At 38.7% G+C, this 135,256-nt stretch overlaps 1 protein-coding gene and 1 long non-coding RNA gene across 4 annotated transcripts; both read right to left on the bottom strand.

Annotated features, from left to right (window-relative positions):
- Nucleotides 1–34,807: 34,807 nt before the first annotated feature.
- PLPP4 (phospholipid phosphatase 4) lies at nucleotides 34,808–82,063 on the bottom strand. Of its 3 annotated transcripts, XM_031597383.2 has the most exons (8): nucleotides 81,858–82,062; nucleotides 81,512–81,761; nucleotides 65,212–65,320; nucleotides 60,372–60,462; nucleotides 57,795–57,858; nucleotides 56,222–56,346; nucleotides 39,473–39,643; nucleotides 34,808–37,826 (listed from the first exon to the last, which is right to left on the bottom strand). In XM_031597383.2, the coding sequence occupies exons 2-8, from the start codon at nucleotides 81,565–81,567 to the stop codon at nucleotides 37,627–37,629; spliced, it is 816 nt and encodes a 271-aa protein (XP_031453243.1). In that variant the 5' UTR covers nucleotides 81,568–81,761; nucleotides 81,858–82,062; the 3' UTR covers nucleotides 34,808–37,626. The 3 variants fall into 3 exon arrangements, with proteins under 3 accessions (XP_031453243.1, XP_090001706.1, XP_090001707.1); XM_090145580.1 differs by lacking the exon at nucleotides 57,795–57,858 and having other exon boundaries at nucleotides 56,222–56,311; nucleotides 81,512–82,061; XM_090145581.1 differs by lacking the exons at nucleotides 56,222–56,346; nucleotides 57,795–57,858 and having other exon boundaries at nucleotides 81,512–82,063.
- An 18,002-nt stretch (nucleotides 82,064–100,065) lies between these two features.
- LOC116231568 (uncharacterized) lies at nucleotides 100,066–109,280 on the bottom strand. Its single transcript, XR_004167498.1, has 3 exons — nucleotides 109,204–109,280; nucleotides 100,594–100,783; nucleotides 100,066–100,187 (listed from the first exon to the last, which is right to left on the bottom strand). It is a non-coding gene; the product is annotated as an uncharacterized LOC116231568 (long non-coding RNA).
- Nucleotides 109,281–135,256: the final 25,976 nt, after the last annotated feature.

Genomic DNA, 135,256 nt, shown 5'->3' with positions numbered 1-135,256 from the left:
TGTTCTATTCCACCCAGCAACTGTGGCAGTTCCTTTCCTGCTCTGCACACCTGAGCTCCTGCCAGTCACTGTGGGCTCTGTGCTGGTCCCATCACTGCACCCACAGGTGCTAGCAGTGTGCCAGGCACCTCATGGCAGCCAGCAGGCACTACCTGCCTTCAGCTTTTCCATTTCTGGCCTCAGTGGGTTCCCCAGAATAATTACATGCTTCAAATGCATTTCAGAGTCTCTGCACTGGCACTGCCAGAGGTAAAGGCAGAAATCCATAGGTGTGATTTGTTCACCTGCTTAAGAAAGGAAAAATGTAATCTATTCCCTACCCAGCATCTGGAAGACAGGAGCCATTACACGGGCCAAAAGCTGACTGAAAACACAGAGATTTGTTTCAGAGACACTGTTTCAAACCTCTTAATATTGTCTTGTTCTTAAGTTTCTTCCTTTAAGATTAAAACTGGGGTTATCTTAATTTGTTAAGGATACTCCATTCCCTTCTTTTTATGAAGCTATTTTCTACACTTGAATTTGCAACAAATGCTTCTCATTCTGAGATTACATTTTCTAATAATCTATTTAGTAAAACAACTTTTCTGCGTGTTTTATTGCCTGATTATCAGCTGCCTTGGCTCTTTCTGTCCCTTGTGAAAGGAGGGCTGTAAACGACTCTTCATGAGGACACAAAGACATAAATGAACTCCCACAGCTCTGTGAGAAACACACTGATTTGTTGGGATCTCCATGTTATCTCCTGGGCAGCCTTCCCCTGCCCAGCCTGGAATCAGGCTCTTAATTAGAGCAGCAGTCTTCCTCTAGTGGCTGAAATCAGGAAAGACTGGGATTGCCAGTGTAACTATAAAAGCCTTCAATTTGTTTTTAAAAACTGTGTCTGCATTATTGGTTTGTTCCATAGAGTTCATTGCAGGTATTTCATTTTCTATGGTGAAAAATGTAGGCTACTGAGCAACTGATGCGTAGAGATGAAACTCAAAATGCATGTCTGAATGCCAAACTAAGATTGATTTTACTACTAACAAAAATCCAGTGAAGTAATATTTTGAGATTAAAAAAAATAAATCAGAAAATCAAGTTGCTGATGGAGCTGATCACAAGGGAAGCTTGCAATCAGGAAAGCACATAATCAAAACATATCATCACTCCAAATGTGACAATAGAAAAGACCACAGTTTGGTAATGAAAACAGGGATTGAATATATAATGGAAGCTCATCAGTCAAAAGGAAGAAAAGGATAAGCGTCAGCGCAACTGGATAAACTCAAGACTCCTCAACAAGGTCTGGATTGCTTCTCAAACAGCACACTGACAAATGTGGCTGGGAATACAGCAGGTGGTATTCCATCCCACTTGTTTTCAACACTGGACAAAATAGTAACATGTAGAGGATGGCATAGAAGACAGTACAAGGTGATGACAAGAATGACCAGAGCATGTGCTTTGCTCTGGAAAGCAATTTTCTCTGAAGTGCTTCAGCCAAGCCCAGTGCAGCCCTGCTATTTTGTACTTAAAATACAGATAACAGAAAAACATTGTGCACTACAAAACTCCGTTGAGCCTCTGTGGCTTCTTTTCCCTCATCTAATCATTAAAAAACATTCCTCTGCAAAGAGCCACTCTGATTAAAAAAACTATAAACACAGCAAGGAACACCTATCTTAGCCAGATTTTACTGAGGTCAAAGTGAACATCACTTGTTTCTGTTTGTGTTTTTCTTCTCCAAGTAAAAGAATCTTTTCGCATTACAATTCCTGGACTTTACTAACATAGTCCCACTATCTTACACAGAAATCTTTTTTTTATTTTTATCACTTGCGAGAGCCCCTGTGTTCACTGTAACATCCACTTTGGCAGGCAAAAGCACAGTGCAATAAATTGTCTGGCAGAAAAAACGCTGAATTTTGTGAAGAAGCCAGAGACAAGTTCCATAAATCTGGAAACAACAGTTCATTGTTATGCCAGGACCCACCTGCCTCCCCGTGATCATGACATGCCTTGTGCTCCCAGCTATGGGTCAGCCCAGCAGTGATCTGCCCACAGGTCACTGCCATCTGCTGAGATGGATACCTGGAAGCTCGTTCTCTCTTTTAGCTCAATACCTATTCCAAACAACTGCAAATGCTGTGATTAAAAATCACTTTTAAATCAACACAGATACCACAAACCCATCCCAAGGTAGCTGAGGGCTTGGAAAAGGCTGAGGAAGAAGGGTTGGATAATGCATTTGTGTTCTCCTAAGCAGGAACAGGTAAAGACAAGCCTGTATCTGTTGAAATTGTTTCATATACACCTTATATACACTTGCCAATAACTTTTCTTTAGTTCCAGGAAATGTTACATTTTTAAGTGTGTTGGTAAAATACACAAACAGAAGAAAAGCAATGATATCTCTAGCACAGGATAGATAGTTCCTGCTCTTTTTCCCCACTGCTCTCTCAGCAGGCAGCACAACTGCTTGGACAGAGCAAATTTCATCCTCCTCTTGCCTGTCAGCCTTGAGAGGTTCAGAGGGACAGATACTGTTTATCTTCCCAAGATGCTGAGCAGAAGCAGGAGCAGGCAGCATCCAGGACTGCTCGTGGTAAGGCTGCATCTCTCTCTAAAGAGTTGATAGCATTAAGGAGAGAACAAAGCCACCTCTAGCTGTGAGGTGGGCAATTACAATATGGCATGGCCAACAGCATCAATAGATAATAACGTAAGCAGAGAGTCATTACAAGTTGGAGAATGGTTTTATTCAAGACTAATCAACAGCCTCAATCAAATGAGGAAAAATTACGCATGATTATGTTGCAAAATTCCAAATCTTAGTCTCTTGCATCTCGTTTTGTTTGTTGGTATCTCCAAACAGCCATCTGACTGGGTTTTCTTAGAGAGGGATTTTAGGGGATTCACTGACCAACAAATCTCTGCATGTAAATGAGTTTGTGTTGCACTTTACTTAAGTGCTGGAAAAAGGATGCATTTATTCCACATAAACAATAGCTTCAAAAAGGTCTAGCAAATTCTCTGAGTGTTCAGAGAACATCTTTAGCAAATCCTTTCTATCTCAGCCAACCCATTTGTGAAACTCTTTTCTACTCCTTTTTTGTGCACTTGCTCTAAAACCTTCACACCAAAACCATGTGTTCTGCAGCCTACCTAAGGGAGCAGGAAATCCAGGATGTGCTTGATGTAGGATGAAGAAAAGTTACAGGTTCCTGGATCATTTCTTGCTTCTAAAAATTTCAGAAGTATCTCCCTGAGCCTAACCAGCCTGGCGGAGGCACCAGCATCACTGAGTATGCAGTGGCACAACTGAACCACACCAAGGTACTGAGCACAGAAGTAGCTGGTTGAGATGGAAGGATATAGTCACAGTCCTTACTCTGGTGGGTGCAGCACAGCAGATTTGAATGTTAATTCTGCTGAATGAATTCAACCAGTGTATCTGATTTATATGCTAACATTTCAGCAGATGTGGTTTCCATTTACTTCTAAATTTCTAAGATCCATGTATCAAGTCTAACATAATGCTCTTACAGAAACAAAGCTCTAAAACATTTCATTGCCCCAAGGAATTACCTCCTGCATATTTCCTCTGTCATGGAAGATGCATTTTTAAGCAGCTAGGCATTTCTTTTAGCAGCCAGCATGCTTAGTTCATCACATCAAGGAACAATTCATTTACAACCCAGCTTGGTTAATCCATAACATTGCACAAGGAGCCAAGTCTGATCATAAAACTATTCTTGCTGTGAAGTCTGTTAATAAACTCAAGCCTACTAGTTTTATATCTTGCTAAAAAACAGCCTTCAGACATCATTAGTAAAGAGGAAACCTGAGACTTGCACAAGCAATTTAACAGATTGAAGGAAAACGAAGTTCAGCGAATAGAAATACATTATTTTCAGCAAATTGCTGGGACCTCAGTTGTATGGAATAACATGAAACATTAGAAAATCAGTAATTAACAAATGTTTTAGATTAGCATCTAAAAAAAACCCACAATTTCTCTCAAAATCAAAACCTTTTCCCCATCAAGATTTGACAAACCAAAGCTCTGAGCTGACACCTGTCAGTCACCCCAGTCTGCCAGTTACATTCCTGTCAAACCAAATACCAAGAGGATCACCTCAATGAAAAAAATACTACCTTCTAAATGTTGTTGTCATTTTAAAAATGAACTTAATACCCACCACATAAAGATATTGGAAATTATATTCTAATGAGTGAGTGTAAAAAAAAAAAAGATGCCAACAAAAAAACAGAGATCATACTTTTTTCATGCATCTTTAATTTGGACTTTGTCATCTGATGCAAAATCCCTTGATTTCTTCAAATTCCCCTCTTTGAAGAGAGTGTCCTGGATGATGTAAGAATTTGACTTATAATACATAAAATATATAGTAAGAACTTAATTCTCACTTTTATGGAAGCTGCATCCTATAGGGGATCTTATCCTTGAAAAAACATTTAGGCTTCATAAGGATGAAATGCAGCAGGCACCTCCACCATGTGACATAACACAGGCAGTTGAGTGACTGGGACGTGTGTTTGACAGCACTCCGAGTTGTGCTTTCTGATATTGATGTCAACATGCAAACAAATTTCATGATAAATTTAATCTAGCCATCTTCGTCTTTATTGAGTGTATATGCAAAGCGTGGCATTTTCCCCAGATACAAAAGGGAACCATAGACTTGCAATCAGAATAATACAACATGGGCTACACAAAAAGAAAATCATCATCAGGAACAGGCCCAATTTCTCCAAAACAGGTTACATACAACATACAACTCTCCAATAAACAAACAAACAAATATTGCAATTGACTTCAACAACACAAAAGTCTGCATCAGCGTGGAGATGTGGTGCATTTTTTTCTAGGTGAAACCTTTGCTTGCTTTAATATTGCACTTGCTGAGAAAGTGTTGTCACCACTCCCTGCCTTCCTCTCTGCCTTGTAAATTATTGCTGCTGTTAAGCAGCAAGTCTGAAATACACACTGCATCCCACCGAGTTCACTGATGAAGTAAACACTGAAATGTCAGAGAAAGAGTTCAGGGAGGGAGGCAAGGGATGGAGTGAGGGAGCTGTGATTAATCAGCAATGATTTACTGGCGCTGCCTGCACACTCCCGGGATGTTTCCTGAAAACACATCAAGACTTGCTCACTGTGTGAGCAAAAGTCGTCGTTAGAGTGTTCATAAGCTGCTCTCCTGGGCAAAATACCAGCTCACAGAGCACACTTTAAAGTTAGATTGCTGTATTTAAATAATACAGGTTCCAAACCTTTTCTTTACAATAGTACATTAGCATGTTTAAAAGGCTACATTCTCTAAAGAAAAGTGAAAGCATTGGCTGGGCTGCATTTTAATGTATTTTGTTTTCATCCCACTGCCAACGAGAACATTAGCTTTCCCCTCAGATTTGTGAGGGAATCGGATACAGTTTGGTCTTTTCAGATTTGTTGCACAGATGCTAAGTAAACAGGCTCTGTAATTTACAATGCATGATATGCATGGAGCTGGGCCAAAGTGACCCAGAGGACCTCTTTCGGCCTTTAATTCCCCGATATGTCAAAGGTGAGGTCCAAAATGCATTGCCTGGGATGGCAGGGGGGCAGAAATAGAAAGGGCAAACTGAATGAAAGCAGATTCTGTATTGTAGAGCGTTGCTCAGAGGACATAAATCAAAAATTGGCCAGGTAATTTAGATAGAAGATAGGATGATAAATTGGATGACCTCGTACGATCTCCTTCTATCTACTTTTAAATGATGTGTCAGACAGGCTGGCAACCACTTTTCATGATCACAACAGGAGTCTCTGCTTCCATCTGTGTGCTCCTTTTTGCACTCCTGTCACATGCACAGATACCAAACTCTTATGTACATTGGTAAAGAACTCCTCTTGGAGGATGCTGTCCTTTTCTCTTCATATGTCACTGCGTGTAAATATGTTCGTCAGGTGTGGTAGCTGTTCTGTATCAAGAAAGCAAGATCAATGTTCCCAAAAAACTTTCCTGAGAAAGAAATAACTGAGGTAACAGGCATCGTTACTTGCTGATGTGGAAACAATAACACGGATCTTGCTTTCTGTCTCCTCCATGCTCCTACTTGGACCACAGAGTAGTTCCTTGTCCCATATTGCCACAGCTACAAAACTCACCACTGAGGTACCCCAGCAGCATGCTCACGGTGACACCACACTGGCTATCCTTAAAGTGTGGCACCTCCTGCTCAGCTTCAGGACTGCCGTGCTCCTTCATTCTCCAGCAGCAATGCCCACTTCTCTTTCCTAGGGTGCCATCAGCCCAGGGATCTTCTCTTACAGTATCATTTCCTCTTTTTTTCCTCTTTTCCTTCCCTATTCTTCAGCTTGCCCTGCACTCTCTCTTGCTGCTCTTTCTTTCCCTCTGGACTCACAGCTGAATTAATTGGTATTCATACTCCGCATCATAGATCACTGCTAGATACAGCTTTAGTGACCTGAACTCCTCAACATCTGTTTGAAGACCTATGTAAAATGATTCACTGTTCTCAGCATCTAACAAAAAAGCCTGCATCCTTTATCACTGCCAGAAGGGTTATTTCAGGTTAACAGTTAGGACACGTTGATGAGGAAAGTATTTATGGTTCCCCTTGACTAGCCTGGCATTGCACATTTCACCTATCTTTGCTACTCTTTTTCATTAAATATCTATATATAATAAGTTGTGAGAAGGCACAAACAGAATCAAAGATGCCAGCAAGTCAGACCCCTTGCATTGCTGGGCTGCAATCCTGCTTCACTTACTGAGAAGTTGCATGCTTGTCAAGGAGGGCTGTGATAGGAATGGATTGGAGGAGACAGATGGCAAGTCTGGATTCCTCTATTCTGACCCTATAACGTAAGGGTTATTTTTTTTAATCTTACTGATATAGGCTATTACTTATCAAACTGAATCTACAGGAGGAACAAACTTCCCTGTAGTTTAGCTTTTCCTCATTTACTTTGCTCCTCTGTGCAAGTTTATTGAACAGATGTAATTGCATGGAAGTTTTATACAGAGCTTAGTGCTGTGCACATCTGAGTTTCCTTTTGAGCTGCTTTCTCTCTCTATTTAATAATTGTCTTTAACTTTCAGAGACAGATCTAGGCATGACTACTCTGAAATCCAACACACAGAGCTGATAGAACTATTTTGGCATGATTGTTTTAACCTTAACTGGAATATGGTTACGTTATCTTGACTTGTCAGAAAACTGTAAAACCTGCAGCTTTCAATGGACAGATGGAAATAGGAAGGAGCAAAGTCCTTTTTTGTAGCAATTACTTTTCTGAAGAAAGTAATTCAAGAGTTCCACATGAGAATTTGAACCTAGCAAAATTGTCTATAGAAGTCAGAGATGCTCACATTCAGAGTCCTGGGTAATTGCCCTCTGAAGTCTCTCTTCTCTGAACTAATCAGGAGGAAAAGAGAATTAATTTTATCTTGACAGTCATTTTTTTTTGACCATTTAGATGGAATTAATTTTTATTTTCCTCCCGTTTAGTTCAGAGAAGGAAAGAGTGGGGGTAAAATTATTGATTTTCAAATACAGAAAACATTATAGAAAGAAGACATGATTCTCCCCAAGCACCACATAACACAAGTAGCAGTTTTAATCTGTGACAAGGAAGTTGGTGGGATAAAAGGAAGACTGCAGTAGCAGTGGAACACGGGAACAGATTATCAGAGGTGGCTGTTATATCTTTGTCACTGGTGGTTTCCAAGAATATGATGGTCAGCTTTCTGACAGGAGAGGTTTACATAATAGTCAACACTGCCTCACAAAGAAAGATCTGGGCCAGCAGCCTTCAGATGAATATTTGCTGTGAAATTGATATGGCTCCCATTTTAAGGGCTGAAGTCCAAATTCTTTGGAGGAGATTCAGTGATGCAGGTGGACCAGCACCCCTGCTCACCCAAACTCCTCCTCGTTGCCCTAATCTTCAGTGGTGCCATGGTTCTGTAACATATCCAAATCTGTCTTAAGCTTGTCTAGGATGCCCAACACTGATGATATTTACAAAAAAGCTTCTAAGTGTGTGAGCTGAATAAGTAATTTTGAATGCAGCTACGTTCTATGCCACGAAGCAGCAGTTTCCTGGGGAATATCACCGTTTATGTCATATTGCATTCACCACCAAGTGAAAAAAATTATAATCCTACATGCAAGTGTAATTATTAAGACAATAATGTTTTAATAAATTATTTTTAAAAATATATAAATACATATATAGTCCTCCTGTGCACTTTTCATAAATATTGAGAAACCAAATTATAGCTAATTTTATATCTCATGTTTGTGCTTTTGTCATTTCACAGAATCATAGAATCTCCAAGGTTGGAAAAGACCCACAAGATCATCCAGTCCAACCATCCACCTATCACCAATAGTTCTCACTAAACCATATCCCTCATCACAATGTCCAAACATTCCTTGAACACCTCTGGGGTTGGTGATTCCACCACCTCCCTTCACAGCCCATTCCAGTGCCTATTTCTCCTAATGCTGCAAAATTGGTATTTTGGTCCTTAGAAATCAAATAATATCTGAAGGATTATAAATGAAGAGCTAATGGTTTACTGTTCTATTTCATGGAAATAAAACTAATAGTGGTATGTCCTGACATCTTACAGTAGTAAGTAAAATTGATTAAACTTGGCTCAGAATTTTTCAGAACTGATTACAGACTCTGAGCATCTCTTTAGGGAAATCACACACAGCTCTTTATGAACATCCTATTGCTTCTGGCTACTTAAAAGCAAGACAAATACAAACACCAGTTACTCAGGATTTACATCACAATATACAAACCTATGGGGAGCAAGAACAGCCTATCTGCAAATCCACATCTCATTTTCAAGGAGTGATCTCTCATAAACCCAGTTAAACCTAGGAAGATAGGCTTTTCTCTAGGTGTTTCAAAACATGTCTGAAGATAGACAGGTGAAAAGGGAAGCAACACCAAGGGAGTTTTTTATACGCAGGAAGAATAAAGAGAATCAGATGAATTAAACATATACTAAAATAAAATTGAATGGCAAAGCATTCTGAAATTTCCAGATTTTTTCCACAATTAATCAATCACCCTATTGGAATTGCTACCCTATCAGCTGCTGGGTTAGCAGAAAAATCTGCCTTTGCAAGAAGCCCATGGATTAGATCTGGGACATGAGCAACAGAGCATGGGTGTCTGAAAGTATTTATGCTGTTTGTTATCCTCACATTTCTTGCTACAGAAATGTCAACATAGGCCTTAGGAATGCCAGTTTATGCATTAAATACCATTTTGTAGCAACTTTTGCATGTGGCACTTTTTAAAGTGATGGATTGGAATTAAGTGCGTGGCTCTGGAAGACAAAAAAAAAAGTGGAAAATGATCTTAGGCAGTGTTGAGAGAGCACTTGTGAAAGTGATTTTTTGAGAGTACAGATAGCATACTGCCAGTGTGACAGATTTTTAACTTCATTTGTTGTGAGTTCATCCGTCTGAGCCCACACTAAATAAAATATCACACCCTCAGAACCTCAGAGCTAAGGCAATAAGGGATGGTCCTTAGAAATCAAGTAATATCTGAAGGATTATAAATTAAGAGCTATATCTCAATATTTGGACCTCAGAGCTAAGGCCAGGGATGCTCTGTTGATGTTGATGTTTTGAAAAGGATTTAAAACAATAGTAAGAAACCAAACCCCTTAGAACCTTAGAACTTCCTTTGCAGAAATATACATTTTCTTCCTTCAGATTTCTGCTCAGTTAATGACACTCTTCTTCCTACCTTTCCCCGAAGCCTCCCATATGAGTTGACAGTCTCCTTCACTTTCCATCCTAAAACACTCAAGATTTTCTATGTTTTGCTGAACAGACAGCTCCTTGATGCTAGAGATCACTACATTTTATTAGGAGCTCCAGTAATTGTTACACAATATGCACGAAACAGAAAATCCTTATACTCACTCTTTGATATTAAATTCTTAAGTACTCTGTAACATCTGGGAGATTTGATTATTGGTATGGATAAACTCCCAACCAACTCTTCCAACCTAAGCCATTCTATGATTCATTCTATGATTTTACTTGCTTGCAGCTTTGTAGACTATATTTTCAGAATGTTTCCAGACTAGCCCCTAAACATAGTTTTTAATTATCAGTTGACTGTTTTCATACATTCTAAAATAAGTATTATGAAAATTTTTGTATGAATTCTTTGGCTTAAAGCACATTGAGGTGATAGCTTGCATAAACAGAAAAGTTAGTGTGGCAATTGCACCTCAGGTAAAGCAACATGCAGAATTATAGTTAGATCTTACTGAATCCAATTACTGTAAAAACTTCTTTATCTTACAAACAGTAATTAAGTTAAAATTTCAAAGTTTCTAAATGTGGCTGTTTTGTTGAGATGTTTAACCTGAACTGCCCACATTTGAAGACCAATTACTTTTCTAGATAATATTTCCTTTGATTAATATTCTCCAGCCTTTTTGTTAGTCTTTCAAGTATGTATAATTAAACTAACAGACAAATAAACAAACAAACAAACAAGCAAAAACCCCTATGTAATGCTTGGCAAATTAGGATCCTAGTGGTTTAATTTAGTTTTTCTGAGACCAGTTGTTCAGGATGAATAAAAATAGTACAGATTATTAAAACACAGCAGAAGAGTCACGAGGGAAAACAACCAACTAAAGGAACTGTGCAGCGTCTCTGAACTTTAACAACAAATATTTTGTTGATAAGCACTCATGATTAATTACATTTTATTACTCTACCAATCCACAAGGAATAACTGCTCCACTACTTCTTAAAACTGTCTGTGCAAAGTCTGCATAATAAGAACCCTCAAGTGATACGTGCCTCTATTCAAGTGTCTGTGGGCACAAAGTTGTAGGATTTAGAAAGGAAGCAAACTAAACCAAACTGAGAAAATAAGTTCTAGGCTTTTTCCAGGTGCCAACAGTGCTGCTGGAGAAGCTAAACTGCCAAATGACGTCTGGGTATTTCGTAGAATCTTAGAATCATTAAGGTTTCAAAAGATCACTAAGATCCCCAAATCCAACCCCAGCCCATCCCCACTGACCACATCCCTCAGTGCCACATTTCCACGGATCTCAAACATCTGCAGGGACAGTGACTCCACCACCACTTCCTGGGCAGCCTTTGCCAATACCTCACCACTCTTTCTGAGAAGAAATTTTGACTAATATCCAACCTGAAAGAGAAGGGAGTCAATAAAGGATATCTGATTAACAGAAACTAGAACAGAATACCTGTCTGACAAAGTGGGACAAGATTAACTTTGCCAACACTGCTGTTAAACTAATCAGCAATCCACTTGGAGATGGAGACCAAAGCATCAAGGGAAATGGAGGGCAGTGAAGGCTGAGAGGAAACTTAAGTAGAACTTTATTAGGGAGAAAGGCTGAGGATGCAAGCTGACAAATCAACTGAAGTTCAGCAAAGGCAAATGCCAGTTCTGCACATGGGACAGAGTAACACCATATACAACAGAGCAGGTTAGGGGCTGGCTGGCTACAAATCACAAAAGGACCCAGCGTTCCGGATGGGCAAAGCATGTGCCTGTGCAGGAATTAAGACATACCAAGCCATTGTATTTTACCCACTGTAAACTCTTGTGAGACTACAGCTAGAGAAGAGTGCTGCTGCAGGCTCCTCAGCAGGGGGATGCTGATATACTACGGTCACCACCACAAGGATGAGGGCTGGGCGAGAAAGAGAGTGCTTAGTTGTTGTCTGTAGCTTCTAAATAGAAGGTTGTAAGTAAGCAAAGATGGACAGTCCTCAGAGGTTACATTAAAATTGCTGCATACATGTTGCAGCAAGTAAAATGAATGCCACATTCTGAAGCAAGGGAGATTGCTTCAGGCATTGTGAAAAAGCACTTCACAGTGTGAGCAGTTTAGCTTTGGAGTGGAGCCCAGAGAGGTTTTGAAATCTCCAATCTTTGAAAAACTGAAAGCTTGGCTGGACAAGGATCTGAGCCACCAGATCAAGCATTGGAAGCGGATTTAACTTCAAAGCTGGCTCTGTCCTGAGCAGGCAGGACAGGACCAGATGTTCTCTGGATGTCTGATCCAACATAAATTGTTTAGGATTCTGCAATAGAGATCTGAAATTTTTGCACAGAAACTGGGGGATGTGCCGCATATTGAATAACTCAGCATAAGGGCAATCTAATGGCAGTCACTGCTCAAGCTGCAGGGAAAAAGAAAGCCACAGAGGAAGGAAGCAGCTCAGAGCTAGGTTCAGATATGGCATAGGTTATAATGACAACTTCTTAATGATGAACTGTGTCCTAAGCACCAGGTACATCTCTAATCCAGGTGGCTTCATTGGTGGTAGAAAACTCACAGATTTCAAAATGGTGGAATAAAGTTTCTATCAAAAACCTTTCTGTTCATGATTAGGATGTCTGTTCTGTCTGAGAGTTGAAACCATCTCAGAACAGCTTTGAGAAAGACTGGTAGAGCTACAAACACTACAGCAGTAATCTGGCCCTTGTCCTGGATTCAGAGAACATGATTTGGGTTGTGTAGCTGGAGCTTATCTCCACCAGATGAGTGCAATTCTCTCTGTAAATAGATAGGGAAGGAAATCTTGGATGCATTTTTACTGACTTGTCTTCACTGCTGTGCATGACAGCAGGAGGGACATCAACAGGGTTGTTGTGTTCAAATGAATATCACTTTTGAAAATCCCATCTGACAGTGAGGAACAGAGAGGTGAAGGAGGAGAGCCCATAAGACATGCAATAAAGGTAGAACATGTATGAATTATTGCTAGGCACACCTGAAGCTTTTTCTTACTTTATATCACACAATATTAAGGCTTCTGAATCTAACAGAGAAAGGAGTCATTTCTTCTTTTGGGAAACTAATATTTTTAGCATTTCATCCAGCAAATTTTTGTTAAGTAAAATCAATGCAGTAGATCATCTCCAGAAATGCAATAATAAGAAGTTAGGCTCATACTCAGAGATTTCTGATATTTTTAGAATAAGTGATTTGAAACAATTTGTTCACTAATCTTTGAGCTTCTTCAAGAGCTCCATATATACAAATACCATTTTTTTCCCTACCACTGAATCACTTTCAGGTTAGTATAAGATTACTATCAAAAAGTAAGTAGTGGATTCAAAAGGAGATTGAGAAAAGTCATCAGCCACAGGTGATTTCCACATTTCCAAATGGAAAGGAAGGAATGGAAGGTTAGGGATGCTTCTGCTTGTACCCCAATAATCCCACCTCTGTCTGAACAGCTGCCTCTTTGATCTTCTGATTAGACCACAATTAGGACCTATGAGAACTTCACCTCAAAGTACGTTTCTGAAGAGTCATTCATTATTACAAAAAGCAATGGTCTTTCTACACTAGAGATTCAATCATGGACTCATAAAATAGTTTGCTGCTAAAGCTGAAACATTTATCATGCATACAAGTTTCTGCCTGTCCCATGGTTTACCTTCAACTGCATATGACAAACAAAGACAAAAACCATCATCGTTAGGAAACCTCGGAAGAATGATATATTAATTTTATGTATTTGCAAAACAATTTTTAGCATTTAGTTCCTAACATGGATATGGCTAACAGCTTCGTTCTTCATGACATATTTCTCTCATACCTACATTTTTCACTCATTGTCATTTCTTCATGGTTGTATTACTATTTTAGCTCAATAATAGACTTAGCTCCTAAAAAAAACATCAAAGAGAAATATAAAATAGATTTGTTCTGTGCATGTATATTAACAAAATTTACTTCCCTTGTATCCAGCAAAGTACTTAAATTTTCCATGAATACATTTCTAAAGATCTCAAAAATTAAAAAGTTCAAGAAAAAAACAATTCTAGATTTTTGGCTTTTCAGTTAATTTCTTTAAAATGTGAGAAGTGTGGAAAATTTTTCCATTTATGAGTTGTACCCTGATGGATTTGTCTCCATGGTGAGAAGAACGAAGAAGCCAGAAAGATAAGGAACCAGAATATTAAGTTCTATAAGGCTTCAGAGGGACATTTCTCAAAATAGGCTTTTAGCAAAAGCCTAAGCTTTCAAAATCTTACATGCAAGAAACAAAGGAAAAAAAGTTACCTAAATCTAATTAGGAGAGCTATAACCTGATTTCTGAGAAGAGCAAAATGGAACAATGTCAAAAAGGAAAAACATCCAAAAATGTATTTTAAACAGCTTCCCTCAGAAATATCAAAAAAGAGAAGTTAAAATTACAGCTGAATAAAATGTTCCTGATAGGACCAAGAGGCCAAAGAAAGATGAAAAACATTAGGAAGACATACACATCTGTCATGCAGTAATTTTCAGGGCTTATTTCAGGTTTTATTTACTGGTGTGTCCTCCTCCATCATTGCTTAAAAGTGATTTTCTGCTCCAAAGTACAGCTGTGTACTACTACACACTTCCCAGATATTCTCACTGATATCACTGAGAGTAAAGTAAGCAAAATCAAAGCATTTTCTCAGCAGATCAATTTCTCATAACTAATTTTAAGCATTTTAGCCATTTGCCTTTGTCATAAATAACTTAAATAAAGATTGCAGATGGGCAAGAAAGGATGACAGCTCTGCTCCACACCCTAATTTTTTTTCCACATATATAATTTTTAAAGAACCATTCCAACTTTGTATAGTTGGGCTTTTTGTTTTGTTCCACTTTGCTTTCAAAAACGTTTCCTTCAAAATGTTCTTCTTTCTTAAAAAACTCCACTTAGCCATCCTTTATTATATAATAACATTTAGAGAAAAACTCCATAAGACTGATATTCTGGCGTTTTCAAAAGGCAGAAAACATTCAGACTTCATAGGGTCTCATGTAACTGCTCTTCAGACTTGCCTTTGCTGCTTGCAATAGCCTTGCTGAGGCTGGAATTTGAGCCCAAGCTACACTGTCACTTCCTTTCCAGAGTCTGTTAATAAGGTGCTCAGGACCTATGCATGAGCACAATGTACACTGGGGATGCCAAGTGCTAAGCCTGAGCTCAACTGCATGTTCTGCTAACATTCAACTTCCCCGGAACTTGGTGCATTGTCACTGGGTGAGGATACAGATCAGGCAGCCATCTGCACTCTGGGCCATCTCACCCAGGGACAACAGCCAATCCCAGACTGAAATTACTTCTAAATCCCAAGATCTGCATGAGGGAACACTCCATCCACAATCAGCAGTGGGGCTGCAATGCAGAGCACCTGGCCCGTGCCAAATTTATACCATGGGGAAGCTTGAGTACAAATCAGGAGTGGAAATCCTTGTGAGGATACAAAATGTAAAATAAGGTTAGGGTTGGGATATGCTTATTGTTGCATGAAGCATTTACTGTCTAAATAATTTGGCAATAGAACTTTGCACTGCTCGGAAACATGCAGGCAAATGTTTACTAGAGAGGTTACATTTACCCAATAGGTACTTACTATTTACTGGTGCAGTTAGAAAACCTCAGGAAAGCCCATCAATTGCTAACCATTCTACCTGAAATGATTCCTGGGGAAACTGAAACAAACATTTTATATCTAAAAGACAGACAAAGCGTAGCCTGAACAGTGTGGAGGGAGTTAGAACAAGAAAATAACCCCAGAACGGCTCAGCCCCTGCTTCAGAGGGCACTGATGCTGTAAGGCACCCTGCAGAGTCACACCCTCCCTGCTTATCAGACATCCATACATATTTTGATTCAAGTATACCAAAATTTTCCATTGCTGTTTTTGTTGGTTTCTGGTACCTTGGCTGCTTGTGAGTATGTTTGTGTTTATGGATCTGAAATGGAGATATTTCACTGCGACAATTGCAGTGATTTATCTTTCTTCTGTGACCTGAGGAGGAAGGGAGAAGTCCTACCATTTTTCTTGAGAAAACAACTTTCCTTGGGCGTCCAATAATCAGCTAAAGTTGTCTTTTATGCTTCTAATTTACATTTCACCTTAGAAATGAAGGGCTTGCTTTGCATAAGCCTACAGGTAGCTTAAAGAGACTGCTCTAGCAGAGTTAAGACTGTGTGCATAGGGAATGGGCTTTATCTTATTAATGCTCTGTGTGGCATTCTGCCTGCATGCAAATAAAAATGCCTGCCTTCTTTTTTTTAATAGCCACCTAAGCATAAAAGAAAAAAATCAAGTATGTAGAAAGTGATGCTGTTTACAGCCTTCGGAAGTATTTTCACGAGCTGCATGGTGACCCACTGATCTATGATTTAAAGCTCTGGGTATCCCAATATAAGTGTTTTTAATGATTCAGAAAGTGCTCATGAACTGATATTCCCATCCTATAATAGGTGATGCCTGCATGTAAAAGAATCCATATTTCAAAGACCCATAAGGAAGAAATTTGATAAGAAGTATCCATCCCTGCACTATCAGTCACTAAGCCAGAATCCTGTTCCAATTTCAAGCTGGTTTTATTATTGCATAAAATGTTGTCATATGAATTTGTGACAATCAGACACCCCCTGGACTTTAATTCACCTAATACCAAACTTGTTTGGAGGTATCAAGCATATGCAACCAACCTGCTGAGGTTTAACAGCCCCATCATATGCCACCCAAGCTGTGACAATCGTCCTGAAGCAGATGCAGGCTGAGCCCTCAGTTCTCATAACAGGCTACAGAGTTTCATACCTATACTGATAACACATTCCAGATGATGAGAGAAGTTCAGCTGCAGTAACGTGACCAATTAACTGAGTTGGTCTATGTGTATACTTTCTGAATCAGAGTCTGTCCTGTAGTTCACGATACCACTGGTAAGTTATTACTAATACAATGCAGTAACAGCAGTAAGAGCAACTTCCCCAAATAAGAATGGACAGCTCAGTGTGTGGCTTCGTTTCAGTCTCTGGCTGAGCTCGGTGGTTCCATCAATATTTAAAGCTTGCGAAGCTCCTTTGTGCTGCTGATTTGCTAACTGGAGAAATCATACTTCTTTAAGCGGCTATCAATTATTGACAGTCTGAACCTTTGCAGAGCAAATAAACATTCCTTCTACTTTTTAATGCAGAATAAGTAAGGAGTCACCTGTGAATTTTAGAGATGAAACTTAGCTACTTTTAAAAGACTTGTTCTGAGGCGCTGATTAAAAAACCAACAAAAAGTGTAAATATTGTTCCTCACCTTCTGTGAAGACAACTGTGTTTACCTGACCTTACTGGTATGGCAACCTTCCCCAGCATCTCATTATCTGTTCCTTCACAGTACCCCTGCAATCAGGCTCACAATACAAAACAACTTGTAAGGAGGCTTTACATTACCAAGGTCTTCAAACCCTACATTTTAGGGCCTCCTGAAGACGGGAATCTGAATTCCTAAATGGTATTTTGAGTTCAGTTCACAGCACTCCAACAAAGTGTAGATATTGGGAACTGCAGAGCCAACACCTTGAGGAGAGAGTCATCTCAGAATCTCACTTATCCCTGAGATAGGAAACAGAATGTGAGGAGTGCTTCTCTCACCAGAGGAGATGACAACCAACATTACCAGACCTCACCCCCCAGCACTCCATGAACAAAAGGTTAAGTCTTTCGGATAGGAGCTTATTTTATCTGACCTGGAGAGCATTCTCTTGTATACCTTGAATCAGCAGGGTTCCCAGTCTATAGTACATCTACACTGTTTCAAGAACAATTTTCCAAAGCCTGAGGTTAAAACCTCCCCAAGGACCCTTCTCAGCAGCAGCACTATCAGACTTCCCACCTTCATAGCATTACAGAGGCACAGACAGCGCTTTCCTCTCCTTGCATATCAGATTCTACAATCATTCTTTTCCAAACTAAGTTACTCATTTATTTTTTGTGAACTGTACACATGAAGAATCAGAACCTATAGAATGACTCAGGCTAATGAATTACAAGTCACAGGGGATGGAAGGTGGAAAAATGACCCCTCTGTTCTCATTCATCCACCCCCAGCTCACTTTGGGTCCTGAGGCCAAAAAGCAGACCCTCTTCACTGACTCATTTCTTCCCATTTACAGGTAAATAGGAAAACTAAGCTCTATTTCTTGGTTTTGACAGTGATTCAAGAAGACATTAATGCATCTGTTGTTGATATATTGGGTCAAAATATTAAATAACAAATTAACTCTGTTAAAAAAATCTTCTATTTGGATTAATTCCCTTCTATATAATGTTTACCTAAGAAAGATCATGTCCTTTGGAAATATTTGAACTTCATGTTGCCATACCATGTTATTAGCTACTTTATTAGTCAACACAGAGGAGGTGGATTGTAGGAAATATCATTTGTTACCTAGGAGATAATACAATAGATATACAAACCAAATTTGTTAAGATTCTCTTCTAATAATTCATGCATTTTCCCTACTTAGTTTTCATGATATTTTGTTTTCCTCCATTCCTCAGATGTTAAGATATAAATAACGGTGTCCTCTGCTAGCCCAGAAAGCTTTTACACTTTTTTTTCTCAAAATCAACTAAGAGAACACAGCAGTTTGAGAACACAGCAGTTTTTTGTTCTGTTGTGTCTTTACCTTTTTTTTTTTTTTTTTTTTTTTAAATATGCTGTGTCCTTTGAGGCAATCAATAAAAGATTATTGTTGGTTTACAATGCAGAAAAGTTCAGCCCTGTTGTCTTAAGAAAAGGAAACAATGCTTTGAAGATCTTACAACCCAAATGGAGGAATGGTGGCTAACCACATTTACAGAGAGAGATGTGGGATATAGAAACACTTCAAGGTTCAAGAGAGGTCTATAATAATCCCCAGCACAGCTCACTCCAGGACTCCCATTCTCTCCAGCACGCCCAGGACATGCTCAATTGCCATTGTCATTCACCCATGACAAGGACACCAATGCTTGCTTCCTTCTCAGTGAGGCTGGACTCCAGGGAATCCCTCTAGAATCTTGTGACTCACTTGTTTTTCCCTTTCTTCTCAGACCATTTCTGTACTGAGGGAGCTCAGCTCTAACCTAACAAGTCCAGCTTCCCATTGTGTTATGACCTTCCAGTTCAGAATGTAGGTGTAGATTGGAGAAGGTACATACAAAAAAAACAAAAAAACACACCAACTTGTCCTATTCTATCCAGGGTTCCCACTGTAACAAGCATGTGACCAGTGTTGTTTCTTTTGTTCCAGGCATTATTTAACCTATAGTACAAATCAGAACTTATACACCAAAATCAATTCACTTTTTTTTTTTTTTTGGTTTTGTTATAATACACTGCTGTGATACTTTGTAATCAAAAGATATTTCCCTTCTCCCCCAACAGTGAACGCTTCCATCCTCAGTGGGATGCTTCCAGACTTCAGGGAACAAGTGCACCTAAAGTGTTGCACTGCAATAAGAATTGAGTACACCTTGAAAGCATAATGTTTTCTTAGTGGATTCAGTCAAAGCAGTAACTAATTACATGAACTTATCCTATGGGAGCTGACTCCTGAAAAAGGCTGCAGGAACATACCTGAGATGAATAGATGCACCTCGTCCTTGCACTTTTTATTCAATCGCCAAAGGTTAATAAGTGAGCCTCAGGGAGTAAATTGCTTCTTACACATTTTCTTCTCTTGACCATATGGCTCATGTAGTGGCAGTGATCTGTTTTCTTATGCGCCATTTACTTTTTTTTTATTTTAACAATCACAAAATCCCAAAAAGTTTAATCCACAAACAAGTTATGACTCAAAACAAAAACACCAACAAGTTTTACTGTATTTAGAATCAAAGTTAGTGAAATTATCTATCTGTGTAGGAAGATTAATGAAATATGGCTTTGTATTAATCAACTATCATGCAGAAAACTTTCTTACACCATAGATGTGCCAACTGTGTGTGTCAAGAATGTGTCAAGTAAATGCCTTCTACAAAGGGGGAGAGTGTAATAGGCTACATGAAATTTTTCCACAATCTTAAACCCTGTAACCTTGATCTTTACAGTCACTCAACAACGGCTCATCTGGACCACTCTCATTATGGTACACCCTTTTGCCATGGCAGCCCTCACAGGAGATGTCTATGTGGCCTACAGTTCAGATAGAAATCTTTCTGCCTAAATCCAGCCAGGATTTTACCTCTGCAGGTGTCCAGGGATATACCATGAGTTCCTTCACACATGTAAATGAAATCAACTGTGGATGGCCTACATCCCAGTAACTTCCACATTGTCTTGTGCAAGCAATAGAGCAGGTCTGTCTGGAGAAAATTTAATGGGAAAGAGCATAGGATCAACTTGTTTCTGTTATTTTTGGTTGGTCGATTGTGTCACAAAAAAGAGAGACTGATGCTTTTGCAAGTAAAAAGGGTGTCTCAAAGAGCAAACTGTGCTATAGCAGTGAGACTTTGCAAGAGTAGAGCTTTGTCAAAGCTTTTATCTTTAACATTTAAGGAGAAGGTAAGGGCAAACAAAAGAAAAAATGTCGATGAGTTGATTAACATGATGGTAGGGACAGAAGGAATGAAGAAGAATTAATGGACAACCATGGCAGCATAGGCAAGCAATGTCCAAAAGACATTTGTCTTGTTCTACTTTTAAAATCTGTCCATGGTTTCCCTACCTTGACCTGCAGCTGCAGATTTTTAAGTAAAGCACACAAAAACTGCAGAAACAACCAAAAATATATAATAAAAAGGAAAATTAGATATCAGCTCTTTCTGCTGATAACTGCTGACACAAAAGTCTCTCTATCCCATTAATTTTCCTCTCTTAGGATTTTGCACACTTTAATTAATGATACGATGCCATTCAGTTCCAACCTGGGTTTCACACTCACAGCATGAGCCACAGTAATTCCACTTGGCCTGTACAGAACCGTGGGCTCAGCAGTTTGGTAGATGTAGCTTTAAAGAAAAGGATGAGGATTGTAGAATGAACAGAGGAAGACTAGTCCTTTTCCTTTACTAATACATTTTCCTAGAACTAATGAGTAATGGAGAGGAACATTCAGAATAGATCCAGTTTGCTTTTACCACCTAAGTGTAAGTTTGAGTCAGAACAGCACAAATTTGGCCAAATACTAATGTGATATCATTTATTTAGGAAGAAAGGCAGGAATTTCTCAGATCATTTATAATATGCCATTGTTAGCATGACACACTGCTTAGTGAGCAACTGCAGCCTCCTGCTTGGGACCAGGAAAATGATGTGCAAAACGATGCAAAAAAAAAAAAATCAGGAATTTTACTCACATTTGTCTTAATATAAAAGCCATTGGGAATAAAATGAAGTTTCATTATTCATAGTTTTGGGCATATTCCAAGAAAGGAAGCAGAATTAAACTTGAACAAAATAAGTACCGTACTTTTATTATAGGGCACAGATCTCTATAGAAATGCCTATTTCTGGTCTATATGAATTTGGTATCGATCGGGTTATTGGCCTGTAAAACAGCTTTCTCACTCCCATTAATTTACAACCCTCTTCTTGCTCATCAAATACTTTGTGTCTCTACAAATAAGGTATATCAAGTGTTTATATCCAACTGCTATGAGTGTAACTGCTTGGGGCAGAAAACTGTTAAAGAAAACATTGAAATTAAAACACGGACACACACCAGCAAAATCAGACCCTTCACAAATAACAATTAAATCAAAGTTACGCATTCTGGCTGCTGAGAATGGATTGACTCCATTTTCTGTACTGTGCAGGTTACACACTATCACTGCTAATTACTAACCTTTCATGTACTTCCAGAGATTGCCAAACTTTTGATTCAATCCATACAGATGCTGCAGCAATATGAGATCATGATTACTCAGTTATCCTTCCACTTACTCTTAATTTTAGCTAAGCATCATGAGTTAAACCGAAGCAGCAACTTCCCCTCTCTGCAGCCCATGTGAGCCTTCACTTTCAGCACATACATATCAGAACCACCACCTATATTTAATAACCTGATAAAGGTCTGATATGTTCTCCCCACTTTGCTAAGGAAAGAGGAATACAGAAGCACAGTGCACATCTCTATCACCATAGGATGATCAGAGAAGGCAGTAAGTCAAGATGTATTATAACACACATGATTGACATCACAGTTCTAATATGTCCCGAGATTTCACTGAAAGGAGACACTGTGTTCAGGTTGTGTAATATTTTAGTGCTGTTACAATTAAGTTCCAGTGGAAGAAAGTATTTTTAATGTGTGTCATTGCAAAGAATTCTGTTTCTCTTTTCAATATTACAACCAAATCCAAAGTTACAGTGCAGTTATCATATTTCTAGCTTTTGATTTATAAAGCCCTGAGTACTATAATAAAAACCTGATAGGTTTTCTTAAAGAAAAACATCATTTTGTTCAAAAGACACTTAGTTGTAAATTTTTTTGCAAGCTTGGCTGACTGGCATACATTGCTGGGCTATCTGGGATAAGTGCACAGAAATGAAAGCCTTGAAAGCCCTCAAAACCCAAGAGTACTTTGATAATATAAAGATGAAATTGATCAGTTTAAGTCCTGAAACCAGAAGAACTTGAGAAAAGCCATTCGTGTTTATCCTTCATTTGAGTGGATTGCCATGTAGGAGGGAATCTGGCTCACATGCAGTGTAGTCTCTGTGCTCACAGCTGGTAACCAGACAGAGCTGGAAATTTGGTAACAATTCCAGTTTTGTGCTAAGTCTGCACTGCTCACCACCTGGAAAGAGAATATAAAGGAAAGCAGACAACAAAGCAAGAATGTACCTTTCCTGTCTTGTAAATGGGAACAAAACTTAATTCCTGCTTACATGGAGAAGATGCCTTACTTTTGTCAGGTCACTAATCTAGACTGTAGTTATAGAACTGGAAGTAGCAGCTTTATATAATGCCCAAAGCTCACAGATAAAGAGATTTCAAGGGGACAATGATAAACTTCTTATATAGAGTTGCGTCAAGAAGTGAGCAATCTAGCTCACTTTTATTTTAAATGCAGCAAAAAAGCTATCAAAAATGCAACAGATATATACATTCTGTATGGAATATGAAGTGTAAGGCTGAGTGTGGCTATTATTTCAGAAAGCACTGAAAAACATCACAGAACTGGACTCAGAGGGCCACTGACCCCATCTAAGTGAGGAATTAAGCACAACTTTCTGTATGACAGGCTGATTTAGGTCTGCATCTCACTCCCCACTTCGGCATCCAAAAGAAACAAATCATCTTCAATCTGTGTTTATTATCTTGCAGCTGTTCAGACTCAAAATGTTCCATATAAACAATTAAATCCTATGATATTGATCCAAGCTGAAATGGCACTCTAAGTTTTGGTATTCACTTGTCCCTTTTCTGCAGATTGCAATTTTTCATCAGCAGCCTCTTACCGGACAATTAGGCTGGTGGCAGCTCTGACTGCTGAGATCATGAGATGAATAATAGTGTTAGTTCTGTGATAAATGTCAAGGTTTCCTGCTGAGCTGGTGGAATTAGCACGACAAACTAAATGTGATGGATGCAAACTATCTGAGGAATCCCAACTTGGAGCACAATGCTGCCTGTGAATTTGCTGAGTGTTTCTGCCTGCAAAAATGCTTTCTAGAGATTTCAGGAAGATAGGAACCACCAAAACATGAACGTGCCTGAGAGGTGAATACATTTTTTCCCCATTTACATCTCCCACTCCTTCAGGTGGTCTTCATTCTGTATCACAGAAGGCTGTATCACAGAATGGCCAGGGTTGGAAGGGACCTCAAGGATCATGAATCTCCAACCCCCTGCCACATGCAGGGCCACCAACCTCCTCATTTAATGCTAGACCAGGCTGCCCAGGGCCCCATCCAATCTGGCCTTGAACACCTCCAGGGATGGATGGGGCATCCACAACCTCTCTGGGCAGCTGTTCCAGCACCTCACCACTCTCTCTGTAGAGTGAACAAACTTTCTCTGAACTTTGTCACCAACTGCAGATTGAGAGCTGCAAAATCAGGGCATTGTAGCTCAAGCCTGGCTTTCCCAAGACTTCCACTTCACTGGCTGACAAAGTACAGGGCAATTAAGTCCTACCATCATATGGAGTATTCATTAAGCACCAAGTAAGTATTCATATTATAACTTCCACACAGCTAGTTTCATACTCCACAAACTTACTTCAATATTGTTTCTTTTTCCTTAGCCTAAAGACCAAGATAATGACAGTATATAAGCAAGCATTTTCAGAATAAAAATGCAAAGCTATTATCTGAACACTTTCCATTTTCCCTTTCATTAACTTTCTGTTTTACAAAACTGCCAATAAGTCACTGTGCGATTTCATGGTGAGACAGAAATGCACCCTTTTCCAATCATTTGGGAAGATTATATTCATATTCTTGGAAAGCACTAACATTCAGATGTGCCTGAGATTTTGTCATCTTTAGAAAGCATTACAAACATTTACGAAGCCAAAGGATGACATTTGCTGCTGACACTGTAACCCGGACAGAAGGACCAGACCTGGGATGTTCCCATCAGTACTGCTGGGATGCTGAAGGAGAACTTAATGTTTGGTGATGTATTAACCAGCTAACAGCCCATGTCTTCTCTGTGACCTGACAGGAGGACTATGCAGGACTTCATTATTTTTGGTTTCAAGTTATCAAGTAAGCCCACACTGAAGCTGATGAAGATCTCCTGTTGCCTATAGCCTACAATCACAGATAACTACCAACCTGAAGCCAAAACTACCACTGTCACAAATGCAGATCACATCCACGTTTGCAACACAAATGAAAGGTATCAGAATATCAGTGTGAATTCAATTTCCACTTCAAATTTGCTATCAGCTTCAGTAGGAGTCCCAGGATTTCACCATTCCTTGTCACTTTTCTTGAGTTACATTAGTTAATTCCTTATTAAAAAGGAAATATAAAGCTTAATGTGCATAACTGTATATAACACAGACTATTAGGATAAGGCCATAGAAGACCTGACCATAGAAGCTGTTAAAGTTCTATCTACATATAACTATAATAATTCATATCACATAATGGATGACATGAAGTTTTCTTTTATTCAGAATCCAGTATTTAGGTCTAGCTACACCAGAGCTACCACTTCCTTAGATAAATAATGATGGAAAAAGAACAGAACTTAGTCTCTATTTCCTAGAGAGAATGACAAGCGATCTAACTGATCTATATCTGACCTAACTGATCTATTTCCTAGACTGACAACTGATCTAACAAGTTATCACAAGACCTCTAAACCTGGAGATACAAAGAACTAATTTCTTGTATTGTGTAGATATATTACCTTAAGATCAAGTTTTCAGCAGCCATGGAATTGGACTAATCTCTTTGCTTTCTACCAAAGTTATTTGTGAGTGCAAAAGGGATAACTGAGAATGACGTACCTGTCAGAGTGACAAGGAGCAAAGTCACCCCATTGGTACACCCAAGCAGAAGGCACACAAGATCTGCAAGAACCTTTTTAAAGCTCCATTTTGAAACTGGTTTTCGGATGCTTGTTATTTCCCTTTTCCAAAGAGAAAGACATTCTCGCAGAATACTAAAGGTGTTTGATTTGAGCTAAGCATACTAGGTCAGGACACTCTTGAACATGCTGGATGAGTCACAATAGCCAATTTGATACCACTTCTATGAGCTGTGCTGTGTTGGCTTAGGGCTGTCCACAAGACAAGTTTCCCTGTGCACATATTTCTTCATTTAATGGTAGTTGGACTTGAATAATATTGAACTCCTTCCACTTACCAAGTGTATTTAGTAAAGAATAACCATATTTATAATTACCATTATTGGCAAGGGTAAATTATTTGTCCCGCTTAAACAGTATAAAACTAATAATGCAGTGCATTTATATAAAATTTTATTTCTATGTTCATCTGTTCCTAGCTCTATTTTATAAAGCTGCAAATAAGCTAGTAATTTTGTGTGTTCTTGTTCCTCTGGAATTAGACATCCTTCTTGGGGCCACATTTACATCCTGGTAGCGAGAGTTCCTGTTTTCAAGTGGGTCACTGCTTTATTGGCCTGTTCTGTGGAAGCCATTTATTGAACCACAGAGACACAAGAAACATCAGCAAATCTGGCTTTAAAGGAACCTCTCAAGCACTGAACAGTCAGCTAATCCACCAGGAAATCCAATACCTCCCGTGGGCCTTTGTGCCCTCTCACCCCTCCTCAGCTGTGCATGGCCCTTGCCCAAAAGCTGTTGTGAATTTTATCAAGTCCAAAGCAGCCTCAGGGCTCAGTTGATTGAAACCAAATGTTGGTGGGTGTCTGTTTTCTGCTGTGAAGCTCCCTCCAGGCCCCATCATTAGTACAGAGGTCACTTCTCTGCCCTTGAGACACCATCATTCCCCAAAAGGGAGAGCACAAACTGGAGGAAGCCTGGCACACACACAGCTTGGCAGTCCAGAAGCCAGCATTCAGCAACAACAAGCCTCTGGGCTGCCCTATCCAAGTTTCATCATCATGAAGCAGAATTAATTCCACATGCTTTCTTGCAGTACTTCAGATTCCAACAAGATAAAGCACACATGATGACTGACTGACGAAGCAAGGGCTTCGCAGTGGATTTCAATAAGCTAATTTCAGCAAATACTTCACACACTGACTGTTGAAACAAAGATTACTTTTCTTTGGGGGGTTAGTGCTGTCTTTCCTCAACTATTACCCATCTGCTTCAGAAACACAGAGCTGCTGAATTTGTTGTGAACCGTGCACACAGGGCAGCATGGGGCAGCTGGCTCAGCTCTGGTGGCCATAGGCACAGTGATTTGGTGCAAGCTGCATGACCAAATACGACATCAGCCCTGTGCTGTGCAATTCCAGGTTATTTGAGTAGATCTTTAACAACCGTAGTCAATACAACATTTTTGGAGTTAATTGTACATAATTAGATTAATGAGCTGGCTCTCTTCAGACATATGATTTGCAATAAACCTTTCTGCTCATTTGTTTATTGAGCAGGACAGTAATGAAATCTGCTAGACTTCACTCAACCATCCAGTAACACAAACACGTTCTTGCAGCTGAATGCAATCAAAAAGGCCAGGCACTATATTCTGCAGTATATATGTTTTCTGAGATTATTCAATCCAATTCAACATGCTTCTCTAAAACTTCGCCTTTGGACTTTTTCACCTGTCACATATAGAGCTATTAGAAATTACTTCCTTGTTGTTATTTTTATTATCATCTTTTATAATTAATGAATTTCTAAAGCTAAGGAGTGATTTTTCCTTAGTCTAACAACCCAGTAGCCTCAGATTTTAGAACAGCCTTACTTCTAAAAAAACACGTAGTTCTTATGCATAGCCTAATGAATCACTGAAAAGGATTATGAATCTCTCTCTCTACTTGGAAAACTTTATCCATTTCCAGTTTGATTATATCTCAGAGCTTTTTACCACTCATTCATGCTCTGAGCTTTGATTTTAACCCAATCCCTATCAATAACAACATGGTTCAGGACATTCAGCCAGGGGTTAACTATTGCTCATATTTGTCAGCCTGGGATCACAGAAGTCCCCCCCAGAGCAGAGGTAGCTGTCCTGTCCATAAGGAATATGCTGATGTGTGCCAATCCCAGTGGGAAGGATTTTCCTGCCAGCTCTCTGCTTCAGCAACTCTAAGTCACTTGCTAACACATCCTGGAGTGGAAGAGCTGGACTATTACAGTGATTAGTACACCATCAATGATCAAAATTCAACAGTAAAGATAAATGTCAGCTATTTGGCCAGCTTTCCATGTAATTGATCCATATTCTTTCTTGAGTCCTTCCAGATTTTTCCCTTGGTGGATTTAAAATGAAGGAGATCATTTAAAATAGATAATTCATGGCAAATTAATGTAGAGGAAATAAAAGCCATTCACACATAAACTCTTGGTGAAAAACTCAAGATGTATGGAAGTGCCATCCAAGAAGTCAAATTTCAGAGATCCTGCCAGCCTTCATCTGATGCTGTTTGCTGACTGAGGCAGAAACCTTGCAAGCCAAGGAGTCAGCATCTGCTCTTCAATGCAGAACTGCCAAGCTGCATGCTCTTTGGGGCTCCTCAGCTTTGCACAGCCTTCCTCCTCCTCTGACACCCGAATGATGTCTCTTAACAATATCACCAAGGCTTTAAGTAATTATTAGATCTTTTATTGAAGCAACCTACAAAATTCGTTGCCACATTAGCATAATTCTTTGAAAGTTTAGTACCCTTTAAAGAGAATTTCATCTTGAATACCAAATATGCTGATCTGAGGGACGTCGTAAGTATTTGTAATGCTAACTAGGGAAGCTGGACATCTTACTCTAAAATCCTTTGGGGTGTGTCTAAATTAGAACTGAATATGGATTTTGTAACAAAGTGTTAAGTTGAACATCATCATTACTCTCCATGTTGCACTTCAAGAAAGATCACAAAAAAAAAAAGCATGCAATTTCCATGGCACCCCACATTTCCAGATAGAAAAGCAATACTATATACAACACTTTTTTGGGGAAAAAAGAAAAAGGCTTTCCAAATTACAAAGCCTTTACAATGATGCTTTGGCCAACTGTTTCAGAACTCTTAGTTTTGCGTGGTGTTCAAGATCTTGAAAATCTGCTCAGAATACATACAATTAATATTCCATCTTCATCTTCACTGCTATAAAACTAAGAAGCTCTTTAGTGGAAGTCCTTGAAATATTTTCTTTAGCGCAGTGTGTGGTGAAAATAATCCCTACAGCTTTTTTTTTTTTTTTAAATTCTAACTAGTATTTTTAACACGCACATTTTAGGATGTTTTTATAAAGTCACACCAGGGTTTCATAGGAACTTTCCCCATGCAAACGTACTTCTGCAGACAGTGCCAAAACAGGTAACAGTGCAGAGCACAGCGCGGACTTTTTCCTCCATGTCAGAATTTCCAACCATTTCAGAAGCTCTGATCTCTTGCTGCAGTCACATTTCATAACACCAGAGCATTTCACATACTGATTTTAGCATCGCCCAGCAGCTACAGATGCAAACAGAAGCAGCTTTACCATGTCCTAAGAGTCGCACAGTTGGGTGCTGGAGTCACTGGAATACACCTGTCTAACCAAGGTAAGACAAATGAGTCCCAAATGAGTGACCCAAATTCAGACTGCGGTTTGAAGGTTTGAAGTTTGCAGGATAATTTATTAGTGTCAATGTCCGCAGCTTTCCAGATGTTCTCGCTCTGGAACATACACAAGGAAGGTCTCAGATGTAATCAATAAAATGGTTTTGAGACATCTTCCCACCAGGAGGTCTGAAAAATTCAAGATGTTCTCCATGACTGATTGGACTGAGGCCAGAGGCAGAGAAACATCACTGCAGTCCTTCCTGCTTAGATCAGGGTAGAGCAGGCTAATGACTGCTGCACACAGCAAATGGCAGCAGCTTTGTGATGGGAAGGAGGACCCAGCCACCATCCCAGGAACAGCAGCTGCTTCTCAGCCCACGTGGTGCTGATGACACATTGTCTCACTCACAGGAAAGGGCTTTATTTTGAGAATGCTGGTGGCCAATTATGTCAATTCTCTCCTTCACCTCTTAATGAAGGTGCACTCATTGGCCACCAGCCCAGGGGATGCTACCCCAGTGAGACCCTGGCATTAATCTCTTGTATGGGTCACCAATGCTTGCTGTATCCTAATTTTTTGCACAAAGCCAAATTCTGATGGATTTTGTTGGTAATTTGCAACACTAGATAGAGCAATTTTATATTATCTTACATTTAAAACATGGCCTAAGGGAACCGACAATGCCAAATAAATGAGGGGAGGATGAGGGAAACAGCCCAGCAATAAAACAATTCACAAAATAAGGCAACATGAAACCCTGTGCTATGTGTTCAAGTTCAAACCAGAATTTTCACTTTGCACAAAACCGTAAGTTTTTTCTTCTGCTGTTCTTATGCATAATCAGTAATTAACCTACTTAAGTACCTGGAATAAAGGTTCTATTTAATACCCAACACTTCATAAAGATTATCTGGATGATTCTAAATAGAATTAGGCACTAATACTCAATGACTTGAGGTATTCCAAACTTACAAGCTACAAGTATATCCTTTCAACTCTTTCTACTCTTGTCAGGCTTCAGCAGCAAACAAACACAAGGAGGTAACACACATGGATTCTAAAATGCTGCCTAAACCCATCAGACTGGTTTCAGCCTATGTGTGCCCAGACACCTGAGAGTCTCATTAACAGTGGGAATAGTTGAGGTTAAGATTTGCTGAAGTTGAACAGAGTTTGACTGACCCAGTTTTAGACTTCAGGGAGGTTTATATCATGTAAAGAAGCAATTTGAGTTAATGACTTGTTTAAGAGCGTAAGCATGCCTGCAAGCTCACTTTATCACAGACAGAAAATAATGCACAATATAATTCCTAGCTATATCTGACCCCCACTGATTTCAGCAGTGATCAAAGGCAGCACTATTTCAGGCCTGCCCTGGCCTGAAACTAAGAGGAAACTCTGAGTGATGGAGAAGCAACAGGAAAGCTTTTAGTCAAGTACAGCTGAGAGCAGGATATATTTTTATTCCTCTCTTTCCTAGCAAACTCAATGAAATTCACATCACAGGGTTGGTTTGGATAGTTTGCACCTATTAGTGCTGGTATTTAAACAAATACCACACAAACCCAATGCACCTGTGAATGTCAGCAGCTCTACCAGTGAGGCTCTAGAAGCAGAAAAGCCAGCTCACAGCCATTGGGGGTGATTGACTACACAAGGCTCTGAGGGCATCACACATTACACAGAATTCTGTGCATTAATATTAATTACAGCAGTGACTCTTGTTGCTTAGCAGATTATCACAGCGTAATGAGGCAGCCTTTCTACAATGACTATGAAAACCTTTTTCATAGCTACACTTACTGCATCATAAATACCCTACAGCCATTACCAGTATCAATAAACAGTAACTCCATATACCAACGAGTCAGGACTATAGTTTTTTGGAAGATGTTAGGTAGAACAAATTTTGACTCTCGTTAATAGCAAGCAAAACATAATGAGGAAATACGTGCCTACTCACTTAACGGTTCTATAGAACCCCTTAAGAACTATCATAAACATTAAGAACAAACAGGCTCACAAAGGGATTTTCAGAACAGTCTTCCCAGAAAAACCAAGAGGTTAATAGCCCTGACAGGCTGCAAGCCATTGCACTTTAAGTTTGAAAATAGATTTTATTTAACAACAGCCAGGAATAAAGTTAAGAATACAAATCCTGGTGCTTCTCAAACAAGAAGCAGCAAAAGGAAGAAAGAAATACTGAGCTGAAAGAGTTCACCAAATGATCAGCTCTCCCTGCTGCAGAAACCCTCCAAAAAGAGCTGCAAAAAAAACAAGGCTGATAATGCTGCTCTCCTTCATTCAAAAGCTGTTCTGTAATTTCACCACCCCTCTGCTTTGCAAACTTCCAGCTCTCAGCTAGTTTATTTGCATTTGTCTTAGGAATTCCCAAACAGAACAAAGGCAAAGCTCCTCTCTTCCCAGAGAACATAAATGCACTTACTAGTCAGAAGCTCTTCCTGCTCCACATAGGTCAGTTCTCTACCCCCTCTCCAAACTTCCAGCTCCTGGATCGTTCGTTGATGCTGACGCTGCTTCTATTTGTGGTTGTGCTTGTTCCCACCTGCCTTGAGTTGAATAATCACATCAGCTGTGCTCATGTGGGGAGTTTGTAGCACAGGAGGTTTCTTTTAGTATTAAAAAAATAAATTGAAAAGGAGACTCCCCGTGCTAAAAATTAAAATGGGACTACCTCCCCTGTGAACTGAAACCACGTCGTACTGAAATCTGGGGGGAGGTTTCTCAGACCAGGTGAGAATATATGGGCAAACGTAGTAGGAACAAATCACCCACTTGAGAACAATCCTGTTACTATGGGTATTTGTAGGGCATGAGTGACCTGGAAGCCTCAAAAGGGTGGAAATGGGCTCCATAGGCTGACAGAGGACTCTGTAGAATGATGTGTGTGGAAATGCTGCAAGCTTCTTCCCTTAATATTGTGTTAAAACTATCAGTTTTATTAACTGATATATGGATTTAGAACTGTTTTCTAAACCATCACATCCATGTGAAATGGAATTGCTGTTTTCCAAGCAAGTCATCATAAAGATATGTTTGGCCTTTTGTTCCGTGACCTGTTTAAGGAAGACAGTTCCAGTCCTTCTCACATTCAGTGATACAGAGGATGTTTTAAGTCACTTTTTCTTTGCTGGAGAATGCTGCAGGTGCTAATTGTAGCCTATTCAAAATGACAGATTTATACCTCTTAGATTGAAGAACAACAATGGGGCACTGCTCAGATGTTCTTTTCCCTTCCTTTGCTGGAATGTTATGTTGGCTTCAATAAGAAGCAGAATCTGAATCTTTTGCTGTGGCTTCAATTGGCAGAACTGGAAATTAAGATGAAATGCAGTTGTATATTCACAAATGCTGATAAGAAATGATGTGCACAGAATTCAGACTAATACAATAGTAATGTATTTTAAATCTGCCTGATAAAGAAGAGAGTTATTCCAAAATCCATTAAATATCAGTAATTTGTACACATCGTACACATCTCAAGTGGAGATTCCCTTCTTCTAATTAGACTGGCAGAAGGAATTGAATACAGAGCTCAAAGAGAACTGTGACAATAGGGTGATTTTCAACAAGAGGCACCAGGCAAGTCTTTGGGCTTGTAACTCAAACGTTCCTTTGCTGAGATCTCTTCCAGGAATTACAAAATGGGCATTTATCTTATTAACATCTTTTCACTCTTGATTTTCTTAATGGTGTCAGAAACTCATTTTGTGAGAGAGATACTAACCAGAATTGTGGCAACACTGGGACAAGACTCACAGGACTTTGAGCTGTTGAAAAGCAGAGTTACGCCTATGAACAGAATGCCAAAATAACAGCAAACCATATCTAAATAACAAAATAAAAAGGAGAGGCTCCTTGTGCCCAGCCCCATCTATTCATGGAAATAAGCTTGTTTCAGACCACGTGAATTCAGTCTTGTGTCAAGTGTTAAATTCCAATAGGTCACTAGTATAATAGCTAACAGCTGTAAAGCTGCCAGTGAAATTGAGGACTTTCATGGTCTGCTAACAAGAAACTCAGTCCAAAGGCTTGAGGTCTGTAGAGCTGGCTGATTTGATGCTTGAAGTTCTACAATACATGTGGACTGGTTCTATGCATCTCTGTATTTATTTATCAAGTCAAAGCACTGAGCAAGAATTTTCTATTTCATGCCCCATTCATGCTTCACTACATAGATTGCGTGATTCGCACTACCCACTGATGCCTTTTGTTTTTTTGGGAAACTTTTTTGGAAAGGTTTCTCAGAAGCTGGCAGCAAAATAATAATAGGCAGATCTTTTGTTTCTGTAACGTCCGTGTATATCTATTGCAGCTCAAGTGCTTTTCATAGAGGTTTCTGGGTTTAATCAAAATCCACATCTGGCCTGAATGGTCTGAACAGTCATTTCTTGGCCATCTCTGCAAGTTTCATCAAAAGTCCTCCAGCAGTCAGCCAATGGTGGGATGTGCCAAGCATGTGCACAAAGCATCTCAATTCATCTCAGCGTACTGGGAAATATCCATCCAGTCTTGTTATTTTAATATTTAACATGTTCATTATGGGTTCTCCACTGAGACTTAATGATGTTCCAGGCTGCTGCCATGGAGGTAACAAGAAAAAGAAAATTCAAAGCAATGTTCTTCCTCTAACTGTGATACTCAACTTCTACTCTGGCTTTCAGGATTGCATCCTAGGAGGAACAGAAATTCCATTTTCTTGCTTTGAGTGAATATAAGCATGGAGTAACTCTTCAATGTCAGGCCTTGCTCTTGTCCCAGCAGGCACAATGTACTGTATTGCAGTAACACTGGCAGGCTAGGTGATACAGAAATGAATAAGATTATTGCAAGCCTTTACAGATACTGAACTTCAAAAGCAGGGAAAAAAGCGTCTTCCCTCTCATCATTCTACTGCTGCCATGGTCAATGCTTTTCCCTTTGCATTAGGTCAGATCAATCCAACAGATCTCTAACTCAGGAGAGGAGTATGTTACCAATAGAAAAATCGTGGTCAAAAGTTACAATATTTCATTAACTATCATCCTAAAAATGTAAAAGTATGAACAGAAACGGTGTGAAGGCCTTATGTCACTTACTGGACGTGATGTGATTAGTGATCCACAAAATTTCCACTGTAATCAGTGGAATTTTATTACTAGCAAAATAAATAAAAAAATACATATCTTTTTTTATTTTTATATCCATCACAAATTATTTTTAGTCATTGAAGGAAAGAAGGAAAAGGAAGTTTCTCTTCACACTAAATGTAATTCAGGTGCTTTATGCACGGAGAAAGAAGCGAGGGTGAAACCAGATTAAGTTGCACACAAGAAAATCTGAGAATGAATCAGCATTTGTGCTCCAGCTCTATTCACAGCACATTGTCTGAGATATGCATACAGTGAAGGGACATTCTGCTGAATGATTTGCAATCTCATACTTTTGGTGTCAGGATATTTCTGCTGTGTTCTATTAGATCTTGTTGCCTTTTCCTTGTCTAACCAGGCTTTATAAAATATGGCATTCCCAGTAACTTCTGAGATATAGAAGGTGACAGGTAAAAGGACCTGTTGCAGACTAGCTGGTTTAATATTTCAAAATTTCAGCCTTGCAGGCTTATAGTGTGCATTTTCCTGGATAGATGTTGGGTAGCATATTTTGGTTAAATGAGAAAGGCTAGTAACAGTAATCACTTTTGGAACTGCTATCGTGCATAAATAATGCAGTTACATTAGGGCTTCTTTTGCTAATACTCCACGTGGTTTATTAATTAAACTACCTTGATAAAAAATGGTAACACGCAGATGTACAAACCCATATTCATGTGTTGTTTTATTGGTGCATTACAACATTACATCTCCTTCACACTGAGAAAGCATGAGATTAAAATACATTGATCCACAAAAAATGCCTTCCCCACGCTGACTTTACACTGGTAATTACAGCATCTACAGATCCCGCTGTAAGTTTCACCTCATTATGTCTTTCATAATTTTAATTACATTTTAATCAAAGCTTTCACATTGTCTGTGTTATGACTTTCAACTTAATTACATTAAAATTTGTTATTCTTTCCTGCTTTGCAAAGCTCACCAATTACTCTTGCAACATAGTATCAATGCTGCATTACATTTCACATTCCAATCTTTCAACAGCCACTACTCATTTAAGGTCTGCACGAGCGCTTCCCAACCCAAAGAAAATCACTTTTTTGTATCAAAAGCCATTAAAACACTGGGAATGTGAACAGCACAGTTAGGAGGCCCCACTCACTTTTGAGAATAAGCCAGATCTATATAAAAACATGCAAAATGCACTATGCATCAGTATTAAACTTCTACTTTTAAGATTCGTTTTTTTTTTAACATTTGCATATAACCTGGAAGACTAAGGTTCCTGCTGAAAGAAAAAGCTAATGGCAAAGCCCTATACAATGAAAAGACAACACCCTTACTGCAAGGCTTTCTTTTAGTCATCCCATATGACGTAATAAAATGGTATCACTGTTACAGAACTCGATAGGATGGTTTAAAAACTTTATAGAAAGATTAAACCTTCACAAAACTTCATGGATTTCTACAATAAGATCCTCATTACACCAGATAAGTGTTTTTGTCAAATCCAATGCACGTACAATGCCAGCACAATTCTGCTTCACTTTTGCTAGCTTCATGACCCAGCACCTGTACACCAGAAAGACAGTTAGGTTTGGCCAACTGTGTTTACTCTATAGCTCAGAATACTGTAACTGTCAGTAAAAATTCCTGCCTCTTACATTCTGTTTGCCTATACAGCCAAACCAGTATCAGTAGATCAGGCCTAATTTCTACAGAATCCTGCTGGGTTTATGCCTATTAGAATTTGTCCCTTCACGTCACTCCCAATTTACAATGATTTCCAAATACCTTATATGTTTATACACAGTATCAGTGTATTCTCTTGTACACAATTACTGCAAGTTTTAAAAGGGAGTTTAATTTCCTTGTTTTCCATAAAAATTCAAGCGTTGCCAATCAGGAAGTAGCTTTTCTCAAAACAAAAGCCTACAAAGATTACCTTTGACGAAAGTAAATGACAAGCATTACATAAAGACATTGAGCTGTCTGGATCACAAAATGCCTACAAGGCCAATACATATTCCAACAGGAACACATAAATTATAATTATGGCAGCAGTCTCCTCCAGTCTAAAGCACCGTAAAAATGATTGTTGGTCAACACTATCTTGATTGCTTTAAGTAGCAGCCCCTGTGAAGAAATGTGTTACTGCCCGGATATGGTCTAAAATATCTACCTCTATTTTCACAGGATATCCACAAAAAGAGATTCTGGAATCTGACAATCTGCCATCCAAAGCTATATCATTTCACAGGAATGTGATGTGTACTGCATAGTGCATACGTAACAAAACTGGATCCTAATAATAATAAATTAACTCAGGTTGTTTGGTTGTCCTCTGTACCAACACTGTTTTGAATGAAGTGAGTTTCAGTTCAGGTACCAAGCCAACCTTTGCAAATACCATGCACAAGAACATGATGAGCTGAGAATGTGGAATGGTTAAAGTGGAACACCATTGCCAGCATTCCTCTGGATATGTTACAGTGCTGGAAACCACCAAAAGCATTCATGGTCGTGCACCCAAAGTCACAAATGAAAATCTTTGCATTTCTTCAGATCATCAATGCTGCAGTGAGTCACTACACACAAATGAACGTGGTACACTGAGAATCACAAAACCATTATGTTTCTTCTTCTCAAACTTCATTTTTAACTTGTTTTAAAGACTTCAGCTTGTTGAATGTCATGAATATTCCTTACTTTCACTTTGTTTTGATGGTAATTACTGCAAGCACTCTGAAAGAATTGCTAATGATATAACACCAAGTTTCTGATCCATCCTATGAACATACATGTTATTGCAAGCTGATAATTTTAACAGTGTGGAATTTCTCAAATATCAGCATCATCCTGTAGAACTACTAATGTGACAAGGCTTGGCTCTTACAAACTTGTAACCGCTCATGCCTGATTGGATGCTTGATTAGTAGCTCAGAATGACCTTGCCAAAGCTTAATACAAAGTTCTCCCATCATAAGGAGTTTATCGTGTTAGAAGGCAACAAGATAAACAGAAGGATGATGCCCTAACTTATTAAATTACACAAAGAAACATCTGCCCAGAACAGACACTGAACACCTGATGAAAAGTGCTGTGTGTACTCATCACCCATTGAAGTGAGTGAGTGCTGAAGACAATCAGAACTTTCTAGGAGATACAAAGTACTTAAGAAAATCTGTTTCCAGATCTACAGTAACCTCAACCACATCTTCTTTAAAATTACTTTCTTGATCAATCTCCATGTGGGATTGTCTTTTAATGTCCTTTCTGTTTCCCCTGAATAATCTATCTGTTTGCAGTTGACTGAAAACAGATAATTCAGCAGTCAATATGAATAGAAACTCTGAATTTAAAAGTATAGTGATGCTATGGCATTAAAAATAAAATGTTCAATTTGTCTTTATAACAAGGAAACAAAAAAAAGAAGCACAGATCAAGTGTATGGTAAGAAACACTGTGTTAAGAGACCAGCTTGGAGAAAATGTGAGAAGGCTAGAAGTTCATTTTGCATTTCTTAGTCATACTGGACCTTCAGTTATTCCCTCCAGAGGCAGGCCAGTAGCATTATCTGCTGTAGGTCTCTCTTCTTTCTTCATTGAGTTCTGATCTAGCAGGCTGACGTAAGATTTATGACAAGCTGTATTACCCAAAGGAGGGTAGTGCTGTCTGTAGCAAATATAAGCAAAAATGAGGCCAATGATCCCTCCAACAAAAGCATCTAGGTAAGAAAAGCAACAAAATCATGTTACCACAGATTGGACTGACTGTAAGGAACACTGTAAATATAAAGCATTTGATTGACCTGTGTTCAACCCAGACTTACATTCTACCTTTTTCCTTTGCCCGTAAAGGAAAAAGAATATTCTTTCAATTTCAGTAGTTATCTTTTTTTCACAGAATCACAGAATCGTAGGGGTTGGAAGGGACCTCCAGAGATCATCGAGTCCAACCCCCCTGCCAAAGCAGGATCCCTACACCAGGTCGCACAGGTAGGCGTCCAGGCGGGTCTTGAATATCTCCAGAGAAGGAGACTCCACAACCTCCCTGGGCAGCCTGTTCCAGTGCTCCGTCACCCTCACCGTAAAGAAGTTCTTGCGCACATTGGTGCGGAACTTCCTATGCTCCAGCTTCTGGCCATTTCCCCTTGTCCTGTCTCTGCACACTGCTGAAGATTCTTTTCCTTAAAAGAATCTCTAAATGGAGATCATGGGGACTTAAAAGCAGTCAGTATATTCAGGATTCATAATGAAATATTCTAACGTTCACCTATTTCAACAATAAATCCTGAACACTACATTTTCTAGCCAAACTTAACAAACTTCCTAAAATCTCATAATATTAATGTTCTCAGTCTTGGCTTTATAATGTACATATACTCTACTCCACCTTTCACCTACAGTACAACGTCTTGGACATCATATTGATGGTCTTTGTTCGCACACCACAGCACAGTTAAGATGATTACAAAGCCACCACAAGCAATACAATTGGATGACACTGCATGAAAAACAAGGCCTGAGCTTTGGCATGGCACGTTACAGAGTGAACATGACTCTCCCTTGAGAAGACAGTTCTTCCAGCTAAGGGCACAGGTTACCTGCAGAATATTGTGTACGCATGTTTCTAGCTTGGGAAGAGCTATCTGACTTTCCAGATTGAGTTTCAGAAACAAAAATATGAGCACCTGTAACTGGATACAGACACAACCCCTTGGGTGTAGTTTCCATCCATCATATATAAAATACAGCATAATAATGTGCCTCAGAGCACACGCCAGTACATAAATCCTAACCCTTACTCTTGGCAAGATGTGGGGCACAATGCAAACGCACATCCAGAACTAGAGAGTAAACCTGTACGCTGCTGTTCATATTATTTGTGTTCAACTAATTCAAACCAGCCAGGTCTCACACAGAGCACAAGAACTCTAACAGCTTCATGCTCTCTGATCTGAGTGCACCAAGCCCTGGAACAAGGCAAGAACTCTGCAGGAGACCAAGAGACTCCTTCAAGAGCATGTCAAGGTTAATGGATTGTGATTAAGCTGCTATGGTAGAACAAGATACTGCAAAACACAAAACCAGAGCAAAAAAAAAAAAAAAAAAAAAAAAGGATGTAACAGAATGTCTTGCTCTGGTATGGGGACTTCTGTATGAGATGGGAAAGAGCTCAGTGGGACCAAGTAACGCTGCATTTAATTGAAACCAAAAGGTAGAAATTCAGGAGTGTCAGTCAAGGAGAAAGAGAGGTTTGCAATACTGTGCGTTGTAACTCACATGATTTCAATGAAACAAACAAACAAACAAAATACAGAAACGCAAAGCTAATAGTATAGATACATGAAAAGGTACCTCCATGGCTCACCTTGCCAGTGGTGTTTGTAATCACACATACGTGACAGAGCAATCATCATGGCACAGTAGAGAGGCAGTATTGCTGCACAGAGCCGCCAGCTCTTCCCCCGGCCATTTTCCGTGAAGCAATGCAACTTTCCAGCCAGGTAGAAGGTGGTAAAGCCAAGGCCTGAAAATGCAACTGAAAGAAAAAAATGCAGAATTACAGTAATTTGTCACAAACACACTACAGCATACTATCCTTTCAGATCTGACAGTAGAATCCTTCTGCTGCAGTGAAGCCTTGGTCTCTACAGGGGAACATGAGGAGGTGAGATGGCAATAAGCTCCATCTACAAGAAGCAAGGGAATCTCAGAACATGAATGGTGATTCCAGGTAATCATATTAATGATGCAGTTATAACTTTTAAAAGAACATGGCCTATGCTCTAGGAAGAGATGTTTTTATTTCTTTCTTAATTTATTTTAAAAAAATCAATCACTGTACAAATTAATATTAAAAAAAAAACAACTACAAAACCACACGACAGTACTTTGTGAACTGAATGGGCAAAGATGATGTGCAGATCCATGACGTACATCCAGAGCAGTGGTGTTATCTCTGCAGCAATGCAAGCAATCAGGGAAGTAAACACTGCAATGTAGAGCCACTGCCATCTCATATGTATCGAGCTCTCATATAATCCAATGCGTCTGCAAATACTGTGCTACGTTTAGCTGTTCACATTTCCAATAGCAATTGATTCTTTTTTCCTTTAGCAATTCACCTTTTTCCTCTGGGGGAGAAAGTGGCTGCATAAAGAATGCCTGATTTTTTTAATACTTTAAGTTAGACATTTAGATGAATTTATAACTTGAGTCACAAAAGCCTTTTCATGCTTAACCTTCAATACGTCTTTCATGATTTGAGACCTATTGTAAAAAGTTCAGGCTCAAAGCTGAAAACGATTCATAAAAGGATGCAATTGTCTTACATTTAAATGATATTTTTAGTTTCACTAACCAGTTCCTACAGAATATGCTGAACTGGCAGCAATTACAGAACACAGCAAGTTTCTGAGCTCAACTTCCTTCCTCTTCTGTTCACCTTCCAGAGTGCAAGCGGGGTGTTGTGTTTTGTTTTGTTTGTTTTTAGACATTTTAATGTATTTTATAGCTGTAGGAAAACCAGTGCTGCTGCTGAACAGGTACCCCTGCAAAATGCAGTGAACATCCACAACAATCATACATCAAAATAGAGCACAATCACAGAACGGCTCTGGTTGGAAGGAACCTCAAGGATGATGAAGCTCCAACCCCTTGTCACGCGCAGGGCCGCCAACCTCCCTATCCAATACGAGACCAGGCTGCCCAGGGCCACATCCAACCTCTCCTTGAACACCTCCAGGATATCAAGGATGGAGCATAAGCACATAAAGCACTGACAGCAAAATTATTAACATTTATCCAAGTACTCAAAATCCTTTTTTTGACTGTTTTTATACGTTTTACCTTTCTAATACCTACTCAGCTCTGTGAGAGATGATAAGTTGCATTCACGATAGAAAATTCTGAGTTTCTGCCCTCAGTGCTGGGTCAGACGTGTCTTTTTTCTAATCTGCTATGGCTTTTTAAATGCCCTTGTCCTCATGTTCCCAAATGCTAAGTGTGATAAAGTAATTATTCTGTTTTGCCGATGAATCTATGGGATGGACTATTTTAGCTGACAGCACAATGGTTTTATAAGTTTATACCACACAGCTGTTTAAATGCAATTACTGAAGATTTGCATTTCATCTTCAAACACGCAAATAAATCATTTCTTTAGACTGGATAAAGAGAACCAGACAGAATGCTAATTAATCAGACAACCAATACACCAAATGTTTTGTTTCATAGCAGCTTTTCCAACCATTGCTGATTCAGTATTTGTCAGAAGACGGTGGGAGGCAAACCTTAACATATAAGAGGTTTGAGCAATTGAATAAATCTAAGATTTAGTGCAGACTGGATTACACTCTTATGTTCAGACCTCTGCAAGTGATATACATTTGCTTTGCCCTTCATACCATCTATTTGACAGAAAGAAATTATTCCTTCTGCCATTTTTATGTCATGGTATTCTTGAAATGAATATATTTTCCTATGGCTTCTAGACACATCCTCAGAGCAGCAGCTTTTTTAAACAAAACAAAACAAAAAAAACAGGTTCTGCATTTCATCCAGATTTCCTGTCTTATTGGATGCATGAGCTTCTCATGGGATCAGAACAGAAAAAAACATTGGAGTACCCTTGTACATTAATGCCTCTGATATACAGAAAAACCAAACTTCATCATGACCACATCAATATTGTAGATAATGAGGAACACAGAGAAATCTTTTCTTTATGCACTTAAATTTTCAAGTGCTCATGCCTTAATTTCCTCAACCTAAACCTTAGTTTCTAAACTGAGGTTTCATACTCATGATTCAGGTAAGGTAGAGCTTACCTGCAAAAGCACTACAATGAATATTATAACATCCATCGAAATCAAAATGCACTGCATTGTCTTTCAGCAACCTAACAGCCCCCAGTTACAGAAGGCATAAAACAGAACTTTCTTCTTGAAAGGTAACTGCTTCATTTGTTTTTGAAGTGGAGTTTTAAGCTGAGATCTTCCTCGATAGTTAATCACTCGTGAAAGATGAATCACTGTAGGATTCTCAGGACACTGACTGAGGAGATCAGCACCTTAAGAATTTGTTCTACTGTAACACTCTTAGTAAGGCGAGGTTCCTTTTAGGTATGGAACAATGTAATTTTATATATATATCTCTCCAAATCAGACTGAAATACTTGTTCTGAGACTGAGCAGGAAAATTGCACGCATCATAAAGAACATCTGCTGCAGATGGAACTGCTGAATGGAAACTGTTCTTTTCTCCATAGTAATCTACACTGGAAGCACACAGTTTGCTGCAATGAATGTTTTAAAGAGGTGAAGCAGCACACAGGAACACTCTCAGCCACAGTAGCTACACACATTTCCATGATTTCTGGATTTAAGTCTCTGTGGATGTTATTTATTCATTTATTCACCTTAAATTATAAATAACTACTTTCTGATCTTGAAAGATGTATGTGCATGGCAACACACAACCAAACTGTAACACAGGATTTAAGCCCTAACAAGGCATAATTAGGCATGTTCCATAAAATGGGTGTTTGACATAACAGCTCTGCCACAGTAAAAGCAAGACAGCATAGGAAAGCACTGAGTAAAACCAGTTCATGTATCTAGACAAAGCTCAAGAAGTATTCAACTTAAAATGAAAAGAATCAGTGTTTCAATTCAGGAACTTTGCCTTCTTTCTTTTGGTCTGTTCCATCCCATCCAGTGCAAAATGCAACCTCCAGAACTGCAACTGTATTGTCCTGATGGCAGAGGTCTACAAGATAAAGGCGCTTATTCAAATGAGTGTGGACAGCAGCAGGTTTAATTAAAGAGGCTTTAGAGCAGACCTCATGATACATAAAATACGTTTCCAGAAAGAAGTGCTTGTGAATGAACAGAGAACATCCACAGAATATATTTTTGAACTAGGCACAAAGCCAGATTTTGCCAACCATGGTTGTGCTCTTCTAAACTGGAGACTCACACACACTCCTGCAAGGGAACTTAAGCCCAGTGTAAGATGGAAAGTTACCAAAACGATACTCTAGCTTGTAGCTATGAAAATAATAATTTGCAAAGCAGCTTCATGTTACAATATTATAAAACTGATTTTCCTAACTCTGGAGTGTGCACATCCAGAAAGAGCTGCTTGACCCCATATTCACAGTGCTAGTGCAGAGTCAGTACAGAAGAACATGGAATTAACAGCTAAATACTTGGGGATGTGAGACTATTTACCACACTTGTACCATTACATTCTGAAGCCATGGTCCCTCATTCCACATTTATCTGCTAGGTTTTCAAAATATTTGGGAGGATTTCTCCTGTTTCCACACAGTAGAGAGTGTGGAACTGATTTCATGCTAATTACCATCTAAGAAAGGCAGTTCTTTTTTCTATTCCATAGGAAAGAATAAGGGAATGTATTAATTCTGAAGATATCCCTGTCAGTGAATGTAACATAAAGCAAATGCGTCTGAATTTGGCAGGTTTCAATCTAAGATCCCAACATTTCTGGGTTAGCAGATGGGAAAATTATCCAGAAAAGCCAAATTCATAATTTTTTTTGTGTGTGTATGTGTGTGTGTGTGTGTGATGCAGTTCAGCTGTGGAGCTTAATGCCCTGATTTCAGCACTATCTGAGATTAATGCACTGCATGGGATTGGCAGTGGGGTTGGAACTAGATGATTTTTCAGGTCCCTTCCAACCCAAACCATTCTGTGATTCTATGAAAGAACTCAATTGCTAAGCACTCCATGCAGGCTACTTTGCTTGACGGCTGTATTTTGAAGATATGATCAGTCAACAACATTAAACAAACAATTTACTCTTCAAGAAATCTAGGACTGCAGGTGATATTTACATTGAAGAAGTGGTCAGTCAGTAGAATGTACTTCAGAAGCCTTCCCCCCCCCACACACATAGACAGGCTGGACTCAATATTTCACTGCACCATAGGAAAAATGCAAAAACGTATCAGATGACCTACTCTATTACATATGTATTTTCAAATGTAATGTAATAATGTCTAATATAATAAAAGTTATCATTCTGCATAAGAAAGATGGCAAAGAGACACAGCAATATTCCTCATCTATGCTAATACTCCTTCTATGTTAATTTCTTATGATCTGGAAGAAACCAATACTCTGTTTACATAAATAAAGTAAGGAGCTGCATAAAATACCAGCCAGCCCTCTTTAGAGACGTTGGCACAAAGGAAAATGAGAAAATCAGTCTGATTCAATTTAAAACAGCATTATCTTAAGATATACTTAACACAAATTCCAGACAGAAATATTTAATTAAGTGCTCAATGAGGAGAAAAGAACAAAGGCACATTTTTTAAACTACACAGTAATGGTGCTTGAAGCATATCAGAAAGAGCTCTATCTCAGCATTATCATTATTGGAATACACAGATCTTTGTTAGACTCAACTTTTCAGATTGCCTCTGTCACCCTCTTTTAGAAAAAAAGGTTCAGAGAAGAAGCAAAGGGAACAACAGCATCTAGGAGCACAGCAGACCCCATTCTGACATTTTAATCTCTCAGGGGATGTAGGTGGGTTTAAAAAGCCATCTGTATGGAGCAAATCAATTATCAAGTTAAAAGGCATAAAGGGACAACCTGTGAACAGGAATCTGATCTAAAGCCCCCCAAATAAATTATTCATTAAAAATGAATAGCTTTTGTGGGTGTTTTCTGGAAATTGAAGTACCCCTCGAGGACCTTCAGCATCTCAAGTTTCAGTGGATGCTTTGCTAAACACACAGTATGTGTCTTCCTTACATGATGCAGCTTAAAAACTGGAAGAAAAAATAAATACCCCCAACTTATCTCAGTGGCAACAAGTTATGAAACTGCAAAACAACCATCACAAATGGCCTGTCAGAGAAAATGATCCATCTCTTTGTCTGTAGTGCCTCACACTTGCAATGATTACTGCATAATTTTTGTATTCAAACACGTACTATTCTTCACTGGAATTGCACAGCAGCCTGCTGCAATGCTAGCTGGGGCAAATGGTGAATGTTTTCAGTTTCACACTGTTCACAGGCTGAAATATTTATCTTTCCTGAAGGAAAACATATGATACCAAATGGCTGCATAAATTTTAATGCCGAAATTCAATTCAAAGAGGATTTTATAGGAGTACAATTCCCTGAGTACATTTTGAGCTTATTATCACAGGCAAAATATATATCTGTTTTTCCAAGTGGGATAGTCAATCACCTTCCCAGTGGCTCAGCTTTATTAATTTCTTTCCACAACAACAAAGAAATACATTTGAGCAGAAGCAACATGAAAAGCACATCACAAAATACAAAAGTATGCAAGGATCTGGAAGACAAAAAGGAAGTACTGGAGCCATTAGAACAAAGAGAGACTTATATTATCTGAAAGGTAAGTAAGCAGAGTGTTAATCATTAGGTTGTTTTGGCAGGACTGTTGCAAGGAATTCCCAAGAAACTTCTTTGTGCATTTTTTGCCTGATATGTTATTTACAGGAACCTTTCAAGACATCTCACTACATCTGAAATATCTAACGTGGTCTCAAGGCATGTGTCACATCTGGAAAAAGAAAAAAAAAAAGTGAAGTTCTTCTGAATTGTTCTGTTAATTATGTTATTTCACAGAAAATCCTAGAGGTGAACCTGTTCCATGGACTCCTTTGCCAATTCTGATGACAGAAGCCTTGAACAAATCCCCTTTCTCTGAGAACACAGTAAAGACAAAGCCCAAAACATCTCAGATTCTGGAATTTCTTTGAATATAAAGAGGACAGCACTCGGGCACTAAGCACAGCACCCTTAGCATCCACGTACACTACACCAGATCACCTGATGAGTTCAGCCCTCTTCATACAGTTGTGCCAGACTAAAACACATCTCTGCAATGTTTTTACTCATTACTGCGATCTCCATGTTTTTCAGTCACACTTGGTGAAATTAAACCCAACTAATTAACTGATATTGGATGTAAATCCAGGACAGAATGGCATTTAGGGAGTGGCACTGCCCTAGTGTGGTCTGTGGATAATGTGTTTATCTCCTTACAGGCATAAGGAATACCATGGATTGACTGAATGGTTTTGTTAGATCAGACCTGAATCCCTTTATGAAATAAAGAAAATACACCTCTAATTTCTTCCAGAAGAAAAATATTAAAACTGAGACAAGATTTGTAGTGTAGTTCAAACAGGTCAGCTCTAATTAAATGCCTACTACCTTGACATTTACAATAGCCAGAGGATAATTTTCTCTTTTTGCTCCTTGTTAGCATAAATACAGCATCTAAACACAAGCTCTAGATCATTAGCTATTTAATTCTAGTACAAATTATTGTCACTGTAAGATTTATGAGGCAACTAAGTATAAGTAAGTCCTGTCAAGGACAAGTTTTTCTTTACAGCTCAACATTCCTTCAAAGGGGAATATACCAATCTCACACATTGAATGGGGTAACTTCTCACCTCCCTTTCCGCCATACATAAATCTTCAGTATTGTCCTTGTAAATGGATGACATACTGCTCAACTACTTACTCTCTCATTTATCACGCCAGGTAGTTGCATCAATCTCTCTTGGACACATGGATCAGCATGTGAAATACAGCCAAAACACAATTTGAAGAGTATTTTAGTGGGCAGAAAAGCTTTACAGCAGAGGTTTGGAGCATTTCCACCAAACACACAACACAGTATGGTAGGGAGCATCAAGGAGTTTGCTGTAAAAGCTGTTGCCTGTTTGTATTTTTAATTCAAGAAAAGTATTTTGGAGATCTGTTTGAGATGTACATAATCTGAATCTCAGACTAGCAGCAGTTGATTTATTAGTATTGCTGGAGAACTAAGCTTTAAGGGTTTGTCTCTTAAGCCCTTCATGAATTCAAACAGCCTTTGAGTGCTGAGAGGTAAATACGTCAAAGAAGTAAAAACCTGAAACACAAACATTCCCAAGTACACTTACAGTTTGAATTAAGAAGCCAATAAACCCTACGGGGGACCTTTTTTTTTTCCTTGCCTAAGACATTTATTCCTTACTTCTCAAGATACTTCTTTAAGAGGATGAAATATTTCAAAGAGGCACTGCTATACAGTTGTTAATTAAGAGATTTATCTTGAAAATAGGGAGTAGCAGCAATTACTGCCAAAAACCTGTGGTTGTAGCTCATCTGTTACTTAAAATGTTCACTCTCAACTGAAGGAAATATGATTATCCTCCATGAAATTGCTAGCTGAAGATAATTAACACTTGAAATTTAAATACCCAACTATAATTACACGTACTGCAGTAATATTTGATATAAATTATGACAGTATAGCAAACAATTCTATTGAAATTCAATAATTTCTTCACTCTGAATCAAACCAACCTTTTTTTTTTTTCCCCAAACAAATGAATGTCTTTTAAAATGTAAAAATATTTTATTTTCTAAAACTAATTTCATAATTTCAGTTACTTATTGAGAAAGGGGAAGACAAAGTGGCTGTCTGCTGTTCACTTAAAAGACATAGCACTTTCCAGCCTCTGCCTCCTCCTATTTTTGAGTTGTTTGGGGCTTTTTTTTAGTGACACAGCAAGACACACCACAAATACGACACAAACATACATGAATGCATTCAGCAGAACAGCTAATTTTAGAGATAAAGGAGAAATGAAATATTAAGCAATCTGCCAGTCAATATCAAAAGTGTTTTTTTCTTCTTTTTTTTTTTTAAACAGCTATGATTTTCCACATCTAAGATGACAGGTTTACACTAAGAAGTTTCCTACTCTAAGAGATATTTATAACATAAATATGTTTGAACTCCTATTTTTAGACTTTTTTCTTATTTGCAGCATGTGATAGTTCCATTATTCAATACAGGATCTTGCTGCTTTCATCCACACAAACTTACTTATTTCAAGGAAGTCACAAAGGAAGACAGCCAGAGCAGGCAAGACAGAGAAGCCAGGTTAATAAAATGCAGAATAAAATAACGAATAATATGACAGAGGACTTACTGCATCACTGAGCACCTTTCACCAATTTAAATTACACACAGACCTTAGTCTGTAGAATTTGCTTTCCTATCAAAAACATCCAAACCATCCTGATTTCTTTACTTAACTCTCAGTACACCCACTCATGTATTTTTCCCTCTCCCCATACAAGAGATATTTTTAAAAGAGCTCCTATTCATGGCAACTTCATTTATGTGTCCAACTTGCATGGTTTTCCAACACGATATGGAACTTCCAAAGCAATCATTTTCCAAAAGTTTCTGCTAGCTCAAACAGAATACAGAAAATTCTAAAATCACACTCAGTTTAGATTGAAAACAAGCGAGAACTAAAAGTCTCAAGAGAAAAATCACCAGAAAAATACAGGAAATCAGTTGACTGCTACAAAGCAGTATTCACTTAAAAAATGTTTTGCATCAATATTTTATGCATAGGGTTTGTTAGATAAAGCAGTGGCTTCATTATTTGCTCAGTTCTCTGCACAAGGGAGGAAAAAAAATATTACCTATCTGCTCACTTATCTGTAATAGCTGGTTTCTTTCTATCTAGAACTGACAATAACAGCAAAACCCAAATGGGACTTTCTGTAGATGCTCTGCACTTCCCTCATTCTGGCATAAATTACAGTCTTGATTTCATGCCATCTATCACACAGTATTTATCTTGAGAAATTTTTAATATTTCCTTGTTTTCAACAGATATATTTACACAATCACATACCTTTATTACTGAGTTTCCTATAACCTGATAAATCAGGCAGGCACCTCTACATAAGGGTGCCTCACATTTCAGCCTTTTAATTCAATATTGAGGGTTCTATTGATTATAATTTTTTTGTTTAGTCTTAGCATGGTCTCCAACAACATAATGCAATGTGCTGCAAGAGGAGACTGTCATAACAGTTTCAGCAGCATACACCTGATCAGAGTGAAAATGGTGCCACAGAAAGTGTTACCTGGAGTCTCTAAAGATTTAGAAATTTACCCTATCAAAAATTAAGAGCTTCATAAAGTCATTCCTGGACAAAATAAATCACAGAACCCTATGCACCAGCCTCCTCTGTCTTCAGGTCTGAGTTGATACATTTATTTTCGAATTTCTCTTGAGCTTTCTGACCCGTTTTGCTCCACAGAAGAGCTGTCATCACAGTTCACAGACTAAAACTGATATTCAGATCCTTAGAGTAACTCAAAGTCAGTTTTGCTGAACAGGTCAGTCAGAAGAACAATGGTCTTAGCTTTGTGCACAGCAGAAATCTACAATATCGTAACCTTTTCTTCAGGCTATGAAATCAAGCATGTAGCTCAACCTTACTGAAAGCTTAAGGTTAGGCAAAAGAATGGAGAGAATTAGTCTGAAAGCTTTTCCTCTGCACTGATGAAAGAAAATTCAGCTGTAATGACCAAGAAGAAAAAAACAGCTATAATAACCAAGAAGCAGCAACCGCTGTTGCAAAAACTTTATCCAAGTCAAATTCAGAGACTCTTACTTCCAAGTCATTTCTTTCACTTTGCTTCTCCAGCTCTTGAAGAAGAACCATGTCAGCTCTTAAGAGCCATTCATTCTACTTCTCATTAATGACCTAGAATGCAAGATGATATGCAAGATGATAACCCTTTTTTTCCTCACTCTCTTTTGAAGTCTTAGTCTATTCCTAAATTCCCTGTATTACATGAACAAGAGATTAGGAAAAACAAAACAAGAGCCTCCTAAAACCTTTTGGTTTCCTATGTGAATCACAAATTAGACTGGACTGCAAATCATCAAATCACAGACCAAGAAATCTGGTACAATTTAGTTACAATTTTCTGATGTCTCATGTAGGCCTTGATAATGCTAAATCACATGCTACCACTGTGAAGAATTACACTACTTCCAGGTTTTCTTCCAGAAGGTCAGGTGAATGTTGCTAGATAGCAGAGAGATGTAACACCTCAGTTTTTTCAGCCATCTTAACAAAAAAGGCTGCGTGCTGCTGAGAAGCAAACATCCCTTATACAGCTTGAAAGCAAGCCTACTGTTTTCAGAGCAACTGATGGAAAGATAAGGACATTCCCTTTCACTTTAAGATTTGGTATAGCCTCAGGCAAATAAGTGGTATTAACAAAGAACAGCATAATTACATGGCTATATCTGTCCATAAAGAAAATGGAAGCTAAATAGCCACCTTGATTAATACAATAATATGCATTAAAGTTGTTCAGTAAGTTGGCATCTGAGTAATTCAACATAGTCTTGATGGCTTGTGGAATTAAATAGGAACTCTATTTCTGGGAAGTGTGTCAGAGCTGGAGAGAAAGGCATATGTGCTCCTAATAGGATGTGGGGGCTGATATTCCTTATGAAGGAAGACATGGAAATGCAATGAGAAAAGGCAGCTGGGACTCCTCTCTCTCCTTGGTCACAGATAGGACTGGAGTATCTCTGCAGAATAATTTTCCTTATATATTTTTTTAAGCTTGTTACTACAAGCTGAGCAATTACTGCAGTCATTCATAATAGAATCTGGCTACTTAAAGTAGAAAATTACTATTCAGAACTGGTCCAAGGATGTAATCTCATTTATTAGGCCAGCAGAAAATAATGACCCTTTTTTTCCCCCTATTACTGTTTCTTTTCTAGAGACACTGCTCTTTCTCCCACCAAATAAGCACAGATGATCTCATATTCAATACTCTTATCATGTACATATCCTATTTTTAATATAAATAGAATCTACACTGTGTTACATGCTCCACTTGCAAAGTTTTCTTAAAGGCAGTAGCTGTACTAAAGTGCAAGGTAGGAATCAAGATCCTAATTCTTTGGTTAGTGCTCCCATTAACTTTGTTTGCTGATCATTTATTTGATGTAGCAATGATAAATATCAAAAGAACACAATTCTCCAGCTAATTCAGTTCTGCCATTGATTCTGATCAGTAAAATTACCCTCTACACTGCAAAAGGACATTTTACCTTAATCTGTGATGAGTTTACACCTGAAAAGGCTCACCCTGAATAGGGAAATTAAAAATCAATTCCCTGCAATGTTCCAATTTGAAATGTGAAACTCTTGCCAATCTGGCCATGGAAAGTGTTAATGACCTAAATAGTGGTATATCACCACATAGGCCATTTTCGTAAAGAAAGTGCAAGTTGCTAAAAAACCACACAGTTTAAAAGAAACAGTACTTGTTGTCATGGTTTTGGTTTCTGTCACTTGTCAAAGAAGAATTTCTAATAGAAAATGGATAAAACCAAAACATACAAATTGATCATTTGTTTATTATTCTCCTTCCTGTCTATAGAGATTGTGAGGTATTTGCAAGCTGTGGGCTGAAAGAGACACAAAGTTGACATACATTAAGCAGTTTAATACTTAATGTTTTAATATTTTTTAATATTTTCTTATGACTACCCAATCAAGACTCAATACGTAAAAGAGAACTCAGGTTATGACTATAAGAGTCCCACACTGACCTCACCGTGCTGTTCCTCTCAAACCTCCACCATCCCAGACCACAGCATTCACAGCCATAGGCACACAAGACCCATAATATATATTTGCAGCACATTTGTACTTGGCATTGGTAGCATACCTTCATTTCAACAGTGAATTCTGGGTCAAAGATGCTATTAAAATGCCATGTGGCAGGTCTTTCTCTTTCTGATTCAGAGCTGTGTGTAAAGCTTGGTACCACCAACTTGAGAAGATGATCTGGGTTCATAATTTTAAACCAAAATCTTCACAGATGGCAGCTTAGGGGAGTTAATTGCAGGCAGTAATTGGAAAAAGATGTGGATTTCTATGAATTTGTGCTTCTAAAACAAGCTTTTTGTGATAACTGTTTTTCATATCTCTTACAGTATCCCTCAACTTGCAACTCTCCATTTTCATTGTACTCACAATGCTCAACTTCTTCTCCACCTGAAGAAATCTAGTTGCAGTCACGGAAAATAGTACTTTAAAATCAATTATCAGTCAGTGTACAAATAGTCCAAATGTATCTAGACTAGATAAGCATGTGTTCTTACACTGAAATCTGTTTTTGGTCAAAGATGATTTTTAGAAGTAGATGTTTTCCAATGGTTTTAATACGTGGAGAGCTTCACGGTGCAGTAGCCCAAAAATATTTTCTGGATCCCTTATTAGCATACTTGATGAGAAAAGGGAATTACTACAACAAGGAAAAAAAAACCCAAAACTAAATTACTGGAGCATGCAGTAAACCATAATATTCAACCAGAGCTTAAAAGAGGAAAATCATACTAGCATGATGAATTCAGAGCAATTAGAAATGAGACACCAAGATCAGAAGAGAGATATCCAATTAGGTGGCTCAAGATTAGACCAGAGGGAGGTATTTATCCTACAGGAAGCTCACAAACCAGATGCCAATCAAGCTAATTTTCAACTGTAGGAAAATGCTACAATATAAGATATTTAAAATTAATATAACAAAATGCTTATGTTTTTTTAAATTTGTCATGAATATCTGCATTTGGCAATGAACTGACACAGCACAAATGATAGGAGGAGGTTTTACTATCTTCATTGTCTGAGAATTTATGCATATACCTGAAAGACAAAGTATGTTTCCACATTTAATTCTGTAAGATCTCAGGGTACCTGACTCCCTGGTCAAACCTTCCAAAAAGAAATAGATAGCAGTAGATATTCTCCAAAGCCATCCATGTACAAGTTCACAAAGAATTTTTTGTTTTATTTGTTTTTACTTGTTGCATAGTAAGGGATCAAAAGCTTAATTAAGCTCTATCATTTAAAGTAGGAAAAAATATACAAAATGTAAACAACACACAACCCACAATATTTGACAGGACCAGTTTATGTCTGTGATATTATCAGAACCATGAAGTGAAAAAAGAATTTTACTCCTTCAGTTCTCCCCGTCTTACAGACAGCTGATTGGTAAGACAGCAACATCACAGCTACCTTAGAGGTCAGTCTTCTCATCTGCCTCTACCATCACTCCTATCATAACCATGGCATATCAGCTACAGATCTGCAGCTCATTTGTAAAACTATTGTAAAGATCTTCTAAAATTTTTCGATCTCAGCTTGCATTGTTTGCTTCTTCACTTAACGGAGTATGAACACAAAGGGCTTAAAACCTCTCTTACTATTTGAAACACCTCTTTCGTTTCAGGCAATGATGTAGTTCACATCTGTCTGAAAGTCTCTCACTTTACAAAACAGTCTGTGCTCCACACTTTTCTAATTTGTTTTATACAACCTGCTTGGTAGAGGGAGATGAAAGACAGGGGAATTTAAATGAAAAAAAAAATTAAAAAAACACCAAAAAACCCACCAAAAAATACAAAAAAGATTATCTGTGCTCTAATGAGGAAACTGAACTCTCCTTCAGGGCACAAGTGGGACACAGGTAGTTCACAACATTATTATTGACTACACAAGGTCAGGTCAGGCCATCTGGGGGTGCCAGCACTGCCACTTACTGTTACACATCCCAGTCCTACATTTCTATCATACAACATTCACAGCAACACAGACTTTCTTGTTAAAGGCCACATTTTGCATGGCTGACACTAGATCCCGATATAACAAAGCCTTTGATTGACAGCCTGTCCAAGGAGCACTGCAAGAAAAATGAGTTTCAGGATGAAAATGGCTCTCTACTAAAGCTTCTAATCTTTCTATACAGGCAGTATGTACTGAATTTATGGAAGGAAAACCTGCAAATTAACAGCACGTTAAGAAGGCAGGAAGGGTACATTTTTAAAGCTAACGAGGGAATAATTTTTATTTTATTTCACTTTTTACAAAGACAAGGGAAATGTAGTTTACATATTACACAAAGCCAAAGACTGAAAATGCAGAATTACAGAAACAAATTCTGAACAGAGGTGACAATATCCTGAACATCCTCATTGCTTCACACATCCAGGAAGGCAGTGAAATGTGTCTCCCACAACGACGTCTATCAAGAAAATAAATACTACCACAAGTATAAATTATTCTTGATAAAATACTAATGAAAAAACCTCCATCTATATAATTTTGCTACACAGAAGGCAAAAGGGATGGCATCCCATGCATATCAATTTGCAATTGTTTCCTTCTCCATTAGGAGAATAAAATACGTATGGATTCAATCTTATCAGACTTAAATATCATAACATCAGGCTCCAAATAGTTAAGTACTTCAAGCAACTTCAGAATTGCCTTAATTTCACATACACTTACGAATAGATAAAAGCTACTGTGTATATAATATCCTTTCTCATCACATGATAATGAAAGGCTTTGCGGCAGGAAATAAAGTCAACTCAGCCACATGCTAATATTATTCTATCAGGGAAGGGGAAAGCCACTCATAATTTTTTTTTTTTTTATCTAAGCCTACCAGGCCATCATTCTGCTCCTACTGAATTTTCTGTGAGCTGCAGCAACATAACTCAGTGCTGATAAAAACCAACGGCAGTTACAAATAAAACCTCAGTGCGTTCTGTGAGCTGCCCCACTGGCATGGGGACAACACACTATGCAAGGTGACAAGGAATCTTGGTAAGAGAACTCTGACATGGGTCAGAACTACCCAAGCATGTTACACACACAGGCTGTTTCCAGACAGAGCAGACCCAAAAGTATCTCCCTAGCTTAAACTTTGCAGCCCTAAGGAGTAAACTGCTACACTGCAATGAAGTGAGCAATTATAACATTTGCTGTTTATTGTGGGGTAACCTCTAGATTCTAGGTACATCAGTGTGTATACTTCTAATTATTTTAAGCCTTTGTTGTTACACAGTGAACCAAGAGAATTGCAATTAAGCGTGAGAGTCATCATCAGAAAACAGTCTAAAGATAGCAGTAAGTACCTTTTGTTCTAAATGGCATAGGATATAATCTGTTACTGTCTCTCTAATGTGAATCAAAACTAATAAACAAAATTTGACACAGCTGGGTCGGTTTATCACTTAGGACTATAAAGCTTATAAGCTTGCCACAAACATCTACTACTCTTAACTGATCTGGGACTCAAACAAGAAAAAGTGAACAACATCAGCCTGGAATTTCATTCATCTCATTAAGCGACTTGTTATGTAACTGTTCAGTTACACAACTTGAAGTTATGAGTTTGAAAGAAGATCAGAAAGATAAATTCCAAAGATTTGCATTGGTGCTACTGAACAGGCAGTTGTCAGAAACAGAACAGTGCAAGAAGCAAACAGTATCAGCCAAAAAAAAGGAAAAAAACATACACACAATAAACCAACCTTGCAGTAATCAAGTTATTTTACACATCATAAGAAGTTTCATGAGACCTCCTGACATCAAACACAGTAGAAGTCAGTTCTGTAAGACAGAGGAAGGAACCTCTGTAACATCTGAGTTAGATCTGATTAAATTAGTTATACTGAGTTGTCATGTCTTCCAGTTTACAGCACTAGCTAGGAGCAGCTGATCTATATAATGCACCATCCCATAATATTCCCTATGGATTACGTGGATATTATCAAAAGAGGAAGAATACAGGGATTCATTCTTCTACCAGCAAATTGTGATAATGTCTAAAGCTCTGGGGACTTCTTGCACCCATCTCATACCCAGTTCATCACAATGAACAGCACCACAATGATGCACCACGATCTCTCTGTATTCCTTCCTATCCCTTCCACCTCCAAGCATGCAACTTCCCACGAAGAAAAGCATTTTAGTAATAGAATATTATAGAAATAGGGAAGAAAAAAAAGATTTAGTAGATCTAGTACTTGCAAGATATTAACTCGAACTTGCCAAAACTACATTGGTCAAACACACTCTGCCACATTTCATATTTCATTGGAATACAACAGTATTTCCTATGCAAGCACAGGATGCACAAAGAGGCCTGCATTAAGAAAAAGGTATCTGTTCAGAACAGCACTGTTTCCTTTAACCCTGTATAACATTTCACTCTACTGATAGTCCTGCTATGGCTCCCAAGTGGTTGTAAGATAAGGAGAGGGAAATTTGTGGCAGTGGTGACTGAAGACAGAAGCAACCCCTCTAGCAAAAAAATCAAGCTCACCATCTAACAAATAAAGAGTAATTCCAAAACATAGACAGGGTACAGCTTTTCACAAAAGAAGCGCTGCATCTGAATGAACTTACAGGAAGAGTGGATACTCGGAAAGCTTTTCCTGCCTTCAGACACCAGGTCTGGATCACCTGTGCAGTGCATTTCAGAGTTCATTACTCCATCTGGAAAGCAGCGGTAAAAGAAATCGGGACGCGGTCTACAAAAAACACCATGGATATTAAAAATATAAATGCTGTAGTAACAAATAAACCTCAAAGCGATTATTACATTTACTGCCTATTTCACATTGAGTACGTTTCTTCCTGCTTTTAACACAGAAGCAGAAATGTTTCGTTTTTCTGAAATAATCAATTTAAGGCAAATTTTTTGCAGGCAGGCTCCCTCAGGGAGTCCTCCAGTGCAACGTACAAGCTGTAGCTTGTCTCTCCCCACAGCATGTTCAATTTCAAAGAGCACGCAGGATCTCAGCTCTGAAAATGAGCATGTAAGGCTACACCTCCCTACAGCAATCAGTCTTGCATAACACTTCCAGGGACAGGGAAAAGTAGTGTAGAAATCCCAGAAAGTTGCACAGGTCTCGCTGACGCTTGGTTGAGAACAGGACAGCTTAGCTTATGGAACTGTCACCAGAACAACCACCAATTCCTATTGCCAGCCTCCATGCTGCCTCTGTATGTTCACTGAACAAACCAAGATTCTTTTGCCCTGCTCTGAGCTGAGTAGCAGCACGTCGGTTTGGCTGGTATCACAGTGACTGAGCTAATAAACCTTGCAGAGAAGCAAGGTGAATGACCACATTCACAGACAAGCTGACAGAGCAGCTAGCTGCCTTGAAGTGCAGGCAAAATGAGCTCACGTCTGCCTGAAGAAGATGGTGCAGACATTCTTAATTATGTTGCAAAAGCACTCTTTAAAATAAAAGTGCCAAGTACTGTTATTGTCAGGGCATCAGCTCTGTAGCAGAGAGGGTCCATCAGAGACCAAGCACAAATACTTAGTGTTGCAACACAGCTGAAGCTAATCAGTTAAACGATGTACAAATTCAAGTCAGTTATACACCTTTCAGGAGAATTTTTGATAAAGAGCCAAAAACCACTTGAAAATTATTTTCCAGAAAATTTGTTTGCTATAATTTTTTTTGGTTCCTTCGTTCAAATTTACGCTTAAAGAATGGCCTACCAAGCAATGTGCTCACTGCTCAGCTCCAAGGTCTGCTGTTACCACACTGAGCAGAATACTTCATATAAAATGCAGGCAGTGGGGTATATCGAGGCTCAATTGATTTCTGTTCCAGCAGACTAGTGGCACTAGCATCTAAACTCCCACATACTGTGACCCTTCTGCGTTACCAACATATTGAAGTGGTGTATGCTCACATCTCTCCTTTCAGACTCCTCATTTGTCTGGATCCACCAACTGGTCGAACAAATAACACAAGGGTACACGTTCCTATTACAGTTGGATGTCACATAATGAAGTTATACAATACCTGTACCAGGGCAAGGACAGTTTTCCAGGGGCCCCTGCTAACTCAATATCCATTGGAGCAGCAGTTATCTTTTTATTAAGATGTATTGTACCTGATAACTCTTTCTTAGTTTCTTTAAAAGTTAAAGCTATCATTTATAACACGACAAGACTTACCTTCCCACTATTAATTTAATAGTATTTGTGCAGACTCCATTCAGAGCTAGAGCCAAGGAAACAGCTACAAAACAGAATAAAAAAAAAAACAAAATACAACAGAACAATAGCAACATAAATACCAAGCTATATACTGTAGCATTACAGAATTTGATTTACAGACTGAAACCATCAGTGAGCTGAAAACTGAACGAGCTTTGAAGCCAACTGTATTTTTTCTGAACTACCCATACTTAGGGTAGACCCCAAAGCATCACTTGCTTTGATCTGCTTTTATTCTTCAAAACCTGATTTTCCTATCATGCCATTTGCACAGACATAAACCATCAATTAGTAACAATAATTAGAGAATCAGTTTCTGTGTTTATCACTTTTGTAATTTACTAAATTAAAATCTTATGCTCTTTTGGTAAAGAATTCCTGTATATACCTCTTCTTAAGTTATGCATGCATGAATACAAACACATGGGTATATGCATATGTATGACCCAATGAAACAGTCTGTTTTAAAGCTAAGTAACAGCCTTTTGGCTAAAATGTTTTGAATAAAAATCTCAACATTGTCCCCTATATTCCCTCCTAGGATTTACCAACTTTTCTAATAAAACAGGAGTAATAAACAGGAGCTTTCATGCTAGGTATGACTGGATGATATTCTTTATTTGTACTCACACACCAAGTCCCAAGACATTCCAAGTAACCTCATCTAAAGCCTGCAGATATCTCAGCCTTGATTTCAGTGGCACTTAGATCCACTCTCTTTTAGTATAAAACTAACCCAACGTTGCAGTCCTCAATGTAGCTCCCTGTTACAGGACACGCATCATTGAATTTTTATTCCTCACCAGAAAAAAAATACAAGTAAATAAATCAGGCAAATCTTTGATTTCCAGAACAGTTGCAGTAATAGAGCTTTTGACCGTGACAGCTGCATGAGCTATTTTCCCATTGGGCTGCTGCCCCAGATGCTGCACTTCAGCAGCATTCATCCTACCTCCATAAAATCGTTGCCTGAGGATATTATAGATCATAAAGATGTGTGTTGTAGGATCTTTCTTTAGGTAAAAAAGAAGAAAAAAAAGAGGACCTCCATCAAGACAAAATAAGGGTTCTCAGACTTTCAGATTTTAACAGTAGCTGCCAGCAAAAAAAAAAAAAAAAAAAAAAAAAAAAAAGGAACAAGTAAATTCTAGAGACAGTGATATTGTTCTAAACAGTCTTCCACTTTGAGCACCTATGTTCACAGCGACTACTACTACACACTCTTTTCCTCTCAATGGTTTTCTCTTGTTTTTTTTTTTTTATAGTGGTCAAATATTATGAGAAACCTGCAAAATTCCAAAAAATCAAATGTGTATGAACAGCTTCGTCACAGCACATCCTCTATTTTAAAAATGGATAAATGCACAGACACCTGCTTTCCAAAACATGTTTTCACGTCTTTTCATTAAGCCATTGTGACATGTCTGAATGAACCAGGCTTCTTCCTCTGTTGCATGTCATTTACAATGGCAATCTAATCACCAGATGTCTGTGTGAAGCTGGTAAAAAAAAATTACACCTACCCTCACTTTGTTTACTTCAAGAAAAATTCACGCTGCCCACCACAAGGTGCATAACTGTGTCAAGGAGGCACTTCAAGAGAAAGAATTAAATGGCACTGATAGCAGGAAGCTAACTGCTGCTTAGCCTCTTATAGTAACCTCTTATAGTAACCCCTACATGATGAGCAAAGCATTTTCACATCCCTTTAACCATTCATTCCTAAAGAAATTCACCTTTTGAGGGATTTCTTGTTTGTTCATAATGGATGTTATGTGCTAGATCAGCAAGGCTATCAATTAAAGAATCTTCATATCAGCTTCACATCACCAGATACACTGAACCAAATGAATGTACAGTATACTTAAGCATAATTAAGCCACAAGGAGCTCTACATCTATGGCACTCACTGAACAGGGAAATCTTGCAGAACCATCAAGGTTGGGGTTTCCTTACAGTGAGAATAGCAGAGAACATGGACCTGAGAACAGAGATTCCTCATGGGCTCTATAGAGAGAATCATAACAGAAGACAGCAGAAAAAAAAACCCAAAAGCCTCTTTTAAAAAGGTGAGAAAAAATAATGGAGAAATTCATCCAAAGCTCCTTTTCTTCATGCACCACAGAAAGTGAAACTCAGCACTATTATCATACATGATTTATTATTCAAGGTTACTTCAGCTCAATAGACTTGACAGTAAAATATCACTATAAGTCATTTCAGAATTTACTACAAATGACTGTTGGAAGCCAAATCAAAAGTAGGATCTTCTCACACTTGTGCTAGAGCACCTGAAGAAAGAACAAGCTGATAAAATCCTGGCCTTTGCTAGCTAGGCTTTGTAAGAAAGGCACAGAATCTGTACATTTAGAAGCGTACATAAAATCAAAGATTGCAACATGGCTTACAGCTACAGCTGCACTGAAACCTACTGTAATGGACTGCAATGGAGATAGGTTTTCTTCATGACTCAAACTGGAACTGATCTCTGAGAACTATCACACATCTCCCATCTTGAAATATGACATACATTACCTAAGAAAGCCTCTTTAATCTCAGTCTTGTCTGTCCGCCGGATTATTTTCACCACAAAAATGACTGCCAGTGGCGTAAGGAATGAAATTGCCTGTAAGAGGTAACAAATGTTGTGTGTGAGCATCGATTACTTTTCAGTCCAACTGACTAGTAATTAGTTCCAGTTAGCTCCATTTAAGCTGGAAGGCTGAATGATCTTTATCAAACTCTTGACCTCAAGCAAAGTGGGATGATTCGTCTTTGCAACTACAGGGCAACAAATACATTAAAACTGTAATAAGATTTTGAGCTATAATTGATTTATAATTGCCTGGAGCTACATTTAAAGTGTTAGCTTCAGAAAGGAAAAAAGCAACCAACTCTCAATTCTCTGAATTCCCCTAAATTCACTCTCTGATCCATAGAGAACCTGTATGTTCTTCCACACTAAGTATTGCTCCAAACAGTCTGTGCTCTCTGCAAGACCCTATCCAATCCAACACCATATTTGATTTTCTGAAGAGCATCTGCATTAGCACTGATCAATTTGGACTACAGTTGATGACTGGCATTAAACGTGTCTGTTAACTCTAAAGCATCCACTCAGTGCAGTGCTAATACATTACAGGCTGTCCTCCCATCCCAGCTTTCTCTGCAGACACAAACCAGTTTCTCTCAACTATAATACCAAGCAGTTTATCATTAGTAGCTTCCCATTAAAACCCTGAGTTTGTTCCTAGCTGGCCCTTCCATCATTTTTGTCTCAGACCTTCAACCACAGAGGCAAAAGGCAGCCTGGTAGGCAAAGTTGACCAATTCCTGTCTGAAATCTACAAACCTCTTCACAATCACAGTTCTTTAAAACCAAATCAAGGTCCTTCTAAAGCCTTCTCACGCTTGCAGAAAAATGAAAATGACTACTATTTAAATAAGGCAAAAAGTAAGTTGTACATGGCATTCTGGGGGGCAGAGTGGGGGGAATTATCCTGTCTTTACTGAGGCTGAACCACAATTTACTTCCCCACTGAAATGAAAAACAGAGACACTGATTCAGAACATGATCAAAGATCTGCAATTCCTTTCTTCTTTTTATGACACAAATTAACCCTAATCCTCATTTTACACTTTTCATGTTGAGTCATACTCAGCACTCAGCATTTACTACTTGGATAAGATTCCCCTCACCTGCATCTGCAGAGGATTACCTAACTCTGTGAGCCATGCAGGTTAAAACAGTCTGCTTTTTTTTTTCTTTCTTTTTTTCTTTTTTGTTTTTCTTTTTATACATTTAGAAAGAAAGCCATATATTTTCACTTGAAACTCACACAGCCTGGAGACAGCAGAAGGGAGCTTTAAGCTAGGTTATGCTACTTCAGAAACATTCATTTCTTTCTACGCTCAGCAATAGCTCAATATTCAGAGGCAAGGAATAAAACAAAAATTGATAAAGCAGATCCTAGAATTGTTAGTTTTATTCAAAAAAATTAAGGACTGCCACCAGGAAAGAAGAAAAATATCTCCATTTCATTGTTGAAGAACTCATCATAGGCAGGCTGACAGGAGCAGCAAAAAGCGAACAATAGAATTCAAGTAACAACTTGTTTCAAGCCACTTCACAATCAATCTTTGGAAATCTAGTAAAAACTACAGACTTCCCCATATTTTACAAGCATATGGATCTTGTAGAGAGATAAAGAACTAGTTGCTGTTCCTCACACACAAGCATTAGCTTTTGGTGTTGTTTTTTTTTTTTTTCATTCTGCAACAAAATGTGCACAGGAAGTTTTGGCTTACCAAAAGGATTCCTTTTCCTTTATTTCATAAAATGATTCCGTATGGCTCATATCCATATGATAGATTTAGTAGCAGCCTGATGAACACCTCAGATACATCTCTGTAAGGTTTTATTTTCTAGCAGTGAAATATTCCTTGCTTTGCTGAAACACAGACAAAAAGCCTATCCATCTAATTCGTTATTCATCCCAGCAAGCCAAAGATATGCTACAGTTACATCCCACAGAGAAGCACTCCATCTACTTTGATAAAACCCACTTCCACATACAGCATCATTTGCACATGAAACAGCAATGATATACAATACTGTTTTGCTTTAGGATCTCATAGGATTTTTCAGTGGCTGTGCCCTTGGTCAGAGCCCTCCTGAGCACAGCGTAGCAGAAGAAATCTCACTTTCCAAGGGAATCTCACACACCACTCTTGGCAAACTGCATAGAAAGTTGTGACTGTATAGTACCAAATGTGACTGCTATGACTGACACATTTCATACTACTCCAGTTCTATCCCCCATGGCATGCAGAGCTGTGGTGTGAGCCTCACGCTGCACGAGAAGTTCCTTTGCCTTAGGACTGCTGCAGTGTAGCAAGAAGAAAGCAGTGCACTAATACAGCATGGTGGTTTGGAGATGGACAATGGAAATTATAAGGCACTGGCATTTGTCACACTGGTCAAAGCATTAGGCTCAGACCTATTTTCCTATTCAGTCCTACTGTGCATTTTCTTTTGCTGTTCTTTCTCTTGCCAGCACTTTGCAAGCTATCTGTATCGTCAAAGGATGAGAAAGAAGAGAAGAACAAGAAGCAGGCCATCCCTTTTTTCCCCTCATTTTCCTGGTGACACACTTACATTTTCCCAACAGGGTCCTGGAACAAACCAGAACTGATGTAAGGTCAGATGAAGGTGGATAAGGCAGAGGCTCCAAGCCTTGTATCTCAGGAGAGTGGTGAAAACAGAAAGCAGTCTCACTGGGGAGAAGGGAAGCCATAAGCACAGAGCACCTTCCACGCTCTTGCTTAAGTTAAAGAACAGCAAGCATTTTTAATATAAATATAAGCACTTCATTCTCTTCTGGCTGAAGACACTCTGAGGCAGGGGCTTCCTCTTACTTCCATGCATCAAGAGTAGTTAACAGTACCTTGCACTTTACAAGACAAGGAATATCCAATGCTACACAGACAGAACAAGGCTCAGGTCTTCAAGTCTTCATGACTTGCCTGCTATCATTGCAGAGGTCAGCTTCGTCTAATAAGCATCAGGACTTAGAGTATTCAAAACATTTATCTTAAATGCAAAGCTCTGAGCACATAAAAAACCCCAGAAGTTCATAAATACGATCTAAGAGATTGCCTTCTGGTAAGCCATAGCAATATATTTTAATACTGGAATATAACACTAGTAGCAATAAATTCTTCACATAATGAGAGCGATCAGTGTTATGGTTGGACTTTTCTTCTTTCTTCTTCTTCAATTAATGAAAGAAGTACAAACCATATAGAAGTGTTTTGTGTTTCTTGTTTTAAGAAGCTGTTCACTGAGATACTGCTGTGGTCTGAGCCAGAAAGAAAGAACACAGATTTCAGAAGTTACTGACACAGGTCTGTGGAAGTTCCAGCTGCCATAAAGCATACCAAGAGCTGGCTCTGTGTGAAGTCAGTGACAAGCCTAAGTGCTATGCTTACATCTCAGAATTATGCTTCCCAGTGGATAGTGCTTAGAATACAGAGGAAGGACTAATGATCACTCCAACCAGTTTCAAAAATAGTTTCATCAACTAAGAAATCTCCTGTACAATTGGTCCTTAAAGCCATTAGTTATAAACACAGACCAGACAAACCACACAGCGAGGTAATACTCAGCCTAAGAGAAAATAGCAAAATTAAACTCAGAGTCTTTCTTTTCACAGCACAGTGATTTCATGTTTCATTTTGGTTGCTGTTGTTTTAAACAGGAGTCTTCCATTCCAGAAAAAATAAAAATAATTCATCCCTCGAGGCTGAAAAAGTACTTAATAGAGCTGATTCTCAGTGCAGTATAAGTTGGTGAACCTAAAACCAGGTCTTCAGCCACTGTCTTAGAAGGCTGAAATATGTTGTTATCTCATAAACAGGAAGCATGTTTAAGTTGTTCCATGTTTAATTAACACATTCCGTAACTTAAGGCTTAAAAAATAAATAAATAAGAAGACAAATTGCATATCTGATTTGTGTTTATTCTGAATTCAGGTACTTCGTCTGAACAGTAAAACCCTGGCTTCACTGAAATAATTTAAACCCAAGGATACTAGGATTTGACCACATCTGCCATGCCCCTTCCTGAAAAATGTCCACATGGACCGAAGGAGCTTCTCCAGACAGACCTGGTTGTTCTAATAGCCCAAGGTATATTCACCTAATTTCTTAACATTTATTTACGGTCTTTCTTACTACTCTCTTATACACATAGACTATTTGATAGTTAATCAATATTGCTAATGAAACTTACCAAACTCATGAATTTTGATAACCAGATCAGCAGTAAAAATCAGACAGTCAGCCTGCATGTCAGCATGAGCCACGCTGGGGGGAACCAGAAGAACAGTGGCAGCTCTATTGTGCATTTAATACACTCCTGATACCTCAGGACTGCTGGCAGATGCCAAAACAAAGGTTTTGTCTACAGTATTTGGAAACAAATAACTCAGTGCCTACTACGCCTAAAGCAAATTGGATTTCAAAATTCAAACACTTAACCTAATAAGAGCACTTAACCTAATAACAAGGCTTAGTGAGGTCACACAACCAGCTAATTCTAAAAGCTTCTCTAATTGTTTCTCTAGAATCTCTCTACTTAACACTAGTTTAAATCTTAATCTTAAGACTCAACATTCCTAAATTCTGTCAATCTGGTATTACTCGTTTTTAGACACTCTCCACAATTCACCATATTTAGCTAGTTTGGACATTCCTGTTTTGGAAAATAATGCTCATTAGAATTAAAGGAACAAGCTGTTCTTATGAAAGGTTTCTCACTGCTGTAGTGGATTTAGTTTACAGCTATCAAACGATCATGAAATGTAGTACTTACAAACATAAGACGAGTAGGTATGTTGTCTGATTGCACCAAAGGATTTTTATACAGCCAGATCTCTTCTGGCTGGATAACCCGCTGGAATGGATCCAGGAATTCTGTAAAACTGAAAATAACAATTGAAAATATATATATATTTTTTTTAATTAGAAGTGATAAAAACAAACATAGAAAACTCATGATCATTTAAAACCTTACCTCACATTAATTATGGTATAGAGCGCATTAATTACCTTTATAACACACTGCTATCCTACACCAGTGCTTTTTAAAACCTTCATTAATACAGGAAAGTGGTTTTTAAAAGTCTATATTCTACAACTTTAAAGAATTTTCATTATCACATTATATTCTTGTGGGAAAAGTGTGCAAAATATTGTGGAAGTAGAAAAATCACATGCAGCAGATGTTTTACACTGAAGAAGTTACATACCAGTTATTAAATGCAAAGGGCTTTTCAAACTGCAATGGTGACAGCACTGGTGGACAAGGAAAGAGGAAGCAATGTCATCTGCCTCAATCTGTGGAAGGCCTTTAATGCAGTCCCACACAACAATCTTGTCTCTAAGTTGTATGATGAAAAGAAACAGGTTGGCTGGAAGCCATATTCAAAGAGCTGTGGTCAACAGTTTGATGTCTAGGAAGAGAGCAGTGTTGAGTGATGTCTCTCAAGGGTCCATATCAGTACCAGAACTATTAAATATCATCAGTCGTGACACATATGGCAGGATTGAGTATACCCTCCAAGTACTGAGTTTATGGTGCAAATAACACTTCAGTGGGAACAGATGTCACCCAGAAGGACCTTGACAAGTGTCTGAGGTGTGCCCCTGCAAACCACGTGAAATTCAACAGGGTCCAGTGCAAGGTCCTGCACCTGAGTCAAGGCAATCCCAAGCATCTGTACACTGGGTGATAAATGGATTGAAAGCTGCTTTGCAGGAAAGGACTTGGAGGTGTTGAGTGTTTCATCCACCAGTACAAGCCAGCAATGTATACTTGCAGCCCAGAAAGCCAATCGTACCACGGGCTGCATTTTGATGAACATCTTTGCTCTTTCAAGAAAAGTGATCAGAGAGTGAGGGAGGTGAATCTCTGCCTCTACTTTGCTCTCATGAGACCCCATCAGCAGTACTGCATTCAGTTCTGGGGCCACCAATACCAATGGATCTTTTGCAGAAGGTCCAAAGACAGGAGAGGGACTGCAGCCTTGCAAAGCAGGCTGAGGGCACTGAAGTTATTTAGCCTAAAGAAAAGAAGAAATTATTTATTGGCATTCCAGTACTTAAACTGGGCCTACAAGAAAAATGGGGAGACATTCTTCACCAGGGTGCGTAGTGATAGACAAGAAAATGTTTTTAAACTAAAAGAAGATAGATTTAGAATAGAGATAAGAAAAATTATTTACTAGGAGGGTGGTGAGGCACTGGCACAGGCTGCCCAGAGAAGCTGTGGGTGCCCCATCCCTGGAAGTGCTTATGGTCAGGTTGCACAGGGTTTTAACCAATCTGATCTAGTGGAAGGTATCCCTGCCCATGGAAAGGACACGAGAGCCAGACAACTTTTAAAGTCCTTTCCAACCCAAACTATGATTCTACAATCGTATGACTACATCTTTCAGATTGTTGCATCTTTTCTGACACACACTCCAAGCTATCTGGTGGCTGGTCTGATGACTGTTCTGAAGCAAATCTCAGAGCAGTGGAGCTGATGGATGTGCCATGGAAAGCCTTGAAGCAGAAAAACGTCCTTTGACGTATCTGGGCCTCAAAGCATTTCTTCAAAATGTGAAGAATAAACAATACACAAACATTTATGCTTCAAGGTGATCTCAGTATTTCCAAGAACCAGTACACTTTTAGAAAATGTGTCACATTAGACCAGAGATTTAATTATTTTGACATGATGACACTTGACATTATAAGCAGATGTTAAATGAGTTAAATGTGTTTTTTTTTCCTCTTTGTCCTTTCTTTTCTTCTAATTATCTAAGAAAATTCAAAATAAAGTAAATTGATTGTTTTTTGTTTCTCTGATATCATCATTCTCAGAGGAATCATAATGACCCTGAAAATACATCATTTCTTTAAAAGCAAAATAATACACATGCTATTTTTCACGTTTTCATCTTTTTAGCATTTGATTCCAATTGAGTACTGATTTTCTGATTATTATATATTATCCTTGTAATCTTCTGAAGAAAGATGAACCTCAACGAATCTACCAGTGTCAGTAATAGTTATTATAATTATCATCTTATTTAGTAGGAGCAGTTTTTTATCCATCGCCTACTGAATTTGATTATGTATCCATTTTTTCCTCGTGTTATCAATTGCTTTCCAAGAAAAGTAGTCAAATACTACGCAGAAACATGGAAACAAACAAAAATGTTGAAGTTGTGTAAAAAATAGTTCAAAATCACCACTGAAGGTTAAAAAATATAGATACAGAAGGTGGCATATTATGTCTGTGTGAGCAATACAGAAATTAAAAGTAAACAGTCAAAGGAAAGTGACTACATCAAAAGAAATCACTTTTTCCATCCTCAGAAAGAACTCAGCTGCTAATTAAATTTTTATAACCAAAATTCATATGAGAACAATTCTCCTCTTTATTTGAAGCACTGCGGATGGGCGACTGGGTACAAGATTTCACTAGCTTGAAGGCAATTCCCTTTGTACTCTATTAAACAATCATGAGGACATACTAGTTTCTAAGCTGCTTGACACTTAGTGATTTATGTTCCTTCAGTCTAACCAAAAGTTCAGTCTATTACTATTCATAAGCTAACACAAGCTTGTTTAAATGATTAGATGTTGTTAGAAATGGATGTGGCCTTTGGATAAAGAAAGCTAATTTCTAGACATTTTCTGTTGTAGATGAAAATAGAAACTCAATGACATGGTACTCACTGGTAGCAGGTAGGCAGCTCACGAAGCTTCCTTTGTATAAGCAGATAAAAATCCACTATTGCTTCTTGCCTTTACATTTTCTGCACATTTACATATTTACTCAGCATTTTTAGCAGTTTATTAAGCATGGTTTTGAATAGGTGAGTCTGATAGCATATACTGAAGGCATAAAGAAGTTCCATTAACTTCAGGAGCCTTTTAATGTCACTTTCAAAGGATAGTGAGAGAAACTAGTGGTAATAAGATGAAAAACCTCAGCGATGAACACATACCCAAGTGCCTGAAGTTGCTTTGGGTATCCCAGCTTACTGCCTAAAAGACTACACTAAATAAAAACTGCCTTCTTTTCTAAGGACACAAGTACTTCCAAGTTACATTACCCACATTTTCATTTAACAACATGTAACCCTGCAAGATAATTTCTATGCAAGTACCGCACCACAGACTGATCAAAGTAAAATTCAGTGGTAGTGAATGAATCAAACACTGAACGACCTGTGTGAATCAAACCCTGTGCTTCCACCATGCTCTTCATCTCCCATAATGGCAAACTATTGCTTAGCACCTTACCTTAGCGCTTCAAATGCCTCTTATAGCAGCTACCATCCTGTGGCATTCAGCAGCAAGAAAACAAAAAGTAATGACATTTGGAAGTTGCTAAGAACAGAGGCAGAGCAATAAGCAGCACTGCACTGGCAAAGCTGGTAATGCAGAAACCTTTAAATGTTGTAGCACAAATGTTCCCAATCTACCAACAAGAACAGGATGGATGGGCCCACCATTAGGATTATACTGTAGGCATCATAAAGCATCAGAAGAGAACAAACATGGTTACCAGTTCTTTGACAAGCAGATTTGATCCTAATTTATTTCTTTATTTATTATTTTTTTTAATCCTGTTTCTCATTTGAGCAAGCAGAGAAGCAAAGGTGCAGGTGTTCATCAACTCCCCTTATAAATTGCTTGTGAACATGAATTTGGGTCTGACCATCATTTCCAAACTCCCCCCCAAAAACAAAGCAGCAACGATGGTGCTGCTTGAGCCACATCACAGACTTTCCTTCATGGATGCTTCTCTCTCAGAACATTCCCCAAAACAGGTCTCAGATCCAGTAATAAAAGCTTTTATCATGTACATGCCAAGTTACATCGTGCAGTCAGTTGTCCTGAAGCTAAAGCTGCACAGCTGCGAGTGGTATCAGCAAGACAGAAGTTGGGAGGGCTCCATGCAGCTTCTCCTAATTACAGTGGTATATGCACAATACATAACTCATTGAAACACTGTCACACAACTAATTTGCAGCCCCAAAGTTGTTAAAGAAGTGCCATGAAGTAGAGCATAGGGCACAGCAGCTGTGAAGGAATTCCTACGGGGATTACAAGTAGACAACCTAGGTTGAACAGAAAGCTGTCACTGTTTACACCAGTTGGGTGTATCACTCTGAATGCTGCTTTTGCACATTTTGTCTGCTCACATCTGAACCTGAGATTTTAACTGATCTGCTCTTACCTGACACACACTGGTAGCTGGAAAAACATCTTGTTATTCACCAAGAAAAAACAACAACAACAAAACCCTGAGAATAACTACTCTTGTTTATTCTCAATATTATTTATTATTAAAGAAAAATTAGAACTTTTTAATGGACTATTCCAAAGAAAGAGAAAATATTAAAAGCTTGACACGGCCTGTGGCTGGAGTGCAAAATCAAATACTGCTGCTTACATACATGAGTGTGTATACTTGGGAAACAAAATTAATGTTTTTATTGATTCTTCATAAACTCTGATGGAAACATGCTATTGTACCCATCATATTGTAACTGCACTGAGCCATTTTAAGCAATTTACACTTGCACTGGGAAGCAATAAGGAAGGAGCTCTAACAATAAAAGGCAAGTTTTACATCTACTTTTCTGAGCACAGTTCTTCCCATTACAAGGCCATGCAGTGTATGCACCTGTCGCTTTTGATTAACATTCTGTAATCCTAATATGAAGCTTTATTGGGTTTGAATGTCCTGCAGGACACAGGGTAGATAATACGCACCAGAAATGCCACAAAAAGATAATTCATTGGCAGTCTTTGTTGCTACAGAAATGGGAGGATCTGTTGCCTCCCTAATACTTGCAGAAACCCTCTGTATGTAAGCTAGCATTCACAAAGACTGAGTATTGTCAGAAAGTGAATATAGCTAGTGTAACATAGAGATACAGAATCCTTAGAGTTGGAAGGGACTTTTAAAGGCTATCTGGTCCAATCCCCTGCAATGAGCAGGGACACCCACAGCTCCATCAGGTGCTCAGAGCCCCATCCAGCCTGACCTTGAGTGTCTCCAAACACTGCATACCTTATATCCCTTATTTTAGCAGCTTAATTTGTAGATTAGAATAGACGCTATTAAGGTTAGCAAATGCCTCCTCCTGTAGCACTTGTCTAGTGATGGGTGATCATCTCCTACCCCTGAGAAATTGCCTTTATTATTCTCTTCCTAGCAAAACAATGATTTGCAGTCCTAATATTCTTACAGATATCCCAAATGAAGAATAGTGTCAGCCTAATAACATTCCCAAAACATTATGTCTCAAGTAATGCACTTGAAAACCTTGTTTCATTTAAAACACAAAAACAAGCTAGCAAGACTTGCCCACAAGTAACAGAAATCAGCAGAAGCATTAAATTAGAAAGTTCTTAATTAGAAAATTAAGAACTGAATTGGAGGAATAAGGAGGAGAATGGGCAGACATTAATCCAGTAAAATTAGGTGTAAGGAAATATAAGAAAAAATAAAAATAATAATAATTTTAAAAGCATTTTATATCTTGTTTTGATTTAATGGCAAGTAGAGGATATTTTCTCCAGTGGATGAGTCACTATCACCTGATGGAAAAGATTTCTGAATATTTTAAATTAGCAATTGCAATGTTATGTTTAATTAGCACATATGCCCACATTAGCCCTCTAGACATAAGAGATCATTTTGAGTAAGGGATTTAAAATAAATCCTGATGCAGATTAGTATAATAGATATAGATGTACAAAATCATGGCTGTCGTGTTTTCCAGATGTGATGATGAAAGAGTTTCCAGCATTTTTCTTTAATCATACTAACAAAACATAGATTTGCTTCACGTATCCATTGATTTAACAGATGTATGTCTGGGTGCTACCTCCTTCCAAAGCCAAGTGGTCATCCTGCTTTCTGTTCTCCTTGCAGCTAGCATGGGACCCCAGTCAAAGCAAACTTCACTATAATTTGTCCAACAAAACCAACTACAGTGTGAGAGGAGCTCTTCAACAATGTGCATAACAAGATAATGGAGTTTCTAAATATTTTTGAGCCACTGGACCCTTCTCTGATGTGCTATTTGAGGCTGTATTTACTCAGGCTTCACCAGCTGTGCCTGGGATCAGACCCAAGTCTGCTGCAGCGTGACTTGAGCTACACGTATCCGAACTGAACATAAGGAAGAAATGGATTAAAACCAGACCCAACACTTCTCAAATTTTCTCTTCCAAGCTTAGCCCAAATTCAAGAAATGATATGAATTAAATGACAGGAGCCTTGCTGTTTATGAGGCGATATATAAATGATATGTAAATGCTCTTAGAAAGTACAAAATAGTGAGCAATAGCCAGCAATTCTTTCACAACACTGAAAAGAGAATAGCCTGGAGTATAAGAATCTAATGTGAACGTGAATTTCCTTAGTCCCTAAATTATATCTCTACTGTTTTCTCTACCATAGCATTTGAACTACCTCTGGACATTTCCCTCGTGACATTAACTCAGGCACACTAAGCCTACAAGGAAAGAGAAAGGATTACCCAAACACCACAGGCCATCAACAGAACCAAACAGTTGAGCTGTGAGAGCTTCCAGTCTCTACAATCTCCTTGTTGTGTGTTTGCCTGCACATTTAGCCTTAAACATGGCTCAGCTTCACTATTGCCAGAATGACGAAATTCAGTCTGGAAAACTTCCATGCATAGGAAAAAGTTGGGCATCTGGGAGTTAGAATACTTAACCAGCTCAGATACAACCTTTTTGCCATCATTTCTTCCTTAGAGAAGTGGAATATTTGGAAATGAGCACAGCGAAAGAAACTGGGGATAGTTGGTCATGCTGCATTGCAGCTTTGAACAGAAGAGACAAGTGGTTATACTAAAACAGGAAGAAAGCACTGTAAAATGAGTCATTTTGTCATATTAAGGCTGTTTTTATATTTTAAAATTTTCTTTCACATAGTGTGGAAAATGATCTTTGCCTCTTTTTCCTTCCTGTTCAGCAGAATACCATGAAAAAAAAAAAAAGCTCTGAAAATAAAGAAAAAGATCCAGTATTTAGCAGCTTCTGAGGTGAAAAAGCAGTTCAGATCTTGTGAACCCTGCTCACTCAGCAACAGTGATGCAGATCAAGCACAATGCAAGCAAGTTCCAGCTCCTTATTGTCAATGCACTGTACTTAAGTCAGTGCAGTAGAGCTGCAGTACTGCAACTTGCAATAGAAACAATCAACAGTGACACAGCCTTACAGTGGTATAGACACCAACAAAGTGAAAACCATTGCATTCTTTCCTTATCTATCACTTTTGTTAATGAAAGCACAATTCATGGTATTAACTGTTCCCTCCGTACGATATTTTTATTAAGTATTTCCTATTACAAAAGTGTAATACGTGTGTGTGTGTGTGTTTTTGGGGAGATGTGGAGAGAAAAAGAAAACCTTCAGTAGCTCAAACACTGACAAAGCCAGAAGTTTCAAAGCCTGCAGTGATACATTGCTGTAAATAATGGAAGAGTAGAATTCATATTACAGGTTAAAAATCACCCAAGCAAGTGTCTGTGTAATGAATCAAAATACACTGCAGACGGTCAAAATTTTGCTTTCCATGCATTCTAATGATTGATTTTATCATCTCAAATGCTTTTTAGCCAAACAACTCTCAGCAGTTCCTCGGACAATTATCCTAATGTAATAGCAATTCCTGGTCAAGCAGGAACATACAATTTTAACCACAACAGATTGTTTTGTTTGGGAATCTATCAAACTCCATTAACCTTATTTTTTAAAATGCAGATTATAAAATGAAACACTTCAGTATAATTCAAGAGATACTTTCTGGGCCAAGATATTCACTAAATTTAATACGAATTTACATTTTGTTCCCATTTTTTCTTTCAAGTTGTTTTATGCAATGATTTCATTATTGTCCAAGGGGGGAAAAAAAAAAAAAAACCTGCTGGACTATGTTCAAAATCAAAATTAAATCCAACTGTAGTAAACTCACTCCAAAAACACTTGTGTGAATAATTACATGTTCCAGAGACTAGCATTAATAATGATCAAGAAAAGATACATTCACAGAGAATACGAACATCACTTTTAGCATTTTGTGACAATTACTGAAGTCCAATAACAAGAGCTACACTCCTATAGAGCACCTTGGACACGAGAGGAATAAAATTATTAACGCCTTCTATGTTGGCCATGAGAGTACAGTCAGGCTTTTAGATCTGTTCTCCCATTAGGGGAAATGAGCAGCTAATGAAAATATAACACTTTGTATCAAATGCTGTTCTCCATGCTGTTTTCAATTTGTAAGGTTTCACAATACGTGGTGGGGTGCCACAAATCCTTCAAAGCTGACGTATTTCTGAGCTGACAGTTAGTCCTCCGTTATCAATTCCGAGGTCAGCAGTAAAACATCTTACTCAAAATACAGTAAAACATTGGAATGCATGATTGCATGGCGAAATATTTCATGTAATCTACAATTTCATTTTCCTCACAGTCTTATCAGTGCGGAATCTTTAGAATAAGGTATCTGACATGGCAATGCCCACCAGCCATAAGGGATCATCAGCTACTGCTCTGTCTTTGCTGAAGTATTCTCCAGGTAACTTGGTATTAGTAATACCATTCCCTTCTCTGCCCATCAGCATGAAATGTTGCTTTAATGTCTCAACTTCTCCCACATGCTGGGACAGATGATCAGGCAGAACAAGTCACAGTCTGTTAAATTACTTCATGTAAGCCTACAAAGCCACCAAGTCTATCTCCTTCCAGTAATGTCGTTTCAAATTCAGATTAAAAACCAACCATCCAAACAAAAACTCCTGATGTATTTTAGAATAAGTTGCTCTTAGAAGTTTCCAGTGGTGCAGATTCCACGTGTGCCTCAGGTGATCCATCCCAGCACTCTGATGTCCTTAGAATTGGGTTGTACATCCCCACGCTCCACCTAAGTTTTCCTTGCATCGTTCCTTCCTCAAAGTTCCCAAAGGACAAGAAAAGCAGTTTGCTCTCTTTATATGTCTCTACAGCAGCCTCTTAAAGGAGGAAATTATTGTCATTTCTAGACACGACAGCTCAATTTTTTCCACCTTTTCCTCACCCACTTCCACCCAAGAAAAAAAGTTCTTTATACCCTCATATCATCTCAATCCTCCCTGGTCCTTTCAAGTTTACTTGCATGAGTTATCAGCCACTTCTTATGAAATCACCAGTTGTAAATCCTGTAATGCTAACCTACACTTCAAAAACAAACAAACAAAAACAAACACCACAAAAAAACCCACCAACAACAAAAAAAACACCCAACATCACCACCCAACATCACATTTATTCAATTTTAGCTGTTTAATTAAAAGTCAGCAGCATTTTAACTAGGGAGATATTTAGTAGTGGTAAAGGCCAAAAACAATTTGTAATGCAGAAAAATGAACTAATACAATACACAGGACTGCAGCAATTTAGTTTACAACTCCACAGTTTTCCTGATCTGGTTTTCTTCAGAATCACATTGATTAGTCACAGAGTTTCTTGTATGGTAATAACTAAATATGATAATCTCAAATTTACAAGGAGAAGGAAAAACATGAATTAAAATACTTTAAAAAGTTGAGAAGTTATAAAAAGTTTATTTCAAGTGCCACACTTGATGATAATTTAGTTTATTCTATGAGGACAATCCAATTGGATCATATGTAAAGCTATGTTATTCTCATTCAGAAACCATGGAGTCTTTCTCTAATCATTCAAGAAGTAAATCCCTGATGTTCCTCAGCCCATCACAACCAATACTTTAAAAAGGATGCATTGTTGTCTTTACTTTCTTTGCATCCATCAGTCCTTGCAATACAGATACTGTACTCAAAACATCTGTTCAGTATCAGGAGAGTGCTCACTATAAGAAGGAAAACACAGGAAATACACTAAATCTAGTCTTTAATCCACTCTCAGTGTCAGTGAGTCTGCCAACTGCTTTGAGCACTGACTTCTCAAAGTCATCACTAGACTGGGCATGGTAACTCCAAACCATGCACAAGCACATTCTCAGCAATGAGACTGCAGCACATCTCTATTTCTTACAGTAATGGCTTTCATAGAAAACACAGCTTGACTGTGCTTAGGGCAAAGTATAAAATTCCATTTTTTGAAGAAAACTTTCCCTTACAGGAACGACATCAGGTTTAGTAAAATTCTAGCTATAAAAAGTCCTCAAATAAGGCTGAGAGTGAAGTGCCAAAGCCAATGAGTACATAGGATTCATTGTGAAGACACACAGTCACCAGTTACTCCCCTAAGATCTGGAGCAGATGCTTTGGCATTTAAGAAAATACCCTTTTTCAGCATGGATTCATATGAGAGTTTAGCTACAGACAAAACTGTAAACCCTGTCCTATTCACAGGAAAATTCAAATTCTTGACGTTAAATCCCATTTTGTCCCCTGGTACTCAGGTAAGACAAACAAACTCAATGGCATAATCAGCCTAAAAGTATTGAGATTGTTTTGTAGATTTTTTGTTTATCTTTTGAACAGACAGAAGTCTGCACACACACACAAAAAAAAAAGCAAAAAAAAAAAAAAAGCCAAAGCCACGTTATGGGTACAGCTTTTTCCTGAATAACCTTTTTTTTAAAAAAAAAAAAAAGTCAAAGTCAGTACAATACTACTCTAGCTTCAATAAATAAAATAAGAAAACAACGCAAACTGAAGCTTCAGCTCTGTGAGGACCAAACTGCAATTGTCTCTGTTAGCTTGGTGATATTTCATCTATATTAGGACAGGCACACAGCCATTGCATTGTGTGCTTTGTATTACGTGAGGCACAACGGGTACCTACGAACTTTTGCTTTACTATAACCTCTCAAGGAGACATAGCCAAGAGATGCTTTTTAAAAAAAAAAAAAATCAGGTTACTTTGTGGTGTATGAGTGAGTTAGAGAAGCTCCACAGCATTCTAATTCTCCCATGGCTTCAAAGGCATCCCGAACTCTGCTGAGCACAGAACAAGCCTGTTGCTTGCTGCTCGAGCTCCATATGCAGCCTCTGAAGCTCCTTGTGCAACCTTTGATATATGCTCTCAGATCGCAGGCACCAGAGAAGCTGAGGTCTTTTTTTAAAGCCAGTCTCTCCCTTAACTGTGCATTAACCATACTCAGTGAAGGAGAGCTCAGCCTGGGCTACTGATTCCCTCATTTTAGCATGATCTTAATTATGGTTTACAGTAGAGTGCCTATTTTTAAACAGGCAGTAATCAAGCGTGTGGATACTCTCACTTCTTATTATCATTACTATTTGTGAAACTAACTCTGAAAAGGCTCCAAGAAAATTCACTGCTCAGTGGGTCTGGCTACTGTCTGCATGCATTTTAATAAAGAATTTATCATCTAAATGAACCAAGGGTCAGAAAAAGTATTATGCTCCCTTCACAGAAAAGATATTAAGGTACAGAGAAGTCCATGATTTGAGATCAAAAACCAGGTTCTAAACCAAGTCAAAGCTTAAGGTCAAGCAAATAGAACACAAATAGACTAACAAGCTCACGTGGCCAATTCCCAACTTTTCTTTGAAATGCTCCCCTATAGATCCTACCCTTGAAGCATCCTTTGCATTCTTGGTCCAACTGATTTGTGCAGTTTATGCCAACATGAGGAAACGTCTTGGTGTCAAAGCCTGGTGTTCTGCTTCTCAGTACTGTTCTGCTTATGCTACCTACAGATCTCCAAGTGCTCAGTCGTCCCAACTCAGTTTATCCTCCAAAACTCAATGGACGTTACATAGAAAAGGCAAACTCCAGCTGCAGGAAAATAGGAAGGCAGAACTGCAGCACTGTGGAATTGCCTCAGCTAATTGATTTTCTGTCTGTATTAACAAGACAATACACAGTATCATTTCTGAAGGCAACTTATCCAGATCCCCACCCATGACAAAGAAAGCTGCTTGAAAGTGCCTCCCAGCCTAAAGCAGTTCACGCATATTCATAACTCAATTAAAACAACACTGTACGTTTTGAAGAGATCCAACATACACTGTATCAGTTTGCATTTACTTAAGCCAGAGCCTGAACAAAGCACGCATGCAAAAGACATCAGTATTAGTTAGCACTGTACACTCACGTGTGTGTAAATTCACATATCAGCCTGCAGATAAATACTCTGCCCCAAGGGAGACTATTAATGAAACTGTGCTGTAGGGAAGACATCCAATTACTCCGAATGACGTTTATATTTTAATCACATCACACTCACTGAATAGCTTGAGGTTTGATGAAGCAGTCCTTGGAAGACTTTTTCATCATTTAGACAGCTCATGAAACATAAGCAATATGCTGTTGACACCAGAAGTCACTGTACTAAATACACCACAAGACACATAAATTCTTTCATCTTTCCTATTAAGACAACATCATGGTCTTGAAATGACTGAAAAAGTTTTCCTTGTAGAAGATAACTAAAAGTGTACAACTGAAACAGAAGCAGCCTTACTGGCAATTTCAGGCTTACTCAGAGCTACCACTCAGTGTATTCCTTATTTTTAGAGAAGATGAATATCTTTTTAAGGACATCACTCCTTGTGCTGGCCCACAAATATTTTCTTCAGTCACCTTCATAAAATCAAGTCAGTCAAAACAATTTGCTTTCATCAGACATTCAATAATGCCACCATCTGCATGGAACAGAAAAACTGATCACATTTAATGTGGTTTAGCATCAGTCAGGCATCATGAAGTGCTCCAAGTCATAGGAATAAATACAGAATGAAGAAAACAGGGATGCAAGATCATATATCATTCTTTAAACTGCTGTGTTGTGTTTTGTTTTTTTTTTTTTTGTCCTATAAACACAGTATTTGTAACAGTTGTTATAGTAAATAGACCACTTCTATTTCTGAAGCCTTACATGAAAAAAATCTCTTTCAAAAAGTTATGTACTCTCAGATACTTCTGAACAAATAACAATCTAAAACAAAAAATATGAAATGATAATTGATGAAAACTTAACTGAAAAACATGTGAAACTGCATAAAGTAATAACTGGTCGAATTACACTGCGAGGATTTTCTTTGTCCAGTATGCAGCAGACCATCTATGCTCATTAGGAACAGTTCAGTTCAGTCAAAAGGTGCAAGGCTGAGTATCTTGGGAACTAAGTATCAATTTGCTCATCTTCGGGAACGAGGAAAAGCTGTAGGGCGGAACAGAAATATTGCTGATCTCTCTTCAGATTGTGACTTATGGATGCAGAGCTGCTTTGCTGGAGGGAACTCAAAGAACATCTAGTTGCTCTCCCAGCCAACTGAGCATCAAGTACGTTTTTGACTGCAACCAGTTGTTTTTAAATTCCACTTCTGAATCTTAGGCAGCTGTAGGTCCTCAAATAAATCTCTCCTAACTAATCTCTTCTTCAACAGAAGTAAATCCTGAGGGATAAAATGCCCTTCAGTACAGATCTCTTTTAATGCACAGAAGCTTGAGCTGCTTAATTTCAATACCTAAGCCAGTCTTTAATTGCCAAGTGAACACTTCACAACTGCTAAGAACACAGTGTGTAGAACTGAGTCAGTTGTTATTAGTAAAGCCTGCTGAACTCACCCAAACAAATACACAACCACCAAAAACGTGCATAACTTGTAATGCTGTACATTCTTGTGACAGAAGAGAACATAAATGAAAAGCATTGGGTTTTTTGCCTTCAAGTGACATGAGCAAAGTTGGTAATTTTAGCTACTGGGGAAAGAAAAAAGAGTTGCCAGCCTCAAGGATAGAAAATATGGCTGTTGTTGCTGTAAAATACATTCAGACTGGCAATACATTTAATTTCAGAAATCAGCATAAGTTTTGACACCTCCATTTTTAAGAAATTGCATTTATTACCAAGTAAAGCTATAAAACATAACATGCAGCCTTTCCTTTTTACAGTACAAAATATGCCAGTGTATCATTCTGAGTTATATTAGTCAGTAGGTTGAAGCTAGAGACATCTGGGAAGCACAGATGGCTTACATGACCACCCCATAACTATGGAACCATTCTCTTCAAGCTCAGACTTCTAGCACTGGTTTGCAGTGACCAAAGTGATCAACATCTTCTCAGGATGAGCTAATTCCCTTTAGCCCAATTCCTGGCCAACAATCACCAATGCCACTGTTACACCTCAGTCCTGGCATCAACTCACTGATGCTAATGGCACTCCTTTCCAAGGGAGGACAAAACTACACAGCCTTTTCATTCCTAGAAACAGTTCCTGTAGCAGAGCTTACACTGCTGTTGCCTGGGTTCCAGTCCCAAGGCTTCCAACTTCATCTGTAATTGTTCGTTCTTGAAAAGATATTTCAATGAACTCAGAACTCCATAAAAATGCATCTCTTGTTGTCTACAAAGCCACAGAAAACAAACACAAAGGGGTTTCAAAGGATAAGTGCCTCTTTGAAAAGCTGAGGGAAATACCAAATAGCAGGAGCAATTTCAACAACAACAAAAATGTACTTGATGTTAAGATTATTTCATTATAAAAACCACTGGTTCTGTTTACTTGGAGTTTATATTCTTGCAATCACCACCAACAAATAAAGTACAGTTCTTCATGAAACTAAATGCCAACCCTGATGGAAATGTTTAGTTTTAGATGTCAATTAATGCTCCTAATGACCTATTACAACATCTAAGTTATTCCACAGAATTCCAAGCAGGCAGGAGTTGAGCCACAAGAAAACATGACAATTGCTTCCACAGGCATCAGCCATTTGGCACTGCAGTGACTCCACCAAAAGCATTTCCTTCAGCCACCCATTCAGTTAATTTTAAAACAACTGCATAAAGAACAGCAAAAATTACGAAATAGGTGCTGAATTACAAATACAAAAGGTATGATCCTGATGTGGCATTGCGTCCTGAGGTCTGCTCCCATCCTGTAATCACATGCATTCCAGATTAGAGTTCTGCTGAAAGGAGCAGGACTACTTTTAAGGTAAAGATGCAACTGAAACGAAAGGTATCAAAGCTACCTCTCAGGTTATTGAAAGAAAGTCTTTCCTAGAAGAAAGAGGACGACGCTGATTAGACACATTGCAAAGATACTGATGCAAATGAAGATCAGAGAGAAATGAGCAACAAGGAAAAATTCAACTACAAGCAAACCGGGCAAGTTATTCATTAACCATGAGACTCAGAAAGGAGTCAGATCAAAGCATGCCAGCATCGCAGCCGTAAGTCAGTGCCGTGCTTTAACAGATGCCCCGCTATTGCTGCACGCATCTGTGACAATCTGAACCCACTGCTAAGCAGGCAAACAGGCAACAGCAGAACCTGGTCTGCGACGCTTTAGAGGGACCACAAAGATTTTGGATATTCATCTTTCAATATCAAGCCAGCTTAAATGAAGAACTGGACTTCTCACTGCTCCAATGCATGGAGAACAATCAGGAAAAAAAAAAAGAAAGAAAAAGAAAGAAACGGGTACAGCTCTGAAAGGGCAGGGAGCAAAATAACACGGAACTGCTTTCTGCTCTTTCAACAAGCAGACTGTCATGACTTGCGTTCCCACATAGCAGTGTGCGGCAGTGCCTTTCCAGCCCCGCTACACACACACCTCACTCAGCTCGAAGCGGCTGCTCTCCACGACAGAAGCCTGCCCCGGGGCAACCAGAGCTCTCCCGCTGCCGAGACGTGATTGCAACTATAATCGTCAAAGCGACAACAGCAGTAGGTTTGAGGGTTTGGCTTGGTTTGTTTGGTTTTTTGGTTGGTTGATTTTTGCACACTTCTCCCACAAAGCATTAGAAACATCGTTCTCCAAAAATCTGCAGCGCATCATCCCGAGTCAGAAGTGTTCCCACACCTCCAGGGACTAAACCCCCCTCCCAGACACAGCGCTCCCCCTCACTTTGTCCACGGAAACAGCAGCATCTCCCCTCGCCCAGGGCTCCCGAAAGAGGGAGGGCAGGTATCCAACAGCGGCTGACGGCTGTTACCCGGCGCTGAAGGGCTGCCGACTCCTCGCCCCCTCCGCCTCCCGGCTGCGAGGAAGTAAAGTTGAGGCACTACCGGAGACACCCGCTGGTGCCATTACCCCCTCCCGCTGCCCGGCCGCTACTCACACGAAGACCCCGAAAAGCAGCACCCGTATGCCGATCTCGATCGCCAGCTCCCGCATGGTGCGTCCCGGCGGACTCCGGCAGCCCCACGCCGCCTCTCATTCCCCGCTTGGGGCGGGGGGGCGGAGCACCCGGGGCGGCTCGGCCGCCTCACGCCGCCGTCCGGCAGCTCTCCCCTTCGGTCCGAAGGAGCGTGGCCGCCGCTCGGAGCCCCTCGAGGTGCGGTCCGCGTCCCTCCATCCTCACGGCCGGGCTGCGAGGGCGGCAAGGAGCGGTGCTGCCGCCAGCTGACAGCGCCGACGCCGATAGAGGCGGGCGGCAGCGCGGGGGGAGGGACCCGGTGACTCACGCGGTGTCTCCCCGCGCGGGGGCCGGGGGGGTTCCTGGGGATTTCCCGGGATCGCCGCCCCGCCTCAAGGAGAGCGCCCCGAAGCTGTTGGACGGGGTGGAAGAGACGTGAGAAGCGCTGCCTCGTTTACTGCAGTCCTCCGCTCCAAGCCTCAGCTGAAAGAAATTAACTCTTTGCCCGCTGCGAAATTCAACCCCTCCGCCCCCCCCGGAACAGTACAGCTCACATGAGGCGTCACAGTGTGACTTCTGATGGAACGCTGCGCTGCCGAAAAAATGGACGCCCCCAAAACAGTGGGGTGCGGGTAGCAGCTGCTGTTCCTAATTACTGCAGCTAGTTTTTGCGACGGGCAGCTCCATCCCAGACCTACCATGTCGGCACCGAGCTTGGCGTGTTTACATAATCTTTGTGTAAAGGATTTGCAGTGTTTGAACACTTCCCGCAGGGTGTGTGTAACGGGAGTTCCACGCGTTCAGGTATCAATGTTGTTTTAAACCCTATTGTTAATGCAAATAACCCAGGGTAGCACTCTGCCTCAGCCGGTCAGGCTCTGCGCAGTGCATCAGCTCTCTTCCTTGATCCCCAGAGCCAGTCCAGCTCAACGAGCAGGCAGAACAGTGGCTATGTGGGACTGCAGATTGCTGGCATGGAACACAGGTGACAAAACAACTATGGCTGCTGTGACATCTTCATCCCGTCACCATGGCAAACTCTGAGCCACCTGGTCCTGAAACTGCGAGGTTGTGGATGCCCCATCCCTGGAGGCATTCAAGGTCAGGCTGGATATGGCTCTGGGCAGCCTGGTGGTTGGTGACCCTGAACGTAGCAAGGGGTTGAAATTAGATGATGATCATTATGGTCCTTTTCAACCCGGGCCATTCTATGATTCCATCATTCCTATTATCGTTGTATTGCCTTAGCCTACTTTGGCTGAAGGTTAGTTTAACTACCTTAGGATTGAATCCTAATCAACTTTATTGTAAAAAAAAAAATGCAGGCTTACCACACTAAATCAAACTAATTCACATCTGAGTGCTTTTAATTATCCATCTTTCTGTGGCCGTTGAAGGCGTGTGCTTCAGGAAAGCCTTCGTAGCTATTAATATTGCACATAGCAAGCATCAGCATTGCATTAGGGAAACAATCTATTTTACTGCATGATTACTGCCCAAGAGTTAATGCTGGAGAGGCTTTATTGAACCCGTCTGCTATATCCACTATGTATCAGATGGAGGCATTGAACTCCAAATTAAGTGCCGTGCAGAAAAACTCTTTCTGACCACCGCTGTGGAAGGTTGTGTGGAAGGAGCTCCATACTGACATAATCTAAGCAGGACAGCCAGGAGAGTGGCAGCAGCTCAGAAAACACAGGTGTGTGACTACCATTGGAGACAACACTTAAAATGTTAGTGCTACTTAAACGAGATCTGCCTCCCATGTGTGTCTCAATTCACCAAAAAAAAGCAATTTGTTTCAAGAAACAAAACTAAATATCAAATCTACAAGTTGTTGCTAAAGGACACTTCCCCTTCCTTGGAGAAAACACTCAATTGATTTGTATGCTATTACTGAATATTGGTACTTTCTCTAGTTTCTGCCCCCAATGACTGGTGAGTTCACATATACATTATTGGTAGGTATGCATAAGAAAAATCATTGTTTATAGAATCAGCCCTTATTGATGGGAATAGCCACATGCTTGGTGTTAATCAAGCCAGCCATGTAACCTGGGAGCTGCAGGGGTTGTCAGGCAATACTGGTTAGGTCACCATCCCTGAATGTGCTTAAAATGTGTCTGGATGTGGTGCTCAGGGACGTGATTTAGCGGAGGGTTGTCAGGGTAGCATGGTTAGGTTGTGGTTGGACTCGATGATCTTTAAGGTCTTTTCCAACATGAGCAATTCTATGATTCTGTAATTACCAGATCCGCACCAGCTATGGGGCACACAGGTGACAGAATGGGTCAGCTGTGCTTGCTCCACTTGAGTATCTAGACAGCACCTGTATGGTGTTTAAATGGAAAACAGTCACATCTTTTCCCCTCTGCATTTTTTTCCTGCAATTATCTATATTTTTTTCACCTCCTGTGGATCCTCCAGCCCCTTTGGCTTTGATACAGTACTTGCAATACTACAGAAGAGCAGATTTTCCTGATAGATTGGTGTAATAGTTTGGAATCGTTCAAGTCATATCAGCAGAGCTAATAAATAACAGTTCTAAATTAGAAATGAAACAAAAGTTATCCTGCTGCAGTTACCTACTTGCAGTGTTCTGATTCTTTAATATGCACTAGCTGATGGTGATTTATGAAGCTTAAATACTTCTGATTTATTTTCTGAAGTTAGATTAAGCTTATATCTGGCTACTGAACAGAACTTGTTCTGAGTTTTCAACCAAATAGGAGGTAGAGAGATAACTGGCAGGCAACAGAGTTCAGGCTACATTGTGGCATTAAGCTACAACCTGCAGCTGGAGCACCGTGGAGTCACTGTGTTTCAGCTGCTGATTCTCACAGCAAATCACAGTGGGAACAACTCAGCTTACTATTCATCCCACCCCTACCATAGGCATAGCAGGTGGGCTTAATGCAATTGACTTAGTTTTTACTGTGAAGGAGAGAGAAATGATCCCTTTCCTACAGAAGTAGCTATCAAGCCTTTCAGGTGGCTGGCTGGGGCTGCCAGCAGTTTTCTCTCACCAGGGTTAGTATTAAACGTGGAGGTTGGTGGCCTTATGTGTAGCAGGAGGGTTGGAGCTTTATGATCCTTGGGGTCCCTTCCAACCCAAGCCATTCTATGATTCAGGGTTAGACTCCCTTTGGTACTGGCTCCAGTTTGGGAGCAGAATGGAGAAAGCAGCTTCTTCCTTTCCTCAGCTGTGCAGGAAAGCCTGAGCCACCTGCAGCCTGCAGAGAGGTGTTTGGTGGCATAAGTAACTGCATGGCCCATCCTGTGTTTCTGGAGGGTACAGCTCTCAGTGCAGCATGATGTGCAACTGCATCTCAGCTGCCTTGGTGCCATACCTTGCAGCCCACACTAAATTCAGCTTAAAAAAAAAAAAAAAAAAAGACAGACTTTGCATCAAAGTAGGTAAATTTTATCCAACCAAGAAGCTGTGGAAAATAATATACTTGCAGCAAAAGAGTTGTGACAAAACCCAAAGTGGTGGTTACAACTGAAACTGCAGGGTTTCTTTTTTCTGTTTCCTGAGAGCTTGTGACTCCTTTGGGATCTTAAGCACAAAAGAAAAACAAGCTTGAAATAATGCTGTCTAGCTCATTCTTTCTGTTTTTTGATGGGTTGCTTTTGCTTTGTTTTTCAGTTGGAGATGCTTTTAAGTCCATAAAGCCTCATGGGCTGATGGTCAGAAGGCTTTGCTTCTGTATAAAGGATTCTTTAGAAGGTTATGTGAACCTAACTTTTTTTGTCTCGTGTGGCGACAGGCCCTGGTTATTCAGAGAAAAATCACAGGCCCAGCTTAAATGCAGTCAGACCAAATCCATTTATATATCTGGTTTTGGTTTTGTGTCAGAGACAAGTATTATATAAGTATATATGTTAAAATAAGCGTTCCAGGCTGCCCAGGTGAAGAAAAGCTTGTCTATGAACAAACAGTTGGAGCATTTCAAAAGTTGAAGAAAGGCATTTGAATCCAATAGAATACAACTGGTTGGAGGATCCGTAGGTTTGAGGAGGGGAAGGGATGGCAGCATTATTTATTTATTTATTTTAAAAAATAGAGAAAGAGCAAAGTTATTTCAGAATTCAGATTACTGCTTTTTAAGCTACCTTTGCTTTTCATATCAAAATATGGCAGAATGAAAGTCACAGTTAAAATCATAGAATTGTATCAATTAAAGCCCTGTTTAAAGCCTTTGTTTCCTCTGGATCAGGGTGTTAGGATGTCATTATTAAATGACAAGCTGCAAATCTGACATTATTACCCAGGTGAAACTCTTTGAATAATGCAAACAGGTGCAACCAACCAACAAGAGTCCCTTTTCTTTTTTTCCCCTGAACTTCTTCCAAAAGTTAGTCATTCCATAGCTCTCTTCTCTCTGTCAGTTGCCATTTTCTGTTACTTAAACACAAATGACGAGGAATGAAAAGAATAAGAAATTTGGAACATGTATCAGCACATCATTTATTTCCGAGAAAATTTCTATGTATATGTATGTGTACCTCTTGGGAAACTCTTAAATCTGCATAAGTCATTTCTTAATTACGAGAGCTTATTCTGGAAACAACTGGCCTACTTATTTATTTATTTGTGTTCATTTCTGTGCTAAAAAGCACATCTACAGAATGCCTCAGCTGGTGGCCTAGGGCAAGGTTATGTGAACAGTTTGTACTGCACTGGGAGGTCAGGTCTATGCAACCACATCAGGACCACGTTACTCAACAGGGGAAAGCAGCCATTCCTTTATGTACACTTACACTTACTGCTAATGAGATTGTGGTGGAGAGCTTAAAGATTGTCCAGAAAGGAAAGCCAAACCCAGGATTTTAAGTTATAACATAAATTTTTCTAGAATTCCTGAACCAATTGTACTGTCTATGGACCAAACACCCTCTTACTATTTATAACTTTATTTTTTTCAGGGTAAATACCTCGCTGCTAAAGTCAGTAAATCACTGGTTATTATTATTTTATATATAAAAAGGAGTATATGAGAGCAGATTACTTTCTTTTATATTTGCTCATGATGGCCCCATCAAGGAAGTAGGTAACAAGTATACTTTCAGAAAGTAAGAATTATGCCTCTAGTATGTAATAATATCTTACAAAGATATTAGATGGCATATACTATATAGCTTTAATTTAGTGCTACCTCTATGTGATATGGATTCTTCATGGTACAGAGAAGCCAGGGCATTGACTTTTTATGGTGGTTGGACTAGATGAACTCCAGAGGTCCCTTCCAACCCCTACAATTCTGTGATTCTGTGACACAAAGCCACGCAAGATGTTTGCACAAACAAACTGTGTTTCTAAGGCTAAGCAGCAATCTCTCCTTAATATGAAAGAAATGTCTTAAGGTACCAAGGGTTCAGAAATCAGTATGTGTCAATGAAGAGACAAGCTTTGTTCTAGTTCTAGAACAACAACGACCTCCAAGGAGAGGAGATAGAAACCTCAGTACCACTGCTGGTCTTTGGAGAGTTTGATCTACACTATATACCCTGGTTGTAAATTTTGTATTCACGTAGCTCCAGAGTCATGGAGGAGTTGTTTAAAACAACCAGAATCAAGAATCTTTTGAAAATTTTATTTGTTCAGTACATGCCTGCACAGATGCATATGGCAGCTGGAAGTTCCCCGAATCAGTGGGCTTGTCTGCTCTGCCAAATATGCTGCCAATGATTTCTTTGCTAAGTTGGTATTCTGGTGGTCAAAATAAACTTAGGAGAGCAAAGCTCAGAGAAATCATAAATTACAGACAGCACAATGTAGTTGTCCCCATTTTAATTGCCCTGAATATTGTATTTAAACATTTATAAAAGCAAATTGTAATGTTTCTGTTTAGTTACTATACAAGTGCCCACCATTGGCTCCTGATTGTGCCTAATTAGACAGTTCTTCTAAAACTGAAGTACGAGCACATTTCTGTAGCTGCCATTTAACGAAATTATGTCAAGTACATCGTTTGAGAATTGATTAGGCTTGAATGTATGTGGTTGGAGCCATCTCGTGGTCCAGAACTACACTGCAATGAATACGTGGCTCCTGCCTGGCCAGGGGCACGGGGAAAATCTGCATCCTGTGCAACCCACGCCAACAAGGCAGTGAACCCCACACACCAAACTTCAGCTGTTTTCAGCAGGCTTTGTCTCCTGAACCCCAGCCTTAGCTGGTTCAAAATGAGTCCTTTAGAACTGTGCTTGCCTGTGGCAGACAGACATGCAGTCAGCATAATAATGCACCAATCAAGCAGCCTCTAGGTGAAATTTGGTAAGACCAAGTAATGACATTTATGTACATATGAAATGTATATGTATTATTTATGAGACAGTCAACCTTTTAATTACTGAGCCCTTAGTACTCAATATGCTGTTTACATTGTTGAGGGGTTACCACTGTAAAAGTATTAATACTCCCATAATAAACCTGAAATTTGTAACATTTACAATAAACAGTATTCTTGTGCTGTATTTAATAGGAAACTGTGACTTAAAGCTGACATCTGCTGGTTTTAATCGCAAGTAATACTTCATGCCAAGAATGGCCTTACTGACTTCAATGAAACGGTTATGTAATTTTTTTTAGCTTGCAAATATTGAAGAAACTTGTCAACAGATGCCATAGTCATGTTGGTACCTCTTGACTCAAAAGTGAACATAACAAAACAGAATGATTAAATGTAAGAGGGAGAAAGAAGAATCATAGAATCTTTTCAGTTGGAAAGGAATTCTTAAAGGTCATCCAGTCCAGCTCCCCTGCAATGAACAGGGACACTTACAGCTGGATCAAGTTGCTCACAGCCTGGTTCAGCCTGACCTTGAATGTCTCCAGGGATGGGGCGTCCACCACATCTCTGCACAGCCTGTTCCATTGCCCCACCACCCTTACTGAAAAAACTTCTTTCCAATCTAAATCTTCCCTCTTTTAGTTTGAAACCATTTCCCCCCGTCTTATCACAACAGACCCTGCTGAAGAGTCTGTTCCCTTTCTCTTTAAAGACTCCCCTTAGATACTGAAAGGCCACTCTCAGAGCCTTTTCTTCCCCATGCTGCTCAGCCCCAGCTCTCAGCCTATCCTTGCAGAGCAGCTTTCCATCCCTTGGATCATTTTTATGGCCCCCTCCTGGATGCACTCCAACAGGTCCATGTCTCTCCTGCACTGAGGACTCCACACTTGGATGCACTGCTCCAGATGAGGTCTCACCAGTGCAGAGCAGAGGAGCAGGATCACCTCCCTCAACATCCTGGCCATGCTTCTTTTGATGTAGCCCAGGATACGGTTGGCTTTCTGGGCTGTGAGGGCACACTGCTGGCTCACGTCCAGTTTACCATCCACCAGTACCCCCAGCTCCTGTGCTCCATCCTTACATCCCCCAGCTTGTACTGATAGCACGTGTTGCCACGACCCAGGTGCAAGATGTTGCACTTGGATTTGTTGAACCTCATGAGATTCTCCTGAGCCCATTCCTCAGCCTCTGTCTCTCTGAATAGCATCACATCCCTCAGGCATGTCAACTGCACCACACAGCTTGGTGTCATCCACAAACTTGCTGAGTGTGCACTCAATCCCTCTGTCAATGTCATTCAAGAAGACATTAAAGAGCACCAGTCCCTGTACTGACCCCTGTGGAACACCACTCATTACAGATTTCCATCCACACATTGAGCCATTGATTACTACTCTCTGGGTATGAGCTCACAACCAGAAGAACAAATAACACAAGTAGCACAAAACATGTTAAAATGGCCACTTCTGGGATTGGAAAGAAGTTGCAGAACAAATATTCCCAATTTTGAATGCAGCCTTGTGTTTTAGTCCTCAGTAGCAATAAAGGACCGTTTGCTCATGTTTCCCTGGGACTTTTTGAAAATATTGGCCATTTCATCTGTGTTTTCTGCAGTAAAGAAGTGAGACTATTGAAGCTCCTTGGAGTAGGATTTTGTACTATCCCAGTTCTATTGGAAGTAGCCTCAGGAACAGCAAAATGGGTTGAGAGAGTATTAGTAGAGCTTCAAGCTTCAGGCTACATTGCCCTTTAACAATGCCATTTGTTGCACAGCCTTAGGAATCAGAGGTGGTATCAACACACACTGATGCACAGAGACCTGCATTCCCAGCACCGGGAGAACACTGCATGCTCAGGGCTTGTGATTGCTGCAGTGCTGCTGGAGGGCTCCAAAAACAACACATCAGGTGTTCTGGCAGGAATTGTGCATTGCTGCCATTCTGGGGGCTTCCTCAGCCACTGGTCACATCAGTGATATGTAGGAAGAGAAACAGGATTTTCTGCTAGATGGTAATGGTACCAGTTTCTAAACTGTAGCTGTAAGCTAGTGCTAAAGCAATTCCTAAACCAGAGAGTAGGAACAATCAGCAGGGACTTTATTCCTCTTTAAATTCTGTGATCTTTTGAGATCTGATACATTCACTCACATTGCAGTGAAAGGAGCAATTTCCTTTTTCCTTGCATCCATGTCTTACTTTACTGAGCGCTGAGCTGTGCAACTGCAGAAGTAATAGGCATGTTCTTATTTCCATACCTAATCCTGATGCTGTTCTGTCAGACACACAGCACTGGTAAAAGGAGGGCAGAAATATCCCAGTTTAATATCAATTTCCACAGGTGCTGCTGAAGGTAAACTGCAATTAGATCTGAACTCTTAATGCTATGCAATGTGACTGAGGGGGGAAAGCTTGTCCTAGATTTCCCCAGCTTGAACCCTGGATTTCATCCTTCATAACATTTGCTTAATCATAATAATTCTGCTCATTTAAATTTGGCCCATCTTACATGACTGATATTTGTGTCACATGAAGATCTGTGGTTTAACTTGTATCAAATCTAGCATACAGCACAGGATGTATTTCACCACTACACAAGAAGAGGAAGGAAAAGGCAGTTGTCAAGGAATATTACTTATACAAGGAATATTACCATTTAGATGCCTAAAAAATGTATTAACAGTTTCATGATTTCCTGCAAAGTAGGCTGAGAGACCCCAGGGCTTGTTTTTACCTAGGAGCACTTTGACAGCCTCACTACTTTATTACTTTTGCTTATTCTTCTATAGTATTTACATTCTAAAAAATCAGCAGCTCTGCAGCTCAAGTAGGCTAAGGATCTGACTGTGTGCAGAACAAAGACTGCTTATTAATTAAACACAATGGTTGAATCCCAGCTCACAATACAAAGCAGTCTTTGTTCCAAGCCAGTCAATGTTTCCTAGCAGGGAAAGTAATCACCATCAGTGGAATAAACTGATAGTCCTAGACATCCACATGATGTGGCAAATCTAAGTGCATTGGTCAAGGTGAGTGACTGTGTGCATAAGTTGAAAATGATAACAGTGGTTGATAAAGATGATATAAAATAATGTAAATCAGCTAACCTGAGCTAGGTGCTATCCCAGGCTGCAGCAAGGTGGATGCTTGCTGCTCTAGGTTCACAATCAATGTTCAGCTTTCATTTTCTCATTAAAACGTGTTTCCTCTTAGAATCAGAAATCAGCAGTTCTGTTCCTGTGCAATTTTTCCTAGGAATGCCTAAGGCAAATCTGAAATATTTATTGGCCTTTTAAAACATATTATGAAGTTTTACGTATTGATTTGTAAATTACGATAGTTGAGGAAAGTGGAGCTAAATCAGTTCATACATATTTTATTTTCTACAACTGCAGGCAGATTTTAATCAACTAAAGAATTAGCTCTTATATCGTGTGATGGTAGAGAGAAAACATTAAGCCATACAATACTGCTGTACGTAAATATTGTACTGTAGAAATGTTTTTGGTAGAAAGATCTGTTTCAAATACTCAGAAAAGGATCCCATTGTGGATTCAAGCACGAATTACTGGTTATATCAATTCAAACTAAATGAAATTGTGGGATTCCTACAGAATTCCATGTTCATTATAATTAGTTATGTGTATTTATCACAACTGGTGCTGCACAAGAGTGGCAATGATCCGTTACTTGTTACGATGCTTTAGGAAAGGACCTAATAGTGCTCTGAATGTTTCGTCTCTGCAAATCAAAAAGCACAGAGCATCTTTGTTAGCAATTCAGCCCACAGATATAACAGGCTTTCTGTTTAAGTTTCCAAGGCTTTTAAAGGAAGGCTTGACATGTTTTGTGCTCTAATTTGTTCTAAAGGGAATATTTGGTTCAACTGCACTGGAAGTGGGGTACCATAATGCAGTAGGTACTTACCAGGGTTAGCTGAGAGACTCTTTCACTGGGCTGCCACTGTAATGTCACAAAGATATACATTATCTAAAATGCTTTAAAATAGCAGTGCATTTAACTCAGCACACTGGGAAATTCCTTTGTAAGCAGTAAAGCTCTTTTTTTCTTCCCTTAGATTGGCTTCCCTGATTATTGTAAAATACACTTTTTTCCTTTTTTCCTTTCCAATTTTTTCTTAAAAGAAATAGTAAAAAAAAAAAAAGGAGAGAGAATTGCTACTTTTAGAGAAAGATATGAAACAAATTATGTCCTCAAGTGTCTATTTGTACTGGTTTCACATGAATAATTCATCCCTCTTTGGTCCCCAGTGTTGTTAATGATAATGTGATAACTAATCAGTTATGCTACATTTGTGTTGAATATAGCAAAAAAAAGAACACACAAAAATATCAAACTCCCGTCTAATGACTAAAATTCTTAAAAGAATGTCCCTTTCTCAGCCTCCTCAATCTTCTCATTTGGTCTGATTAATCATTTCTGATTATCTTTTTCCATGCCTGCACTGATTCTTCCCATTTTTAATTCTTACCCACTCTTTTCGTTTCTTTTGCTCCTTGAAAGAGCCATGCCTCTTTCCTGCCCCACTTTATTCCTCCAGAGAATCAAAAATACTTTTACTGGACTGCAGTATGGGCCTTGTTGGGAAAAGAGGACCAATTAGCAGCTAGTGTTTTGATGCTGGTGTTAACAGAGTTAGTAGAGAGATCTTTTCAATGCTCCAGAACTGGAATTGAGAGCTGTTTAGATTTCTAGTGTTACAAAAATACCAAAGCATTCTCACATCACTATAATCCAGAAATAGCCTTGAATTCTCATTATTTTTGAAGCGTCTATGATTTGTCCTCTTTTGTAATACTCTGCAACAATAAAGAGCTGTGGAAAAGCTGTACCTCTAATTCCTGCTAGAGACAGTGAAAAAGAAATTTTTCACAACAGCAGAGAAAGAGATCAGCAGTGCAGTGCAGGAGGCCACTTTTATCCAAGGGAATCAAGCCATAGCAATAGCACTTTCAGTGCTATTTTCAGTCCACATATGGGCTGAAAATTCACATCATTCCTCTCAGGTGCTCCACATCCTATACCCAAAAACATTGGTTTATTGTTTAACTGCTTTTAAATAAATCGTGTGGATATAGTATGAAGTTAACATTGCATGGTATATTTGCTGTGGTGCAAAGGTGTAGATATTTATTTTTTGTAAGAGGACATTAGCTGCAGTTTGCCAAGCCACTCGTGGGCATGCCAGTGAATCTTCAGTGTTGTCTGAAGTATTGGCAGTGTCCCACTTATTTATTGTTGTGTTTTTATGAAACAACAAACGTGTAATTTAATCACAATGATAATTTGATTCATTTCTCTTTGAGAAGGACATTAAGATTATTAAGATTTTCTGTTTACTAAACCTAATTTTCCATGGCTAGACTGATACAGAAATATAAAGCATCATCTCGGTTTACCATAACCTAGGAAGAGGTAGTAATGGAAAAGTGTCATAAATATTGTAGAACAAACAATCTTTTTATAGATAAGGGGTGCATTTTTTTCATCTACCAGTACTTGTAGCATAAATGCAGGATATTAGCTCACAGTTTTCCTTTAGGTGGATGGGAGCACAGCAATGCTCTGAAACTATGAAGTTCACAGACTTGGCAGAAGGACAAATCTGCAGCTTTGGTCTACAGAGGTGATTAGAGGGGAAAGCATTGAGGTGAAGGACTTCACCTTTGAATAGCAGAGACTGTCTTGCATGCTATCCAATAGACAGTGCAGTAATGGTAATCCAAATTAGCTCAGTTTCAATTTGAATCCAAAGCACCTTCAGAAGTCACACAGAGCATAGTTTATGAAAGACAGGAAGAGTTCACTGGTCTCGAGCACTAAAGGTGTCAGTGGGGGATCTCAGTCCTCCCTTTGTCCTCCAGCAGCAGCTCACAAGGCAGGCACAAGCCTTTGCATCAGACACATGATGGAAAAGAATCCACAGTACAAGTTTCTGTGAGGGAGAAATCCATGTTTCCTAATTGTGGCACAGAGTCACAGGTTCTTTTACATTTTCCATGCCTTTCAAACCCCCCACAGAGTGAGAAGCTAAACTGCAGTCAAGAGAGTAGAAGAGTGAAGCTAAAGCTTTTTTTGAGTCTTTTTCTTGATAATAAATCCATTAAAGGAATTTACTTTGTATCTAGAGACAAAAAATGCAGCTTGGTAAAGGAATAAGCAGCCAGTCTGGATGTTTAAGGTGTCTGACTCACTCTCTGAAATGTAAAACGCCTTGAAAAAAAACCATCAAATAACTGAGGCATCAAAAATCAGGCATTTCTTCAAAACGTTATTGCACTATGCAGATAATAATGATAAACATAGATAAAAATGAGGGGGTGAGAAAGAAAAAAGACTTAAGTTCAGCTCCTGAGATACAGTTTTCTACTGCCATTATGCTTTGCACTTTTGAGTCGTCCAACCCTCATTTATAAAACCAATTCCAGAACAATCTGAAACTTCTGATGTTCAAGAGATCTGACATAAACAAAAGCACAGTCCTGTGTACGTTGGGCACCTGTTTTATGCAGATGTCATGCAGTATTTATCATAACATTTTAAAATTTTGAACACACTCTTTACTCAAACTTGAGTTCATTCCAAAACGCAGCTCCTGGCTGAAAGAGAAGGAAAAACACTTAAAGGCACTTTCTTTTTTCTTTGAAGAGTGTAGCAATTTCAAAGCCATCACAGTCTGAACTGAGATAAAGCTACGAGTTCCTCACCATCGCCTTTGGAGTTCTTAGCCTTGTAAGATGTGCTTTTAATCCTTAAAAGAATGGCATAAATATTTCATAACGTACTTGGTACTGTAGACTGCATCATATACAGTGTTTTACATGAAAACAGTAGCTTAAACTGTTGAATGAATTAAATCTTGCCATGCCACATGGGAAAGCTATCACTTATTTCATCCACTTCTATTTACTGTGCAACTTTATGTGTATTTCCTGCAATGTACTTGTGGTAAAAGCTTGGATTTTTTATTGCCATTGTTAGGACAAAGGCAGCAATGACATTTAGTGTTATCAGTTCTTATGATTAAAAACCACATTTATGGTTTCTTTGTTCTCTTCCATGATTCCCAAAGACCTGGGTTCTCTGCCCAGTGACTCTCATGTCTTCAGGCAACTCCATTAATTTTAGAGGAAACTCCAAGGTAATGCTAAGTTCTGGGTGGCTTTCTCCAACTAGGACTAAGAAATGTACAGCATAAACAAAAATACATCCATAATTCCAAGGAATTTACATGTGCTAAGCAATCGCAGTGCTTGTTTCACAAGTTGACATAATTTTGAATAAAAAATAGGAATATAGGGTACATTTCACTGATACATAAAAATGAAATGCATCTCCTATATAAAAGGAAAATAAGTTGTCATTTCTAGATCTTTAAAACATCACTGCAGCAATTGCTGATGGTTTTGGTTTTTTGTTTTTTGTTGTGGTTTTTTTTTTTTTTTTTAATTCCTCTTTCAAAAAGTAACTGAAGCAATAGCAGGTTGAAAAGTCTTTACCAAAACTAGAAAATGCAGTCTTAGTTTAAATTAATTTCTTCATTAAATGGCTCCAATTTCTGGCAAATCTATTTCTCCTGCAAGGCCCAACAGTGTAAACATTTTGCTTTTCAGAAGAACAAAGGAATGACTTCTCTATGAACTACCTGCTTCTTCCCCAGTTGGCCCACGTTGGCATCCATGCAGAGAACAGGGACAGTTCTGCTGCTTGTTCAGCAAATGACCTCACATCTAACAAAAAGGACAAAGCATTTAACCGTTATGCTTTCCTTTCCTGTTTCATCCCCCCACCTTTGCTTCTGTGGTAAGCTGACTTCAGCTGCCAAGAGCAAAGCAGATGGGAGCCTGACCCTGCAGCAAATGTATTTTAAGTCATGGGGTAGCGATAGAAGCTCTGAAGGCTATCATCAAAGCAATAGAATAACGTCCCACAGAGAGATGGAGTTGCACAGCCCACATTTTATCTCAGCAAGACTGCGCAGCTAAGTGTAGGGATCACTTTGAAAATGAAAAGGGGCTGGGAATTTGATTAGATGCTGATATGATTTTATATTCCATTTCCTATAACATTTCTTGAGCAAAAAGAAAGGAGAAGTTCAGAAACTCTCCAACTATTCATTTCAAAATTGGGCAGAATTGGAGAATGTTGAGGATAAGATGCTGTACTTTCAGATGTGATAATATCAGTGGAGCCTTTGGAAAAGAAAAACAAGTTATGTGGCAAATAAAGGGGATCCCAGCAGAGCAAAATCTTGCTACAACATCTGTGTTTATCTTTCAGCTGTGCTACTGGAGGTTTTTTTGTGAGTAATTCCTGAGGGAACGTCTGGAAAACAGGGCAGTGTTCTAGTCCTTACTATTATGGGTTGCATGTGCATACTAGGTTGTCAGGTAGCACAGCCTCCTAGGAGTGGACTGAAACAGCTGGTGCTGAGCACTTATTGCCTGTTATGTGTGCTTAGGGGATTGCTCCAGAATGCACCTAGGCTGTTCCCGAGCTGAATTCCCAAGAGGAATTTTCTGTTCAGTTCCAGATTAGGTGGATCTTCCAGTTCAGTTTCATCCAAATAAAACTCAGTTTCTATGCTCTGAGGCACACCATGACAATGCTAAATGGCAGTGCTCAGGAAAGTCACTCAAAAAGCACACTTCTTGTGCTGACACGCTAATAAAGATGCATCTTCAGATACCAATTGCAATACTGATGTCAATAAAAGCTTATGTGTAGATTCAGACTTCTCGGGTTGCCAAATCTCAGACATGATTCATCACTCCATCACTTCAGATTCTTCAGCACAATCCTCTGCTGACTCTATCAACTCTTTCACAAAAAGCATGCAGTCATAGTCCAACAGAGCTGAGGCTAACAGTCACCAGGCTGGCAGCTGTCATTCATTCACACTGTACTTCCCAGAATCCCTTTTTCTGTATTTACTGATTAAATGAGAATATGAATACTAAAGTAGACGTCTGAGACAGCTGGAATGACTGTCTGAAGATTATAAAATGTTCTGTTATTATAGCGAATAATATTTTTACTAGTGAAGAAGAGCCAATGGAAATACTCCAGTGCTATGTGTTCATTAATTCCTATTTTCCATCTAACCTTGTGTAAATATCTTGGTTGCTATGTAGTGTTTTAAATGCAATAAACACTGAGAAGATCAATAAAAGAGAAGAATGTTCACAAGGATTTATTTAGAGCTCCTATTGACCAATACATATCTATCCTACTTAGAATTTAGTAACTGCAGATGAGCAGGACATTTATAATAGAAGACCCCCAGGCATACAAAAGAAAATGCCTCTGGCTGAGATGAACTTGCACACGCAATGGGGATTTGCAGCACACACACTAGCAACAATCCATTGAGTTAAAGGAAAACTGACCTGGAAGGTCCTGCAGCAAGTAACTTTCCATCCAGCAGTTTGAATGCAAACCATCAGGTCTGGAGTCCAGAAGAAAAGTACTTATGCTTTATACAACTGATTACAAAAACTAAAATTGATTTAAGGACTTACAAAAACAAAAATCTCTACCATAAAAAAATAAACAAATATGTAAGGACAGACTTCACTATCTCATTTGTTGCCCACTTTTATGAACTGTTATTGGCAGCATCCTCAACTAAACTCATCATCAGCCTTCTAAAGGCTGTGAGATCTCCAAGAAGCTGAGATTTTTTATCACCTAGCAAGCAAAAAAATCCCACAAAACTTTGTTCTACGATACACAGAAATATGTGATTTGGGGCCCAAACCCCTGAGAGAAGAACTGTTGCTCTAAAGAATTTTAATGCCTGTTCATAGAATCACAGAATCGATCAGTTCCAACCATCAGCCTGACCTATTGAGTCCTACCACTAAACCATATCTCTTAGTGCCACATCCACACGTCAGCGATGGGGACTCCACCATTTCCTTGAGCAGCCCAATCCAATGTTTGAAATAGAATTAGATTATACAGAATTCAGCAGTTAAAAATAGCATCTTGAAAATATATAAGGAAGGTGGAGGCAACACCTGGAATTTTTCACTTACAGGCATTTGAACCATGGATGACAAATACATCCTTATTACTTCTTTTTATGAGATCCACCTCTGGTACCTTATGCTTAATGAACAGTGCAATATTAAATGTCAGTCACTGCTACAAAATGCAGCACAGAGAAGCCATGTAACTCTGCTGCTTTATACTGGCCTGGCTGCAAGTCTAGAAAATGCTTTTTCCTTGTCTTATCAGAAGCTACAGATTTTAGTAAGCACAGTTTCAGTACCACGTGCATCTTGGCTCAGGGCTGTTAGTGATTTTAAAGTAAAGGTTCTTGCATATATTCATAATTTAATTCTTTACTGAGACCTCTCAGATCCGTGTCTATGAGTGGGTTCTTAACCACAGAATTGCTCAGATTGGAAAAGACCTTCAAGATCATCAAGTCCAACCACAAGATCATCAAGTCCAACTACAAAAGATGTTACACTGTCTTATGTGTTATTCATAGCAATAATAAGGAACAGTTCTGATCATGGTCCAGGAAGTTTGTCTTACCAGTAGGTCAGAGAAGAAAGGGGAAGGCATGATAATACTGATTTCAGTTACAGAAAGTGGGAGTCTGAAAACCATTTATCATTTAAGTCCTGTTGACTTTCATAAAAGTTGGGATCATAAAAAACCTTACCTCTGAATGCTTACCCAAGAATCTGAATTTATCACGGTATTCCTGTCACCTCAGTTTGTCATCTCTTATGTAATTTAATACAGCCATTTAAACTTACTTTATAGTCAATGCAGAGAGAGCAGCATCTTCAGAGAAGAAGTCATCCTGTCCATTTTTTTTTGCGATGAGATCAATTGCTTTATGAGATACCTATCTCTGCAGTGTGCTTGAGTATGACAGCATTCAGAAATGAAAAAATATAGACTAATGAACAGAAGCAAATGAAAATACTTTAAGACTAGCCCTCATTAGGGTTTAAATGCTATCTGATTTTGTCTTTTTTTTGTTTCTTTCACTTTTGCTTTTTTTAAAGGTATTTTGACAACACTGGTTAGTAAGGTTTAAAAATACTCCCACGGTGGAATATATTTAAAATTATGCACAGAGTTTATTCAGTGAAATAACTTAAACCATAAGATCATTAGAGTTTAATCATAGATTTGTACATACAAGATATTCTAAGCTACATAGAGTCATGAACTTGACACAGAGAGGCACATTGCATTTGGAAGAGGTATTTCAAGTTGACTTACCACCTCTTGATAATGAACACAGTCAAGCCTTGAGACTTTTACTGCAGCATTTCAGCAGAGGCCAGGCACTATCAGCTAGTATACAGAGGTCGGTTCACAAGTTAAGGGTCAGTGTAATGATTAAAGGTCACTCTAAAAGGAGATAGGATTTTAAATGAGAGCTAAAACCTTTTGAAGGCTGCACATTTTGACACTGGCCATCCTCCCTTGGCAGGAGCACAATTTCAGTTTTAGATCTTTGGCCATCAGAGCTGGTTGCCATGTTCACAGCATGCGTTTCTCTCCAGGAACTCCAGCTTGCTTCAAATGAACATAGGCATCTATTTAGTAACTCCTCCTTTCAGAATCAATAAAACACAAATTTGCAGAGGTACGCTTTTGCAAATAACCTGGCATTTTTACTCATGTGGACAATGTTCTTTTAGGAACTCAAACTTGGAAGAAAAACAAAGGATAAAAGCATATCTCTGCTTTTGACTCTGCCCATCCCCTTGTCCTTTTCTCCTAAAATTTCAGCTTCCCCTCTGTAATATTGCCTAGTTTCCTGACACATTCTTTCTTTCATTCTGAGTTTCAGTCATGCTGTTTTCAGAGATTCTGTTCTCCTTGGCTGCCAAAGGCTAAAAATATGTCTGGTCACTTTTCTTCTACCAGTGCATTCGAGGTTATCCTATTCATATGCTGATGGTCCTTGAAAAGCCCTTCATTCCAACCTGGCAATAGCTACAAGTTACCTAATTCCTATCATTCTGCTTTTCTGGAATCAAATTTTCCTTTAGTCCCGATGGCATCAAAGTAAATGGGTAAAACGAGTCAATGTAGCAACTGACAGTACAGAAGATGAATGGGTAAAATGAACCATATCCATCTTTCATGAGAGTAATGCCAAAATTCAGCACCCATCTCACTACCATCAAAAAAAAAAAAAAAAAAAAAAAAAAAAAGATGCCACCTGTTTAAAAATAATGAAAATTTTAACTTAGCTGCTCAGATTCTTGCATAGTCACACAGCAGGCATTCTTGCTTACAAAGAAGTTATAGACTCCATCCTTGAGTGGTGTGGTCAAGTATGATTCTGTGGGGGGTAGTGAGGAACTGGAATGTTGTACAAAGACAAGAAAAAAGAAAATTATCTTGATACTGGAATATTACTGAACCCTAATACTCATTATTTAGCTTTCAAGAGAAGAGAACAACTCCTGGTGAAATGTGAGAGGGCCCTGGGCACATCCTCCCCTTCTCCAGAGCTTTGGGACAGTCCTGCTGTGCCACAGGTACAGCACCCACAGCCACCCACACTGCGCCCCAATGGGCTTTGAGCACACAGCAAAATAGCATGGCTCACAAAGGCAAAAAATATTGTATAAAAATACCATTAAGGATACAGCTCTGAGGAAAAATAGCTGTAGTAGACCCATTACTAACTACAGTCTCTTAGCTCTCATAAATTATTACAGAAAGAGGAATGAAAAGAGTCCATAGTATTACCAGAATTACATACCGAGCTGTCTAAGAGATCTAGATGGTTTCCTCCTAAAGCACTCACTCCTCAGCCCCTCATGTATTAGCTTCCCTGCTGGCAGCTCCTGTCTGCAATGCTACAAAAATCAGTAATCTTCCACATGTGAGCTTCTGTTCCATTCATCCCTCCTGTGCCAGGGAGCATGATGGTGTCAGAAAACATCAGAATCCTACAAAAACGAACACGGGCCATGAATTATTGAAGACCAGTATTAATATCTATAGAATGAATAATATATGTTGAGGCAAGCCTCATTATTTTTCGAACTTCTTTTGTAACGTGACTCATTGCTCTTTTGCATGTGAAAATATACCCATATCATCTACTTTACAATTGAATAATACTATTTTCACAAATCCAAGTGTTAACTCAATTCTTTTGATACTTCATCTTAGCTCCACAGAACCCAAAATAGCAAGAGTCATTATTTTTACTGGTGGGCCAGAGATGGGTTTTCAACATCCCCAAAGTTTTAGACAGAGGAGATTTGAAAAACATTACAATTGGATCATTTAAATTTGAAAGGTAAAAAGGAATGAAAGATTAGCCATGGAACTATGACAGTCTGTCTGAATTCGTTTATGGTGTGCAGTAAGAGCTATTGTAGTGATAGGCACCCAGAGACAGCAAGAAGATGAAAGGAAGTTAGAAAGAGTCGTATGATGTCAGGAGGTGATAAGGTTGAGTGATAGTACATTTGTTAGTAGTGACATTAAAGCTTTTGGATTTGTCACACACAGTGCTAGAAGCATGACATGCTATGTGACATTTTCTCAATGTGTTCTTTTTGACTCTTTTTGGAGAATTAATCCTGTCCAAAAAACCATCATGGCTCTGTCAAAAGTCCGAAAATAGAAATTTTGGTAAGGGAGTAAATATGTAGGTCATTCATCAGCAGATATAAAATGCAATTTTTAGAACTATATGTCTGAAGAGCAGGGAAGAAGTTACAAATGAACATTTGTATAAGAACAATCTTCAAATGACGCTATGGTCTCTATTTTCAAGAACGTGTCCTACTTTTTGTCATGTAACTATAGTGCCTAGAAGGTGGAAAACAGACCATATGCAAATTATTTCATACGTAACATCTCCTAGAACATGCGAGTAACTGGTTAAAGAAGGGTCTGAGTTACCAGAGGCTATTTCACTGAATTGTTTGAGTTGGAAGGGACCCTTGAAAGCCATCTGGCCTAACCCTCCTGCAAGGAACAGAGACATCCACAGCTCCATCAGATGCTCAGAGCCCAGTCTAGCCTGAACTTGAGTGTCTCAAGTGACTTGAATATCAATCTCTCTGGGAACATGTTCCAGTGCTTCACCAGTCTTATCTTAAAAACCTTTTTCTTATACACAGTTTAAATCTTTCCTCTTTCAGCTTGAAATCATCTCTCCTTGTCCTCCTTGCCCACACCTCTTGGGCATGAAATTTCTCAGATAGCACATAACAGAGGCAGGTTCCATTGAAAAAGGATTTTCCTGGAATATAATCTAAAAATAGGGAAAGAATAATTATGTTTCCATCAAAAATAGAAACTTTTGTTTGTTTGTTTCGAGGAATTGTTAAAAAAAAAATCAGAATTAACAGAGGATTTTCATATACTCTTTTTTTAAAGTGAAAATCCTTAAGAGAACTCTAGTTTAAATTTTCATTCTCCATGAGACTTCTGAAGAGCACAGAATTGCACGGTACTTGATACGTAGGATTAGACGAGGTGCCCGAAGACATAGACTAAGTCCATGCCTTTTGAAACCTCTAGAAATTCTATATTTCTTCCACATACTTGAGTCCAAAAAGACCACATAACGTGACCACCACAGACCTGTGAACCACAACTCCACATTTCTAAAGAAATCAGCATTCAAATGCTGTCTCAAAACTGTCTCAGAGGACAATGACAAGCCAACCTAAGACTGCTCTGTTACCCAAAGGTACCTCCCCATCTTTCCTCTTGATCCTGGTTCCATGTAATTACCCTTAATTTATTGCTAAAATTACACGGCCCACAGGGTAAATTCAGTCCTTTCATTGCTCAAATGAAAATGAACCATTTAATTTTTGGAGGTTACATTTTCAGTCCAATGATTCACTGCAGAACTGCTTGAATATTAATGCTTACTTACAGAAGCAGGGGGGAACTCACAGCTGGAGGAGGTGAAGAAGTCAGATAATCCCCTGAGACAAAGAGTCCAGTTATGAAAATGCAACTTAGTATTCTCAAAAAGTCCTCTAGTCTTCATAGTAAAGCTTTGAAGTGTTATGCAAAAGGAATAACAAGTTCATATCCACAGAAAATGTCAAATAAATAATTTCTAAAGACAGAGAGATTTTAACACGGACTCAATCATTACATCTTTCATTAAAGCAGTGGTAAGACATTTGGGCCAGCCATAAAACATACAATTCCATGTTCCAATTCAGAAAGCATTACAATTTTTATTTAGCTGCATTACTGTTAGAAAATATTATGAAAATCAGTTGTGTTTGATTGACACACTTGGAGATTTTGCTTGCACAATGACTGTGTAGATTCCCCTTAGGGTGAACTAAATAAATAAATGTAAGGACCAATATAATTTTCTGAAGCAGAGTGAAAAAATAAAAATAATATTTAAATATCTTTGCCTTCCACCCTTAACTTTCTTGTGTATAAATAAAAACATGTGAGTTGCTCTAGCAAGCTCAATATTTCAGTGCTATGAAACAGCTTTGAAATATAAATTCTCTACTAACAAAAAATATTTTAAATAACTCCTGTTTGTAATTTATTTATTGTAAGCACAAAATGCTTTCCCCTCTGTTTTTAATTACAAGCTAATCATCCTTCCGTCTTTTATCTTTTCTTAAGAATACTTATGTTATAAAATGATGAAGTTATTAACTTGCTTGCATGCTGGGGTTTAATGGTGCATCGAAAAAAAAAAAAGCAAAAACAACACCATGATGTGGTAGGCTACTCCACTTTTCTGCTGCTTAAATGAAAGTGCACGAATAGATTTACCCAACAAAGCCCTCAGCATCCTGTTTTGTTCCCATAAAAATGAAATTACTTTTTGAGTTACTAGATTTCAGTGCTCTTCAAATCTAGGTGGTTATCTCTGTAGTAACAACTAATGTGGATTAAGTGTTATGAATAAAAGCTAAAATGCGTGTACCTCACTTTAACATTGAGACATAAAAACTGCTTTATAGAAGCAATGAAATGAGAAGTGCACCCAGCAGCCAAAGTTCATTGGTTAAATTGAGGAAGAGTATTCAGTATTCTGTGCATGAAGCTGCCATAATGCATAAGAGTAGAACCACATATAATTTAATTCAATTATTCAGATTAATATATTTTCAAAGCCAATGTTATTACATAAACAAATTAATACACATTGAGAATGCAGATTTAGTCTGTTGCAACCCTTGTCAACTGATCAGACTGTAAGAAACATATAAAATGAGACCTAAAATAGGATAGGACAAGATTTTATTATCAAAACCAAATCAAAACCTAACTGCAAGAAATTTGGCTATAGCTTCTCTGTATTGCCACACTATAATACGTATAGCATCAGCAAAAAAGATATTTCAAAAGGTAGTCAAATGTCCTAGGATTGTTTAGACTTTAGTCAATTCCTTGAAATATGTGACCTCTGAAAATTGTCTTGGCATTTGACTGTTCCCATTTTGAAAAATGCATCTATATTTTCTAATGTTTCTTCTTTAGTTAAAATTAATGATCTAGCCCTGCAAAGATTTTCTTGCAGCACACACTAATACTGAGATATAGATCTCCTTGAATCAAGATTAATGTTTTATAATTCACAGATTCTTTTGAGAAGTTCCATGAATCGAGGACTTCTTAGTGGCTAAGCAGACTGGGCATATCCCCAGTCACTGAAATCAAATGCTGTTTGCAGTAAAAAAAGGTTTAAGAATGGATAGCAAATTGAAGAGCTACTTCTATCTTTGTAATATACAGTCAATTACACACATTTGACTTATATAAAGAGTGCCTCAAATTTGACTTGCATTGGTTTGTTTGCTGCTTGGATTAATAGAATGGTTGGAACTCAAGTTGGACTCCAATGAACAGACAGCTATATATTTGTTTGCAGAGGAAACCAGACCTCTGCTCCTTAACAACTTTGCATTCTCAGATCTACACATGCAAAGAGTAATAGATCTGAAACAAGTAGGTAAAAAGAGGCCAACACACAGATATGCACATCAGCTTCTTAGCATGATGCTAACAGAGGATAAATGCAAATTTTTGTCATTTTTCAGGGGAAATAGAAGAAGAGTTTTCCTCTCGGAAAAAGTTGTTTGGATGCTCACAGTTTCCAAGTACTGATTTCTCATTAGAATGATTTGTGAATGCCTATACCCTGACACTCCCTGACCTCCTACCTCCAGCAGCTCCAGCTTTGCTAGGAATTTTGCACCATACCGAAGAGCAGAGCTGGTTCTGCTTCTCAGGTCAGCCATTTTCTCAAACTTCCCTGGCAGCTCCTTCAGCTCTGCAGTTCATTGTGCCTACCATCTTTCCCCACTTTGAATTCCCTCTGGCTCAGTAATGATCGATTTGCCAGGAAAATTTTAACTTAGCACCTTTCAGAACATATCAATTACTCTAAAAGCTCTCTTGAGTCATTGTTTATGTGCCCATATCACCTTCCTATCTTAGTTTCCATTAACCTGGTAAAACCTCTTGATGTAGCCTTTGCCAGTTCTTGTGCTTTCTCATTTCAAAGCCTAGAACTTATTTGCCACGGTAGTTTTTGGTGGTGGTTTTGTGTTGTTTTGTTCATAGCTTTATATTGGCACAGTCCTTTCTGGACTATGTGTGATTTTAATGATCTGAATATACTACTGACTGTCACATCTTCGAGTTGACCCTTATCCACTGCAACTCAGAAGGAATCTACATCTAAATATCTTAATGCACTTTGACACCTTGGAGTAAACTTGTCAGGTGTTTTTTGTTGTTGTTATTGTTTTCTTTTGTGCCTCTCTCTTATCAACTAACTTGTCAGTTCCACCACATAGGCTGTCAGGAACTACATGAAGCAAATGCATTTTGTGAATTAATATTTATAAAGACAGGCAGTGGGATGTGATTTTCATGCTAGAGGAGGTTTCATGCTAAATACAAACTACTTATGTGTTAAATTTTCCATCAATAAAAGAACTAATGCATCAAAGAATGACCTTTACGCATCCATCTATGCCATCAGTCTTAATTCAGATACCCTGCAATATCGTTTAATAGGATAATTATGTTGTTAACCTGGCACATAAATCTTCAGTGTAAAAATTAGGCATATGGACTGAGTGATATTTCAGCTCTCGGGTTCCATTCCATAACATTTTGTTAGGCTAACAAGAAGAAACAAAGGATTCACTTGTAAATTCAGAGGCATCCTTGCTAGAATTCAGTAAAACAGAAGTTTCTTAGTAGAAGTCAAGGTGCTGTCCTATACTGTCGTGGTTTATGTGACAATATGCAAAAATAACTTCAAACAGTTATTTATTTTCTACCCTTAAAACCAATCACGATGGAGTGGTGGTGTTTTTTGGAGTTTCAAGTTAAAATACATTAAAATAAGTAAAGATTTGCCCTAAAACCAGCAGACAGCTATCCTTCCTGAGAGGTTACACCAACAGGCAGGGACAGACAGAACATAATTTGGACACATTCATGTAGAACAGTGTCATAGCAGCTACTGCCTTGAGAAGCCTCCCTTCCTTTCAAACTATGGATAGTCTTTCTACACTACCTGGTACTTGTAGTGTAATTTCCAATCCTGTGTCCGAGCCTTTCCTTCTTTCCCAAAACGACATCCTTTGTAATGAGATTTAGAAATCGTTCCAGAGGTGGTATTTTTAATTATGAGCTCACTATTTTATATATGTTTATATCACTCCGACTCTGTCTTTCATCTGCCTTTCCTCGGTAGACTGCAAGATGTTCAGTCTTAACTTATAAATTCTTAATGATGTAGTTAAGGAGCACTGGATAAATTTTAGCTACAGAATGACTCTAAGCTGGTGCCTAGTGTAATTGCATGTTGCAGTAGAAATGCTATACTTTGTTCATTTCACCAACAGAAGAGCATCCTTCCTTCTCTAGCAAAAGAAGTAAAATTGATATGATACCAATTTCACTGATTATCGTGTTCTTCTGATTATGAAACACTGTATTGTGTGAAACATCAGAAGAACATGATAATCAGTGCAAAGAACTGCCTAGGCACTTAGACTAATTCACTGTTTTTCTATAAGTAAACAAAAACCACACACACACCATTTGTCTCATTCACTGAAAGTTCCATTACATTCTACAGAGAGTTTGAGCTCCATCTGCAAATGCAGCTGACTGTGCTCTGCTCATTGAGATCTAACTCTTACTTGCAGGCAGCAAACTTCATCAAGCAAAAGAAATTACTTAGGAATTAGCTTCAGAGGAAAAGCTGGCTCAAGTATTGATCAAATTTACTGTTTCAGAAAGTTCTTAAGTGTATCATTTTTCCACAGTTGACACATCCCACGGAGATATCGAATGCAATGGAGCAGGTTAAATTATTAATAGCTTTATAAGGTGAAGAATCTTATCACTACACAAAATCAGTAAAATAGGTGAGCTACAGAGGGTCATCTATCACCATGTACCAAGTAGCCTTCACATGCTTTCCCAAGTGTCTTTGATTAAGGGTTTCTCATCCATAATTTGTTATAAATGTGGGGGTATTCATATCCATAAGCTTGTTACTGTAGACAGAAAAGATATAGCAGAACAGGAATGGGACAATAGATAGAGAAACCAGTAAGGTTTCAGGAAAAAAATACATATTTCCATGGAGAGAAGAGAATACGTCTCCATGAAGAGACTTAGTTGTATCAATGTCATTGTAAGAGAATTGTAAAAGCAGTGCAGGAAAAAGGTACATGTATTCCAAGACTACTAAATTAAGCAAAGACTGTAACAGGAGATTGGCTTTAATTGATATAGTCTGGGGACTTTCAGCAGCCCACAAAATAAATAGGGACCTGATCTGTTAGAAAGATATTTGCTGCAACTAGGACTTTTCTTCTCTCCGATTTTGTGTAGTTAAGTGTCTGTAGTATTAATTAATGCAAGAACACATTTGCCTAAGATTCACAGAATTTTAAAGAGGACCCCGTAGGCATATTTGGAAAAGTTCCACAAACTGCAGAGTTCTCTTTTGATTCCAAAAATAGAGGTTAACCTGAGCACTGACAATCAGTGCATTAGAAAACTTGATTTAGCAAAACAAAACAGAACAGGCAGTGAAAGAGATTGAGGTCAAGGTCACAGGACCCGAAATGATGTTAAAAAACATCCCCAAGACTTACATTCCATTCCTCTGTTCAAACATCTCTATGCTTCTATGTTTGTTTTTTTGTTTGTTTGGTTGGTTGGTTTTTGTTTTTTGTTTTTTACAGAAAAGAGCTAGGGAATTAACAGTGTTATAAACATCCATAATCTGCAAATTTACGTTTTAGAAACAGTCAGAAGAACTAGCTACGAACTGTTTTCCTTCTCTTGTTTATAACATAAAAGTTCTCAGTTAGGTAGTCTGACATCTGAAAGCATAGCATGGTGTAGGTGATCAATTACTCGTAACACCAAGGAATAAATATAAAGCAGGATTTAAACTGCTTGTCTGAACTGGTCAGCTGTTATTCCATGGGAAAATTAGCGTGTATTCAAACTCTTAAACTGCTGATGTTCTTTTTGGTGATTAAGTAGAAAAATAAACAACAAAAATTATATTCCCATACTCCCCAATGAAGCGGTCATGGCACCAAGCCTGCTGGACTTCAAGAAGCATTTGGGCTCCATTTGACATGGAGGTTGAATTTTGGGTGGTACTAAGAACCCAATGATCTGTGTGGGTCCCTTCCAACTACAATTCCTTGATGATTCAGAAGGAATTTTGAAACATCTAACTAACATGAATATTTTATAATGCAATTAAATGTATTCTTTAGGAGAACTTACAGATAATACACGGAGCCCCAATAAACCAAATATAAGGGAGATTTACTAACTAGTAGCTGTAAAATCATCAGCTCTAATTCTTCAATTTGGCTCACGTTCTAGTCAACAGGGTAGTAAGACAAAAGCTGTTTGCACCTTGAGGTTAATATCATCCCGATCAGCCCTGGCAAGCTGAAATAATTAATTGAGGTCATCTGGTAATTGTGCACTCTCCAAAAATTCAGAACTGCTCTTTTCCTCATTAAAATATATCATTTTTTCTTTATGGGCAGACCTTCCACGCTATCTTTTCAGCTCTTAGCTTCCTTGTCAGTCCCTGTTGGAGCAGAACAGTTCTGGGGGTGTTTTACATCTAGAATCAAGTGTTCCTCTCCCAGCTCTGCAAAGCATATTACTGCTATCCCACAGCTGTGTTTGGTTTGACAGCCCTCTTCTCCTGCGTCTTCCAGATATCAAGACAAGATTTCACACAGCATTCATCTCAAAATCAGAGGGGACTTGCTCTGCTGAAGTCTCACGCAGAGCTTAATGACAGCAATTGAAAGATTTTTGACAGGTGCTGCATTGCAGTGCTTACCTATCTGTAAAGACATCTTGTTTTCCTTCTCTGAAAGATGGGAGCTTAAGACACAGCTGCAGCATTACCACTCCTGAATCATAGAATCATAGAATGGCCTGGGTTGAAAAGGATCATTGTGATCATCTCGTTCCAACCCCCTGCTATGTGCAACCACCAAATCAGGCTGCCCAGAGCCACATCCAGCCTGGCCTTGAATGCCTCTGGGGATGGGGCATCCACAACCTCCTTGGGCAACCTGTTTCAACGCATCACCACCCTCCATATAAATATTTCCTCCTAATAAATACCAAGGAAGCTTTCTTTCACAGGAATTCCACTATTTTTGAGTTATTTTATCAAAATAAATTCTTGCCAGACCCTTTCTAGTACCAATTCTTTTTATTTTCAACTCATCATATATTTGCTGTTTGGAAGATAACACATCTTTCCATTCCATCCAGTCCTAACTGTTCAGTCATGTTTATTTGCCATAAGCTTGATTTAATTTCTCAGCAAGGACCACAGGGAAATTGAGTTGCCCTTCATTAGTCTCTTGTAATTATGTTTTTAACTCTGCTTTCTAAAGCAGCTCTCAGATGCCTTCAGCTCTGGGGCTGTTTTGAATCATATCACTGCCTCATTACCTGACATTTTTAGAAAACTGCTGAAACAGATGAACTAACTTGACACGGAGACTGCTGCAGTATGTGTCCCAGTAACTTCAGATGGAAAAGGCGTGAGGAGGTGCTCTCAGTGGTGTATCAGTACCAGGCTGGATTTGATTTCTCTGAACTTTGTGATATTCTTGCTCATGGATAATAACCCATGTAGATTCAAAACTTCTAACTCTGATTAACGCCACTGCATCTTTCATAAGAACAGTACAGCCTTGATTGCATAGGCAGCATTAAGGTATAAATTTGCCAGTATCTGAAAAAGCTAATAAGCCCCTTTAGCTGACTAATTGGCTATTTTTGCACTATTTGATCGAGTCTGAGGGAAACCAAAGTATTTATTTATTTTTAAGTTAGAACAAATTGCCAGTCTTTGGAGCTATGCATTCTCTAACTTTCGCCCCTTTGTCTTCCTCTTACACGTGCCCCTTGAAAGACAACTCTTGCCCCTTGATGAGCAAACCTGACTTAAGAGAACACATCAGGGCAGCAATTGCTGAAAAACATATGGCTGCCCAGAGAAATTCAGACTACAAAAGAGAGACAAGAAAACAACCCTCAACACAGAACAAATCTGACCTCTCGAACTTCTTTCCCCTGGGCTGATGGATAGCCCTCTTGTTCAGAAATGCATACGGTTGGCATCTTCCAAATCTCCATTTGGACATGACACACGTTGCATCACTACAATCTTTTCTATTCACAAATGAATGGTCTTTGCTTTCTGGTGCGGCTCTGAAAGTGAGAGAGGTGGTCAGACTTCACATTTTTTTTTGAACCAGTGATCACCATTATTCATCATCCTTTGTGATACTTCCTGTAATGGTAAATTTCCTACCATTAGGAACTGAACAGAGAAGTTTATTGCCTCAAGCTTAATTCAACAGCACATACAAGACACAGTAGCACTAACTCCAGGCTTGGAATAAAATGCAGCTTTACAAGCAAATCTGAGTCTTAACGTTCAGCAGTGTATAATTAGTGCATAGTACATCACTGAGGTAATATCTGGTAGGATTTTCAGACTGTTTCTCTGTAGCTGCTTTAACAATTCATGAGTAAAATTGTGTGGTTCACATTTTCTCCTCTACCTCATCTGATATCAGCAAGCTGTGAGTTAAATCATGGAGTGACTTAGCTCTATCCTTGTTTTTTTCTGCTGGAGCTACTCTGTAGTGAATCTGATTCAATATTCACTGAATCTCTGAGATGCATCTCAGACTCCAATCTCTGCAATGCCCTGAGAGCACTCTAACCCATAAGCTCTAGACTCAATTGTGGATATCTTTATTTCATTCCAAACCAGCAAATACTTAACTTTATCAAACCCTACAGCCAGAGCAGATTAAGGCCTGTACAATAATTACCCATAGACCTCTGAGAAATCTTCCTGACAGTCAAGGAACACACCTTCAAAATGCTTTATGATTAAACTATATAAAAAAAAGTGACTTAAGTTCATGATCATAAACACTTAAGTGAGAGACTAAAAGCAGAGATGCCCCCTTACTTATTGTCTCTACCAACTAGTTACCAGCAGCTCCCCATTCAGCTTACTGCCTTACTTTTCTACTAAGCACTTCCAGCACTGCCCAGGAAACCTAGTTACCCTTAGAGTTGATTATTTATGATCCATTGTCTGCAGCTTTTCATAATTTCTTTGTTTCAGTATTTATTTCCATACATTAAAAAACAAACAAAAAAACAAACAAACAAACAAAAAAAAAACACAGCATCCTGTTCCAGCTGCCATCTTTAGCCCAGAAGTTGGAAATCTTAAAAAAAAAAAAAAAAATCCAATCTGATTACCTGTAGAAAACTCCCTAATTACCAGCTCATTTTTTTTCATTTAGCACAGAGTGAAACTGCATACTTCTCATGGACATAAATACATTTTGAAATCTGGGCATGACTGGAGGTGGAATTTTTTTTAGCAAGATCTCCTGAGTGCGTTCTGACATTTCAAAATCCAGTGAGGGATACAGGTACTCAAAATCTGCTGAAAATCCTATTTTCCTTAACTAGAGACAAATTTAGATGTTCTCATTGTTCTGAAAATTCTGATTATAGTTCAATCTGGGTATGATTTGTGTCTCTCTCAGGTAAACTTGGCCTTTTCAGCTTTTACTTAGCAATGCATGGTTTCTGCTCTGTTACAGCCATCTCTGGCTTTGGATCAGAAGATTCTGTTAGGAGGTGATTGAATTTATATTCATCACAGAAAGCAATTAAGTAAAAGCAAATCATGATTAAGGACAAAGGGCAAAACACTGGGAGGGAAGCAGCAGAGACAGAAAGAATGCGAATACCCAGTTCAGTCCCTCGGGTTCTCTTGACAACAGCTATACCTCATCCTTTTTTTCCCTAGGAACTGTACTTAGTCTCCTGTTCTTGGCAAAAATCTGTGCTCATGATCTTATCCTGATGTTACTGTATTAGAATTGAATACCAACAACAGTAGAGTGTGATAAGACGATGCGGTATTGCTTTTAATCCCAAATGAATAAACTGCAATAAACGTTGCATAGAGCAAAACACCAAATTAATTAGAAGTGTTAGAAAACATAAAACAACATTTTGGTTTTTTCCTTCTCCCTGAGTTAGTCATCTGATTTCATTTTTCATTTAGTGCATTGCAGTTTTTTTTATGCCAGTCTGTTTCTAGATTTAGTATATTGCTATTTTCACAGCCAGGAAAATAACAAGACTCACTGCATTGCTCTCTCTGGATTTTTGTTTGTTTGTATGTTAATTCAGTCTGAGTAAATCAGAAAGAATTATACTACAGCATCAAATCAAGATAAGAAGCAATGCTGATCAAAAAGTAGAGGTTTCCATTTGAAGGGACAATTACCTTCCTGAATAAAACTTATTTTTGTTTCAGAATCCAAAACACCACTTTGAGTCAGAAACACCCAAAAAAAAATACAGCTTCTCAGCAACCCTGACATTTGAGAGCATTAATTTAAGTGGGTACGTGCAGTGGATTTCCTAGCTTTTCTTCAAAATACTTCCATTGCAGACTGACTTAAGACTCTTTGCCCTACTGCATTCTATGATGAATGTTTTGGATCCAGAGGAGTCCATTAAACCCAAAATGTGTTGAATAAATTTCCAAAAAGATTATATTTAGGTGGAAAAATCTATTAACAGCTCAAAAGAGAAGTGCCCTTAATGGAAATAAATATAGAATTATAATCTTCACCAGAAGAAATTATTTATCCTAATAATTAGAAATGCAGTTTAAATAAGTGAAATGTACTTGCAAATTAGTTATGAATTTAGAAAAGTAGAAACAACTTAGTAGCAATTTTGAGTAATAAAATCAATTAAATATTGATTAAATATTGCAAACATATTAATGGGAAAGACAAAAAATGAGGCCATTTTGAACTCTCCCAGGTAGAGACAACTTCAAGATTCTTTTCAATTTCTCTTTTTCCGTGATTGCTTGTTTCTCTAGGTCTAGCAGCCTATGAACTAAGTGAAATAACAATACAATTGATTTTGCACACTTCTTCCTATAAAAACAGGCCAAGATCTAAGTGAAATCCAATCAAGAATGTGGTATAAACACCCTCGTTCAGAGAAGCTTTTACCTAAAGTTAGGGGATTGAAGTCCATGCACTGGACCCTTGAATCTGCAGAAAGCCTCAGCGAAGTCCGCAAATAAATCTCAAGCCTGAGGATCTGAGCAGGGGAGAACCCTGCAGCTGGGGGCTCTTGCTGAGACTCCCACTTGACTTCATGCGTCACACTGAAGGTACTCCTCTCTTTGGAAAATCATCGCTATCAAGACCATCCTCATTGTTATCACATGTGATTAAGTGATTGCAAACAAATGCACCAGATATAAAGTTTTAAAAGCTACATTTTTGTCTCACAATGTTAAATTTTTTTAAACTATGCCTTTCAAAACATCATTAATAAATCTCTACTGCCATTAAAATAAATAGAGAAGGGATTCCAAATCACATACACAAGATTACTCAAGAAATCTTGGAAAGGTGTAGGCTTGCATCTACCAACATCTGTAGTAGCAATAAAAATAATGTATAAAGAACAGTTTCAAGACAAAACAGTACACTAGCTTTCCACCATTTACACTCATTTTGAGAATATTCAAATTGAAAAAAAAAAATCAAGAATTTTTTCATTGTATACAAAAGGCTGATGGAAAATAACAGCCTTCTCATTAACCTAAGTAAGATCTATTAGCAAGTTGTCACTCACTAAGATGGAGAGTTTCTCCCCAAGTTTGCATGGAAACTAGGAAGGTCAGTTTAGATTCATTATGTATGGAGCAAAGCAGTCTAAGACTAGGCTGTGGCTATGAGGATGAGGTGCTGGAGGCCCTTCTGTCATAGTGCTACACCGACTAATGAAACTCATTTATCAGCACTCTTTGCTTTGGGGAACAGGAGGGAAGAATATGCTGACTTTTTGAGAACAGCTAACATTCTCTTTAATATTTTATATATTTATCCAAAAAGTAATTAAGCTATTTTTCAAATTATAAAAATAGAATGGACGCACACAGGTAATGAGCTTTATATGTTTCTGGGAATAGATCGACTTCCTAAGATTTAGCAAATTGTGTATCAAAGCTCTGGATTTCTATCAGCGTAAAAGCACTGGCAGCTCTATCATTTGTGCCCAAAAAGCATCAAAATGGGAACAGTAGCCTCTAAATCTCACTTCGTAGTTACACTTTTCTTCCATTTCTTAGATTATGTCTAACTATTCCAAGAGTTTGTCACATCAGAATCATTATAAAATCACCAAAACTGGAAAAGCCGTCCAAAATCATCTAATCCAACAATCCATCCACAACCAACATCCCCCCACTAAACCCTGTCCCTCAGCACAACATCTAAACACTTCTTGAACCTCTCCAGGGATAGTGACTCAACCACCTCCCTGGGCAGTCTGTTCCAGCACCTGAACACTCTTTCAGAATAGAAATCTTTCCTAATATCTAATGTACACCTCCCTTGGCACAACTTGAGTCCATTACCACTAGTCCTAACTCCTGTTATGTGGGAGAAGAGACCAACTCCTACCTCGTCACAACCTCATTTCTAGTAGTTGTGGAGAGCTATCAGATCTCCCCAGAGCCTCCTCTTTTCCAGACAAAACAATTACAGTTCTCCCAGCCACTTCTCATAAGACTTTGTGCAGCAGACCCATTCTATAAACTCTGTACAGTTCCTATTTCTTTAGTGCAAGCTAAACACTTAGATCGTAGTTTGCTATGCTTTCAGCTACTAATGCATTCCTGAGTATTTGCTATGCCTGAATAAGACTCAAAATTTTGAAGAGGAGAGATACTCCAAAATGAAAATCTAGCAAAGCTCTTTTGAGAAAACAGTGCAGGACCTGTTGGACCCCATAGTAAGGGAATCAGAACTGTATGAACTCAGATGTCTCTATAAATAAAACCGAATCAATTGGCGTCAAACTACAGATAGAGACCCTGAATACTTCTTAGTGTCTGGAGAAAAGTTTACCTGAGTACAATTTAGTAGATGGAAGAAAAGGAAAGGAATCCACGCAAGAACAGTTGATAGCAGATGATATGAAACAAACTGAATCTTGGAATTATTGCTTGGAATGTGTGCCACTGAGCTATTAATAAAAATTTTGAGCTATTAATATTTTTTTAAACAGAAGCACCAGGAAAGAAACATGCTGAAAATTATATATATATAATGCATAATATAAAATATTCATTAACACACAAAAATGAAGATAGCATCTAATTAATCTGCTTAACTACTAAATGACTAATTAATCTCATTAATATAGACAATGTTTGCTGATATAGAACAGAAATTAACAGCAGTATTTCCTCTTCCGTGTTTGGGAACAGCTGTGAAATCAGAGCAAACATTGATAGACTTTTCCCCATGTTTGCAAATGAGTATTTCTAAGGCACTTCCTGAAGAGCAGCAGATGCCTGGAAGGACAAGAAATGAGCCAAGGTGAAGGGCAAAATGAATGCAGTAAGTTGCATTTTCATCAGTATTGCATTTTCATAAGTATTTATTACATTGTTGTTTTGAAAGTCTGAAGCCAAATTTATGGCTTAGTTCTTATCAAAATAATTCCATTTTCATATTCTCCTACTTCTATATATTTAACAATGATTCTTCATCTATTTTTATAGCTATATTTCAGGTCTGGTATGTTTCTAAATGATTGAAGTCCATGATGTTTCAGTAGAATCAAGTCCAAAAAGAGACAGGAGTCAGAATTTCATACCCCTAATCACAGTGTGGACTAGTCTCAATTCCTGCCGCAGCTTGACAGTGACTATCAAAAGACATGTCAGAAGCCCATTAAAACCTCTTTTGGCCAGGAATTTGAAAATTAGCCATAACATGCAGTTAGCATTGAAACAGCAGACCACAACTCAGCTTCATGAGTTTCCATAAATGCGTGTTCCATGTAAAGACCTAATGATTACCTTCTTCCAGTATCAGCTCTGTCCATTTTGCAAACTAATACATTTCAAGAAGAACTGTTTAATCAAGGATGACAGAAAACAAAAGTCAGTATCAAACTTTAAAGGAATTCTTACATGCTGACAACTTCAAAAAAAAAGTGTTCCATTTTTCCATTCACCGAGTCATAGAAAAAGGACCACTTCAATCATGAAACATAAAACTAAAACATTTTCACAATTTTTCAACACCTTTTTCTCATCAAAAAGGCTGATCTAGCAAAACAGAAGGGAGATGGAAAATTTCACGATTCCAAATATGTAGTTATCCCCTAAAATTTGTTGGTGTTCACTAAATGTTTTCAAATAACTCTGCTCAAAGTTTGGATAGTATCTTGTTCTAGGAAGCATACAGAGAAACAGAATCTGCTAGATGATCCAAAATTAGATTAAAACTGAAATTAATGGCAAAAAATGACCTAATTTACTATGATTTAACACATCCAGCCGTTTCATTATCCCCACTGGTGTAAGTAATGCCCTACTTTGCTCTAGTTGGAACTAATTCTCACACAGACTGGGATCTTTGAATACACTATGCCAGATGCAGAAGGAAAAAAGATTGTTGTTGTGTCCCAAAAGAATGAGAGGATAGGGAAATATTCATCATCCATCAGAATGTTTTTGTTCTGGTGCAAAAGAGCTTTCAATGCAAACAGGTAATTCAAGCAAGTAATTCATATTGCTGACTTCAGTGGAATTGTTAGCACGTAGCCTGCTTGTATGCTTTTGGGGAGCAAAGTCATAGAGATTTTGACACACTTTATACAAAGAAAAACCAGATTCATTCATGTACCCATGTTCTATTTAAAATATACCCATTAAGACATTTAAATTAAACATGATCAGTCAGCTCGATTTTAAAGCTCAGCTTTCGTAGAGTTTTAACTACAGTACACCATAGGAAGCTCACACAGGTTTTGTTAAAGATGCAGTTTTCATTGGCTGTGTCAAAAACTTTGGAAAATACTTCTCTCCTTGCATAACCACACCAGAAATTTGAAACAGTAACGTAATTCAGGTTCTCAGGTGCTCTTTAACATCTTTATCAATGACAGAATCGAGTGCACCCTCAGCAAGTTTGCTGACAACACCAAGCTGAGTGGTGCGGTCGACATGGATGAAGGAAGGGATGCCATTCAGAGGGACCTCGAGAGGCTAGAAAAGTGGGCCTGGGTGAACCTGATGAGGTTCAACACGGCAAAGTGCAGAGTTTTGCACTTGGGCCGGAGGAATCCCAGGCATCCACACAGACTGGAAGGAGCAGTCCTTGAGAGCAGCCCTGTGGAGAAGGACCTGGGGGTCTTGATGGATGAAAACCTTAACATGAGCCAGCAGTGTGCCCTTGTGGCTCGGAAGGCAAATGGGATCCTGGGCTCCATCAAAAGAGGGGTGGCCAGCAGGGGCAGGGAGGTGATTGTTCCCCTCTACTCTGCTCTTGTGAGGCCCCATCTGGAGAACTGCGTCCAAGTGTGGAGCCCCCAGTACAAGAAAGACAGGGAGCTGCTGGAGGGTCCAGAGGAGGGCCACGAAGATGATCAGGGGACTGGAGCACCTTCCCTATGAGGACAGGCTGAAAGGAGCTTTCAACCTGGAGAAAAGGCTGCAGGGTGACCTCATTGCAGCCTTTCAGTACCTAAAGGGAGCCTACAAACAGGAGGGGAATCAACTCTTTGAAAGGTAGATAACTGCAGGACAAGGGGAAATGGTTTTAAGTTGAGGGAGGGGAGATTTAGGTTGGATGTCAGGGGGAAATTCTTTACAGAGAGAGTGGTGAGGTGCTGGAACAGCTGCCCAGAGAAGTTGTGGATGTCCCGTCCATCCCTGGAGGTGTTCAAGGCCAGATTGGATGGGGCCCTGGGCAGCCTGGTCTAGCATTAAATGAGGAGGTTGGTAGCCCTGCAAGTGGCAGGGGGGCTGAAAATTCGTGATCCTTGAGGTCCCTTCCAAGCCTGGCCATTCTGTGATTCTGTGATTAAAACAAATCAAATTGTGCTGTTATTCATCTCTCATATGACAGAGCAGGATTTCTCTTGTGTTAATAAATCTGTTCTTCTTTTTCCAGTAGGAGAATATTACGTGTATCTCTACAATTGCATCCACTTTAAAGATGAAACTTAGGCAACTATAGCAAGGCTTAACAAATCAGAGTGGAAAAATATTGCTGAGAAACTTGTTACCAGTCAAGACAAGGACTTGTACTTTGTGAAACTATGATCATCTGCTGCATGTTTCCAACCACAACAAGTATTTCACTTTCATCTGGGAAGCAATTAATACTGCAACATGGTCTGCCATTTAACAGCAGTGATGCAGTGGGAGCATTTATAGGGAGAAACAGACTCATTTCTTAAGTCAGTTGTTAACCTAGCAGTTATGGCAAGGAAACCCAAATATACATCACAAGATAAGAGATCAGATCTATTATTTCTAATGGAAGCAAAAAAGCAGAAACAAACAGGCGTTTTTCAAGATACAATGAAAACTCATTAAGTGTGAATGCTGCTTCCTGATGCCAAGGCATTGTTCCCAGCAGGAAAACACCTTAAGGTGGTGGAGAAAATGGGCTGTCAAGTTGGCCGTAGCTGTAGATGAGTCTCCTACACTATGACATACAATGCATTAGTTTTCTGTCTTCCTGTCTTAATTCCAGGCTTGGAATGAGCTTTGAAATGAATTTAATAAAACTTGCAGGGAAAGACCAAGATTTAGGTAAGAGGATACAAGCAGAACTGGGACAGCTTTTTCAAAACTTTTCTTTGTATTCAGTGAGTCTTTGGCTAAATGTTTTTAAGTCAATCTCATAAGCTACTTATACAACTATCTAAAAGCAAGGTGCTCATAAATACTCATAAATGCCTAATATAATTGTCTTTGTTGTTTGCCATAGAGAGGAAACAGAGGAAACTATCCAATTTATGCATCTACAACCACACAAACACAGCTAGAATGGTTATTACCATATAAAATAAAGCTTTTTCACTATAAGAAACAATCAGCCCAGCTTAAAGCTATGACCAGAGCTGAAAACTCTGTGCCATACCCCTTCCTTCAATCACAGCAGTTTTAAATGAGTAAAGTTTCATTAACTTCACTGCCTCAATTTAAGCAAAGCAAGGGTTTCTCACTTTCTGAACAGGAGATGGATCTTGTTAAAAAGATTTCTGTGTGTATCTCTTAAACACTGCACCACATCCATAAAAATAAGAAAACGTTAGTACTCTCCAGCCCATGAGCAAGCAGTGGCTTAACCTTGCCTTACAACCTGCTTTCTCTCTGCTCCTATTCCATCCACGCACATTTGCCATTCTGATGGCGAAGTGCAGACTGAGCACAGCCAATAAAATGTGGTGCAACAAAAAGATTTCATATTTCTGCTTTCACACTCGTGTAATTTCACTAATGCTATTGTAATCACTTCCAATTTACTATGCAAGAAAGGTACAAAACTGCAGCAGATAGGGTCTCCAAGTTATTACACAGTTCCTTCAAGTGAAGCAAAAGGAAACTGCTTTTTTTCACTCTTTTTTGGCTGTACACTTTAATGTCACGTTATAAATATTTATGAAGATCATTAAAAACATATAGTTACTTGAGTTCCAGTTGTTTAAAGACATTAAACCTCCATTTAATTATGGAATTCTTAGCATAACAGGTCCAGACCATGCACTGCTAGAACTCAATGAAAATGATGGGTTTTCCATTGTGAAGTCAGAGAGGTTATCAAATGTAATCTTCCAGACCCATCTAAAGTGTCATTAATTCTGTTACCTGCATACAGACAGGCTCACAGACACACTTTGTTTGATATATGCTAAATCCTTTAGACTCTTCTAGTTCTCAGATAAGCTTGTCAAGCTGGCAAAAATAATTAAACCAGAAGAACATAAGCTCATATTATGAAAATACCTTGGAAAAAATCATACATTAGGTTAAACACTATTAAATGCCATTCAACACTAAAGTATTTTATTTCATACAAAAGGGAACTTGTCTTATCAGATTCCAAACCAATAGCTATTCCACCATCTTTTATCATTATGTATTATAGAACTCCACTGACTAATTTACCTTCATGTTCTGTTGAAAAGTGGAGTCTTTTCAATTTCTCATGGGAGAACAGCTCTGGTGCGGTTTTATTTCTTCAGCTGAAGTAGGTGGAAGAAATCCTACTTGGCTCTGTTTCACTTCTGCCAGCAGTTACAAAAAAAATACATTCTCTGATTACTCTGGCAAGCTTTTATTGCACTTGCTTTAAAGAGTCTGTTACTTCAGAGTGTTGTTAACAAAATAGGAAAACAAAATATAGCTCTCCTACCCTTTCTGTTGTTGCCTAACAGTGCAAAAAGAACAAAATTTAACAAACTTATTTCAGTGAAGAAACACTTTCCAAAGGAATTCCCCTGCCATTACAGGAAACCAGGAGAACCATTTATCACAAGATGCTCCAGCTGCGTCCCACAGCTTCACAATGCTCTGCAGCAGGTGGTAGCTTACCCCTGCCAGGGGAGCCACATTTTGAAAATGCAGCTGTGGTGTCATCAGACAGCAGTACCCATGGTTCTATCCCCAGTGGGATTTCTTCTCTCAGAACACAATGTAAGTATTAAAAAATAATAATTGTAATGAAAAATAAAGTTTGTGATGAGAGACGGATGTAATTGAACCACAACAGAAGTAGAGTATCAGGGTGATTATGAATTTTGAAGGGTGGCTATATATTAATGCACTAATGTTAATCAGTGCATTGCCAATTAAATCACATACAACTCCTAAGACTATTCCTCCTCATTTACCTTCACACAGAAATTTATAGAAGATACCCTTCTTCCAATTATGACCTAAATATGCTGCAATGCATGGTTTTCAGTAGGCAGTGCCTTGCATATTAATCACTCCTGTCACTATTATGGAGGGCATTGTCCTGCGGTCAGGAGTGAATCACATCCACTAGGATGATCACAGCTTAGTCAAGATTCCCTCTCAGAATCTGGCCCACAGGCATAATAAACATTAAGTCCAAGAAACAACAGCACTGATTGACAGTTTTAGAACATTTTTTGTCTTGATTTTTTCTTATAAAAGGCAGACTGTGCAAAATTAGAAGTAGAACTAAAAGTTCCAGGGAATTCTTTCATTTTCAGCACGTAATTCATTCAAGATACAACAAACTCTTAAAAAGGCTTCGGTTTCAGTATCTTCTAAATGAAACATTTTTTATTTTCAGGTTAAAACTATGTTTTCATTTAGAAAGTGATGAAATGAAGATAATCAGCGTTTAAGAGTGTCTGTTCAATTGAAAAAACTATATTGCTTTTTTAATGAAAAACTATCATCTGCAAACTAGTGAATCCAACATGTTTACAGATGCAGCAATGATCTGAAACTAAAAGTCAATTGATGTACACTTCAGCATTCTGGGAGACGTCTTACGACTGAGAAGAATCTTTTATTTCATCTCCCTTTTTGCAAAAGCAATTTTTAAAAGTCTGAGTATGACTGCAAATTCTCTCTCTAATTCATAATTCTCAAGGCAACTAATGCTTTGATAAAGCATGCGAGCAATAAAGCCAGGTGCAAAAGACAAATGCAGTGATCAACCTTGGAGGCACTGGAGGTCAGCTCCATGCCAGTGCCCCAGACCTCACAGACATCCCAGATTTGTATCTCCCAACAACTTCCACCCCGTGCCACAAAACTGCCTGTTTTGGCACCAGATAAATCTCATCCCACTTCTAGATGGCATTATAATGTTTTTGCTTTTCATATTAAAGGGGTAGTTAAGCTCAGAGTGAAGCGTATCCCACAAATAAGAAATAAACCAAGACAGATACAGTCCTAAAGAGTAACAATCATGATTACTTTAATGGAGCAACTCCAATAAACATTCAGTAGTGCTGTTTTATTGAACTCTTAGGATTTTTCTACATTTGGAAGTTTACCAAAATTGCTAGTCAAGAGTAATTACCATGCTAAGCTCTTTAATTCAGCTTTAAAATGCCTTTTTCCTATTTAGTATAACCTATACTGGAACTATGCTTGAAGAGCTATTTTTGGAAGATTTCTAACATAGGCATGTCTTTGTAATTATGAAAGAGACACACAATACAATACACAAGGACCAAGCAATGAATATCCAGTCCAGAAAATCTCTCATTTGTTCTTCTGTGCATCAAATAGTGAATCAGATACAACTAATTTACACACAATAAGCTGCGAGTTAAAACAACAACTGAGAAGAGGCATCTCACCTACCTTGAGCCTCTCAAGAATTTAAGGGTTCTAAGCATTGTTTTAAGTACAGTACTTCATTAATTCTTGTCATCTCCTTTCATTCACTTTGGCTACTAAAGTTCATTTCTTGACAGGTGTTAATTTGAACACCTTAAAGGAGTTTATACTGAAAAACTATAGCTTGGTATTTATAGACCATTCTTATATAACTGAGGCAGTGATATAACAGTGAAAATAAGGTTTATGAAGAACCCATGCCTCAATGTCCCCTGGAGAGAGAATAGCATGAAACCTTATTGGTTTGTATTCAGGTGGAAGCCTTAACATAGATTGTTAGATCCTACATTACCTACAGTAATTAAAAGCTGTAGTCTCTTCGTTTGGGATTCACATGCATCCCAGTTAAAACAGGGCACAGAAAAAATACAGTCAAGGCTGATTAGGGAAAAACTCAGAGTGAGTGAATATCTGTGGAGATTTTGGAAGTATAGCTCTTCTACATTTATTTCTAGCTTTGGATCAAAGGAATAAGAATACCTGAGTGTTTCAGGAGAAGCAAGAACAGGACACCATGGAGAATGATGCTTAATAGCCAAAGAATGTTTATCATCAGCAAAGCAAAAGAAAGGAATAGTTCTAGAGCATTTTAGTATTGATTTTGTCTTAATACCTTGTAAGGATATACTAAAACCTTAGCCATTTACCAGCTGTATTAGCTATCTACTGAGAAGTAACAATAATTTCTCTGTTGAAGTGAAGCATAAATGTGGTTTGCACTGACTGGAGCTCCACATGAGGTCATGCACAAACTCCCAGGTAGTCTTGTATGTCAGGAAATGATCTCATTTTTTCTCATTACACCTAACATAATAATGGTCTAAAGTAAAGGGATTGAACTTAGACACAGGGATAGGAAACTGGTAAAACAATCCCATGGCTCTTTGGACATGCTATCTGCATGTAATGTAGGTCTATCACTATTGTTTTTATTAACACATTTTATGGTTTGTGGTGGAGTAAATGAAATGTATGTAGCTTACTACATCAGTTCAAGGCAGTAACACATGCTGGATTTAGTCAGATAATTACATTTGACTTGACTGCAGTACCTTGTGTTCTGTCACTACTCATTACATGCCATTGTACCCACAGTTGAGTTTGATGCTTTGGAGGAGACTGACTGATCTAGTTTTCATCAAGGTAAATTGATTAATCTAGTATGGTTCACAAAATGAAGTCTGGAAGCATAGGTGTCTTCTTATGAGTAACTACTAGACCACACACAGCTGCAAGAATGTTAAAAAAAAAAAAAGATACTAATGAAGGCCAAAAAAAGTGCTGCCACTTTCTTCTAACAATCCACTGAAGCTGTGAAATAAGTGACTAAATTCCTTATTATTCTACGTATATTCTCTTTTCCTTGGGAAAATCATGCTCTGTCAACTATCCAGAATGAGAAATGGAAGTGTGCTGGGAACTATGGTACTGTTTTGCAGTAGTAGGATCGTCATTTGCTAAACTCCCTAGCCCCAGAATGCTGTGCCATCTGCAAACTGAATGTAAGCTGCAGTCCATTGCAAAAGACATTGCACTAACACATTGCACTACTGCACTGCTACATCATTAATACAACTATAAACGAGCCCCAGCTGCTGCTGCTTGTCTTTGCAGAACTACTGCAATGAAACTATGCAGCAGCAATTCTGACAAAGCAAGATAACTATTCTCAACTGGTATAAATCAGAGTTATTTCATAGAAGGCAATGAACTGAAGCTAGTTTACAGCTTCTGGAGATGTGGATCAAAATTCTATCAGCATAAAACCTACTACATGGAGCTACTTAGAATTACTTGTGAAGCACCAAATCCCCAGAAACTTCTTTTCTGGTTATTAATCACACTATGCTTGTTATCCCCTCCTGCTAATAGAATAGTTAGGAAAAGATTGCATTCCTATTCCAAGTTTTGCCACATCTTTTCATATGGTATATTATTTTATTATTTTGCCTGAGAGTAAAACAAAACAACTTGTCCTTCAAAGCCCACATGAATTCAAGTAAGTCCCACTTAAAATTATATCAAGACAGAAAGCTACTTTTTGAGTTCTTGTGACCCACTGATGTTCTAATCAAGAGTTCTTTGTACATTTAATGAAGTGTGACTACAGATGTTTGGCTCATCATCCCCAATTTTGAACACTACATCCTTCAGTCCCAGACTCACAAGGAAGCTCCAGTTTTTCAGTTCTCCCTTTCTGAAAAATCTAGGTCAACTTGGGAATGATATCAGAAGACTCTTCCCATTCTTGAAGCTGTTCGTGTTTATGAAATGCCAGATCACCACAAGCTGCACTGAAGATTGTGAGATCTATTCAGAAATAATTGAAAGACACCATTTTGCAGAATACGCATTTAATAGAATTCTCTAAGGCAGGTGCTGAGAGAAATGTAATCGTCACATTTCTGTGTCATCACGAGAAACTGTACTTTGTGTGCCTGCCTACTGACGATAATCACTGTCAAGCAGATACGTTCTCAGGTGCTGGGAAAAAGGCATTTGTTCCCTGCTTGCTGAAGTGAAAAAATTGCCTTACAAAGTGGAAATATCTTTTGGCTTTTTCAGTGATTCTGTTGCAGTTGGATTCTTCAAAAATTTCTTCCTTCTAAATAGGCAGCTGCTTTTGTACCTGTATGGGATTCTGAGGGTCCTAGCATAAGGGTGAATGTAAACCAGGTCTTGTTACCAGGTCCTGCAAACAGATTCTCAACTAACTTGAAAATGATACTAAGTAAACAGAAGCTATTGTCTTCGATGTTGCTTCCCTTGTTAATAATTTTTCCTTTCCTGACATGTATTCTCTTCAGAGCTCATAAAAAATATATATTAAATGTCTCCTTTAATTTTTGCACGATGTTGGTTATGTAGCATTAGAGATTTTTAACAGGACAAGAGCCATAGCAGGAGAACAATCTGTGCCTGTCTGCAAAAGCTTTACCTGGAATCATAAGATTTAGATGCGTTCAATAAGTAATTGAATGTAAATTAATAAGTTATGATGAATAATATTTCACACCAAACATATGTTGCTTAATATACATATTATCCACAAAACTCATATCTGTATTTGGGACTCTGTCCTTACAGATAGCCAGAGAGTAAAAAACAATCCATGACTTTGCTAAACAGTGAGGTAAATTCAACTGCTACAATTGCTCATGTCTTTTCTACTTTATATTTGAACATTTCATAAATACTGAAGTACTTCTTGCCTCTAATGAGAGAAAAGCTAATCACAAGTATTTGCAAGGCAAGAACAAAATAGTAAACTCAAACTCTGAGATGAATTATTGACATGTTAATTTTCTCCAGAGGTATTTCTTCACCACCAGATATGTTTTTAATTTACAGTAAAACTCTCAGCACACAAATTACTTCCCAGCTCGTTCATCTTGCTGGAAGTCTTACAGAGAAGTGTGTCAATGGAAGTCAAACAGTAAACCATAATTTAAGATAGATTCTAATTATTGCAGTCTGTAGAAAAGTGGCAGAATTTTTACTCACTGAACAGCATTCTGTAGCATCACAGAGCCATGTCACTTGCTGAAGCACTATCTCAGTTTCCAATAGGGAACAGAGACAGAATAGCTAAACAATTTGTTTAAAGACAATGGTGCATGTCAATGGTGAAACAGGGATTTGAAAGAAGGAAATAGCCATGTTCATCCCACAGTCAGTTCACGTACAGGTGCTGCCTCTAAATGAATTTTGTGAGTCCAGTTACAAAACAAAAGTTTTCCACCTGACAAATACAGGAGTCCAGTAAGTGGCAAAGAAATGGGAGAATTTTTTTAGCCTCACAAATTAGATCGCAGCCTGATAAGAAAACAAAACAAAGCTGGATTATGTTCACTTTGTAATTACAAGTTTCTTGACTTTGGATAGATTGATCTGACACGTAGAACACAAATAGTATATAGGCACAGGACTGCGATGACATCATCTAAATTTCAGCGCTTGAAGCTAGGTCAAAGGGAACTTTGCACATTTGCTTCTTGCTGTTTTAAGTCTCTGCCTTCTAAGTAGCATAGGCCAAAGCACATTTCTAATCCCATTTTGAAAAAGATTTCAATCTATTACATTAGATTGGTCAGGACAAAAGGTTTTGTAGAACAAAAGGTTTTCTGGCACATGGTTTATTCTTCTTTCTGTAACACAAGGCATTTCTGTGTGTTCCTTGAGATCTTTTACACCAATAACAACATCAAAAAACAAAACTCATCTTTGCAATTGTCTCTCCGTGATACCCTGAGTCCCCATTTTCTTACACAGTAAAACCTTTGGTTATGTTGAAGCTATGTCACACATTTGCACAATAATAGAAACCCATTTATTCAGGTTTTACTGACCACAGAATACTAGGGAAATGCTGAGGATAAGATGAACATCTTATTTTGATTAAGTTGTGACTGTCTTCAATAAGTAGTTTTCATATTTTCTGAGGGTTTAGAAATGGTATTCTGGCTGCTCAGCTAATCTCTTAAAGGATGCATGTGCAAAGTGGCTTTCTTACAGCATTGAGCTTTCTGGCTGACAGTTGCATCTGGAACAGTCCTGTGCCAGAATGGACTATTTTTCATTTTGACAAGCAGAGAGGCAAAAGAACATAGCAAATGGAAAACCCTCATCGAGCACAAATTTTAAAGGCAGTCATACAATCACAGAAACATGTGGTTGATAGAGCCCTTAAGAGGTCACTGAGCCCACATCCCTGCACCAAGACAGGATCAATTACACCTGTCATAAATAATAAATGTCTTTCTAAATCAGCAGCACTGACAACACTGTACCTTGACGATATAGTCTGTTCCAAAGCTGCCATATCCACACCTTTATAAAAGGGCTTTTTCTTAATATCAAACTTCAGTCGTGCTGGAATTTTGATCCTATTCACTGTGGAGAGGGAGAACCGAGCTTTATAATGATCAATCCCCTCACTTTTCAATAGACTTTCTCTACCTTTCTCAAGCTGCATTGGCCAAAACTGGATCACTGACACTAAAAACAGTTATGAGTTTTGCTGGAATACCCCAATAACTTTCACACAACAGGTACTTCTTTAAGAAAGTGGTTTTCTGTATGTGTTTTTTTTTCCAAAATAAATGCACTAATTGTATTACTGTATTTTGTACATGTAAAACACGCATGTGAATAACTCACCTCTCAGCATCAAGGATTCAGTTTTAATTACTGTCTTTTTCATGCATGCCAAGAGATATGATTAAAAATACAGGAGCTACCTGCATTCACAGGACACTGGAGGAATCTACTGCAGAACATTTTTGTCACGTTTATTCTATCTTGGCAAAGTGATTAATGCTGAGAACACTACTGGAAAAGTATATTTCCTGATCTTTTCCATACTGCCTGATGAAAGGTTTTTGGCCAGATTGTTGCTCAGGTTTGTCTGTACATCCAAAGGAGACTCCACATGAGGTCAAAACTTTGACCTCAGCACCACAGTCTGAAAGAAGTAATAATAAAAATGCTATCTGCTGATCACCTCAGCCCCTTTCCACTGCAGATTCTAATTGTCTGTAGTGCTTGTTGTCTTCATCTTATTTGTGCATGCAGCTGACATGTTCAACATTGGAATACACTGAACTGGAAATAGAATCTACTTAGTACTGCACTCTTCGACACCAACCTGGAGCAGCAACTTACAGAGTATAACCAAGGGAAAGCAGAGACTCAGTTCACTGCCCAGAAACACAGCAGAGAATCTGTGACAGATGCCCAACAACAACCATTTCATTTAGCCTGGAATACATGACACAGCTGCCACCATCTCCTGTGCTACAGCTCAATCTCAAGAACAAAGCTAAGCAGTGCTTTGCTATTTCCCAGTATATCAACAGCATGAATTTGGCTCACTGCTGCTTTGCTCCAGGGGCTCTGTTCCCCTGGGCATTCACAACCATCACAAAATTCACCAAGAAGTCACGAAACTCTGCAAGCTGGAAGGCAGGATGGTAAATACTTCTCAGTGTGTACATATTACAAAAGTGAAAGTGTATTCAATTCTGTGCACTCACCTTGAGCTTTATAAACATACCATTCTTCCCATCATGTTTAAAGCAACATCCACTAAACCTATGCATAGGAAGAAATGGATAATGACCTAATTCTGGTATTGACTGAAGCTTTAAAGCTGTTGCTTTGCTGGTTATTTGTGAGGTTCTGTTTGATGCTTTTGGCTTATTTGTGAGGTTTTGTTTGATGTGGGTGAGGTAGAGCATGTTATAAGCAAATTTTGTTGGATAGCACAATCTGCCCTAGAAATATCAATAATATAATAGCTGCAGTGGAAAACAGCACATTATTTTTTTCATATTTGTAAAGTAGACAAATCATTTTTATATGCCATAGTTGAATATAAATTATAGATAAAAATGTATCTTATTTACAGAAACATTTACAAGAACAGACCACACACTGAGAATGAGAAATGTCCTGGCCACTTCTCTTCCAGTAAAAATTATTAACAGTGTATTTGCTCTTGATTTGCCCAGCCTCCAGCTTGACACCTCTGGTCTTCTAGTTTCTTTTTAGAGATTAATAGGACTTTCTAGTGAGAAATCTCTAATGAAAGGCAGCCAGATTCTCCCTTTCTCCAATTTATACAATAAGACTTTGATCTAAAGTGAAATGAAAACTGCAGTGCTGCAAGTTGTCCAGCACTCTCCCATTCAGTGCACCATCAAACTCACAAGACAGTAGTTTTCTCCTATGAAATTAAATCTTAGCAAGTAATCTGACAAAGCATATGCAGAAAAACACAGCATGACTTTGGTGTGAATGGTTCCCTGATGGAATACATTTCTTGGAGAATATTGGTTTTTGGAATGGAAAATCCAACAGTTGGTGTTATAAAATTTAATCATTCCTTCAGTCTAATGGGTCACCTTTTTCTTGGCATACGTATGTGCACAGCAAGACGTTGCCCTCACCACAGATGAGATTACTGATCATTTTCACTGAAACTTGAGAGTTCCAGCTACTTCGCAGTGCAAAGACCTTAAAGGGTCCCAGGTAATGCAGCAAACAGACAAGACAAAGAGTGGAAATAGGAGCAGAATAGAAGAGTTACAGTGGTTTACCTGACGTCATACAGCAAGTCCAATGAAATTACATGAAAGGCACAGGCCATTTTCTTCCTATTCTTGTTCTCTGACAAATCCATTCTGCTTTTCCCCAAAACACAATTTCAATTACGTCGCTTTGCTTTTTTCCAGGTTATATATTTTCTTTATAAACACACACTGCGAAATATGAGATCTGTAGATGGACTAAGGTTTGTGAATATAACTGCAATGAGCAGACAGGTAAATTGCCATCAAGAATGGATCACTAGATTTAAGCCAGCTGCTGGTTGTTGCTCTGTTTCACATTTGAGAATTTTTCTAATACTAAGTCACTTAAACAGAGACACACGCTTTGTTTCTCTGATGGAACACACTGAGCACTGGAGCATTTGCCTATTTCTCCAATCTCTTCTTAGATGGCTAACAGAAACTTCACATCTCCTCTAGAAAAGCTACAGAATTCCACTTACCTTACTCTTAGAAAATATTTCCCAATGTCTTACTATCACTACACAACTATGATATGGAGACTGCAATAGAGATTTTCATTTTTGATGTGTAAGAACACCGAAATCTTGCAGCAAGGGATTATGGCATATGTTCTGGAAGGAGAATTTGCTTGTGTCAGTCCTTCAGATATTCTAATGTGATGCAGAGGTCAGGGGAACTAAATTTTTTAAATCACCTCCCTTTTGCCCACAAAACATCTATACTGGTAAATGATTAATTACATGTGATCCTTTTGGCAATTTTCATTATAAAATTCATGATTAAATTATACTTTACTTCCCAGGAAATAGCAAACCATTAACAGAGGTCAGTCCAAGTTTCAGCCGGTCCTGGCGGAAATTTCTTTTATACTTGCTAACTGAAAATGTAGCTAAACTGAATAAGCAAGACACCGAAATCCTAGATACTGGGATAAAGTAAAATTACCTCCAAGTCAGACCTCATCCAATTTAGAAAACAAAGAAAAAGAAAATCAAGTTGCCGAGTATTACAAATTCTGCTCCCTGTGGTTTCCTGATACACAGACATAATGTATGACCCTTAAAGGCTCTTGGAGCAACCCACTGAGATGCTGTCAGCTGATTCTTCCCAAAAGACTTGGTTTATGTTTTGTGTTCGAGGGAAATGTTACTTACTGAATGCAAACCAACATTTGGGTTCTTAGCCGTTCTTTGAGAAGAACCTAAGTGAATTTAGATGTACAGATATCACTTGCCCAAAATCTCTCTGCTTCCAGGAAAACATCTTCCCCTCCCTTCATTTGTGCTGATCCTGCTCACGTGGAAAAAATCACATTGCATCTATGTGTCAAAATAGTGTGAAGGTGCTGAAGAGTAAGGGTTTGGCTGCAGAAGACCTGGAAGGCATCGATCACCTCACCCTACACTGCAGCTCTAAGCATCAGGGACAGTTCACCTCTGCAGCCAATGTTTCCAAATTTCTGCTCCAATAGCAGAAACCAAGTCTGGCCAGGCCTGTTGGAACCAAGCCACATGGTCACCCAGCACAACTCCTTCCAGTCCTGTCACTATGAGTTAGAAAATATGTTTCCAATCCCTTAAATTTATAGGGAGGCACTGCTCTTAGGCCAAGACTTTAGGAGTTGTCATAACACAGATCTGTTGTGCTGCAGCTGTAATTTAGGGCATGTCGAAGGGAAGCTACTCCAAGCAACAACACGAGGAAGAGAGAAACCCCCACAGAGATCATGAGGCTGTTTGGATGAAGATGTTGGCCACCTGACAATACCAGCCTGACCCCAGGGAAGCACAACCTGCTGATTATCCACAGCTGGCCAAACTTGCACAAGAAAAGCTGCTCCAGTGATGGCTGACAAGATCTTGTCTTCCAGTCCTACCACCAGGACTGAATTTAAGATCACAGTGAGATAATCTATAATCAAGATAATACTGCTGAAGGGAGGTAGAACCAAAGAGACAAGATTTAGCTGCACATCCCACAGAGGCATTCACCACTGCTAATGGTAACATTAGCTCTGGAATTATACTAATTGCCAGCCTTGTTATGCTAAATAATCACTTTGTTTTGGTAATGCTGGTGTAATTCTAGATTAATTAGCTCTGTCTTAATCGGACCTAGGGGAAAGATAAACTGAGAACACGCTGAGAAAAAAAAACACAGTTTAATTGGGGATTTTCTTTTCAGGATTTTTTGAACAACACATACTGACTCCTCCTTATGTCACTGGTGCTTTCACATTTGAAAATCGATTTATTTCCATTTCTTTTGGCTTCCTGTGCATAAGTTTCTGAGAGGGAGGGTAAGAACATCAAGAAATTATTGTGAATTATTGTGTTTGGTTCAGATCAAAAAATAAGGCCTAGCTTTGAATCCAAACCCCAGAACGTCCTGTTGGAAAGTTTTACAACTCCACACACTGGGTCCAGTATCTATCTTCACTCTGCACACTGAATTTTGCTAGATGTCCATTTTTCTCACAGCCCAATTGTCCTGAGTCTTCTATCTCATGAAACCTCTGTTACTAAGTGGTTCAGCAGTCAGAAGGATTTAATCCCTGATCAGTCTTTGCTATCAGATCATGCGGCTGCCAAAGGCTGGGCTTTAATTCACTACATTTTATCTTGATATGTGTCTGCAAGTACCAGACGCAATGCACAGGGAAGGAAACAATGCTCCATCTGGGACTCCTTGCATTTCAGTTTGGCTGTTATGTTTCATGAGCTAACCATGCTCTTCTTCCCTTCTGCTCTTCCCACTGGGTTTTTCAGAGTTGCTCCAATTAGCAACTAGACTTGTTATTAAACTTAGATTTTGTGTGATTTTAGATTTCCTTAGAGCCCAAACAAAGGCAGCATATTAATACTTTTTTTTTGCCAGTCAGAGAAAGCATTACACTTCTATTTAAAAAACTCTAATCTGTTTTTTTGGACTTTTCCTTCTGTTTTCTATGTTGTTCATTCCTTATATTACCTACATTGTTCATTTTTGAGCTGTCATGTTTCTTTGTCATCTCTCCCTTATCTTTATACCATTCTGACTATTTCAGAACTTAGCTATGTGTTTGCCCACTCCCATAAATCTTGTAGGAAAACATACAAGAAAATGTGCTGTACTCAGGTTGAAACATGCATCAGTGCTTTGTTTCCAGGTCTTTATATTCCTTCCGACTCACTTGCCCTGGTTCTTTTTCTCTCTTGACTCTCCATCTTACTCTCGAACTCCTTACTCTTTATTTCACACACAGATACAATGCACTGTTTGAACGCATAAACAAATCTGAAGCAAACATGCAGCTCTAACCAATGGAAGCTGCATGGCTATTTACTACGTTTGATTGGTTCTGACTTTCTTAGAGGGAGAGTTAATTAATAAGAATTATTAGAGCTTTGCCTGGTGAGATGAACAACTAAGATTTAATGCAAAAAAATGTTTCTGGCTTAGAAGAAAAAAATAATAAATTTAAAAGAAAAACACACTTTGAAATTACAGCTGAATATGCAGAGAAGCTGCAATGAACCTGAGGTGTGTGAACCGTCCTTACATCAGAATTGTCAAAGGACAATTGGTCAATCTGCATGTAATACCTTCAGATTAATGGGGAAGCCAACCACGCAGGCTCTAAGTGCCATTTCCTTGCATTACAACTTGGCATGAGCTCAGGTTTGTGAAGGCACACTTAGTGCCTTCCTCTCTAAGCACACTTAGTATCTAACCCAGTGCCCTGTGCTGTGATGTGAATAGTGATGTCCAGGCAGGAACCCATGGCCTCATTGAGTTCTGAAATGAATCAGGCAGAAGTAACAGCTTTTTTGTCATCCTGACATGAGCAAAAAGCACTTCTGTCCCCAGATGATGACAGTCATAATTTATTCCTAAGAATATGGGGGAAAAGTGTCACAGTACATGTATCCTTCTCTCAGGAGCCATGGCACAGCCACCAGAAGTGACAAGCCTCAGATATCCAACTCCCCATTTCAGGTGCTGCTTTCTGAAAAAGGAGAAAGGATGCTGATGTTCAAACTCCAAGGCATTTGAAAAATTTGCTTTGAAGTCACAGCTTGTAGCAAGTGCAGAAAAGTGGCAGCTGTGTTTGGGATCCTAATGCTTAGGCACCACACAACACAGATTCCTTCTGCCTAATGAGCTACAATTCTCAAGAGCATTCAGAAGCACTCAGAGCAGTTTGGCTCAAACTGTATTTGCGTTAAGGCTGAAGCTGAGTTCAGCCTTACCTTTGGCTGGTGCTGAAGCACTCTGCATCTTTTTTTCCTTTAACAAATCACAAACCCAGATTTTAAAGATTTTTCAAACCTTCCTCTCCGGTTGCCTGTGGATGGATCATTTTCTTTTAGCTTCCTCCCTCTGCGTTTATTTATTTTTTTTTAATCTTTTGAAGCTCCTTACTTGGAAATGCTAGAAGGAGAACAAGATTAGTTCTGCAAGAATAGACAGCAAGGTGAGAAAAAAGGTGGGCTGCATGAGGAGAATATGGACTCATGGAAACCTGAGAAATGAGTCACTGATCACAAAACTGAGTGAGCATAAAAGGAATGAGAGAAAATGAGGAAGGAAAAAGGTGGTTGAGAATGTTAGAACATTAACTGAGATCTGTTGGAAAGCACTACTTGAAAATAAACCAGTTAACAATGCCTCCAAGCTAAAATTACATGGCAGTGTAACTTTTAAGAATTTTCCCCACAGAAAATAGTCTATCAGTGTTCACATACCAGCAAGAAAATTGCCACCAGCAAAATTCCCAAAGGATCATGAAGTTGTTGTTTTTTTTAAATAGAGAGGGAACACACATGGTAAATGCAATCCTCCCTACTTTTCTCTGCAAGAACACAGATCCTGCTGGGAACAGAGGTACTGCAGAATCACCCAGTTAGAAGCAATGAATGTCTGATGTTGTGAATGCAAGGAAAAAACATCTAGGAGAGAAAAAACTTCCTGCAAATAATTCTGAAAATGGTGAAACGTGGTGGCCATTGCCCTCAGGGTTTGTTTGTTTGTTTTGTCTTTAAGAGCTGAAGTAGTCTTTCAATGCTTCAAACCTTCCAGAAAATTGCACTGAGAAATTTTCTTGTTAGCTCAAAGCTTTTCTCTAAGCAATGTGACCATGGTGCCACCAGGGACATCACTGGGGACATCTTTGATAACACCTTGTTCTGTGTAAATGATGTCAATGGGTATTTAAAAGCAGTTTTAAAACACCTAAAGCAGACATTCAATGAAGTGAGTTTCAGACTTTGCACAGACAAGAAAATAAAGCTTTAGTAAATATTTTTAAGTTGTGTATTTAATAATTTAATGATTTCCTTATTATTGGTGACAGAAGACATTCAGAAAAGGATAGATTCATTGGAAATTAGCTAATAAGCTCATTAATTCTCCAAGTAAAATAGAATTTAATGAAAATCAATTACCTGATTTTTATTTAAAAAGAAAGAAAAAAAAAAACCCTGGAGATCAGTCTCATTTGAAATAAGTATCCTTGACATCTACAATGCAAAGGAAGTGGCCAC

This window comes from Phasianus colchicus, chromosome 8 (genome assembly GCF_987193195.1).
Source record: "Phasianus colchicus chromosome 8, bPhaCol1.hap1.1, whole genome shotgun sequence".
Lineage (NCBI taxonomy): Eukaryota > Metazoa > Chordata > Aves > Galliformes > Phasianidae > Phasianus > Phasianus colchicus.
The sequence above is the reverse complement of the archived record's forward strand: the minus strand, read 5'-3'. Positions and strand labels throughout refer to the sequence as shown.

Bases quoted from the DNA above. Each gene is read 5' to 3' on its own strand.
- PLPP4 (XM_031597383.2), bottom strand. From the start codon at position 81,567: ATGCGGGAGCTGGCGATCGAGATCGGCATACGGGTGCTGCTTTTCGGG. The intron at 60,463-65,211 runs GTAAGTACTACA...TACCTCTTACAG, and splicing joins TACCTACTCGTCTTATGTTT to GCAATTTCATTCCTTACGCC. The intron at 37,827-39,472 runs GTGAGCCATGGA...TTTCTTACCTAG, and splicing joins TTACAAACACCACTGGCAAG to ATGCTTTTGTTGGAGGGATC.